The 132,102-nt window shown below is 44.3% G+C and overlaps 26 protein-coding genes and 2 long non-coding RNA genes across 47 annotated transcripts; 18 read left to right on the plus strand and 10 right to left on the minus strand.

The window, feature by feature from the left end:
* Positions 1-1,023: 1,023 nt before the first annotated feature.
* mon2 (Mon2 homolog, regulator of endosome-to-Golgi trafficking) lies at positions 1,024-8,092 on the minus strand. 2 transcript variants are annotated; one of them, XM_001355886.4, is made up of 14 exons: positions 7,760-8,092; positions 7,370-7,501; positions 6,742-7,299; positions 6,092-6,678; positions 5,604-6,034; positions 4,835-5,544; positions 4,435-4,773; positions 3,691-4,362; positions 3,554-3,616; positions 3,263-3,459; positions 3,037-3,199; positions 2,050-2,975; positions 1,897-1,979; positions 1,024-1,827 (listed from the first exon to the last, which is right to left on the minus strand). In XM_001355886.4, the coding sequence occupies exons 1-14, from the start codon at positions 7,874-7,876 to the stop codon at positions 1,637-1,639; spliced, it is 5,169 nt and encodes a 1,722-aa protein (XP_001355922.3). In that variant the 5' UTR covers positions 7,877-8,092; the 3' UTR covers positions 1,024-1,636. The 2 variants fall into 2 exon arrangements, with proteins under 2 accessions (XP_001355922.3, XP_015036558.2); XM_015181072.2 differs by lacking the exon at positions 3,554-3,616 and having other exon boundaries at positions 1,637-1,827; positions 7,760-7,876.
* Positions 8,093-8,782: 690 nt separating this feature from the next.
* On the plus strand, positions 8,783-10,257 carry LOC6902483 (uncharacterized). Its single transcript, XM_002132992.3, has 2 exons — positions 8,783-9,194; positions 9,266-10,257. Exons 1-2 carry the CDS (start codon positions 9,155-9,157, stop codon positions 10,216-10,218), a joined length of 993 nt encoding a protein of 330 aa, XP_002133028.2. The 5' UTR covers positions 8,783-9,154; the 3' UTR covers positions 10,219-10,257.
* A 102-nt stretch (positions 10,258-10,359) lies between these two features.
* Positions 10,360-13,181, plus strand: LOC6902482 (beta-1,3-galactosyltransferase 1-like). Its single transcript, XM_002132991.3, has 5 exons — positions 10,360-10,638; positions 10,694-10,947; positions 11,002-11,067; positions 11,191-12,225; positions 13,149-13,181. Exons 2-5 carry the CDS (start codon positions 10,779-10,781, stop codon positions 13,172-13,174), a joined length of 1,296 nt encoding a protein of 431 aa, XP_002133027.3. The 5' UTR covers positions 10,360-10,638; positions 10,694-10,778; the 3' UTR covers positions 13,175-13,181.
* Positions 13,182-13,206: 25 nt separating this feature from the next.
* On the plus strand, positions 13,207-32,036 carry LOC26533173 (beta-1,3-galactosyltransferase 5-like). 8 transcript variants are annotated; one of them, XM_033379364.1, is made up of 4 exons: positions 13,207-13,264; positions 30,517-30,637; positions 30,688-30,753; positions 30,824-32,036. In XM_033379364.1, the coding sequence occupies exons 1-4, from the start codon at positions 13,250-13,252 to the stop codon at positions 31,918-31,920; spliced, it is 1,299 nt and encodes a 432-aa protein (XP_033235255.1). In that variant the 5' UTR covers positions 13,207-13,249; the 3' UTR covers positions 31,921-32,036. The 8 variants fall into 8 exon arrangements, with proteins under 8 accessions (XP_033235255.1, XP_033235260.1, XP_033235258.1 ...); XM_033379369.1 differs by lacking the exons at positions 13,207-13,264; positions 30,517-30,637; positions 30,688-30,753; positions 30,824-32,036 and adding exons at positions 25,576-25,926; positions 25,977-26,042; positions 26,112-26,155; positions 28,158-29,058; XM_033379368.1 differs by lacking the exons at positions 13,207-13,264; positions 30,517-30,637; positions 30,688-30,753; positions 30,824-32,036 and adding exons at positions 25,584-25,926; positions 25,977-26,042; positions 26,112-27,071; positions 29,967-29,991.
* Positions 13,426-14,855, plus strand: LOC6902481 (beta-1,3-galactosyltransferase 1-like). The gene is made up of 2 exons (XM_033379371.1): positions 13,426-13,501; positions 13,557-14,855. Exon 2 carries the CDS (start codon positions 13,838-13,840, stop codon positions 14,681-14,683), a length of 846 nt encoding a protein of 281 aa, XP_033235262.1. The 5' UTR covers positions 13,426-13,501; positions 13,557-13,837; the 3' UTR covers positions 14,684-14,855.
* On the plus strand, positions 15,385-21,893 carry LOC4816736 (UDP-GlcNAc:betaGal beta-1,3-N-acetylglucosaminyltransferase 9-like). The gene is made up of 4 exons (XM_001355885.4): positions 15,385-16,148; positions 19,102-19,664; positions 19,728-20,015; positions 20,607-21,893. The coding sequence occupies exons 2-4, from the start codon at positions 19,220-19,222 to the stop codon at positions 21,662-21,664; spliced, it is 1,791 nt and encodes a 596-aa protein (XP_001355921.3). The 5' UTR covers positions 15,385-16,148; positions 19,102-19,219; the 3' UTR covers positions 21,665-21,893.
* Positions 24,111-25,315, plus strand: LOC117183910 (beta-1,3-galactosyltransferase 5-like). The gene has a single exon (XM_033379370.1). The coding sequence runs from the start codon at positions 24,276-24,278 to the stop codon at positions 25,263-25,265; it is 990 nt and encodes a 329-aa protein (XP_033235261.1). The 5' UTR covers positions 24,111-24,275; the 3' UTR covers positions 25,266-25,315.
* A 426-nt stretch (positions 32,037-32,462) lies between the features above and the next one.
* On the plus strand, positions 32,463-34,041 carry LOC6902478 (beta-1,3-galactosyltransferase 5-like). Of its 8 annotated transcripts, XM_015181064.2 has the most exons (4): positions 32,463-32,650; positions 32,716-32,790; positions 32,841-32,879; positions 32,931-34,041. In XM_015181064.2, exons 2-4 carry the CDS (start codon positions 32,760-32,762, stop codon positions 33,941-33,943), a joined length of 1,083 nt encoding a protein of 360 aa, XP_015036550.2. In that variant the 5' UTR covers positions 32,463-32,650; positions 32,716-32,759; the 3' UTR covers positions 33,944-34,041. The 8 variants fall into 8 exon arrangements, with proteins under 8 accessions (XP_015036550.2, XP_015036555.2, XP_015036553.2 ...); XM_015181069.2 differs by having other exon boundaries at positions 32,464-32,790; XM_015181067.2 differs by having other exon boundaries at positions 32,464-32,790; positions 32,841-32,873.
* Positions 34,042-36,661: 2,620 nt separating this feature from the next.
* On the plus strand, positions 36,662-44,747 carry LOC4816386 (uncharacterized). The gene is made up of 5 exons (XM_033379678.1): positions 36,662-36,760; positions 40,339-42,423; positions 42,477-42,772; positions 42,848-43,479; positions 43,547-44,747. Exons 2-5 carry the CDS (start codon positions 40,384-40,386, stop codon positions 44,419-44,421), a joined length of 3,843 nt encoding a protein of 1,280 aa, XP_033235569.1. The 5' UTR covers positions 36,662-36,760; positions 40,339-40,383; the 3' UTR covers positions 44,422-44,747.
* Positions 44,748-45,026: 279 nt separating this feature from the next.
* On the plus strand, positions 45,027-46,319 carry LOC6902477 (complement component 1 Q subcomponent-binding protein, mitochondrial-like). The gene is made up of 2 exons (XM_033379679.1): positions 45,027-45,329; positions 45,395-46,319. Exon 2 carries the CDS (start codon positions 45,396-45,398, stop codon positions 46,194-46,196), a length of 801 nt encoding a protein of 266 aa, XP_033235570.1. The 5' UTR covers positions 45,027-45,329; position 45,395; the 3' UTR covers positions 46,197-46,319.
* A 122-nt stretch (positions 46,320-46,441) lies between these two features.
* Rsph1 (Radial spoke head protein 1) lies at positions 46,442-47,676 on the minus strand. The gene is made up of 2 exons (XM_001355883.4): positions 47,541-47,676; positions 46,442-47,482 (listed from the first exon to the last, which is right to left on the minus strand). Exons 1-2 carry the CDS (start codon positions 47,613-47,615, stop codon positions 46,526-46,528), a joined length of 1,032 nt encoding a protein of 343 aa, XP_001355919.1. The 5' UTR covers positions 47,616-47,676; the 3' UTR covers positions 46,442-46,525.
* On the minus strand, positions 47,622-52,410 carry Alg7 (Alg7 dolichyl-phosphate N-acetylglucosaminephosphotransferase). Its single transcript, XM_001355881.4, has 5 exons — positions 52,023-52,410; positions 51,825-51,966; positions 51,552-51,765; positions 51,251-51,485; positions 47,622-48,274 (listed from the first exon to the last, which is right to left on the minus strand). The coding sequence occupies exons 1-5, from the start codon at positions 52,166-52,168 to the stop codon at positions 47,782-47,784; spliced, it is 1,230 nt and encodes a 409-aa protein (XP_001355917.1). The 5' UTR covers positions 52,169-52,410; the 3' UTR covers positions 47,622-47,781.
* On the plus strand, positions 48,695-50,903 carry Mgat3 (beta-1,4-mannosyl-glycoprotein 4-beta-N-acetylglucosaminyltransferase). Its single transcript, XM_001355882.4, has one exon. The coding sequence runs from the start codon at positions 48,876-48,878 to the stop codon at positions 50,352-50,354; it is 1,479 nt and encodes a 492-aa protein (XP_001355918.2). The 5' UTR covers positions 48,695-48,875; the 3' UTR covers positions 50,355-50,903.
* A 43-nt stretch (positions 52,411-52,453) lies between the features above and the next one.
* Positions 52,454-54,360, minus strand: LOC4816569 (sorting nexin-29). The gene has a single exon (XM_001355880.4). The coding sequence runs from the start codon at positions 54,252-54,254 to the stop codon at positions 52,674-52,676; it is 1,581 nt and encodes a 526-aa protein (XP_001355916.1). The 5' UTR covers positions 54,255-54,360; the 3' UTR covers positions 52,454-52,673.
* A 590-nt stretch (positions 54,361-54,950) lies between these two features.
* Positions 54,951-62,289, plus strand: Sfmbt (Scm-related gene containing four mbt domains). Of its 3 annotated transcripts, none has more exons than XM_001355879.4 (8): positions 54,951-55,144; positions 56,289-56,567; positions 56,957-57,848; positions 58,044-59,399; positions 59,469-59,718; positions 59,788-60,320; positions 60,386-60,795; positions 61,155-62,289. In XM_001355879.4, exons 2-8 carry the CDS (start codon positions 56,418-56,420, stop codon positions 61,488-61,490), a joined length of 3,927 nt encoding a protein of 1,308 aa, XP_001355915.4. In that variant the 5' UTR covers positions 54,951-55,144; positions 56,289-56,417; the 3' UTR covers positions 61,491-62,289. The 3 variants fall into 3 exon arrangements, with proteins under 3 accessions (XP_001355915.4, XP_015036548.2, XP_015036547.2); XM_015181062.2 differs by having other exon boundaries at positions 54,952-55,144; positions 60,386-60,723; XM_015181061.2 differs by lacking the exons at positions 54,951-55,144; positions 56,957-57,848 and having other exon boundaries at positions 56,429-56,567.
* Positions 62,290-63,182: 893 nt separating this feature from the next.
* Positions 63,183-66,934, minus strand: Sirt1 (Sirtuin 1). Its single transcript, XM_001355878.4, has 2 exons — positions 65,112-66,934; positions 63,183-65,039 (listed from the first exon to the last, which is right to left on the minus strand). Exons 1-2 carry the CDS (start codon positions 66,397-66,399, stop codon positions 63,691-63,693), a joined length of 2,637 nt encoding a protein of 878 aa, XP_001355914.4. The 5' UTR covers positions 66,400-66,934; the 3' UTR covers positions 63,183-63,690.
* A 483-nt stretch (positions 66,935-67,417) lies between these two features.
* Positions 67,418-69,222, plus strand: DnaJ-H (DnaJ homolog). Its single transcript, XM_001355877.4, has 3 exons — positions 67,418-67,616; positions 67,681-68,124; positions 68,189-69,222. The coding sequence occupies exons 1-3, from the start codon at positions 67,548-67,550 to the stop codon at positions 68,852-68,854; spliced, it is 1,179 nt and encodes a 392-aa protein (XP_001355913.3). The 5' UTR covers positions 67,418-67,547; the 3' UTR covers positions 68,855-69,222.
* Positions 69,223-69,235: 13 nt separating this feature from the next.
* On the minus strand, positions 69,236-71,655 carry kmg (kumgang). Its single transcript, XM_001355876.3, has 3 exons — positions 71,539-71,655; positions 70,004-71,464; positions 69,236-69,949 (listed from the first exon to the last, which is right to left on the minus strand). Exons 2-3 carry the CDS (start codon positions 71,459-71,461, stop codon positions 69,380-69,382), a joined length of 2,028 nt encoding a protein of 675 aa, XP_001355912.2. The 5' UTR covers positions 71,462-71,464; positions 71,539-71,655; the 3' UTR covers positions 69,236-69,379.
* A 111-nt stretch (positions 71,656-71,766) lies between these two features.
* On the minus strand, positions 71,767-74,288 carry Pk34A (Protein kinase at 34A). Its single transcript, XM_033379680.1, has 6 exons — positions 74,164-74,288; positions 72,690-74,093; positions 72,545-72,628; positions 72,445-72,477; positions 71,919-72,394; positions 71,767-71,855 (listed from the first exon to the last, which is right to left on the minus strand). The coding sequence occupies exons 1-2, from the start codon at positions 74,165-74,167 to the stop codon at positions 72,907-72,909; spliced, it is 1,191 nt and encodes a 396-aa protein (XP_033235571.1). The 5' UTR covers positions 74,168-74,288; the 3' UTR covers positions 71,767-71,855; positions 71,919-72,394; positions 72,445-72,477; positions 72,545-72,628; positions 72,690-72,906.
* Positions 74,289-74,382: 94 nt separating this feature from the next.
* On the plus strand, positions 74,383-75,135 carry LOC26531984 (uncharacterized). The gene is made up of 2 exons (XR_001451327.2): positions 74,383-74,695; positions 74,787-75,135. It is a non-coding gene; the product is annotated as an uncharacterized lncRNA (long non-coding RNA).
* A 4,627-nt stretch (positions 75,136-79,762) lies between these two features.
* LOC6902476 (uncharacterized) lies at positions 79,763-81,083 on the plus strand. Its single transcript, XM_002132985.3, has 4 exons — positions 79,763-80,132; positions 80,185-80,451; positions 80,510-80,709; positions 80,770-81,083. Exons 1-4 carry the CDS (start codon positions 79,839-79,841, stop codon positions 81,038-81,040), a joined length of 1,032 nt encoding a protein of 343 aa, XP_002133021.2. The 5' UTR covers positions 79,763-79,838; the 3' UTR covers positions 81,041-81,083.
* Positions 81,084-81,545: 462 nt separating this feature from the next.
* Positions 81,546-82,395, minus strand: LOC6902475 (uncharacterized). Its single transcript, XR_004469342.1, has 3 exons — positions 82,087-82,395; positions 81,800-81,971; positions 81,546-81,730 (listed from the first exon to the last, which is right to left on the minus strand). It is a non-coding gene; the product is annotated as an uncharacterized lncRNA (long non-coding RNA).
* An 8,481-nt stretch (positions 82,396-90,876) lies between these two features.
* Positions 90,877-92,775, plus strand: LOC6902474 (beta-1,3-galactosyltransferase 5-like). 2 transcript variants are annotated; one of them, XR_004469289.1, is made up of 3 exons: positions 90,877-91,175; positions 91,292-92,561; positions 92,628-92,775. XR_004469289.1 is itself a non-coding variant. In XM_033380243.1 (2 exons), exons 1-2 carry the CDS (start codon positions 90,953-90,955, stop codon positions 92,323-92,325), a joined length of 1,257 nt encoding a protein of 418 aa, XP_033236134.1. In that variant the 5' UTR covers positions 90,877-90,952; the 3' UTR covers positions 92,326-92,775. The 2 variants fall into 2 exon arrangements, 1 of the variants encoding a protein (XP_033236134.1); XM_033380243.1 differs by having other exon boundaries at positions 91,292-92,775.
* A 4,490-nt stretch (positions 92,776-97,265) lies between these two features.
* On the plus strand, positions 97,266-98,303 carry LOC26534356 (uncharacterized). The gene is made up of 5 exons (XM_015181060.2): positions 97,266-97,396; positions 97,444-97,654; positions 97,714-97,795; positions 97,867-97,980; positions 98,099-98,303. Exons 1-5 carry the CDS (start codon positions 97,377-97,379, stop codon positions 98,245-98,247), a joined length of 576 nt encoding a protein of 191 aa, XP_015036546.2. The 5' UTR covers positions 97,266-97,376; the 3' UTR covers positions 98,248-98,303.
* Positions 98,304-99,172: 869 nt separating this feature from the next.
* Positions 99,173-99,575, plus strand: LOC4816306 (uncharacterized). Its single transcript, XM_001355874.4, has one exon. It carries the CDS (start codon positions 99,212-99,214, stop codon positions 99,473-99,475), a length of 264 nt encoding a protein of 87 aa, XP_001355910.3. The 5' UTR covers positions 99,173-99,211; the 3' UTR covers positions 99,476-99,575.
* A 241-nt stretch (positions 99,576-99,816) lies between these two features.
* LOC4816399 (uncharacterized) lies at positions 99,817-100,288 on the plus strand. Its single transcript, XM_001355873.4, has one exon. The coding sequence runs from the start codon at positions 99,857-99,859 to the stop codon at positions 100,178-100,180; it is 324 nt and encodes a 107-aa protein (XP_001355909.3). The 5' UTR covers positions 99,817-99,856; the 3' UTR covers positions 100,181-100,288.
* A 7,373-nt stretch (positions 100,289-107,661) lies between these two features.
* Positions 107,662-112,706, minus strand: LOC4816455 (MAGE-like protein 2). Of its 2 annotated transcripts, none has more exons than XM_015181059.2 (4): positions 112,527-112,706; positions 109,471-112,467; positions 108,958-109,409; positions 107,662-108,889 (listed from the first exon to the last, which is right to left on the minus strand). In XM_015181059.2, exons 1-4 carry the CDS (start codon positions 112,563-112,565, stop codon positions 108,043-108,045), a joined length of 4,335 nt encoding a protein of 1,444 aa, XP_015036545.2. In that variant the 5' UTR covers positions 112,566-112,706; the 3' UTR covers positions 107,662-108,042. The 2 variants fall into 2 exon arrangements, with proteins under 2 accessions (XP_015036545.2, XP_001355908.3); XM_001355872.4 differs by having other exon boundaries at positions 109,471-112,462; positions 112,527-112,704.
* Positions 112,707-124,336: 11,630 nt separating this feature from the next.
* LOC6902473 (uncharacterized) lies at positions 124,337-125,397 on the minus strand. Its single transcript, XM_002132982.3, has 5 exons — positions 125,302-125,397; positions 124,974-125,244; positions 124,834-124,921; positions 124,684-124,776; positions 124,337-124,634 (listed from the first exon to the last, which is right to left on the minus strand). Exons 1-5 carry the CDS (start codon positions 125,316-125,318, stop codon positions 124,423-124,425), a joined length of 681 nt encoding a protein of 226 aa, XP_002133018.3. The 5' UTR covers positions 125,319-125,397; the 3' UTR covers positions 124,337-124,422.
* Between the last annotated feature and the right edge of the window lie 6,705 nt (positions 125,398-132,102).

A 132,102-nucleotide genomic window follows, 5' to 3' on the forward strand; every position in this document is an offset into this window, starting at 1 on the left:
AGAGAAAAAAAAGAAAACTATAAAAACATTAACATTAACAGTAATAATAATAATGAAAACAAGAACAACAACAACAACAAAAAATGTTATTATACTTATTATACCGATTAAAATGAAAACAAAAGCAGAAAACAACAAAAAAAAAATGAAACAAATTAAAATAAAAATTTTATTTAGATTAAATCATTACTCTTTCGCTGATAACTCCTGTCTATAGAAAGGTAGGTTCAACGGTGGGATTCACTAGGAACTGTTCGGTGGTCCCAGCATCGAGTAAAAATATATTCCCTATTCACTAGTGAAGACAGATGAGTAACGCCCATACAAGAGCCGAGAGTGGCTTGTTGCGTTTCAACAACATTTTCAGAGATCCTGGAGGCACTTTCAAAAACACGCTGAAAAAATCGTGTACCATTGAAATGTATGGGCGTTACTTATTTTACTTTAATGTACATATTGCAGCGACTCTTTAAGGGTATAAGGATTTCTCTTACTATGCAGCCGGTCTTTCTCTAATCTGATCTGTCGTTCTATCTCTCTCAATTCAAACTTCGCTTGCACAAGGCTCGATCATTTCTCGGCTTTCTTTATCGCTATCGTTTGCCGGCCGCTATACTGCGGAACATATTAAACAATAAACTGTAAACTATACACTAAACTCAACAGCTAGTAAAAAGCTTACTATCTTAACAGGTATGATTGGTACTAGATTGTTACGAAATATTTCAGTTTATGCTGTGTAAACTACGTGAAGCCTTTTATCAGGTCGCCGTAGAGCTACCAAATATTTCAGGTTTAAACAAATACACCCAAGATGTGAGCAAACTCTTAATTCTTACCACATTTGACAGACGGCTGGCTGAGTTGTTGCCAGGCCCCAAAGAATGCGCAGAGTCCAGAGTCAAGGTAAAAATTGAGCCCATTGCGGATGCGATAAGGATAGCACAACATGGAACCGTGTGTGTGTAGGCCAACAAGCCGCGATAATGAGGGTACCTGACGTCATAAATAAACGGAGCCTTATCGGTTGGTAATAATTTTTGCTTTATTTAAAAACGTCACTACAAAGTTTACTTGGTTGCATCATGATTAAATGGTTAATATTTGATTCAGATAACACGCAAGTCTGTACTTTAAAATGCGCTACACAAATAGATCATAGTTGTGTGTGTGTGTATAATATTGTATGTAGATTGCTATAGCTAGGTATAGTTCTTTGTCTTTGCGTCTCGAAAAGGTACTAAAGGAATCTGCTGTTTTTCTGCCCTTTGCCAAGCCGCCTTAAAAGGGTTCTTTATCTTGGTTAATTGCCCTCCGTCCCATCATCACCAAGTAGGATGGAGGTACATACATACATAGTTCATAGCTCAACTACAAAATACTTTTACAAATATATAGGTATATATATACTCGTAAGATGTAAAGGTAAAGGTATGTAAGTATTGAACATAGATGATTAGAAGAAGTACATCTATGCGGGGGAGGGTTAGGTTTAACATTTATAAATTATGCACAAAATAAATATATATATATTCAAACGCTTCGCACTTAAAAACTAAAACAAAACATCGCAGAGCTTCTCCTGGTTCCGGTTATCTAGGTAACTCTATCTATCTATCTGTGTCTAGGCATACTTTCACTCTTGTCCATTCGATTGTATAGAATTGTCGTTGGTGGTGGCTCCGCAAAGGCGCGGCGCCTGCAGTAGATCTGTGTACTGCAGCAGGGCCTCGCGCAGGGATCGTGACACCTCCGGCGATGTGGTGGTGGTGCAATCCACCAGATACGGATACAGTCCAATCAATTGATCCCATGCCGGCTTGTTTACTGCGTGCGGGGGAGGTAAAATGGTTAATTAAAGATTGGAATGCTCAACAGCTTCGACCTTTGGCATACCCTTTGAGGCTGGGGCTTTCTTCATGGACACCACCAGCGTGGCAATGGCTTTGAGCACAAACGATATCTCCGACAGCCGGAATCTGCACGAAAAAAACAAAATAAATTTACAATGAAATAAAAATAAAAGTGTGGGCATGGTATCACTCTCACCTAGGCAAAGGACACTTGCCGCTTTGGCGCTCATCATCATTGAACCGCTTGAGCACTTCCTGGAAGCGATGCAGCAAGGCGGTGACCGCCAATCGTCCGGCAAAGTCCTTGCCAACCGCTCCTGCGGCACCCGCTGGCAACAGATTGGCATTAATCCGATTGTTGTTGGTGGCATGATGATCTTCCAACAGCGAGAACTGCAGCAAGGTCTCAAAGCAGGTCTTTGCAAATATCTCGCGCAGTTTCCAGTCCGACTCGTAGCAAATATTCGTGTCCGAGGCCGAGTGTATGGAGCCCTTGTTGAGCAGTACCACAATTTGCATAATGAACTGATGCGGCATCTCGTGGGCATGCGGCAGCACCTCGTCCCGCAGCAACTCAATCACATGACAATCGATGGTCTCGTCAAGCACAATCTCCTCCAAGCCACGATCCTCGATGGTGCACACGCTGGCGGGGAACAGAAACTTATCCAGCGTATCGGCCAAGTCGTCCCAAAGGCTGGCGAAATGCTGAGGCTTGGCCCGGGCCACCTTCAGGCCCGTGTGGAGGACACTGATGAGACTCGAGATGGCCAGCTTCCAAGTGCTAGATGACAGGCACTTGTACTTCATGGCCAGCGGTGTGCGCACAGCCTTGACAATGTCGTGCAGGATCTGCTCCTGCACCACCGACTCCTCTGTGGCCGTCGTCTGGTACAGCTTCACACAAATACTGATTGACTTCTCACCGAACGGTATGTAGTTCATTCCCACCACCTCAACGGATGCATTGTTGGCATAGTGTCCCGACGTGGACTTGGCATACTTGTGCTCCACATTCTGCTGGAATGTGGGCGGGGCACAGGCGAACTTGCTGAAGATCAACAGCTGGCGAAAAATGGCGGGTATGAGCTGGCTGATGTGGGAATCTGGCTTTGTGGCTTCCTGTGGAACAAGGGAATGGGGTTTAAAGATCTCTTACAGCCAAAAGTAGTCTGGTGTTTACCTTTTGTATCAGCTCCATGCAATCGAGTATGCCATCATGCAGGGGCGTCAGCAGCGTATCGGACACAGTGGACATGATGTAGGGAACAGCATCGGTCTGGACGGGAATGCACACCGCATTCGTCAGCACCGTGCAGAATTTGTCAAAGTCCGTGGGGCTGAATCTATATTCAGTGTTTCAAATTAAATAAGAATTTCTACAGCAGATGGTAATGGATTTTGCTCACTTGACTTGAATGTGGTGAAAGATGGCGGGAAAGATTTGTATGAGGGCCGTCAGAAAAGCCTGACTGGGAATGTAAAAGTCCTCCTGGCTATCCTGGCTGCCATTGCTACCCCCATTGCTGCTGGGCTGTGGCTGTGCCTTCGTTGTGGACATTTTGGTGCTCTCCATGCCGATGCTGAGCCAAATATTCCAGGCAATCTGCTCAGGTACAAAAACAAATTCAGAAAGGAGATGCAGACATAAATATAACAAGCCAATGAATGAAAAGCAAAACAAGAGACTAAAATCTTACAAAAAAGAGCTCCATGTGATTGACACGGAAAGTGGAGAACTGCTTCTCGATACTTTTCAAATACTTAAGATAGGAGCAAAAACAAAATAATAAGAAACGAAGAACAATTAGCCGCAGCATCCCCCTAATCTACTCACAGTCCAGATCTCCTCGTCCTGCTCTTGCGCCGTTTGGGGATCCTTAAGGGATGCTCCTCCTACTCCTCCCACCGTTCGCTCTGTTGTGGTATTGTGGTACATGATTTCCTGCAGAGATTTGAGTGCGGCCAGCGACACCTCCCCATTCTTGCTCAGCGCTGCATTTTGTATGAACTCCAGGATCAAAGACCAGGCACGCTCAAAGTCCCCGAGCATTTGGAGGAGCTCTCGTTTGGTGTTGAACACCCGACAGACCCCCGACAACGTCAGGACCTGCGTCTCGGCCCATTGCTTCTGAGCGGTGTTCCTCGAATGATGTATGAGAATATTGCCACTGGCATCCACCTTCTCATTGCTGGCCGAGCTGCTCAAGGCCCGGACGTTGTCGAGCAGGGGGAATAGCACTTGCCAGACCAGAGCCTGCCAGGTGGGCGGATTCAACAGGCTGCCGTGGGCCGAGATGGTGGAGAAGAGTGTCTGGCCGGCCGATTTACGGACAGCCGGACGCAGATCTACGCACAGCTCTCCCAATTTGGCATACAGACACATCCAGAGCTTGTCGAATTGTGGCATCTTCACGGTGCCCGGAAACTCTGGCAATATGGCCACATCCTGCAGCTGTGTGGACATCAGTTTGTCCTGATTTTGATTAAAGAAATCCGAAATGTTCCACTGCAAAAAAGATTAAAATTCGATCAATAACAAAATCAATTGAAATATATTAAAATTTTTCCAATCAGAGACCATCAAACCAATCGCCGTTAGCGAGATGTTAAGTTCCTGCGTTTGGGAACCAAACTTAGCAGCCGTGCTGATGCAGAGGGGCAGACAACGCCACGGCATGACCGTCAAGAAGTCGGTGATGACTAGCTGCAGGCATTGGAAGGCGGTGCGTATTAATGGCTCGCCATGATGTTCATTCACAGCCCCAATTATCTCAATAATGGCCGGCCAGCCAAAGGAGAGTATCTCCCCGGCCGTGTTTAGTATTTGGAGGACACAATCCAGCTGGCGTTGCCTCACATCCGCATGCAGGACAGTGGACAGCTCAGAGAGAGGACTCAGCAGCATGGTTTGCAGTTCCTACAGAAGGGAGAGAACAATAATTAATTTATAATTGATATATTTATTTGTTGTTCCAAACCATGTTCTCCTTGAGCGGCGTTTTGTGCTTGAATTGTAGAGCAGACTTCACGAGATAAGTGATGGCCTCCACACCCCACTCCCGCATGCGTATATGCCGATGCTGGCATACCTCCAGCAAATGATTGGTTAGCGGACGCCACAGCACATTGATTCTGGGCATGTTCACGAGGCCCGTTTCCAGTAGTTTGGCCACCGCAAACAGCGATGGCTCTCGATTGGCGTAGGCCAGTTCCATGGCCTCGTGTGAGAGCTTGCACAAAGCATCAATCAGATGATGCAGCGCCACATCGTCCAGATATTGGCTGGACTCAAACAATTGGCTCAGCATTTGTGACAGCACTGGGAGATCCGCCATCACGGCCGTTTGAATGCCCACATTCGCCTCAACGGCTGGCTTTGGCATGGCCTGGAGACTGCCACCCGTTGAGGGTTTCAGACCCAGTATCCACACTAGATGCTGTAGCGTTTGCAACACCATATGCCAGGATGTGCCCAGTATCCCGCCATTGTTGTGCGCCAGAAAGAGTATGGCACGCATACACTGCAGATTCTTGTTGGTTAGCATTACGGGCGCCTGCATAACGCTGTGTGGCAGCGACGCCGACGGCAGGGGCGTGCCCACGGCCACAATCTGAGGCCGAAAGTCGTCGGGCGTACAGCTGTTGATGAACTGACTGCTCAGATCCTGGCTGCCACTCCGTGTGTGACCTGCGAAAACAGAATACAAGTTTTACTCATGGAACATATTACAGATTCGTCCCACTTACATCTCACATCGCCGTCAGATTGCGTGGCATTGGCAAATATGGACATGGCATAGTGCGGGGGAAACGAGGCCCGACACATGGCCATAATGAAGGCATCGCGGGGCTGCAGCTGCTCCAGCATGCCACACAAAGCCGCATAGTTCTGCATGGCCTTCAGTATGTTCTCGGTGGTGGCCTCGTCCATCGATGTCTCCACCAATGGAATGAACGCGCTGAGCAGACCCGACCAGCTAGAATTGACCAGCTGCAGGCACAGCGGCTGGTGCTCCTCCTCCGTTATGACAGCCGTATTATGGGTGGGATGGAGCTCCGGTGTGCGCTGTATTACCCCGCCAATGGAACGGGTCATGTCTAGGAGTATGGCGTGTCCCACAGAGATGCCATAGCTGTCGGGTATATTCGGAGCATCCAGCTTATCCAGCATTTCCAGGCTGCAAAACAGAATATTCATATGAAAAGGCAGTTTTCATAAATAAGCATCCACTTACTATACAGCCTTGGAAACGCCAGGGGCATATGTGGCGACCAGTGGGAGATAGGCACCGCGGAAAGAGAATCCGCATTGATTATTCCCAGATAGGGTGGACAGCGCATTGGTGGGCTGAGCCAGAACTCCTCCATTCTGTTGGCCGTTCAGCATGACGGAGGCATTTATCAGAGAATATCGCACAAAGCTACCCATGGCCGCAATCATATCATGCACAATGTTTGTGGCATGGTTCTTCAGGTCGTACGACTTGCAGAAGAAGGCAATCAGCGAGGAGCGTGTGACCAGCTTGTGTATGACCTCCACAGCCAGGGCGCGCTGCCAGGCTGGTTTGTCTGGATCCAGAAACTTGATGATCAGCGACAGGAAGATCTCGCATTCGGTCACCAATATTGTATGGTATTTCTGTATTAGAATGGACACCAGACGCAGCAGTCGCATGCTGATGGGAAAATAGGGTTTCTCTGCAGGCACTGGTGCGGTTCCATTATTGGGAGCCGGCAGCTGGCGATGTTTGACATTCGGGGAGAAGAGTTTTATGACCAAGGCACAGACGCGCTCTTTGAGCAGCAAACGGAAGTCGTTGCTCTATGTGGGAAATGAGAATTAATGGCTTCAATTTAATAAATATTCTATATATTTGGGACCCACCTCGTGGAACACCGCACTAAAGTTTGTGAGGACTGCCTCCAGCAGTTCTAGGCCAAAGGTGCGCGTCATTTCGGTCATGCCAACGAGCCAATAGGGCTGTTCAGCATTCACCAGTTGCACTAGATCCTGGAATAGCAGAAATGCATCAGAGGCAAAGGTCTGCACATCTTGCCCGGCTGTGGCGCCGTCCACCTCTACAGGACTGTTGCTCGAGCTGCTCGGCTGCTGTTGTTGCTGCTGCAGGCTAGGCACTGAATCCTTCTCCAAGTAGACACGCTCAAACACAAGCGACACCAGCTGACGTATGGTGGCCCCTGCCGTGTTTACAATTGTGGGGTTTTTGGTGTAGTGCAGGCGAAAGCACAGAACCAAGGCCTTGGCCAGCGTATCGCCATGGACAACTGTGTTAGTCGTCAGCAAAAGAGTCACTGTCTGCAGCACCTTCACCTCCTCAATGTTGTTCTCCATGAGGGTCCACAGAGCGTTGGTTATGTAGAGGGCACCCTTTTGATCGACCACTTGCTGGGTAATCAGACGTTGCATCATGCCCAAACAGAACTGCAGCAAAAAGAACGATAAGAAATGAGCTAAGTTGATGACATGCAAGTGTCTGCTTTAAGTGGCTTACCTTGATGATTTTCAAATCCTTGGTTTCGCAGCCCTGCACCAGAGGATAGAGTATCTGGTTGACGGTGTAGTAGACAGAGTTTTGCTGGCTGCTGCCAGCAGTGCAGAGCTTCGAAATAGCCTCCTCGCATGCCTGAGGTTGGGGTAAATTAATGGCCATGTTTAATTGTCACAAAATCAATTTTATTTGTTCTTGCTATCAATTTCATAATTGCGTAGCGCACAGAGGCAGGTGCACGGACCACCCCCCACCCAGGTATGGGGTGACACACTCACTCAAAACACACCCACACACAGTTACACAGTTATGTGGCAAGTTGCCGCAATTAGAACCATGGAAATGCGACCGACCATGAAATGCGACACACGTCAGCAGAGCACCAGGACTTACCTCTTTTATTTGAGGATACTTCTTCTTGGTTTCAAGTGAGAGCGTCTTGAAATCGGCCTGCAGCGCCTCCACAAACTTGTGCACATCTTGGCCCCCACCCCCGCCCACAAACGACATTGTTATTTGTTAGTATATTCAGCTCTTGCACAAAACGACACTCAATGCACTGCATGCATACCGCATTTAAGTACATTAATTCAAATAAACATAGACTATTGAACAAACTTTATCCTTAGAAAACTATAAAAAGAAAGGTAAAAAACACAATAAGCCGTGAAAATTCGCTTTGACAGCTGACGTACACAGTGGACAGTGCTGGTAAATGAGGTCATATTTTCCTGCACTGCACTGTTGCCAAATCAGCTATTTTATAGCTAGAAATTTGTATACATGGCTATTAACCGGAATTCTTGATATTTAAAATATGTTGTTATAAAACTGAGTGCAACATTTGAACAAAAGACATTTAAATATCTATAGAAAAAATCTCACAAGTAAAAATCAGCAATAATATGAACGTCACTACACTAAACACCATATTATGCATATGGTAATGCCGTAAAAGTGTTTCAGCTCAATTATTTGACATATATTTTATTTAACGATACGGGTTGCGCAGGAGTACCTACAAATAAAGTTTGCTATATTTTAAGCTATTTTTACATCTAAAAAGCTGATGAGCAACTAATTAATTTCACGCAGTGGAACTTGTTGGTTGCATTGAACGAACTACTGATTCATTAGCCGTTTCAGTTCATGTAGAATGCATGTAAAATTCAACGGTATATACAAATCCAATAAATCCAAATTTTCTTGGCGACCTGTTTAGCTAAACCCCTTTTTTAGACAAAAGCTAATAAACGCAAGTATTTAAATTAAGCCAGTCAAGTAGGAAACTGATTTATTAGTCAGATACAATTATGTGGCCATGGCTAAATGTTCTATCTAGCTAGTAAGATTCAACGGAACATCAAAATTTCCAATCCTTGACGGAGAAAAAAAAGGAAAATTTAATAATTTTAATGCAGTTCAGGCGAAAGTTAGCGTTGTTGAAGTTCAGATAAAAGATGGCATGAATCTTCCAGAAGAATTTACAATCGTTAATATTTTTAGCCATATACCTGAAGTAGTTGAAGTATTTAAATAGAGGGGGCTGAAGTGGGCTAAGTTCGTTTTTTTCATCTATTGTTGTTAAGGAGCAAAAACAACATTCGCCGTAGCAAGAAAACAAGTCAAGTACCTAAGACGTTTGGTTCTCCAGCAATAGCAATAGCGAAAACCCCGCGAGCTGCATTGTCACTGGTGCCCACATCGCATCATACGCAGTCCCTTCCATCGCAGGCGGCATCCTCCGCATCGGCATCCGTCCAGAAGCATCTGATTGACGGCAAGACGATGCATAGCCTTTATTCACAGGAAGCTGAGAATACCGCCGGTGAGTAGCATGATGTCTTAATCAAAATCCCCCCAATTTACTAATGAATATTTAAATTAATTGGCCATCAGGTCCCTGGCTGTGTCTGGAATGCGGAATTCGCCTTATGTCGTACCGGGATTTCAGACTCCATCTTATCGGCATACACAAGAAGACCATTGACCCGGCGCTCTGCGAGTATTGCGGCTGGCGATCGGGCAAAAATCGCGAAAAGCATTTCCATATGTACACGGATCACCAGATCAATTCGCCGCTCTACACTTTCGCCGAGTGCTATCTCTGCGATCGGAAATATTTGAGCAACGACGAGTTGGAGGCTCACATGCATGAGTGCCTTAGTGCTCACATTAGTACCATTGAGGAGAGTGACCAGGATCCGGAAAACGATGACAGCATTATCTACGACATTATCATCATCAAGACAGAGGATGATGATGAAGACGATATGCCACCGCAGGAGTCATTCACTTCAAGGCAGAACCAGCCAGTCACTCCACAGCAGCCGACACAGACCCAGCTTGCGCATATCACGACCAGCGACGCATCCTTAGCAAAAGATGAACACCGCGACGATAGCTGCCTACAACAAGCCGGTGAGCGAAGCGGAACAACACCACATCGTGGTCCCTGGCAAAAAGCTTCCCCCTCCCGAGGATTCTACTCCCCCTCATCTCCCGAGTACGATGAGGAGAAGGTGTGGACAGTAACAAATGTTAGTGACATTTTAGAAGAAAGCGGTGACGATGGCAAATTGCTGCGGTCTCGAGTTAATAAAAACAAGCTATCGCGTCCACAGAGAACAAAATTGTCCAAGATGATAGTCGACTACTTCATATCAAAGAAAATAAATATGACGCTTCAGCTGAGCTACGCCTTGGAGCGCGATGTGGTGCGGCTCTTTCCTGGCGAGAAATTGGAAGACTGGCGGGGCAATGGAAAATCTGCTGGAACATTATATAATAGATTTCGATACCGACGACGAAAGGAGGAGTCGTCTCGGGAAGAAGGCGAGGAAACTCTTTAAAGAATACCGATTCTTCGGCAATTAGGAGTCGGAGAAGGAACTACATAGTAAGCTTTTTACGGTATCTGTCTACTTTTTATGAAGCTAATCTTGTATCTATTAGTCAAGCAACACCGACTATCCGCCAAAATTACAGGAGAAACACTAAGCGACGTGCGATGCCAGAAACTGTCATTTGATCAAATCGGTTGACAGTTGAAGCTAGCCAAAATTGGAATAATTTCAAATATTTACTGTGCAAGGCAAGGGATGCATTTCTTTTTAAAGTTTCAGGTGCATAACAAGTTTTTCAGCTTTGTGGGTACGAAATTAAATAAGAACTAGAGTGCCGCCTTCTGATCGTGAAGAAGTACATATTATTACTCACAAACATCACCAGCCCCAGGAACTTGACTTTTGGGACCTCTGACACTCTGGGAGGTAAGTGACAAATCCAAAAATCATTGTCTTTTCTAAATTTATTTTCTCATTACAGCTCAACCGCACTAAAATTGAGAACACTAGTATCCTCGCTTAGACCGGAATACAAGAGCAGAGTTTAGAGGACCAGAATCCGCACCATGGGTAATTTAAACAGCAAAAGGATGAGGTTCTTTATGGCCTTAAATGCCGTCATTATCATTACCTTCATATACGCCTCCTTCTCGATGAAAGAGATCGTGCCCAGGAGACATGTGCATTCCGTTCGAGGGTTTCCGATGCACCATAGAATCGAGCAAAATATTGCAAGTGAGTGTTGTCAGGCGACTTCCTATTATGATGATATAAATATATAATTTTTAGGCAAAATCAACAGCAGGAACAGCAGCAAAAATCAAGGCAGTACCATTGGAAATAATCAGCACACTGGTATGTAAAAATGACAGTTATTTCTGAGAAGTTTTGTCAACCATTCCAGAACGGATGGGATTGATAAGAATATAATTATTTCTTGACTTGAACCCCACAAATCTGTATAATATCGTTCTACAGGCAGTAGCAAAAAACCGGAAAGGAAAGCAGTTAGTTTACTGCATAGCAATATTGAAGCATTTCCATCCATTTCGGCTGATTCAAACGAACTTCCAGAGATCGTGGATATCAAGACAATAATGGAAATCCAACCCACTGTAAGCAGCACTACTGGCAGGGGCAGTAGCAGCGAACAAACATCAAATGGTTCCTCCGCATTACCTGTACTGACTCCTGTGCTTACAATGACACTTTATGAACCTGGCCACTTAAACGAAGAGATTGATATAAAGAGGATATGTATGCACAGGGGGGTATTTTTAAGGCTGCTCATTCTGATCACCTCAGCACAGTCCCATTTTAGCGCGAGAATGTCCATCAGGCAGACCTGGATGCACTACGGAAGCAGGCGAGATGTCGGCATGGCCTTTGTCCTTGGCCGTACCACCAATGTGGCCCTGAACGAATCTCTCAACAAGGAGAACTATATTTATGGCGATATGATTCGTGGAAACTTTATAGACTCGTACTTCAATCTCACTCTAAAGACGATCTCGATGCTTGAATGGGCAGATACACACTGCCCCAGTGCGAAATTCATCCTTAAGACAGATGACGATATGTTCATCAATGTTCCTAAACTGCTCGGTTTCATAGACGCTCGGTACAAGAGCGAGCGAGCTATCTACGGACGATTGGCCAAGAACTGGAAACCCGTCAGAGCTGGAAGGTCAAAGTATTATGTTTCACATAAATTATATACCGGCTTGCAGTACCCACCGTTTACCACCGGACCCGCCTACCTCCTCACTGGAGACATTGTCCATGAGCTATACGTGGAATCGCTCAACACGTTTTATATGCATCTAGAAGATGTCTTCATCACGGGAATTGTGGCCAGGACCTTGAAGATTAAGAGAGTGGAGGCCAACGCATTTCGTAACAGCCGAATCGCGCTCAGTCCATGCAAAATACGAAACGTGATCAGCGTACACATGATCAAGCCAAGCGAACAATACCATCTTTGGAGGGACCTGTTGGATTCGACTATTAAGTGTAAATAGTTTTTGTGCAATGCTTAAGGACTAAATCTATGTAAAATATACGAATTGAGCTAAAGACCGAAAGAGAAATATAGATACATATATTGTGTGCGAAGTGTACCTTCAGTGCTGAGAATATTTATGTAAAAAGAAAAATACCTTATGTGCAAATGAAATGACCAATATATGTTTTATAAATTTTGTCCATATAATCAACTGAACTCGAACACAGAACTGATGTAATACAATTTTAAAGAGACTTTTAGCCACATGTTGAAAAACTGAAACTACAACTACGGCAGAAATTATTAAAGGAGGCACCCAGCCTGTTTGCATGGCCAGTATTATCCAGTGTGTTCTGTATAACGCCCATTTATAAGAAGCTCGCAGAAGACCGTTGGCATACTCGTACAGATATCATCCTTGTAGTTATGAACGGGCTATTGACAGGTCCGGCCGGCCCTGACCAACTCCAACGAATGGGTACAAGTTTGTTGCTGCCATTCTGAGGCCATTATGTTTACATATTCTAAATTAGAATCAAAAGCTGTGGCTTAGTAGCTCAATTGACAACAAGATCTCAGAGACTATAAGTAAGAGTGAATAGATTTTCTGACCAGACACCTGGAATATCACACTAAATCAAGACCAAACTTGCTAGAATGCTAGCTGCCAGGGCCATCGACTATGGAATTATTTAAATGTATTTCATATGCTCAATATTAACAGATATTTCTTGGTTGTCTAAACTTGATGGAGTAATAGTGTTTCCTTATTATTAAGTATATATTTCTTTCTTTAAGAGTACCCGAACCAGTATCTTAAGGTCGAGGCACGTGTGCTTTGACAAAAATGTTTCGACTGCTTAATGTATTGAAATTCTCATTTGTTTGGTATCATCGGGATATTTTATCTAAATTTTAGTTCTCATTGCAGTTGAACCACATTCTATTCTTCAGTGACGAAACAACTAAAAAAAAACGGAATACAAGAGAAGAATTTTGATTTTGTTAGTAAGAACCAAAAACACCAAAAGGATGCGGTTCTTTATGGTTTTAGGTGCTGTCATTATCATAAACTTAATCGACGCTTCTTTCTCAGCGAAGGAAAGCAAACATGTGCCTTCCATTGGAGGGTTACCGACGCGCCATAAAATGGAAAAAAATGAGGCTAGTGAGTTTTTTCAAGCGACTTCTTATTATTATCTAATCTTTGATTTTCAGGCAAAATCCCCAGCAGGAGACCCAGCGAAAATCAGGGAAGCAACATCGGAAATTATCCACTAACTGGTAAGTGTGCAATTATTTGTAATAATTGTAATAATTTGTAAATATCTTTCCACAGAAAGAAGCAATAAACTGGAGAAGAAAAATCTCAGTTTAGTGCATAGCAGTATACAAGCCTTTTCTGCTGATTCCAATCAACTTCTAAAGACGGCTGAAAACGAAGATATCAAGACAATAAAACCGAGCCAATTTATTAAAAACAAAAGTAAATCCAGGAAGAAGGCACACCCTCGAAAAAAGCCCCACAAACCCGTACCCATTGTGAGCCCGATTAAGGGTGATAGCAGTGTACAAACATCAAGTGCTGTCCCCTTATTACCTGATCGTCCAGTATTTACAATGAAACTGTATGAACCAGGCCACTTAAACGAAGAGATTGATATACAGAGGCTATGTAGGCACAGGGGGTTATCTCTAAGGCTGCTCATTCTAATCACCTCAGCACAGACCCATTTTATGGCGAGAATGTCCATCAGGCAGACCTGGATTCACTACGGAAGCAGGCGAGATGTCGGCATTGCCTTTATGCTTGGACGCACCACGAATGCGACCCTGAACGAGGCTCTCAACAAGGAGAACTATATATATGGCGATATGATTCGTGGAAACTTCATAGACTCGTACTTCAATCTAACTCTGAAGACGATCTCGATGCTTGAATGGGCAGATACGCACTGTCCCAATGTGAAATTCATCCTTAAGACAGAAGACGACATGTTCATCAATGTTCCTAAACTGCTCAATTTCATAGGCAGTGAAAAGGATAATCGTACGATCTATGGTCGCTTGGGGGATAAGCGGATGCCCGAAAGACATAGCGAGTCGAAGGAGAAACAACATGGGGCCATAGAGTACCCAACGTATACCACCGGACCCGCCTATCTCCTCACTGGAGATATTATCCATGAGCTATACGTGCAATCGCTGAGAACGAATTACCTTCCACTGGAGGATGTGTTCACGACAGGCATTGTGGCCGAGAACTTGAAGATTAAGAGGATGCAGTCTGATGATTTTCGCAACGTTCGCACCTCGCTTAACCCGTGCTACATCCGCAACGTGATAAGTGTGCATAACATCGAGGCACACGAACAATTCTATCTTTGGAGGAAGTTGCTGGACCCTACTATCAAGTGTAAAACAGTTTGGCGAATATACTGCAGCGCTGTACAACAGCCAAAGTGAACTCCTGTAAGTTTCGACAAATGGATTGATCCACAAATTGGCAAATATGCTGACGTAATCCATAAATATATGTGAAAAGATTAAAATGTAGCTAAATTGTATGTACGTATACGCACTTAGGTACATACATATATCTTAAGTGATGGGAATATTACAAAAGTTTTTAACCGCATTATTCATTATTAAATGGAAATTGGAAAACAGAATTTTAATATAGTTTATAGGGTATACAAATGGCCATACTCCATTGGTAGTTGGTATATAGCAAATACGGTAGCTACACCGCAGCTTAGGATAAATATATTGTCTTTAGCGATCTACAAGAAGTGTTATTATTAGTATTATTTTCCGTGATTTTATGGTTTTATATATATATATATATATACTGTATGGTTAGTGGTTTTACTCAAGCTGTTATCCTGTTTAAATAAAGTTCGTTTTTTCATGGGTATATTTACGGTATATTTGGAAATTAGACGGTATATTTCTGAGGGTCAGCCACACTGTATCTAAGCGAACTAGTGGATTGGTTGCGAGCTGGTTGCTCTCTCCTGCAACGAAAAAATGAGTCGTACTTTTGAATCTTCAAAGTATATTAGGCGAAAGGGGTGGATTTTACCTAGCAAGCATTATATTTTTGTGCCTTTTTGCCTGCTGTCCATACCCTCCTTTTCCTTCCATTATGTACCAAATATGTAGTTACCATGTAATTGAAATGTAAGAAATTGAGCAAATGTATTCTGAATTTGTGGGAGTAAATAGCCCCCCTCCCCACAAAAAAAAAGCGGAAAAATTGGTTCACCCGTTGGTGGTGTTGAATTTGTGCAAAGCCTCAAAAGTGTCATAAAACTGCAGCAAAAAAGTTCGTATCGTGAATATAAATAAATCAAAGGCTGCAGCAGTCATTAAAAAAAAACAGACTGGGGTTTACCCATCAGTCTGGGTAAAACCTTAATGGTTATATTTTATTTTTAAATCATGCTCGGCATGACTAATGAAACGCGTTGATGCTATAATAAAAGTTAAAGCCGCGAGAAAACTCGGAAAAAGAAGAAAACTCAGAAAACCCCTCAAGGCTCGGAGAGCAGCCAGCAATGGACAAGCGCACGCACACACAAAAGGCTTTAGTGGTGGCACCTACAAAAACAACAGAAGGAGCAGCAGCAGCATCAGCGGCCTTAACCACAATTCAACATCGCTAATTGTCAACAAAAGCAAATTTATTAACGTTAAATAAACACTAAAAATAAACACCGAAAGACAGACATAACGCCAGGCAAGCAAGTAATTATGCTTGACCCTGGTCCGACAATAGACGAAACAGCAACAGCCACAGCCACAAACACAGCCCCCATCTCCGTCTTCGATTCCAATTCCAGCGCCATACTTGCTGGCGGGAGCGTAGTAAGCCTAAGCCCCCCCAGCCAGAGCCGCGCCAGAAGCTGAATAACCCAACATCTGGGAGGTAAGTCATATAGCGACGACCCGGCCAGACGACGCAATGTGCGATGACGGTGCGTTGGTTGCTTGGTTTGTTTCATTCATTGTTGTTTTATTAACATAACACATTTGTTTGGTTGGGCAACAGAGCAAGCTCCGCTACCGATTGAAACGGAGAAGAGAGAGAGAGAGATTTCCACATTGGATTGTCCCACACACACATTGCACCACGAAGCACAGACAGCAGCAGTTTAGAGCAATGTTTCATTAACACGTTAGCTTTTGCCTGGACTGGATTGGATATATGTTCCTGGTACCGCTTTGATGCCACCTTGATTGATAGCCCAGGCAGGCAGGCATCTGTGCAAGATAGTTTTGAGGCCGCCCCGAAAAACCCGTTTTTCAGCTGAACCTGCGATTATCTGCGGTTCATTGTACTTATTAGCAGTCGTCGAAGACACGGGACGGGGACACGAAAAGCCCAGATAGAGAGTCTGACTGAGACTGGAAACGGTTATACGAGTATACCGCAGCACAGCACTTCCGTTCCCCCCTAAACGCTCACTGCTGCTGGCCCCGCTCATTCAAATTACAAAACGTACCGTGTTCTCTCGTACCCGCCACATTTCACGGTACTTTCGGTAATTTCGCGCACAATTACAAATTGATTAAAACGCTTAAGTGCTGAGGAAACATGTGTGGTGTGGAGCAATTCTACAGGGGTCTACAGACTGCATTGCGTCCGTCCGCGCCAAAAAAAAGGGGGAAGTGGAAGTCTGATAAGAGACCAGACCAGTGGCGGGGCGATAAGCTTGACGAATTTGTATTCTCAAAGTACTCGTACTCGTACTCAGAGCAAAGTGTTTAAGCATGGACTAAATGCAAGCCACTTGGTGAATCATCATACCATCTCAGATAAGGCAAGGCACTTTCACTCTCGCTCTGGCTCTCGCTAGCTGATGCTGATGCTGACATGCTAATCAGAGACAGCGCCTGGAACAACAATAGAATAATCTCTCACGTCACGTCACGCTGCGGTTTCCAATAAAGTAAATCTGTTTATTAGCTTTAACATTGTGTGTGGTGTGCGTCTTTCAAAGAGTCTTTCACTGCTCTCTGGTCTGTGATAAGCAGTACACATGGGACTTGAAACGATATGAAGGCTGTAGAGCTAGACCCAAAAAAAATTCCATTATACATATGTATGTATACGGCTTCCTAATACAGACTTTCCCTTTCCCAACACATCCAACAGCTAATGAATGAGTGTAAAGTAGCTGATTGCTCGGCTCTCCATCAATTAAATGGATAAATATTTGCTAAAACGTTAGCAATTAAAACGTTCCGTATTTGATATCATTGAATGAAAGCTTATCTGCCAGTCATTTTCGCAAATAAAGTATCAAATATTTCGTTGTGTTTGTGGGGCACACACGTACAAATATTTATAATTGATACTTATCGTCTTTGGGGTCTTCGGGTATTTTCCTAGCAACAAAACCCTTGGATCTGTCATGGACACCTGATAGCTCTAAAGCATCTAGAATAAAAGATTACCCTATCTCAACTCACTCTGTAGGGGTCCGTAAAGTAATTTATGTGTGATTTCCGATTTGATTTGACCATTAATAATATTATTTCGATATAGTATAACTTACCTTTCTCCTCAAATATTTCCTAGATAAGATAGGCAAGAAAATCTCTGCTAATTGCAACCGTATCTACATACATTCCAGTATGAAAAAACTTAAGATAGCAAACGGCCCCAACCAAATGACGCATTGGGATTTTCATTCTTTCTGCCACTCGAGAACGGTGAGCGAGCAAATCGAAGTTTCTTAGAAAAGTTTGGAGAGGCTCTTTAGACGGTTTTATTGATTGATCTATAACGGGGATAAGAGAGGAGCCTACCTTTCCCGTTCCTGTTCCCGTTGCCGTCCCAACTGGTTCTATCATTTTTATGGTCCCCCGTAAAAAGTGCTGCTATAATTAGTTGGGAGTCCGTCCGTCGTAACTGCTTATTAATATTACAGAAATGCTCGTGTATACATATCGAAAGAAAACATAGAAAGAGGTCTAGACGGAGGCAATCTTATCATCCTATGCTGACTGTTTTCAATCGTTTACGTGCCAAAGCAAAGACAAGTCAAGTGGTAGGCCACCTCTCTCTGGGTGCTGGTCAAGAGTACAGACTCTGTCTTTCTCTTCGTGTTCCAATCATCGGCTCGCCCACGGCAAATCGGGTCAAGAATGCTGTTGACTTGTGTGAGTGAGCCGCATGCTAAGTGGGAGCCGCAGAGCCAAAAACAGACAGAGCCCAAGGCGATGTCGTGACAATTCTGGATGCTGCGTGTTCAAAGCACTTGCGGAATTCATTAGCTCCTAATGTGCTTCCCCATTCGTCATACAAATCTGGGAAGCAACTGCCGCGTGTTTAGCATAATAAGATCGTTTAGCTCCACTTCAATTTAAATTCCGTTAGGACACATGTAATTAGATGTTGATAAAACTACTCTTTACTGAAAAATGTAACAACTTGCAGCGATATCGCCGTGCAAGAAGGTGTAAGAATGTTTATTATCAACCTACCTACTGCCTCTCTCATTACGTATCCAAATATTTGCATTATTTCTCTCTGACAACAACAAGTTAAACAATAATGGAAGACATCATATGGCCAGAGTCGACTTTAACATACCCGACACTGTCAGGAAAGTGAAATAATCAATTCTCTATGTTCCGATTAATGTTAAAGTAGAATCCACACATTCCAAAGGCCCAGTCTCGGTCGTAAAAAAATATATGGTGTGGTAATAACTCCTTCCGCCTTGTTACATTCGTCTAGAGAGAGCCACTCGAAAACAAATATACCTTTCGTGCCCGAGACAAGTGCCGGGTATCCGGCCGGGCGGTATAGGTACATTTAACGAATCAGCAGAATCAGTAGTTTACTTAAGTTTGTTTTGTTCTCATTGCAGTCGCACCGCATACGTCGCGACGCTTGGAACCGCCCAAGCGCCAAGCGGATCGTTTTCATACTCGGAGTATACACAGAAATTACAACGAAACAGAGGAGGAGGAGATCCAGTGCGCACCATGGTGGCCGTGGGGAATCTACACAATACGCGCATGCTGCGCTTCCTCTTAGTCCTAGTGGTCGTCATCCTCACCATCTTCATCTATGCCTCGTACTCGACGACGGCGACGTTGACACCGACTCGTGTGCGACCAGCAGCGTCGCCGCCACAGCAGCTTGTGGGCGGAAGTCCGATTCAAATGAACAACACGGGAGAGTTCGGCCTGGCCACGGGCGAGGCTGTGCCCAAGGCCCAAATCAGATTGCAGCAGCAGCAGCAGGGAGACACTCACAGAAGGCACCCCCCACAGCATCGGCTGCCCACGATCGATGAGGATGCCCTGCTGGATGGAGGCTCTGCTGGTGCCAGTCCCAGTCAGGTTGGTAATGACCAGACGCCCAATGCCGTTGCCGAAGAGATGCTCGAGGAGCAGCAGTATGGCCAAAGTGTTGATGGTATCACTGGTGAGTATTGTCGGTCTGTTCCAGTGCTAATTATGCTAATGATTTAATATTTAATTACATCAGGCAACATCAGCAGCAACAATAACAACAATATCAGCAACAGCACCAGCGAGGTATTGGTTGTCAAACAACCAGCCACTGGCCCTGGCTCCCCCGCCCAGTCGCAACAGTCGCCCAGTCAGCAGCAGCAGGCACAATCCGACGCAGAGGTTCTCATACCAACTTCTAATTTACAAAAGTTCATCGAGAATGCCGATAAGATATTGAAGAACATCACATCGAACAGCAGCAGTGGCACCGGCAGCGGCAGTGGAGTTGCCGCAGCAGCAAACGGAAATGACCAGCACATAGGTAGGGATATTGTAGGAATCCAAGAAAGACAGACTTAAGGATAAAGTAGGGCTTCATAACTGATATTCCATTAGGATAAAGTAGAGCTCCATAACAGATAGGCTTGGGGGGAGCAATAGAGACCACACATAATCCTTCCTGCCCAATACAAAACGTCAATATATGTATGTCTTGCAATAATCTGTTGCTCAATTAGATTACAAAATTATGTTAAAATCTACTTATCTAATAGATATTTTGTATATTCCTACGATATGTATGGAACACACTGTTTATGGAATCGATTGAGTTGAGTTTTCATATTTAAACACCAAATACTTATACATACATAGGCACTGGTGACGTCGAAACGACTTGGCAATGACAAACGTCTGCGCTTAGTCAACTAAACGTCTGTTGAGTCCCACGCTTATGAACACGTATCGTGTTTCCCCCTGACAATAGCAATGTAAACAACGCAAATGTCTGTCGTTCGTTACCTGATACGTCAATTGTCGTATGGTTAGACTAATTAGAATAGAACTCTCCCCCAACTTTTTTTAATGACAATGCATCCCTCTCTCAACTGCTCAACTTTCCATATTTCCACAGATAAGGCCAACCAAGCACCGGAGGATGGCAAGAATGAAGGCTTTGAGGGATACTCGGCTGATTCTGATAAACAGAAGGTGGTCGAGGTTGTCAAGGCCCCTCCTTCTAATCCGATGAAAGATGCCAAGAAAACAAATATGGAAGCAAGACGACCACCTGTACCAGTAATACGCACCACCAAGGGTAGGAGCAGCGTCAAGGAACCACCTTCCCCGGTGGATCCCTCCAAGGGCGTGGCCACAGAGAAGCTCTATGAGTCCGGTCACATCGACGAGGAGATCGATGCCGATCGCATTTGTCCACATGCGGGAGAAACCATCAAGCTGCTTGTGCTCATCAGCTCAGCACAGTCGCACGAGGCGGCGAGAATGTCCATAAGACAGACCTGGATGCACTACGGAAGCAGGCGGGATGTGAGCATGGCCTTTGTCCTGGGCCGCGGCTCCAACGAGACGCTTAACAAGGCACTCACCAAGGAGAACTACATTTATGGAGATCTTATACGTGGCAACTTTATAGACTCATACAATAATCTAACTCTGAAGACGATCTCCTCGTTGGAATGGGCGGACCTGCACTGCCCCCGTTGCAAGTACATTCTCAAGACAGATGACGACATGTTTATAAATGTGCCCAAGCTGCTGGCCTTCCTGGACAAGCATCAGGACAAGCGAACCATCTACGGCCGACTGGCCAAGAAGTGGAAGCCCATACGTAATAAGAAATCAAAGTATTATGTATCGGTCGATCAGTTTGCGGCGGGAGTGTTTCCCTCATTCACCACCGGTCCCGCCTACGTCCTCACCGGGGACATTGTGCACGAGCTGTATGTCCGTTCCCTGAAGACAGTCTATCTGAAGCTAGAGGATGTCTTTACCACGGGCATTGTGGCCAAGAGCTTAGACATTAAGCGGGTGCAGGTGAACGAGTTCGTCAATCGCCGCATCTCGTTCAACCCGTGCAACATACGCAACGCGATCAGCGTGCACATGATCAAATCAAACGAGCAATTCGATCTGTGGAAGAAGCTGCTGGATCAGACAACCAAGTGTAAATAGTATTTTAAGTTTAGATTGTGAAAGGGGGGCAGATAGTAAGCAGATAAGCAGAACGGAAGCAAGGAAAGTGAAGAATCTATGTAATATGATAGAGAATGGATGTAGCAAAAAGCAGCTATAGGATTATTAGCATTATGTCTAGTTTCTAAGTCCTAGGAATATCACAAATTTGTCATCGATCAATTGTATCGATCTTATATGCATACGAATCGAGGGCGAAGAGAGTACATTTTAAAGGTTTAGTAGTTTAATTTTAGCATTATGAATGCCATTATTTAAATGATAATTACTGAGCGATAACTGTGGTTATATCTTAACACTAAATACATGTATGTATATCAAGAGAAAATTCAATTTGCGTTCTACTTTCAAACGTCTATCATCGACTGTTGGCGAACTGCTATTGTGCTGGCGGAGCTATTATCGGGCATTAGCTACTCCCGTCTAGCTGTTTGTTTTACAGGGCTTGTGTTTCCGATTTGCCATTTGATTTGAAGTATAAAAAACCTATCTAGAACAAATATCAACGCTTTCAGACAGTTGCCTCACGTCAGGGATTTCTGTAGATAGTTAATTTTTTTTTTATAAACAAAAAATAAATAGTCACGTTAATGGATAAGATAAAGCAAACTACAGAGACAACCACAAGGAAATCGAACGATTCATTGAATTAACCACAAAGTTAATCTGAACATGCGATCGACGAAATAGATCCTAGATCATCTATGCCAACGAATTTTGTAAAGTCAGTTTTGCGCAACGATAAAGAGAAACAAAATATAGGCCCATTTTGTAAATTCTGAAAACAATATAAAAGTACAGTGCATCTTTTCAAGACTCATTAAGGAATCAGCTAAAATCTCACCGATTAAAGTGCAATAATTTGAGCAAAATCAGGAAAAATATTGAGGTCAAAGTGCTAGAAACCCCATCAGATAACTAACCTCTAGTAGGTGAAATATAAACCCCCCTCTTAAGGGGGCTTGGCACATGACAAAGCAGTCTCGACCGATTTGTGTTATGATTTCTATTGAGTGCTCTTCCGAATTAAAACCCAGTTTCAAACCCCGACAGGTAATTTGGTATTGCACAACCCGCGCTATGATATTTGGCCCCTTTTCTAAATGGGTCTTTATCTTTAGCCAATTAGGGTCTCAGCTTTGTTTCGGTGTGCGCTCAAATATGCCATATTAATTTGGGATCCAATTCCAGCCGCACGAGAGAAGTTTCTGGTGTGTTTATCGTCGACCTTTTTCAACCTTGGACACGTGTACCAAGAGTACAGTCAACACCAAGTACGACGGAAAGTTTTTTCAAAGTTAAACGATTAATTCAAATTTATTTTTACTTTGAACCTGAAATTAGTTTTTCTTTAATTATATAAAATCCTAGCTAGGCAGAAAAACAATTTTTTAGCCACCACATAATGTTTCTCAATGGTCCCAAGTTCCTGGAATTTCTGAGCACGCATTTGAATAAAAATTAGGCCGACTGGGCCTAAATTGGAGGACATTGTCTTGACGGGTGGGGTTCCAGAAAGCTTGGAAATTAATCGTGAAGACAGCGGTTGCACATCAGTTCATCACATATTGTACGTTCGATACAAAAGATCAATACTATATTTGGAATACCTTGCAAAATCAGACGTGACATTTTTGTTTTTTAAATTATTTGCTCCCGATTTTTGTTTCTTATCAAATATACAAATAGTATTTGATAATTGATGGACATTAAAAAGCGGGGTAAATACTTGTTAAGTGACTAATTGATCTGCCTACTCGGGTTTGTATTTGGGCTTATAGGTACCATATTCATGTTTTATGCTTAAAACTGTTAGTTTAGCTATAATTTACGTCGATCACTAGTCTAACATCTATATTTCCTGCACGTACGTGACCGGTTAGGTGATACGTGACGCGCGTCATGCGGCAGCGCGACTTGGTTTTGTGACACTTTGTCCACTTGTTGGTGCACCCATTCAACGTCAACGTAGTAATTTAAAACACTAGTCAAAAACCGTATAGCTACGTTGCAGCTGTTTGAATATACCCCCCAAGATGATGTTTTTAATTATTTATTTAACAGATTACGCTTAACATTCAATGTTAAACTGAGTATTTAGTTTACCGAGCACTGGGTACTAGGGACTCGTATAGTTTATAAACTTTTTACATATTTATAACTCTTCGGTAAATTTCTTCAAAAACATAGAGCAAAATGTGGCTTGTGCCTCTTTTCAGGCAACCTCTTAATCAACAGCATGCCATCGCAAGAAAGTCGAACGAAAATTGCACGGCCAGTATCCAATTCGATTTCACGCTTTTTATTATGATTATTATAAACCATTAAATAAAGATTTGCATGGTCAATTGATATGGTCAATTCTTCACATTCTATTGGTAAAAAGTGCAACCAGAATAGAATAGATTTATAAGAATATAATTCTTTCTTAACTTGAACCCCATTCATCTGTTTAATCTTCTACAGAAAGGAGCATCATCACTGAGGATCAAAATCTCAGTTTAGTGTATAGAAATATTGAAAGCAGACCCTTTTGGCGGATTTCAAACAACTGCAAAAGTCGTTTGAGAACGAGGATATCAAGGCAATAATGCAGAACCAATCTACTACATATCCTAGTACTTCCAAGAAGAAGATACCGACGAACATCACCGTACCAATTGCCAGCACCACTGCTAGGAGCAGCGTACCAGAATTAAGCGCCCAGCCAGCACCAATATTTAATGTTTATGAACCCGGCCACGTCAACGAAAATATTGATAACCAGAAAATATGTAAGGACGGGGGGGCTTTTTTAAAGCTGCTCATTCTTATAACCTCAGCACAGGCCCACTTTATGGCGAGAATGTCAATCAGACACACCTGGATGCACTATGGAAGCAGGCGAGATGTCGGCATGGCCTTTGTCCTCGGAAGCAGCACAAATGAGACCCTGAACGAGGCGCTCAACCAGGAGAACTATATTTATGGCGATATGATACGTGGCCACTTCATAGACTCTTACTTCAATCTCACTCTGAAGACGATCTCGATGCTTGAATGGGTAGATACGCACTGTCCCCGTGTGAAGTACATCCTTAAGACAGATGACGACATGTTCATCAATGTCCCCAAACTACTTGCTTTCATAGATGGGAAAAAGAACTCTCGAACAATCTACGGCCGCTTGGCCAAGAAGTGGAAGCCAATACGAAGTAACAATTCGAAAAATTTTGTGTCTGACAAACAATATGGGTACAGCGTTTATCCACCATTTACCACCGGACCTGCCTACCTTCTCACTGGAGATACTGTACATGATCTATACGTGCATTCGCTCAGAACGTATTATTTTCATCTGGAGGATGTCTTCATGACGGGTTTTGTGGCCAGTCGCTTAAAGATTAAGAGGGTTCATAGCGGCTACTTTCGCAACCGCCGCATCTCGTTGCATCCTTGCAGCATCCGACACACGATCAGCGCACATATGATCAGAGAAAGTGAACAATACGATCTTTGGAGGAAGCTGATGGCCTCGACTGTCAGGTGTAAGGCAACTGCATTGTATCAAAATTTCAAAACATTTACTACTCGCATTTAGTCGACAGAATTGTAATAAAATCGGAAGTGTCAATTAAAAAATGTAAACAACTTGTTGATTATCTAGCATCTGATCATACATTTCATTGCATTATAAAGCCAAAAGTATACCCGTTATTAATAGAGAATCGTGACTCTGGTCAGGATCAATCGTCGTGTTATTGCACATTGCCTAAATTGATGCCTAAATCTCAGAGACTATAAAAACTCAACTGCTTTTTTCCGTTCCAACTCTCTTTGTTGGTTACGTTCATCTCGTGACCCTCGTGACAGAATACCTATAAATCTTAAGGTCGAGGCACGTGTGCCTTGATAAAAATGTTTCGACTGCTTGAATGCTTAATGTATTGAAAATTCGAATTTGTTTTTAGGATATCGGGATTGTTTATCTAAATTTTAGTTATAATTGCAATTGAACCACAATATATTCTTCAGTGAGGAAATACTTAAAATATAAAGGAATACAATAGAAGAATTTGTATGTCCAGTACGTTTAGTGAAAACCCGCACCAACAACACCAAAAGGATGCGGCTCTGTATGGTTTTAGGTGCTTTCATTGTCATAACCTTAATCAACGCTTCTTTCTCGGCGGAGGAAAGCAAACATGTGCCTTCCATTGGAGGGTTTCCGATGCGCCATAAAATCGAGAAAAATGTGTTGAGTGAGTCTTGTCAAACGACGTCTTATTATTATCTAATCACTGATTTTCAGGCAAAATCCCCATCAGGGGAGCTAGCAAAAATCATGGCAGCAACATCGGAAATTATCCACTAACTGGTAAGTGTGCAATTATTTCTAATTATACCCCCCCTGAGCTTCGCTTATCTGTTTAATCTTTTTCCACAGAAAGAAGCAATAAAACGGAAGAGAAAAATCTTCGCCCGAGTAAGGGCATTAACAGTGTACAAACATCAGGTGCTGCCCCGTTATTACCTGATCGTCCAGTACTGACAATAAAAATCTATGAACCAGGCCATCTAAACAAAGAGATAGATATAAAGAGGATATGTGGATACGGGGGGAAATACTTAAAGCTGCTCATTCTGATCACCTCAGCACATTCCCACTTTACGGCGAGAATGTCCATCAGACATACCTGGATGAACTATGGAAGAAGGCGAGATGTAGGCATAGCCTTTGTGCTTGGGCGTACCACAAATGCGTCCCTGTACGAGTCTCTCAACAAGGAGAACTATATTTATGGCGATATGATACGAGGACAATTCATAGACTCTTACATCAATCTCACTCTGAAGACGATATCTTTGCTAGAATGGACAGATACGCACTGTCCTCGTGTAAAATACATCCTTAAGACAGATGACGATACGTTCATAAATGTTCCTAAGCTGCTCGACTTCATAGACGGACATAAGGATAATCGAACGATATATGGGCACATAATTGAGAATGCAAAGCCATACCGACAAAGGGCGTACAAATCTTTTGTACCATATCACCAATATGGGGGCTCTGTTTATCCACCATTTGCTACTGGAACTGCCTACCTTCTTACTGGAGACATTGTACATGAGCTATATGTTCACTCGCTCAAAACGAATTATATTCAACTGGAAGATATCTTCACGGCCGTTTTGGCCCAGAGCTTGAAGATTAAAATTGTGAATGCCGGCAGCTTTTACAACACGCGCATCCCGTTCCTGCCGTGCAGAATCCGCAACGTGATCAGCGTTCATGATATCAAGGAAAACGAAATATACGATATTTGGAGAAAGCAGATGGACTCCACTGTCAAGTGCAATTAATTAATTAAAATTAATTATTTGAAATTAAACACACCCTCAGATTCAAGATCGAGTTCTGAAAAAAATAGAATATGTATCTGTTAAATGACTCTACTTTTATACATACACATGTACATGTATATACACACACGTCTTCATAAGACCTAAAGAAGACTTTAGGGATATGTATAGTAGTTTTATAAATTATGTATATTATTATATTAGATGGTTTCCAAAGTCAAATGCTTTACTGAAATCGGGAGTTTTTTGGAAAAATTTAGCAAAGAGATTAGCAATTGCCTGACCCTGGACCCTATGTACATATATTTCATCTACTTAATATACTACTTTGAATATGTACATATTTTGAATGATAATGCCCTGATATCTTAAGGTGTGCCTTGACAAAAACGTTTCGACTGCTTAATGTATTGAAAATTAGAATTTGTTTGGGATCATCGTTATTTTTTTTTTCTAAATTTCAGTTATCATTGCAGTTTAACCACATTCTTTTCTTTAGTGACGAAACATTGAAAAAATATAAAGTTATTCAAGCGAAGAATTTGTATGTCCAGTAGGATTTGTCGGAACCAAAAACACCAAAAAGATGCGGCTCTTTATGGTTTTAGGTGCTGTCATTATCATAACCTTAATCGACGCTTCTTTCTCGGCGGAGGAAAGCAAACATGTGCCTTCCATTGGAGGGTTTCCGATGCGCCATAAAATCGAGAAAAATGTGTTGAGTGAGTCTTGTCAAGTGACTTCTTATTATTATCTAATCATTGATTTTCAGGCACAATCCCCAGCAGGAGACCCAGCGAAAATCATGGCAGCAACATCGGAAATGATCCACTTACTGGTAAGTGTGTAATTATTTGTAATTATTTCTCCACCTGAGCTCTGCTTATCTGTTTAATCTCTTTTCACAGAAAGAAGCAATAAACTGGAGAAGAAAAAACTCAGTGTAGTGCATAGCAGTATTCAAGCCTTTTCTGCTGATTCCAATCCACTTCTAAAGACGGCTGAAAACGAAGATATCAAGACATTAAAACCGAGCCAATTTAATAAAAACAGAAGTAACTCCAGGAAGAAGGCACACCCTCGAAAAAAGTCCCACAAACCCGTACCCGTTGTAAGCCCTGTTAAGGGCATTAGCAGTGTACAAACATCAGGTGCTGCCCCGTTATTACCTGATCGTCCAGTACTGACAATAAAAATCTATGAACCAGGCCATCTAAACAAAGAGATAGATATAAAGAGGATATGTGGATACGGGGGGAAATACTTAAAGCTGCTCATTCTGATCACCTCAGCACATTCCCACTTTACGGCGAGAATGTCCATCAGACATACCTGGATGAACTATGGAAGAAGGCGAGATGTAGGCATAGCCTTTGTGCTTGGGCGTACCACAAATGCGTCCCTGTACGAGTCTCTCAACAAGGAGAACTATATTTATGGCGATATGATACGAGGACAATTCATAGACTCTTACATCAATCTCACTCTGAAGACGATATCTTTGCTAGAATGGACAGATACGCACTGTCCTCGTGTAAAATACATCCTTAAGACAGATGACGATACGTTCATAAATGTTCCTAAGCTGCTCGACTTCATAGACGGACATAAGGATAATCGAACGATATATGGGCACATAATTGAGAATGCAAAGCCACACCGACAAAGGGCGTACAAATATTTTTTACCATATCACCAATATGGGGGCTCTGTTTATCCACCATTTGTTACTGGAACTGCCTACCTTCTTACTGGAGACATTGTACATGAGCTATATGTTCACTCGCTCAGAACGTATTATATTCAACTGGAAGATATCTTCACGGCCGTTTTGGTCCAGAGCTTGAAGATTAAAATTGTGAATGCCGGCAGCTTTTACAACACGCGCATCCCGTTCCTGCCGTGCAGAATCCGCAACGCGATCAGCGTTCATGATATCAAGGAAAACGAAATATACGATATTTGGAGAAAGCAGATGGACTCCACTGTCAAGTGCAATTAATTAAATCGGAAGAGACATCTGATAATATTTTGAGTAATTGCTAATACTGATTAAAAACGAGGGGGAACGTTGTGAGTTGCTGCGGACACCGCAACTCTACAGTTATACCCGATACTAAGTCAGTATGGCTCTCCTCCGGCAGACGCCGCTAATATTAAACGACACCACAAAGAGTGCGTGCGAGAGAGACAGAAAATCAGTCTGAGCGTGACGTCGGGCGCTGCGTAGCCACTGCAAATTGATTTGTTGCTTTTGGCTATAAAAATGATCTGATCTGATCCAGATTCAGCAACTTGATAGATATGGTCATTATCTGTGATTCTGCGTTTTTAGTTTTCTCGAATCTGCAATATTGTGGATGCAACAGATTTTCGTCCTTTATGTGGGCGGAAGGAGGTGGGGCGAAATTCTGAGATATACGTTTTATAGTGAGATCTAACAGAAGTGCGGATACCAAATTTTGTTACTCTAGCCTTAATAGTCTCTGAGATTTGTGGTTGCCCCAGATTTTCGTACTATGCGGGGGCGGAAGGGGGTGCGGCGAAATTTTGACATAAAACGGTCAAGGTCCGATATCACAGGAGTGTGCATACCAAATTTGGTTGCTCTAGCTTTTATGGGTTCTGAGATCCTTGAACTCATATTTTGCAATTGGCAAAACCGACCATGAAACCTGTGTGAGACAGAGCGAGAAAGAGTGAAATTGTTTTCGTGATTCTGGCTATAATAATTATACAATCTGGTTCAGATTTCTACGATTCTGCGTTTTTGGTTTTCTTGTATCTTTAAAATAGAATATATATACTTTATGGGGTCGGAAACGATTCCTTCTGGACGTTACAAACATCCATTTTCACCACAAATCTAATATACCCCAATACTCATTTTGAGTATCGGGTATAATTAATTATTTGAAATTAAACACACCCTCAGATTCAAGATGGAATTCTGAAAAAAATAGAATATGTATCTGTTAAATGACTCTACTTTTATACATACACATGTACATGTATATACACACACGTCTTCATAAGACCTAAAGAAGACTTTAGGGATATGTATAGTAGTTTTATAAATTATGTATATTATTATATTAGATGGTTTCCAAAGTCAAATGCTTTACTGAAATCGGATGTTTTTTGGAAAAATGTAGCAAAGAGATTAGCAATTGCCTGATCCTGGACCCTATGTACATATATTTCATCTACTTAATATACTACTTTGAATATGTACATATTTTGAATGATAATACCCTGATATCTTAAGGTGTGCCTTGACAAAAACGTTTCGACTGCTTAATGTATTGAAAATTAGAATTTGTTTGGGATCATCGTTATTTTTTTCTTCTAAATTTCAGTTTAACCACATTCTTTTCTTTAGTGACGAAACATTGAAAAAATATAAAGTTATTCAAGCGAAGAATTTGTATGTCCAGTAGGTTTTTGTCGGAACCAAAAACACCAAAAGGATGCGGCTCTTTATGGTTTTAGGTGCTGTCATTATCATAACCTTAATCGACGCTTCTTTCTCGGCGGAGGAAAGCAAATATGTGCCTTCCATTGGAGGGTTTCCGATGCGCCATAAAATCGAGAAAAATGTGTTGAGTGAGTCTTGTCAAGTGACTTCTTATTATTATCTAATCATTGATTTTCAGGCACAATCCCCAGCAGGAGACCCAGCGAAAATCATGGCAGCAACATCGGAAATGATCCACTTACTGGTAAGTGTGTAATTATTTGTAATTATTTCTCCACCTGAGCTCTGCTTATCTGTTTAATCTCTTTTCACAGAAAGAAGCAATAAACTGGAGAAGAAAAAACTCAGTGTAGTGCATAGCAGTATACAAGCCTTTTCGGCAGATTCCAATCCACTTCTAAAGACGGCTGAAAACGAAGATATCAAGACAATAAAACCGAGCCAATTTAATAAAAACAGAAGTAAATCCAGGAAGAAGGCACACTCTCGAAAAAAGCCCCACAAACCCGTACCCGTTGTAAGCCCTGTTAAGGGCATTAGCAGTGTACAAGCATCAAGTGCTGCCCCGTTATTACCTGATCGTCCAGTACTCACAATGAAAATCTATGAACCAGGCCATCTAAACAAAGAGATTGATATAAAGAGTATATGTAGACACAGGGGAAAATACTTAAAACTGCTCATTCTGATCGCCTCTGAACACTCTCACTTTATGGCGAGAATGTCTATCAGACACACCTGGATGCACTATGGAAGCAGGCGAGATGTAGGCATGGCCTTTGTGCTTGGCCGTACCATCAATGCGTCCCTGACCGAGTCTCTTAACAAGGAGAACTATATTTATGGCGATATGATACGAGGACACTTCATGGACTCTTACAATAATCTCACTCTGAAGACGATCTCTTTATTAGAATGGACGGATACGCACTGTCCTCGTGTGAAGTACATCCTTAAAACAGATGACGACATGTTCATCAATGTCCTTAAACTGCTCGACTTCATAGAGGGAAAAAAGAAAGCTCGAAGCATCTACGGGCGCTTGGCCAGGAAGTGGAAGCCAATTCGAAGTCAGAAGTCTAAAAGTTTTGTGTCTCGCCAACAATTTCGGGGCACCGTTTATCCACCATTTACCACCGGACCCGCCTACCTCCTCACTGGCGACATTGTACATGAGCTATACGTGCAATCGCTGAATACGTATTATATGCCACTAGAAGATGTCTTCATCACGGGAATTGTGGCCAAGAGGTTAAAGATTAGGAGGGAGCACGCCAAGGAATTTCGCAACAGCCGAATCTCGTTCCTTCCGTGCAACATACGCAATGCGATCAGCGTACACAAGATCAAGCCAATTGAACAGTACAATCTTTGGAGGAATCTCATGGACTCGACTAAAAAGTGTGAATAATTTCCTACGAACAAGGACTAAATCTATGTAAAAGATAATCATTTAGCTAAAGCCCGATACAGAAATAGAACTACATTGTATGTGATGTGTGATCTTAGGTGTTGAGAATATATATGCAAAAAGTAAAATTAAATTACCAATATTTATTTTATAAATCGTTCCTTATAATCCATTGAACTCGAACGCAAAGCTGAGAGAACTAATTTCATTTTATATATGTACATATTCATATACTCATATACATATTCATACTCATATACTCATACATATTCATTATACTCAAAGAGCATGCAGGTATATTTGATTTGTGGTGAATCCTGATGTGTTTAACACCCAGAAGAAAGCGTTTCCGGCCCTATAAAGTATATATTCTTGATCAGCATCAATAGCCGAGTCGATATACATAGCTCAGAGATCCCCGAGACCATAAGAGCTAGATCAACCGGACTTTCTTTACATTCTCTTCCGATGCAACACTGAAAAAAGTGTATTTTAAATGTACTAGATAATCCTGCCTACCATACCATCTGAGAGGCACGTGGGCCATGACAAAACCGTTCCGACTGTTTATTGTATTGAAATTTCACATGTGTTTAGTGCAATAGAAAATCATCGGGATTGTTTATCAAAATTGTATGATCATTGTCGGAACAATTAGAGAACACCGGAATAAAAGAGAAGCGTTTTTATGTCCAGTCAAGAAGAAGATGTCCAGGACCCAAAGGATGAGGTTTTTTACGGTTTTCGGTGCTGTCATTATCATAATGCTCATGTATAAATTTTCCTTGGCGAAAGAGATCCTCTCTAGGACACAGGAATATTCCGTTACAGGGTTACCGATGCGTCATCAAATCAAGCAAAATGTTACTAGTGAGTCTTGCTAGGCGACTTCATAATATGATTTCATATTTTATTTGCAGACAAAATCAACAGCAGCACGATCAATAATCATGGCAGTAGTTAGTATTCCTCCACCTCAACTCCTCTCATCTGTAAATCTCCTTCCACAGATAGGAGCATTTATTTGGAGGGGAATAAAAGTTTTCAATCCCTTTTGGCTGTTTCCAACCAACTGACAGAGTCGTCGGGGATCGAAGATATCAAGACAATTTTGCGGAACCAATTAATTGAAATGAAGAAGTTCAGTAGCAGCATACAAACATTAAGTGGTCCCTCCGCGTTGCCTGTACTTCGAGAGCTGGCAATGAAACTGTATGAACCAGGCCACCTAAACGAAGAGATTGATATACAGAAGATATGTATGCACAGGGGGTTATCCCTACGGCTGCTCATTCTGATCACCTCAGCACAGTCAAATTTTAAAGAAAGAATGTCCATAAGGCGGACCTGGATGAACTATGGAAGCAGGCAAATTGTCGGCATGGCTTTTATCCTTGGCCGTACCACGAATGCATCTCTGAACGAGTCTCTCAACAAGGAGAACAATATTTATGGCGATATGATACGAGGCCACTTCATAGACTCGTACTTCAATCTCACTCTGAAGACGATCTCGATGCTTGAATGGGCAGATACACACTGCCCCAATGTGAAATTCATCCTTAAGACAGATGATGACATGTTCATCAATGTTCCTAAACTGCTCGATTTCATAGACGCTCGGTACAAGAACGATCGAACTATCTACGGGCGATTGGTCGAGGACTGGAAACCCATCCGAAATAGAACGTCGAAGTATTTTGTTCCATATAAATTGTATAACGGCTGGCAGTATCCTCCGTTTACCACCGGACCCGCGTACCTCCTCACTGGCGACATTGTCCATGAGCTATACGTGCAATCACTCAACACTTACTATATTCAACTAGAAGATGTCTTCATCACGGGCTTCGTGGCCAAAAGGTTAAAGATTAGGAGGGAGCACGCCAACGAATTTCTCAACAGCCGAATCTCGCTCCGTCCGTGCAAAATTCGCAACGCGATCAGCGTGCACAAGATCAAGCCAAGGGAACAATATCATCTTTGGAGGGACCTGTTGGATTCGACTATTAAGTGTAAATAGTTTTTTTTTTTAATTACCTAAGGACTAAATCTATGTAAATGATAAGCATTTTTCTAAAGGCCGATATAAAATTAAAACTACATTGTGTGTGAAGTGTATCTCAGGTTCTCAGAATATTGCTTATGTACAAACGAAACGACCAATATTTTGTCCATATAAACGACTGAACTCGAACTCAAAGCTGAGGTACCAACAATTTAAGCAATAGAGAGAGAGGTTGTAATAGAGAGAGTAAATGTCAGTTTAAATGGGACATTTTAAAGATTTTAAATCGTTTCGAACGCGTCTATATTAATTTAAGTCTCTTTCTCTCCACCTTGGATATGTTAATGTTTAAGGAGCCAACGCATACACGAGAGTGTGATTTAATTCACGGGAACACATACATATCAGATAAAGTTGGGAATGTTTACAGTTTAAAGAAGCTGTTCCAAAAATAAAGGTTAACAATAAAACAACATGTTTTGCTTCCCTTTGTTTGTTTCAAGTTAGACAACACCTTCATACTTGATGAGTATACGTTCCTGTCTTTTAGATAACAGCAATCAAGTGGCTGTGACACAATTCAATTAATTAACGGTCTAGAGAGCATTCCAGTCCACACACAGACAGACAGTCGGATCCCAAAATAGGGACATTGACATTGAACACCACACTGAAAAAAATCGGAACTGCCTGGTTTCTTTGAATCTATATGCTATAAAACTGCCAACGGCGTCTGCTGTATAATATCAATGCTGACTGCTGCGAAACTATGATGAAACTACTAGAGCTTGCTGGTATGAAACAACTACAACTGGTTGATATGAACCTTTTAAATGTGGCTGATATGAAACTATAAGGTTGATTTTGGCTGATTAAGGCTGGTTTTGAAACTACTATCGGTGCCTGCAATTTAACTATCAAAGCAGACTGCTAGGTTAGGTATTAAAAACGCTTAGAACTGGCTGCTGTGAATCTATTGCAGATCTCAGCTAGGATACTATTATAAGTATAAGTCTATAAGAATAATTTTTTTTCAAAATATTAAAGCTAATTAAAAGACTGTTAAGGTGACAGCATTGAAACTATTAATTCTGTCGGCTATGAGACTTTAAGAGGTGCTATGAAATTATTAAAAAAAAGTTACTACAAATCTATTAAATATGGGTTGGAGCATTTTGTGCAACCAGAAAACGAATGTATTCGGATTTTTACCTAAATATGGGACATCATTGATCTTTATAATTGTGGGCTGAAGACTCTGTTGGAGAAAATCGAAATAAATCTTGCACTCTTATTTATACTGCAAATCGGAACCACTGAAAAATGAGAAGCTAAATAAAAGTGTATTCACTACAGGACAGTCGGTAAGCCGAGCGGGTTTTTTTAATTTTCGCTCTCTCAAATTGTACTTCTTCCTTGTTACTCATTTCAAACATAGGCGCGCAGCTCAATTATCCAGTCGATAGTATCGATAGCCGTTTGGTGGGAGGGATTTTCATCGCAACAATGAGTATCGTTCCAAGCACAGTGAACGATCACCCTATTGTACACCAGTAGAAATTTTAGCATAGTTGAGGTGTAAGATGAGGAATAGAATAAGGAATAGATCCACAAGAATAATTATTATTATTAGTATTATTTCCCGCGGTCTAAATAAAGAAGGCATAAGTGGGCTAAGATCTTTTCCTTCCATTATGTACAGGGTGACCGGGTGCGGTATTTTTCATACTTAATAAAAGGTATATTTCAGAACAAATGGTATAGAAACTTCCACCCGGAGGTTATTTGGATTTTCGCTCTCAAATCGTACTTACGTGTATCATTTATTCCAGTAGATTGCATTTAAATCCTCATTTTCTCTCATTTACTTTCAGACAATTTCTATTTGGCGCGGACAATGATGGCCTAATTGAAAGTGTTCGGTTCTCTCGCTCTCTTCAAATCGGTAAACGCTCTCTTTTTCGCTCTTTCTGAATCGGGTATGAATCGGTAGCAATAATGAATTTCATTCATTCATTGTAAGGGCCAGACTCATGTGCCGAGAAAACGGGTCCGCAACATGGGCAACATTCTGCATACCCTAAGAAAAAGGATATAGCACTGCGGAAATGTTTGTCATTTCAACGAAATTTTGAAGCTAATGCATTAATACGTTTAATATATATTTATTTGAGAAAATTTATATATGTAATATATAGGGTATATAAATGTCCATACTCAGGTTGATCAGCAACAAGTATTCAATTACCAGCAACATTCACGTGACAAAATTGCGACTGGTTTTTTGTGGAACTTTTTTGTTGAAACCTTGTTGCAGTCAAAATACAATAAATGGGAGTACTTAAAAGTAATTAATCTTGTAGAAAATTTAACCATCAAAGGGGAAAAACTATGTGGGCAGAGCTAAAAATCTTAGTTAGCCAGAATTATTCAACGGAATATCAAAATTGAGCAATAGGAACATCTATCCGTTTTTTTTTCGACCTTTTTCTCTGAAACCCTTTTTTTAGACTTAATCCAATAAAAGCAAGTATTTAAAATAAGCCAGTCAAGTAGTAAATATGTTCATTATTGGGATAAAACTATGTGAGCAGGGTTGAGAGATCTATCTAGTTAGTAATATTCGATGGAATATCAAAAACGAGGAATATGTATAATATAACTTTAATTCTTCAGTATATATACGGTATATTTTTGAAGTGTGGCCGTATATTTTGGTATATTTCTGAGGGTCGGCGGTATATTTAACCGATAAATCCGATAAATGGCATTGATGTAAACATAAAAACCCAGCTAGTGGAATTGACGCGAAAAAATGCTATAGCGGTGACGGTGAGTTAGCTTGATTATTTGTATATAGTGGAATATGTTATGTGTTATGTGTGACTTAGCCAAATAAAACTTTGTGGTCGAATCACCATTGTAGACGTGGACAGAAAAAATGTTTGCCGTATGCAAGTTTCTGCATATATATGCATGTAGTGTGTGTATGTGCATGCGTGTGTGTAGCATAAACGGCTGCTTTTGCCACAAAGGGTGAAAGAAAAGAACCAAAGCATATACATTTTTATACGTACTTACGTACGTATACTCCATGCTCTGGCTATACATACTTATTGGGGATGTAACTATTCTAGAAGTTTGATGGCAATCAGAGCGCCCTCCATGCGTTACCCCTGGCAACATCTTGTTTTCTTGCAAACAGCTCACGCACACACTCATGCGCAAATATACGCACACACACATGAATACCAAAGAAAAACACTTGAGATCAAGGTAAAGGAAAAGTAATAAGGTGCTGAATGAATTATGAGTGGGCGGAAAGCTCGATTTTTGTGAATGATTCGTGTCCATGCCAAAAGTAATCCTCGACAGGCTGAGTGCACGCACAATCTGAATTTTGTATTTATTTATACGCGCTGTCCAAGTTCCGTCTCATTAGCGGCTTTTCAGACGTCAGCAGCAGGCGACGGCAAGAAGAAATACATTTACATAAAGTGTATATCAGTGTTTGTGTGTCTGTTTGTATGTATGTTATTCTACAGTTAAATGCTTGCTCTTTACATTACTTTGAGCTGAGCTGAGCTTCTGTGATTGAGATTATGCAACTCTCAGTCTCTCTCTTTCTCTCACTCTCTTTCTGTCTCTATCGCTCTGTGTTTTCTTCAATTCGTTTAATGGAAATTGCCCCGTCCAATAAAGCTGCTTCTAGCTGTGGTTCCCTTTCTCCCACTATCTTCTGGTTACATGTATGGGGTTATCATCGATGAATTTACTTAATTGCGCCGTCAGCTGATAAGCCCCGTTGCCTGTGTGTGTGTGTTGTTTTCCTACCCTCCAATATTTGCCTATTGGTATTTTCGACCCAACTAATTTAATTATTGTCTTTTATTCGTGGCACTCTTTTTTTTGCCACATTTTTCGCGTGTGTTGGTGCTAGTGTTTTTGTTATTTCTGCCTTAAAGCTATTTTTGAATTATATTATTTACTTTTTTGGCCGAGCAATTTCAGGCAGTTTTATTCTTTTTTTCCAAAAACTAAAAGAAGGAGTGTGCCAAATAATCCGTTGTGAAATTCATGGCCAAACAGCCAAAAATCGAAATAAAGGCGAACTTTCCACCATTCTATATATAAACTCTCTAAGCTCAACGCGCCATGGCATTTAAACACAAATTTTATGCTATTTCCTACACACCTGGAAATTCAAATTTCGAGCTTCCTTGTGACTATTTGTACATACATAGCGCCACAGCTAACCTCTGTTATATAAATTTTATCAAAAAAAAACCTATGTATTTGATTTAAAAGTTCCACAAGAAGAAGTTTCAAAAGTTTTCCAGTGCCCCCTTCTGGTCAAAACAGAATCTTGTCTTTACTCATTGATTTCATTTAAACAGAAATTTGATTTTGCAGTTGCTATCACCTTTCAAAGAAACGAAAAAAGAAGTGTTTTCCTTTGGTTGAATTACATATATAAAGATAACAAGAATTTCATGATACGCATATCATCTATGCGTTTACCAATTGGCAAAGTGTTCGTAGATAGTATTGCACTAAGTAAACACCCCTGCTATTGTTATTAAAAATAATAAACACCCAAGTAAAGTGTTTTTTTTATAGCCCGTCGATTGGAAGCATTTTTGTCGGCAATTCGCGATTAACTAGCTTCACAGCCACGTCTTAATATATGTACATATGAGTGACTAAAAACTTCAATCGGTGTGGCTTTACTGCAATAAAATACAATCGATAATGTTTGTGTTATTTTTCTTTTAGTTTTCTCCAACTCGCGGTGTCTCTAAAAGTGGGGAATTTTGACTGCAGACGACTCTTATCGCAAGCTTGCCTTTTTTATTAACTTGATATTGTCAGTGAACTAGTCTCGAAAGTCTCCATGGTGTGCACGGCGGCCGATCGATACGAAATGTGATTTATTGGCATTCCATATTCATCCATCTTGATCACACTTTCGCGGCCAATGGTTTATAATATTGACTGCTGCAATGAACAAACATATCCACATAAAGCTTGCGTATATGTATACTGCCCTCTTATCAGCTTTTTCCCAACGTCTGGCTGACTGGCCATTAAAAATATATACATATGTACAATATTTGCGCCTTCCATTTGAGCGAATATCGTACGGGGGTCAGTCACACCCGGACACAGAACGAGAGGAATATTATTTAATAATTTCCTTTTATAGTTTTTCCGTCGTTCCGGCTTTCGACCCGCCATTGAGTAATCTGGGGTGGGGAACGCGGTCGGTCGTAATTGTTTTGTTGATGCAGGTTGTGGTTTTGGGGTGGAAATTTATTTGATATTTTGCTTATAAACAAAAAGGGAAATTTAAAGAAATTCTGATTCAAAATATGAAAAACAAACTTATTCAGAGAGATATAAAAAGAACGAACATATAGTATATGTGCCTATATTTATTCTTATAAATATGTATCTATTTTAAAGTATTATCAAGCAACAGAAAGAAAGATCTAGATGCAAAAACGGCACGTCCTTGCTCCGAACTGCTGTCATGGCTCCTGTTGTGGGAATTGCTCTTGCTTCGAGATTTAATAAAACTAAAAGGGGGAGTGTGCCAAATAATCCCTTGTGAAATTTATAGTGAAAAACAAAATACATTTCCCATGAGTGAACGGACACATGAACTGAGACCATACATCCATGTTCCACTAACATCCGTAAATGTAAAAGTGCTGCTTATTTCATAAGCATTTATTATTATTACATGAATGTTAACTGAGCTTGCTCTTTCGGCCACTTTTTACCTGAATTTAACCTTATTCAAGGTTTCGTGTGAGCTTATTATTTGAAGTACCTTAAAGCCAGAGTTCTATTTTCTAACTCTGGCATTAAGTATGCCTGGTTCTTGCGCTGGTTCTGAAGTTTCATTCAAATTACGAGTCTAGATTGCGTGCAGACAGAGAAATAAATAAATGAAGAGATGGCGAAGCAGAGGAGCAGGGCCCTGCTCCCACATTCGACGCTATTATGCATTATTCAGAAAGAAGAGACGCTCGAAAAGGCGCTGGGATATACTTAGTGTTTGTATTTGAATTATACATTCCTTCCCGCCCGTTTCATTTTCCATTTTCATTTCCATATTCAATTTAACCAAAGTTGTGCGTCGCCATTTGGACACGCAAGTGGCCCTTCACCATTCGTTGTCTATGACCGAGCAGCGCTTGCCTACCCGTCGTTCTATTTGTAATATTTACCTAACTCTATTGATTTTAGTTCCCTTTAGCTCCGTTCTTTATTTCGTAATCCAATGGGGAGTGAGGGAGGAGTGAAGGAGTGGTGGTGGCCCTTTTTCGGGGATAATGACAAAATCAATAATAGCCAAAAAAGAAAAAGAAATACTAATATGTGTGTTCATTTTCTCCCTGCAGGTGTACTATGCGACCATATAAATATCTAAGATTACATACGGAAAAATGGAAGCAGTATCGAAGATTCCCCTGATATTGTCTGCCTTGCTCGTCGTCTTTGTTTTGGCCGCTGCCGCTGCCACTGCCTCCCAGCCTGGGTCTGGGTCCGGGTCCGTCAGCAGCAGCTGCCTCACCACCTACAGCAGCAATGCAGATGCTGCTGTAGCCCAGCAACACCACCTGCAGCCGCACCAAACACAGATAAGGGCCAGGACACGGTCCTGGCAGGAGCACGAGTTCTCGCTACTGGGCTACAAATTCCATCTGCCATTCGTGGGGCATGCGGTGGATGCGGATCTAGATGATAGTGAGAGTGATGGGGGATTGTGGCTGGACGAGCTGGATGATGCCGATGAGGCCACAGAGGAGATTGAGGAGCACGAGCTGGGCTCCGACAGCAGCGTAGTAACAGCCGATAACGTGTTCAAGCTGAGGTGCCAGCATGTCGGCCTTGCTAGCGTCAATCAGGAGCTGTTGTCCAGAAGGAATGCCAACATCAACTATCAGCAGCTAATGCTTGACCATGTGCCTGCGGATGATCGGGTGCAGCTGCAAAAGCTGCAGCTGCAACAGTTCGAGAATGTCATAGAGTTGTCCTGGCTGGAGAGCGGATTGCGCGATGATCCACTTAAGGAGGTGCTGCTCGCCAAGGGGCAGCCGCACCGCTTCGAGCAGATGGAGCGTTTAGATCTCAGCGAGAATCGCTTGGAGTGCCTCCACTGGGCCCTGCCGCAGGCCATGCAACACCTGAAAGTACTTAAGATGAGCGGAAACCTTCTGGACAACAACTGCAGTCTGATCAATCTGCAGCATATGGGCCATCTGCAGGAGCTGCATTTGGACAGGAATGGCTTCAGGCTGCTGCCGCAGCACTTTCTGGGCCAATTGAACGAATTGCGGCTGCTCAATCTCAGCCAGAATCGGCTTGCAGAGCTGCCACGCAACATTTTCGAAGGTGGTGTGCAGCTGGAGAGGCTCTATTTGTCCAAGAACCGGCTGAGCGTACTCCCCTTTCAGCTCTTCCAGACGGCACGCGACCTCCAAATGCTGGACCTCAGCGACAATCGTCTGCTCTCCTTCCCGGACAACTTCTTTGCACGCAACGGCCAACTGCGACAGCTGCATCTGCAGCGGAATCAGCTGAGATCCCTGGGCAGACACAGTCTGTACAATCTGCGTGAGCTGCGGCAGCTAGATCTCTCACAGAACTCACTGACCAGCATCGATCGCAAGGCGTTCGAGTCGCTGGGCCAACTCCTGGCCCTTAACATCTCGGGCAACAACCTCACGACACTGTCCTCCATCATCTTCCAGCCGCTGCATGCTCTGCGGCAAATGGATCTTAGTCGGAACCAGTTCAAGCAGCTGCCCAGCGGTCTCTTCCAGAATCAGCGGGCTCTGGCCCTGCTCCGCATCGACGAGACGCCCATTGAGCATTTTTCCAACTGGATATCCCGCACCGATGAGTCGCTGGTGGATTCGCAGATACTGCATCGCCTGCGATATCTGTCGCTGCAGCAGAATCCCCAGCTCACGGATTTGCCCGAGACGCTGTTCGCCAATGCCCGCAATCTGCGCGAATTGCTGCTGGCCGAGAACGGTCTGCGTCATCTGCCGACACAGATCTCGGGCCTGTCGCGCCTGCAGCGTCTTAGCTTGCGTGGCAATCGTTTGATCTCCCTGCCCGAGGGCCTTAAGGAGCTCAGCCAGCTGCACTACCTCAATATACTTGGGAACGAGTATGAATGCGACTGCAGCATGTACTGGCTGACCGCCTGGCTGGCCAACTCGAGCACCAGCCTCCGTCGACTGCCCGCCACGCATCCCAGCCAGACGCCTCTGGACTCTTACGAGAGCATTGATGACCAGATCGATGCGTTGAAGTGCCATTATGGCTATCCCGGGGACATGCTGCGTGTCCTCAGCAATCTAAACTGTACCGTGCCCGTGGCAGTGCAGTCTTCCGAGCCGAAGATGCATCTACTTCTGACCACAGCCAAGTTGGAGTGCAACATAACTGGCAGCCCTGTGCCAGATATTATTTGGGTAAGGACACACATAGCCACCCTGTAGCCAGGTGCTTATTCGTTTCGTTACAGCTGACGCCCCGCAATAAGATCTTGCGACATCATGCCGATCCCGACAAGCGGCCCATAATTATCGAAAGCAATGAGGAGGATCGCCGCCTGCCGCCAAGCGCCCAAGAGCTGGCTGCCTTGATGGACGAGAGCTACGTTCAATCCATGAACTTTACGAGACAAAAGAGCCTCTACGGACGTCATGTGGTGCTGATGGAGAACGGATCGCTGCTGGTGCACAATATCTCGCGGGTGGACAGCGGCCTCTACACCTGCTATGCATTCAATGTAATGGGAAAAGCCTCAGCGGGTATACGGTATGACTGTCAAATTTTTTAGTATTTGAAAACCATCGAAACATTGCTAAATGACCTATTACTTTCCCACAACAGACTGTATATCGATCCGATTGTGTTTTATCGGGTGAAGATTGGCAGCTTGATTGCGGGGGCCGCGTCGGCTGCCGCCTTCCTGCTGCTCACCCTCATAGTGCAGGGTGTGCGGAGCTGCCTCTCGCGTTGGGGCATCTGTGATCGTTTTTATTGCTGTGCCAATCGTAACAAGAAGTCGCCGAGGGCGCGTCAGATCTATGCGATGCTCGACAACATTGAGAGCTACAAGAGCCAGCAGCTGGAAAGACTGAGGGAGAACTATGCCCAGCAGGTGCATCGCATTCGGGAGAACTGCGCCCAGCAGGTCGAATGGATATCGAGCAGCTACACCTCCCAGGCCAAGCACATTAAAGACTTCCGGGACATTGGCTCGAATCATTTGACGGCGCTGAAGGATCAGTACAACGATCAAGTGAAGAAGGTGCGCGACTACTCCACGGGCCAGTTGAGCTGGGTGCGGGAAAATTATGTCTTCCAGCGGAACAAGATCCGGAAGTTCAGTGCCCATCAAGTGCTGCGTCTCCGGGAGGGCTACAAGTACCAGCAGCAGAGCCTCAACAAGGTGCTGGAGAATTTGCCCAGCTTTTACTTTGAGAATTGTCGCGGACGCTGTGAGGAGGATATAGCCGAGGGTAAGATCTAATCCATAGCTGATCCATTGAATCTCTTAAATGCATCTCTCTCTCTCTCTCTCTGTAGACATAGACTGCTATTTCAAAAGTCAAATGGAGCTGGCTGGCTCCAATGAGCTGAGTATACAGAAAATCAAATTACATTGGGCCGCTAACAATGCCGCCAGTAGGGCATCAATCTATTACACACCCCCGGACGATGATGATCTGCGCTTGTCGCATTTAAATCTTCAACACACGCCGATTCACATCAACTACATTGATGAGAATCTCGATCAGCAGAAGCAGCTGGAGCATGACTTCAAAATGGATCCACATCTGCTGTTGTTCGATGCCTCACGTCTTTACCTGAATCCCGAGGGAGCCAGCAGCAGTGGCCAGGCAGCTGCTATGGCGGCTGCCCTTGCTTTAGCCCAATGCAGCAGCGTCGAGGACAACAATCAAGAGCAAGAGGAGGAAATGCAGCCTTTGACGCAGATCAATCGACTCGATCTGGAGTCGAATGATGTAAAGAGCTCCAAATCGTGTCCGGCCATTTATAAGGTGTCCAAGCAGCGGGATGGCAGCACGCTGCACGAGCTGCTGACCAAGGACGGTGTGCCGCATCAGATGCTGCGCCTGAATCCTGTCGAAAGCACGTTGGCCGTGCAACCGAAAAAGGAGAAGTTGAACATTATACTGGACGAGTGTGGAAAGGCCTCGCTGTGCAACGCCGAGCAAGAGCAGCAGCAGGAACAGCAGCATCATCAGGCGAATGAAGCGAATGAAGGCTCCCCCGGTACTGACACACCGCCATCGGTTTCCACTTGCGACTCCAACAGCCTAGCTGGCAGTTGCAGTGATGTTTGCCCATCGCCCAGCAAGCTGGACAACGCCTCACGGTTGCTTCCATCATCATCATTAACTGCTTCTCCGCTCCATGCAGTAGCTGCCGAAACTTAGAGATTTTTTTTTATAAATATTATTTGTATACACAACAACAAAACAGATGAAGGAGGAAGTATGAATAGAAGCGACGATAAACGGAGCAAACACATATGCAAATGAAAGTTAATGTTAAATGATAATGGTAAATACTAAATACACGTACATTTGTAAGGCAGCAAACAATAATTACGTTTAGAATTAATTAGTGAAACTTAATGAATTCAACATGCTGAACATTCAAAGGTCTTTCAAGCACACAGCGAGAACAAAACTAACAAAACATAAATTATATACCCTAACAACCTACTTATATGCCTGAAATTAAAGAATTTTCGAAACTACCTATCGCTAAGGTAATCACGTTATCATCTCATGTCAATAATACTTCAAAAGAATGCCTCTCCCAGCCCATTTGTGATTTCATTCTACATTACGTAGTAGTAGTAGCTCTACATATATAGAACATCAAATCCATAAAGAGCAAGAGACGAACCGAATCTAGCAAGAAGTCGTATTTTAAAGCTAAACCAACAAATTTTAATCAAATTCTAGACAACAAAAATGTATCGGAAAAACAAATGATTTCAAAAATAAAATGTTTACTATAAAAACAAATTTAAACATAAATTTGGAAGCATTGGACGTCAATTGGTTCCTCAATGCAGTTAAGTCGGTCTGTTTCGGTCGTGAGAATCCAATAACAAAATACACAGTCTTCTGGGTACACCGAGTCTCGGTCCCAAGGAACCAAAAACAACTGATTTCTTGGGCGTGACACAGCAAATTGCTAAACTGATAAAATACATCTTGGTATCTAATAGTATTTAGTTTAGTATTCTTTTCCTTTTCACAGATCCCAGTAGGCTTCTAAAATGACATTAGCATTGTGTCTGTGCTGTGCTTTCATGTTTTGATTCAGAGTCGTAAGCAGACGTTTGACAAAGGAATACATTTTATTTCTCCTAAAATAAATCAATTGTTTCGATATCATGTCCAGACTTATAAAGGCCTTGCAAATGTTTCCACGGGCATTAGCCAAATGCGGTTTGTCGTCGCCTCCTGTCACCATTCAACGCCGCACAATCGCACTCAGTTTCTGGCCCATGCAGAAGGACATCAGCGATCCGGTGTTGGACCAGCTTTCGTCGGAGGACTTAACGGCTTTAAAGATAAGCCCAGCGCGGCGCAATCTTGTGTGTTTGCTTGCCACGGAAATGATTGCGGAAAGACTGGTAAAGCAACCCTTTGAATGTATGAATGGGTTTGAAGCCGTGTTTTGCGGCTCCGAAGTGAAGCTGATCAAAGAGGGGGTCGTGAATCCTGTCAACATAATTTTCAACGTCAGCAAAAGTATGGAACGTGGAAAGGACAAAGGCATCGGACAATTATCCAATCCTTTCCGCATTATGCCCAATTTCGACGTGCGTTTCCCCTATGGTAACACACTGCTGTCCATCCATTGCAAATTCCTGTCGGAGGCCTTTAAAGATGGTGCACCGTTGCTGCAAGAACATCAGATCGATGTGTTTGAGATTCAGGCGATGTCGCTATTCGAGAAAGAGGATACCTATACTGTCAAGGCCAATATGATTGATGATAATCTATACTGGGCTGTCATGGATTTTCTGGCTGATCAGGGGATAACTAATGAATTCGCCATCAAGCTTTCAGATTTCTCCACATTCTATGAACATGACCAGTACATAAGGTTCTTAGAGAATCTATCGAAATTCGTAGTCCCACCACCACCAGTAATGGAGAGATACAATACTGATGATTCTTCCAATTAAATCAAATCACTTTTTAAAACTTTACAAAACAAATCACTGTTTTGGTTGGGAGGCAGCGCTGCGATTATAAAACTGCAATAACATCACCTATTTTTAATTTTTAATTATATTGAATTTTTTGAACCTTGTGTGTAACACTATAAAGTCCATCTCTGCTTGGGCTAGGAATGAAAACGTTATTTCAGACTAACGATTCCGTTTCGTTGATTACTTCTTGTGCCAGGTTCTGACATATTAAACCCCTCTTTTAGTCTCTCTAAATCGATCCGAGATTTAATGCATTACAACGAATATAAAAACACAAAAACAGAATAGGGGGGAAGGGCACCCTATGGTTCGGGGCACTCGGGCTGCTTGAGGATCTCAATGCAGCAGGGATCGGCATCGATCTTGCATACCTCGCTATCGGTTTCCACCTCGCTGAGGTCGTACTCGCACTCGCAGGGGAAGCACTCCATTTCACCCTCCTCCTCGCCCTCGGCTTCCTCGCCCTCGCCATAGAAGCTGATCTTCTCCTCACTGCGGATGCTCGCAACGGTGGACAACGAACAGACGGACAGATCAGAGTCTGACATTGGCAATGGCACCGGCTCCTGGGGCAAAATGGAGTAATCATAGCAGGCAATCTCTTGAGCGAACCACAGGGATGGTTCCATGGGCAGTGGATTGCCCTCCTCATCCTCCTCCAGACCCTGCTGCTCGTCTTCGGCCAGATTATCGCCACCGTCCTTAAAGTTGTAATTGGCCGGTAGGAAGAAACCCAGCAGCATATAGCGATTGTCGAAGCTGAAGACAGCAGGCCCGATGGGATACAGATTGTCCCAGAGTCCGTGCAGAACGGTGCACTTGTCGTCGTTGCCAATGTGTAGCTCGAAGGGTCCCATGCGAATGTTTTGATTCCAGGTAGACTTTAAACGCACTGACATGCAGCAGCCGTCCTTGTTACCATTGAAGCTATAGATGCCCACACCATGGCGCTGGCCCTTGTACCAGTCTCCAGAGTAGGTGTCCCCATTCACATAGTTAAAACGCCCCTTGCCATGCTTCAAATGCTTGCGCCAGTTGCCCTCATATACAGAGCCATCGGGGTAGATGAAAATGCCACGTCCACACCGTTTACCGCAGCGATATTGTCCGTAGTAGCGTGAGCCATCCTTGAAGACATAGAGGCCAATGCCATGGCGGCGTCCCTTGCGATAATTGCCATCGTACTGATCGCCATTGGGCAAGATGGCCCAGCCACGTCCGTGACGCTGTCCGGCAGCATTGCGACCGCCTATATAGAGCTGAAATAGGGAGAATATATAATACATCTACATACACTTGTATTCCGTGTTAGCTTACGCCTATGTTGGGCCCCTCGTCCTCCTCTTCGGGAAAGGAGACATCCGATTCCTCTGACATGTCCGATACGCTCATGGTGTATTTGATTTCGTAGCTTCTTGTTTTATTTGACGAAAGAATTACAGATTTACTTAACTTACTTTTGGGAAATGAAATATAGTGTAGACATTAATCAGTATTAGATCTGTATATAGGAGTTGGGAAAGGCAGAGCTTACTACAATAAATATCAGAATCCAGAGCTACGTATTCTCGTAGAAATAATTGGCCAGAGGATAGCGGATGACTAAGGCTAAAAGCGTGCACAGCACCTGTAGAGCCATCAGCATTTGGGTGACCACCCTCTCATGGACGGGCCCAAAGATGACCAGAACAAAATTGATCAGCGTCAGGTTGTTCGTTCTCACAACTCCGTCCGCAGTCTTGTGCCAGCTGATCAGCCGTAATTTCCTTAGAACTGTGACCATCAGACGCCCTAGACTATTCAGCTCCTCCAGTCGAAATTCCGTAGTGCTTATGTGGAGCAGGTCGGTCTTGGTGTCGTACTTGGGCAGGCGGTGACGGGGGCAGGGCACAAAGTGAAACAGCTGCGGCGTCGAGTACAGGAAGTTAATTATTTGGGGCAGAAAGAATAGCAGCAGGGTCTTGCTAAAGTGCCCCAGAATTCCAACCACGGCAAAAGTCATGCCGGCAAAGTAGCAATAGGTGTCCCCAACGAAAACCTGCGAGGGATATCTGCAAAAAAGGGAAAAATTCGAATTTAAAAAATGTAATATGTAAAAAAATCATGATTTCTTGTGTTTTCGTTTTAGATATCGTTTAAATCTATGGATTAACGGCTAATGTGCAGTGGTGTTGCATAGTGTAATGTTTCTCATTTTATATTAGTGTTGTAAAATGTTAACAGTTTTAGCGGGAAAAATGCTAGACTCGAAATGCTAATTTTAAAAGGAATTTCTTTTTCTAAGCATTTTATATATTTTGACGCGCATTTTAAACTCCAAATAACTATATATGATATCTATATATTATGTAGATTTTAATTTATTTTTCAGCCTTCGATGTCACGGGTAAGTTGATAATTATGATAATATTAATTTAAAACATGATCTGAGCAATTTTATGGGTAGTGTAAAATGTAGCCAGATTTAGCGGGAAAAGGGCTAAACTCCAAGCGCTTTCGAACAGCTGTGGACGGGAGGACATTTTCGACAGCTGTGCGGGGGAGTTGAAAGTAAAATTTTTTGGGTGTGTTTGGCCGAGAAAAAAACGTGAAGAAAGAACGCAATATTCGTTGATAAAATGACCAGAAAAAACTTTTAAAAACTGAACCGCTATGGTGAGGAACACAATTTCGGTGTCACAGACGCTAACATCTGCCACCGGCGGCATCGGCATCGGGCGTTTGGCCATAACCAAAAAACTGGTGCTCTGGTCCGTGCTGATACTTCAGGTTGGCTTCATAGGCTGCATATGGCTGTTGCAGATGAACTACAGCAGCCAGGATCAGCAGCAAGGCCTGGATCAGAGCCACAACCGGGTGAACTTTGTCAAAAGCGGAGGAGCGGAAACAGCAGACAGGAGTCAAAGTCAAAGTCTGGGCACCCACTGTCCACGACAGCACGAGAATGTAAATCGCTATGATAGGGACTTTTATCAAATGAAACCAGACAGACTGAACGATACTCAGATCCAGGCGGACTACAATGTCCCCGCCTATGTGGAAATGGAGATGGGTCCAGCGGCCGCCCTGTGGTGCTATCGCGAGGGTACCATCAACGAAAGCCAGCACATCAATGATGTGGACTATCTGATGGCTCCGCCGCAGTGCAAATGCGCCAGCGGCTGGCACGGACGAGACTGTGGCCAGCCAGAGATCATCTGGCGAGCCCTGATGACGCACAGTCGGGCCAGCAGGCGAGGAGGCGGCACTGCGCCACTGCAACTGTCTGAAGCCAGCTCGAGTTCCCTGCATCGTCTCTTCTACATGGTGGATCTTGGTGCCTGGGAGCACATCAGCCTGGAGCTCTTGGAACTGCAACTGAGGGCCCTGCTCGAGGTGGTCGACTACTTCCTCATCTACTACGTGAGCAACGGGAGCAAGGAGCGCAGCCTGGACAGTCTGCTTGGGGGCAAGGCGAGCTATGTTCTGTTCCGCTGCACATCGGCTGGCAACTGCAGCAGTGCTGCGGCCTATGCACACTTTCGGCGGCAGCTTTGGTCGCTCTGCGGTGTTCAGATGGAGGCCAAGGACTTGCTACTCCATGGCGACAGTCGGACTGTGTATGCGCCGGCCGCTTTAAAGTTTCTCAAGTATTATGCAAAAGATGTGCTGCCACTAAGATTTCGTCTAAAGTACAACGTATACGGCTTCTATTGGCAGCATCCGAAGAGGACTCTCCTGAACGGTGTGATAAGTTCCTTGGGGCATCTGCGGGGCGCCCAACTAGATCCCCATCTGCTGCAGCGCCAGGCCAGCAATACGTTGGGAGATCTCAATCATTATGGTGGCTGGAGTTGTGAGATGTGCTTGCCACCCGAGCAGATTGTACTCCTGCTCCAGCAGCACCCGTCCCATAAGCTACCTGTGAAGCTGCCCAACGATACGCGCAACGCCCACATTGATGCCACCTACATGCAGCAGCTAATGGCGAATGGTTACCATATAGATGGTTCTACACAGCTGTTGCGTTTGCGTCAGCAAAGCGAGAAGTATTATGCCCCCGACGAGGCTCTCCTGCACAGCAGTCAGTTTGGGCAGCTGCTAGTCAATCTATACGATGTGGATATCTTCGAAGATATCCAGGAAGACTAAGGTTGCTCAAGTCTGACTTGGGCAATAGATTTCTAAATATATATATTTATATGTGCCTGCTTTCGAACGCCCCATCAAAGTCAATCTCGATCTCATAATCACCATATCATATCATCAGCATTGCCCGCCCTTCTGTGTTTTTTGGCCAATCGTATTCCAAATTTATTATCTCTCAGCAGACAGGACAGACAGACCCGCAAAATCTGTGATAAGAAACCAACAACTAAACCAGAAGAATTTATCCAAAAACGAAACTAAAACGAAGAACATTTTGCTGGAATTATATAAACTATGTTGTGGAAAATAAGTTCAAGGGAATTTAGCATTATTTTTAAGAAATATAAAGAAGTATATACATGATCTGTAATGCCAAGTGTTATATTATCACAAAAATTTTGAAAGATATGTATTTTTAGGTTTCATTAAAATCTTAATTGGGAATTTGTGTATACTATTTTATAATAGATCAATTTTACTTCTTTTATTGGGTCTTAAGCGGTACGGTACCACAACGGGCCGAAACCGGCATAAGTGTGACGGGCTTCTAGCGAGCCTGACCGCCGCCTCTGCCTAATCTAACCTAGTCTTTGATCCTTTACGGGCTTATGTATGACACACCAAATATTGTGTAGATCAGAAATATATCACTTTTCGATACTCACTTCACCGTTCAAAAGATATTTGACTTTAATTTGTATCTTCATTTTTGATATACAAATAATCCATCATATAAACTATTAATTCTTATGAAACCTGATTTAATTAAAAGCGAAATTGGCATTCAGAGAGCATGTTGTATCAGAATTATTCTATATGAAATTTGTTAACTTGCCAGATCAATTCTCAGTATTTATAAAATAAAATAAACTATATAAAACATCAATCAAAAGACTTACTTGTTAAATTTCCAAAGAGCCAGCGTGGTAGCCAGAAAGGGCAACATAAAGAAAATGGAGAAAATGTGCGAGTCCACTTGATGGCCCAGCGTAAATTCAATCAAATTGAAGAGCAATATGGAGCCGGCTATGATCAGGGACTGACCCACCTCCAGGCCATTAATTCCTGCCAATATATTGATGGCATTCGTACAGAATACAGCCAACATGCCCATGTAAACATAGTACAGAGCACCTATGCACAGAACAGGACAGAGATTTATAAGATGCTATAAAGTTGGATGGAGACAAATGCCAATACCTATGTTCAAAGAGGTACCAACAAGGCCACGTGCAAAGTTTGGCATTATCACGGTGGTCGAATTATAGTTGACATAGTAGACCATCAGCAGGGGCAATGTGGCGATTGTGGGCAGGAGAAGCTTGTGGCGCCAGCGCAGATCCAGAACATCGTCGGCAAAGCCCAGAAAGATCATGCAGCAAATGGATAGCAGGGCAGCAATCAGTTCCACAAACTGTTTAGAAAGATAAGCACATGAACACAAGCAAGTCGATTAATTAAAAGAATACGTACTTTATCGTGTGGGAAGGTGGCAGGTTTCCCGCCAGTCACAACATCCGTGGCCGCCGCCTCATCGAAAGCAAATGGTATGGGAATAAATATAAATAGAGAGACCAAGAAGATGCACCCAATTAGCACGCCAAAGGATTCGGGACTGCAAAATAAATACGTTAGGAAAGATTCCCCTTTTGCGGCAGAGACTTGACTTACACCTGTGGCTTATCCTTTTTACAGAGATCGTTGCCAAAGAGATTTGCCTTGATGAACATCTCACGGAATCGTGGAATCATTCGCACTGCCATGCAGTAGGCTGCCACGGATATACCCGCATTTATAGCTATTGCTGCCCCAGACATGACCGTGAATATAAATGCAACCTCCTTCCTCCACTTTACTGGACACTAATTCAATTAGCGCGTGCAAATATTGTCGTTATGCGGTCACAAGGTCGACCAGCGATGACTAAGGTGGGGAAATTCGGAAAAGCGGGAAACTAGGATCGATCACCATATCATTTTGCCGAAAAATAGAGTAACGAAGATGACGAAGTACACGCAATTAGCCAAGCGAGCGCTGATAACAACAAACGCAGCTGTTTCGACCAGGGATGGACTGATGGTCAGCACCACATCGATATGTGCAATCGATTATTCTACTGAATATTTATTGTTCGGAAAAGCCTAGGTGTAGGTCCTTTTTTAATATCGTTGCTTTACAGCACTTGGACCAAACTCCATTATTACACATATAAGTAAAGATCTTGGTAACAAAACAGAAATTATATAAGTGAATACTTGTTCTTTCGAGCTTCGTTGGTTGGTTGGTTGGTTTTCAAATCATCACATCACCTGCTACTCTCTGCTATCTCTCTCTGAAGAAGGGAAAGGCTTTTTGCAGCTCCGCCTTTGATTTGCAAGCCTCCACCAGTGGCAATGTCTCGACCAGGTTCAACAAATAGATTTGCAGCTGCTGCCGTCGTTCCTCCACAAACACCAGATTCATATTGCCAAAATGCTTCTTGGGCGGAAACTCCACAGAGCTGACCACAGGATGGGTGCGCATCAGGGACTTGTGTAGCTTGTTGAAATCACTGTAGCGTCGGAAGAGGGTCCAGTGCTCCAAGCGCTGCCGCATCGTTATGTGTATCTCGTAGGTGTAGTGGGAGCCCGAACGCTGGGTCTTCGCGAGCTTCACCTGTGGAATGGTAATCAGGAAGTTGGCGCAAAACGACGAGGTTGGATCAATGCCAGTCTCCTCAAACTGCCTGGTGAGGCGACGCACTAACTGACGGTTCTGCAGCTTCAGCTCCTGCACTCGAGTTTCTAGCAGGGCGCAACGTTCGGTCAAAAGATTCATCTGCTCCTCCAGCGCCACTTGCTGTTGCGTGTTGGCTATGCAGGTGGCCGATGACGAGGACTTGCTCCACTGAGATGATGTGTCACTGCGGTCCTCAAAGAACTCCGAATCGACGGCAGCTTGATCGTTTGTGAGCTGGACATCTGGCAAAGGTGTTTTAAGGAATTCCAGCTCTGGTTCTATCGGATCAAACGGGGCAGCAGATCCATCCTCGGCTATCACTTTCGACAACTCCTCCTCCACGACATCTTTGGACATGAGTTGTTGCACCTCCAGCGACTCTCTGGGCGAGAGGGCACCCAACAGATCTTCGGTGGAGCTGGCCCCCTCGATAGGACGCTCCACAGCGTTGGCAGCGCGTCTCTGTTTACGCGATGCCACAGGTACAGGATTGGGGGCATATATAATGGGTTCCTCCTTGCCCGGAACAGCTGCCGTTGACCGTTTGGGAGCATTGAGTTCCGTTGTGTCCACTTGGAGAGCAAATAACACATCCTTGAGGCTGTCTAGAATCTCGGGCAGTTTCTTGGCAGCCTCTTCGTTGAGCAGCAACGACCAAGGTGTGTAGTAGCGATGCAGCTGCTCCTCATCGCTCAGCCAGGTAAGTACGTGACTCTGCAGGCGCTTCTCGTTGAGTGTTGAGCGGATAAAGGCCCGTCCTCGTCCTGTCTTGGTCCATATCTGCTTCAATTCCATGTAGCGCTGTCTTTCATGTGGCGTTAGGTGCGATTGGCAAAAGTCCCAGAATGTAGTGTCATTGTTGTTACTGCCATTGCCGCCGCCGCTCCCGCCAGCGTTTCCCGTCACAATCTCCTGCATGTTCTGGAGAAAGCTGGCTGCACTGAAGGTCACGCTGATGGACTGCCGAAGACCATAGCTGAGGAGATCCTCCAGAGCTTCACAGAATTCCTGCACCGATTCGTCCCGTTCGGTGGCCAGCTCTTTGCCATCATAGTGGAGGGAGATTTGATGCGCACTTTCCTGGAGTCGTCGGAAGATATCCTCGCGTCGTTGTCCAAAAGTACTGCCACTGAGATTAGTCCGCATGCTCCGCAGCGAGTGCTCCAAAGAAGCATTTTCTGGCATTTTTTTTTTCAATATTATTTAATTACTCATCGAAAATTTTTCTTTTCATTGTTTTTGACAACAAACTAACTGTACAGTGTTGGTAAATACTCCGGAGATATGTATTGCTGTTGTGCGCACCAGGGCTGCAGAATGTCAGAGAACGAGAAGAAAATATGTGAAAAGTGGCTAAGCCGAAAAAAAAGCTAAAAATTATGCTGTTTCCAGAAGAGGAAAGAGGAAATAGTACAATTCGAATTGTTGTATGAAAACAAGCAGAAATGTATTATTTGTGGGCGCTGGAGAACGGCAATGCACACGTTTTTATTTCCTTAAAAATGAATATTATGAGTACCGGTTATAAAACTAATTAATTATAATATACAGATAACCGTCTTTCTTTGTCGTATCGGTTGTCATTCCAGTATTAATCGACATTTTATTTTGCTAATCTGCATTTACACAACGACTGCTGCAAAATACAGGCATGCATTTCTTATCGTTTCTATACCAATATCATCCCTGCTTCTGGCGATGGAAAATTTTGATGATCTAAGTATATGATTTTAAAAATATGCTGAGCACCTTATATACATATGTAAGCTACTTGCAAATATAAAGCTATTCCATTTTCAAAAGTGCCAGATTTAGCCTGAAATAATCAAAACTGCCAGCACTGGTGCGTGCACCCCTGGTCGTTTCGTTTTGCGCGAAAAATAATGCCAAAATGCTATCGACTAGCGTCCAGTGCAACCCTGGAAGGTAATTGCCAGCCCTGCTCTGGCGCAAATTTAGCACACAAAAAACTCGCATAAATCGTAATAAAACAATTGAAAATGCTTAAAAAACGTCTGCAACAAGTGGATACTGTATATAGACCCTAAAGCAAACTCGTTAATTGTTCTACAAATGTAAGTTTAACCATCGTACGGCTGTTTTGAACGTTTTCTTTTGTGTGCTGTGTTCGTTGGTGTCTGCGCGCACGGTGCGCTTCATTGACTTTTCGTACGAGTGTATGGTTCAAAGTAAAAAGAATTACCGGAATTTGGGTGATATTCTATACAAATGTGTATTGTTTTTGGGGCTCGCAGCAGTTGCATTTGTCTAAAACTAATTTGAATACGTCTGGCCAGGCAGCAGCGGAAGTCATTAATCACATTTCCATGCCGCTGCTCTGCCTGTTGTAGCTCCCTTTGCGCAGCAGCTGCGTGCGAAAAAAAACGTAAAGAGAGACAGAGAGAAAAGGAAAAAGGCAAACAAACGGGGCTCAACGAGGAATCAGGCGCCGTCGGATAAACTCCATATGGCCCTTGGGCCCTTGCAAAGGAGTTTTTACTGTATATTTGTGTTGGTGTTCGTGTATTATTGTTCAGTGTGTGTGTGTTTGGGGAGCTCGAACTTACTAACAAAACACTGAAAAGATCTGTTGAGAATATGTACATACATAAATTCTCAGACATGTGCTCGAAAGTCCTGTCTCCGTAATTCCAAATTTAAACAATTATAACTCGAAATTTAGGCTTTTTTCTGGTGTCTGTGGCATCTAGCGATCTACAGACATTCAAGATCATTGGGATAATTGCTACTCACAGACTACAAGTTTTTATTTGTTCTTGCTTATATATGTTTCTAGTAGGATACAGGAAACTCTTTCGACACCACTTGGTCCGTTCTTCTGTTTAAATTCCTAAATATCACAGATTATTTCTTAAGCTAAATAAATACATAAATTTAGACCATGTTTCGTCTCAGTCCAAAGAAACCAAAAACAAATAAATTACTTGGACATGGCTTGATTGACTGCGGTCTGATACGAAGGATAGGCCAAAAGAGAGATGAAGTGCCAGTATCTTAACCCGCGCGCACGTACCCACGAAGCGTCGAAAGAAAATTCAAATGGAATTTGTGTTCAGATGAAACATCTTGCAACGTATTTAAAAGGCTTATATTGATTCGTGTGCACATTGAAGTTCAGGGTCATGTACACAACATATTTGTTTTTTTTTTCACATTTTAAATTGGTCGTAGATTTTATTAATAATAATTTTATTTTAGCCTCTATTCCAGCTGCTATTCAGAGAGAAGATCTATACTCAAAATATATGAGAATCGGTGTCATATAAATGTTTTGGCCCTCCTGAATCTGAATCAAAATCCCTGGAATCATTAACATCAACATCGTCTATGAATCCGACGGAGCTGCATATGATGTGGATGAGTAGTCAGTATAATGCCGCTAACAATATGACATTGGAGGATGCGACTGCACTATTGAATCATCCCACTGTTGGACTGCTGGAGGAGATGTCTGGCCATCATCATCAGCCCACTTTGGTGAGTAAAATCAAATGTGTATTTATACCTATTTAGAGCCAATCTCTCAGTTCAAAGATTAGTAAATATAATACAAAACTATCTGTTGAGGATACGACTAAGATTGGCTTATATTTGTTAGTCTTTGAATACTGAAAACAAACCCAAATTCCTTAGGTTTATAATGGGGATTGGCCAGAGATCTCTCTTTAAAAAAACACTCTTGTTTGTGTCTCAGTTTTTCGAAAGAATTGGAATTCGTTTACTTATTTCTTCTACTTTCTTTTCTATGATTTATGTATTCGATTCGGTTACAATTTATCAAACAAATATCAACACAAAACACAAACCAATCGAATGATCCAACCAATCAATGATCCCTCCTCCACACATGATACCAAAAAAAAAAGGAAATGAATCCCATGATGGGCCTGGTTGGGGGTGATTTCAATGGTCATGCCGCCACACTGAGTGGCACGCTCCCGCCTGGCACTCTGATAGCCACCAATAGCAACAATCTGTATAGCTTTGCCCATCTGGGTGGGCTGCAGCATCAGTTGCTCCAACAGTCGGCGGCAGTGGCCGCCTTTCAGAACTATACCGAAGTGATGGACGCTGATGGTATGACGGTTGGATTGGCCACAGACCCACACGGAGAGCTCATGGATGGTGGTGGTGGTAGTGGTTGTGTGGGCGGAGAAACGTGCGATGATGAGGATCAGGTGTATGGCCACCAGATCGATGATGGCTATGATGATGGTGGCGCTGGCCTGGAGCCCAAGCAGGAGATAATCAACATCGATGACTTTGTGATGATGAATGAGGATAATAACTCGTACGATGGCACCGATTTTATGACCTCCTCCGACAAGGATATCTCGCAGTCCTCCTCCTCGGGCTTGACGCATATGCAGGGTGGCGGCGTAAGCCTGGGTGTGGCTGGAGCAGAGCACGACCTGCTAGTGCCGCTGGGTGATGGCCTGATGCATCATAAGCTGCTCGGGGCCACACTGGCACCCGCCATGCCGCTCAATGTTGGGAATAGCAATGTCTTTGGCAACATAATGGTCACCGCTGCCGATCCACCCAGCAGCAAACAGATGAAGGGCTACAGAAACAGCAACAGTAGCGGCACGAGCAGCGCCACAGTCACTACAGTGGCCTCGACAGCCGTGATGCGGGCGCAGAGAAAGACGCGCAAAATAGAGCCTGTGAACAGGCCAGGACTTGTCCTGAAGACACCGATTGCCTACAAGGGCAACATAGATCCATCGGTGATACCTATACAGAAAGATGGCATGGGTAAGGCTTGCACTCTCTCTCTTTCACATGATTTTACCTTAGTTCTTGTGTTCGCTTTCTGTTTTATCATTTCGTTTTTGTGTTTGCAAGAATTGGGGTTTGTATATGGCAGAGGGATAGACATGAGAAACCATTATAAATGTTGTCCAAAGTAATAGTTAATATCTGTACTTAATTATTGTCTTTCTTCTCCAGCTGTCTGTGAACGTTGCGGTGCCATTGGCGTGAAGCACACATTTTATACAAAATCTCGACGCTTCTGCAGCATGGCCTGTGCCCGTGGCGAGCTTTATTCTTTGGTACTCAACAATAAAATGGAAACAACAGGAGCCACAACCAGCAACAACCAGTCAACGAGCAGTTCCCCTTTGCCAGCAGCGTCTGGCACTAGTCTGGATGTCACGGAGGATGCCCTTTTGGCGTCCGATCAGCCACAGTCGGACATTGAACTGGATCTTCATGCGGCCCATATAAAGAATGCCAATTATCGTTTTCGCATAACCGATCAATCGAAGATCACACAATTGAATAGTTTTGGAGAGCCCATGTCTTTGGGCGGTGATGCCGCCGCCCATAATGTACAGATGGCCGCCGATGAGACCATTGCGGCCTTAAATGGTGCTGCCGTGGGCGATGCAGCGGCCCCAGGAGGCGAGGCGAATGGCAGCGGCAACGATACCAGCACACCCAATACAGCCAGCAGTGGCTATTTAAGTGCAGCGCCCACGCCGAAAGCCTTGCGCTTGTTCAAGGATGTCTACCCGCAGGATGATCTGCCACAGATACCCAAGTACGAACGTCTGCCGGCACCGTGTCCACAAATGGAGAAGGTCCTGAGCATCAGGCGGAGAATGTACGACCCGACACACTCCTACGACTGGCTCCCGCGCCTCAACAAGGAGAACTTCAATGCGGCGCCCGTGACCTGCTTCCCGCATGCCCCCGGCTGTGAGGTGTGGGATAATCTCGGTGTGGGAATGAAGGTTGAGGTGGAAAACACAGATTGCGATAACATAGAGATCATCCAACCAGGACAGACGCCCACATCGTTTTGGGTGGCCACCATCCTAGAGATCAAGGGATACAAAGCTTTGATGAGCTACGAGGGATTCGATACGGATTCCCATGACTTTTGGGTGAATCTCTGCAATGCCGAGGTCCATTCGGTGGGGTGGTGTGCAACAAGGGGCAAGCCCCTGATACCCCCACGCACCATCGAGCACAAGTACAAGGATTGGAAGGATTTCCTCGTGGGTCGACTGTCCGGTGCCCGTACATTGCCTTCGAATTTCTACAACAAAATCAACGACAGCCTCCAGTCGCGCTTTCGTCTGGGATTGAATCTCGAGTGCGTCGACAAGGATCGCATCTCCCAAGTGCGCCTGGCCACTGTCACCAAGATAGTGGGTAAGCGTCTGTTCCTGCGGTATTTCGACACGGATGATGGCTTCTGGTGTCACGAGGATTCGCCCATTATACACCCAGTGGGCTGGGCCACCACGGTGGGACATAATTTGGCAGCACCACAGGATTATCTTGAAAGGATGTTGGGTGAGACATTGATATTCACCCTGATCATTTCGTAGACACCTAATTTAAACGTTTTTCTCTCCCTTTTAGCTGGTCGCGAGGCCATGATTGAGGTTCACGAGGACGATGCGACCATCGAGCTGTTCAAAATGAATTTCACCTTCGATGAGTATTTTCTGGATGGCAAAACGAATGGTTTTATCGAAGGCATGAAGCTGGAGGCAGTGGATCCTCTAAATCTATCCTCCATTTGCCCGGCCACAGTGATGGCTGTGCTGAAATTTGGCTACATGATGATACGCATTGACTCGTATCAGCCGGATGAATCAGGGTCGGATTGGTGAGCCTTTCAGTGCACCATTAATGCGAATAATTAAAGCAACTTTTATACGTTTATTTGCTGCTCCAGGTTCTGCTACCATGAAAAGTCTCCTTGCATTTTTCCGGCTGGTTTCTGCAGCGCGAATAATATAAGTGTGACGCCCCCGAATGGTTACGATTCGCGCACCTTTACCTGGGAGGTTTATCTGCGGAACACTGGTGCCGTGGCCGCCAATCAGCATTTGTTCCATCGTGTGGTGCCCGAGCATGGCTTTGAGACGGGAATGAGTCTGGAGTGTGCCGATCTGATGGATCCGCGACTCGTCTGCGTGGCCACAGTGGCACGGGTGGTGGGACGCCTGCTGAAAGTACATTTCGATGGCTGGACGGATGAGTATGATCAGTGGCTGGACTGTGAGTCGGCTGATATCTATCCTGTGGGCTGGTGTATCCTTGTGGGCCATAAGCTGGAGGGACCGCCAAGGGTGTCCTATCAGCAGGTGGCCAAACCGGCGCCCAAGCCCAAGGTGCCAAGGAAAAAGAAGACCAAGAAAGGTGCATCAACAACCGGAGGAGGAGCAGCCAAGCAACAGAATGACAATACGCAGACGACGCAGACGGGTGAGGCATCTACACTGCCACTGCTGCTGCTACAATTTCTATCATAATTTGCTCTCTCTTTTCAGTTAAACCGCGAACCATTGCCCTGAAGACCACACCGCATTTGCCGAAGCTGAGCATTAAGCTGGAACTGAAGCCAGAGCATCATAATGCAGCCTTCTATGAGACCAATCAGCCCGAGGATGGGGATGGAGATGAAGAGGATCCAGATCCAGATGTCGATGCCGATCTAGATGCGGATGCGGATGGCGATGGCGATGGTAGCACCAGTCACATATCTGAGCAATCAACCACACACTCCTCCAGTGATCAAATACTCGGCAGCGGGAGCGGCGGTGGTTCCACCTCAACACCGGTAGTAACTGCTGCCACGGGCAGCATCGGCGGCAACAGCAACAAAATGGTAAAGAAATCTTCCACTACTAAATCACCGGCGCCACCAACTGTGGGCCGCAAAGCCACTAGCTACATTGCGGTGAGTATTGGAGTGGAATAATAGTGCGTAGAAAATCATCAGCCAGCCTAGACCCAGACCTAGAACGCCCGCCCGCCCATTCAATCGCCTACTTATCGCCTGCCCATCGCCCAGCATCTCTCACATATGCAACTCGATCCGGGGCGCCACAACATTACTAAATATCTGTACAACAATCAAAAAGCGCAACATTTGTATATAATTTTGTTTTACGCACTGTTTTACCACCAGCCGCATCCACATCCATCCAAAATACCTATCCCTGCATCCAAGCAAACACCTATTCATGCATCTATTCCTCCCTCCCCCAACAAAACTGTTTGAAAGGTTCCTCATCAAATTTTGTTTTCATTTTCTAGAACTCTTCGGCGACGAGCAGCAAGTACATTCCACGTCTGGCCGACATTGATGCGAGTGAGGCGGCACATTTGGAGCTACAACCGGACTCTTGGAACGTGTACGATGTATCGCAGTTCCTGCGTGTCAACGATTGCACCGCCTACTGTGACACGTTCAGTCGCAGCAAGATCGATGGCAAGCGGCTACTGCAATTGACCAAGGATGATATAATGCCATTGTTGGGCATGAAAGTGGGACCAGCGTTGATAATCTCCGATCTGATTACCCAGCTCAAGTGCAAAGTGAATCCGGGTAGGGCCAGATCACACAAGACCAACAAATCGTCGTACTTATAGTGCGGGGATCATGTTTGGATCGACTTTCATATATATTTCATATTTTTTTAAAATCAATACGAAATTTATCACCGAGACACACACATTTATATATATATATATATATAAAGAGATATATATATAATACATACTGAAGTATTTGTTAGCCCTTGGAGAACGTTGCCTAAACACAGAAATGTATAACCTCACGCCAGTCTCTCACACACAACGCGCGTTATTTTATATATCGATTTAAATCGTGTCATAGTCCGTACGTAGTAGCTACAGATAGATGTACGCTCTTGTTATAACACTCACAGTCTCTGTACCACAAACAAATTATTGCGGGGTGGTTGGAAGGAAACATTTTTTTCTTAGCACTCATAGTTTTTTATATATAAAGTATATAAATATATAAAATCAAAGGCAACGCATACAATATATATTGTTATAATTGTAAATAGGTTACGTTGCTGACCAAACCCGCCCCCCAATAGTCTATCCACGAAATGTCATATTGAATCCAGGAAGTCCAGGCAGTATCTCGCTATAGTAAGTGTAAGTCGGGACTGCTGGCTGCTGCTCCTAGTCCGTAAGAATCACCGCGAGATCACACAATCGATCACCACAGCGCGCGCTCTCTTTCTCCAATTTAGTTGCTCTTTTCCGCAGTGAGCATTAAATGGTATACTTTTGAAGAAAGGCAACCCAACCCTCTAAATAGTAGTTTATCTAAGGTATCTAGATAGCATTAAGGTACCAGCTAATGTCGAAAATACTTAATAAACCCGAATTCGAAATTGCAAGTATTGAAAGAACACTTTAAACTCTTTTTTTATTTGGGCATCTGAACTGTAACGTTTTATAATAATCTAATGAAATAATAATCTTCTTAGCGAACCAGCTCTGAAATTTATTGCATTTGTGCCTTCTTTATCATTAAAATGAAACCCCGAGAGACAGCAGTCTGGCTGAGTTGTCGAGAAGTTGAAATTAATGTTAAAGAACTAATTGTATTTCCTGAAAACCTAGGACACTTCAGTGGAAAAAAAGTGAACGTTATGAAAGTGGCGATATGAAGTTCGCCATCGTCTCGAGTGGAGCGTCAACGGGCCGCGTCATGAAGAACCGCTGCTTTAAAGCTCGAAGATTACGAATCTTATGAAATGCAGATTGAATTGGTAAGCGTATTGTAGTAGAAACAACATTAATCGGACAGCTAATTAAAAGACGACAGAGCAAATTTAGCACCATGATTAAGGTATAATATGCAGTATCCTCTAGCCTTAGCATAACTCGAAAGATCTCGAAGTTAGGATCTCATTCCCCAAAATAAAAACACAAACACAAATTCGTTTTTACATATTTTTGTAAGTTTTCGTTTATATTCTGTGGATATTAATACAATTTTAGACATAGAAACTAAGACTTAATGGCTAGAGTCTACAGTTTTGTTTGGTGGCTAATTATTTTATGCTAAAATTTTGATTAAATTTTTTTCAACACGCACAGCACACCAAACTACGAACTCGGATTAGATTCAGAGTTATAGTACTATAAATATAGTTATGTGTGTGTGGGTGTGTGTATGTATATTTTGGATGAAGGATGATTGAAAAATAGTTGCCATAACCGATAGAATTTTGGGGGAGGGGATAACTAAAGAAGGCTAGGGTAGGGGGATTCATTTACAGTAAAAAAAAGTAATAGGCGTGTTCTTATATACAGAGTGTATTTTTTTCTTTGTGTCTAGTTCTTAAATACATCTAGAAATGTTTGTAGTAGTTTAATATGTCTAATATCTTAAGCCTAGATTTAAAGTTGAGGCGCTTGTTTCCATCTCCATCTACCTTTTTTTTTTGTTTCCAACTCTCATCTTTATTTGCTTTATCTAAAAAGGCCTCAATAACAAACTTATAATAATAAAATACTAACATTTACAGCGTTGCGTTCCGTTTTGAAAGGAATATAATAAATAAACTTAGAGCTTGTGCAGAAAATATCAGAAGGAAGGATATATCATTCCGGGGAAGCGGAGGACGAGGGTTAAAGCCTCTCGTGTGTTCTCGATGCACTTCAATCTTTACGTTAGGTTCAAGGGCGAGCTTCTCTGGACATATATTCATATTCTGTGGTTGTGTGGATTTTTAAGCATCAATTGATTTAACTTGAATTTAAAATAAATATTATCCTACTACCAAGCATGCAATATAATTTAACTTTACACGACGCTTGTCGGAGGGGGAGTCTCCTCCTCCTCGCTGGGCCGTCGCTTCTTCGATGGCGGCGTTTCACCCTCAATCGCTGGTGCTGGCTGTTGTTGCACAAGGCTGGAGCTTGTTCTCTTCTTACTGGGACTGCTGTCAAATGGAAGCTCAGAGTCATCCAGCCCGCTAACGCCACCAGTTATCTCGGTGACAATGTGTGCCTCTAGCGATGGCGGCAGTAGTGGTGACAATGGTACGGAATTCAGATCGCAGGCGTCCTCATCATCGTCATCATCATCGTTGGCCCCTCCCATATTTCCAAAGAGATCTGCAGCATGTCCCTTGGGCATCATGCTGCCATCCTTACGCATCACCTCGTCATCCTCATCATCATCATCACTGTACTCGTTATCCCAGAAGACCTGGGCACCCGGGAACACATACGAACAGTTGTTCGTGTGACAATAAAAGGTGCCTGGGACAAGACGCTCGGCAGCTGTCTGTCGCTTGCCGCCGCGCTGTGCCGGCCTTGGTGGTAGCCTGGGCCCCACCACCGTCTTAGTCTCTTGGACCAGATTACTGGGCCGTACATAGGGGTTGGCAGAATTGGCGGAGGAGGCTTCGTTGTCGCACTGCTCGATACCGCTGTCCTTTGAGGAGTCGATCGACAAGTGACGATAGCTCTCCACTGGCGCATCCCCGGGTGAAGCGGCCGGTAGTGGTACCGCTGCTGCTGCAGCCAGACGGTCACAGCTCAAAGTAGTCTGATTTAGCTCCACCAGAATGTCTGTCTTGATGCGCTCAATGGCAGCCCGATCGTGGGCATCATCGGCACTTTGTGGGCGCTTGTTGGTGTTGCCTGCGGATGTGAATGTGGAGGACTCAAAGCCCGAGTCTGAGCAAGTTCCAGCCGAACCCAAAATGTAATCGGTCGATCCATTTGACTTTAGGGACTGCGTGTCTGTGTCCAACTGTGACTGCTGCTCGCTCTCCGAGATGCAGTGTCGATGGTGCAGATATTGATGATGATGTAGGCCAAGGTGATTATGATGCTCGGGCGGCATTAGATTCTTGCATTCGGTGAGCATTGCCTCCTCGGAGCACATCTGCTTCCAGCAGCCATCGTCTCCGGATAAGCGATGACAGATCTGATTGATAATAACATCAGAGTCACCCAGCAACTCCACGTCAAATTTCAGATGATGCAACTGCTCCCTATTGATGAGAATCTGCGGCACTGTTGCCGGTATACTGCTGGGAATGTGTGCCACCGGTCGCACTTTCAGCGAGGAGCCAATCACAATCAACAGATCGCAACAGTCCTTGTCTGTGGCCATCACTGTATGGTATTCATCGGGTAAACCTATTTTCAAAGATGGAAAAAAATCAAGTAAAAGTGAAGGCTATTCGACGGGAAAAGCGACTTAGGACTTACCCTCTCCGAAGAAAACAATGTCGGGCTTCATAATGCCATTCTCGACCAGCTGCCGGAGCTCATCTTCGGTTACGGCCACCGAGGCATCTACACTCTGCTCCTTGTTGGGCTGGCACTGCGGACAGACGGGTATGCGCTGGGCAAAGATGTCAGCCCGCAGGGCATCCGCATTGCACTTGAACTTGCATTTGGTGCACGAGGCCGTCGAGAAGGAGCCGTGGCATTCAATGACCCGCTGAATGCCTGCCACCCGCTCTAGAGTATCGATATTCTGCGTATAATTGCGCAGCAGCTTGCCTTTGGTCTCCAGCATCTTTATGAAACGATGACAGGGCGAGGGCCTAAACTCCCCCGGATAGATCTCTCGTGCAAACTTGTAGAAGGGCCGCGGATCACGCTTGAAGTAGTTGATATCAAACATGGCCTGCGGATCTGGTAAATCGGGAAAATCATGGGCCAGACGGGCATAGATGCCATTGGTGGAGCGAAAGTCTGGTATGCCACAGGAGACAGACACTCCAGCGCCAGTCAGGACAATAATTCGGGAAGATTTCTGCACCAGATCAATGACATCGCCAAAGGTATTGACATTCGGAAGCTTGTTTCGCCGCTTCGGCTCGTTCAAAAGATGGGCCAGATAGTCCCACAGCACTGAGTCATCAGTGTCGGCGGCCAGACCTGTGGCAAAGTGTGGCATAATGCTGGCAATCACCTGGCGGTGCACACGACCTGTGTAGAGTTCGCGTTGCAGCCAGCGGAGCTTCCAGTCGGTGGCACCACCACCTCCTACCGATGAGCAGTCCGAGCTGGTGTCGTCCTCATCCTCGTTGGTCTCTTCGCCAGTGGCCTCCTCGTCCTCATCATCATCATCATCGTCGTCGTCGTCTTCATCATCCTCCTCTTCCTCTTCTTCATCGTCACACTCGGAGTTGGACTTTTCTAGAAGTTTGGACTGTTGCTGCAGCGGCGGAAGTACATTCAATATTTCTGCTCCCATATCCATATTGGCGCCAATTTCTTGTTCTTCAAATATTTTTGTTTTGATTTCAACATTTGCTTTGGCTGCCGGTCCGCCGCCTGTTGCTGTCGATGTTGATGTAGATGTCGCAGTCGCAGTCGACGTTGTTGCCGTTGCCGTTGCCAGAATTTCGGCGCCAAAATCAAAATTTGTTGAAGTGTTCTCAAAGCTAAGAAACTCTTTGGCATTCGGCAATTGAACATCGGCCATGTCGGGCAAATCCTTGGTAATAATATGACCCAAGTGAATTTCCTCGAAGTTTTCCATCATTTTTCCCCACAGGCGCACCACCGAAATTTGATTCGAGTGTTGCCTTCTGCTTCTGCTTCTCCGTCCGTCTTCTTCTTGCCACTCACTGATTCGCTCTCTCTATGCGCTCACTCTCTTTGCGCTCTTGCGCCGTCCGTTTTCACCGCTCTTTCGTTGGTACACACAAAATTTTACGTCGTCAGCTTCGCACCCATTTGGCTTGATTGAAAAAATTCTCCAGCTAACAATTATGGGCCAATTTTTGCCGTTGTTCGAATTTATTTCACTTAATTTTACTTAGATTAAATTTGGAAAAAATTTTCACTTAATATAATTTAAATTTTTTCGTAAGTTTTAGACGTAATTTCTGGAAAATTTTCCGATGAAAAAGCAAGATGGCACACGTAGCTGCGCGTGTGTTAGTGCATTAAAAATGTATCAGTGGCCTCAGTGGTACCTTAACTCGCGTTGAAAAACACACTAGCGCGTAAAAATACTGCAATGTTGGCAATTTTTAGGGCATTTTAGCCATTAAAATACCATATTTTAGGAGAAAATCGGGGCGTTTTCTTAATAGTACAGTAGACGCTCAATAGCTTATATATTGAACTTAGCGACTTCGTTATATGATATTTTTCTTTTATCCTATGTTTGCTGCTTAATGAAACACTACATATATTTCTTATATAAATTGACATGTTTCAGATGCTTGCTTGATCATGAGTTGTTGAACAAAATGGAGTTCAGTGATTGTTGTAAATTATTATTTGTTGTTGTTGTACTATTATTGTTTCTTCAGTTGTTCATTGTTCAATATAAATTGCTCATGTCCTACCAAAATTATCGCTTACGTTTTTCCAATGGCAGTTGTTGAAATGACTATTACAGGGACAACAATTAAAACACATTAAAAACAAAATTTTGCAAACATATGAACCACGATTTTATTTACTGCCAGTGTCTACTGTACTTGCTGGCATTTGAATTAGTGGTATTTTTCTTAGGCATTTCTTGAAGGTGAAGTTCCAGTTTCTACACTTGGTCACACTTATTAACTACGAACTGAAAATACTGTCATTGTCGGAAGTTTTTTCAATAAAAATTTTATATTTTGGTTGGTTGCTAAAAACAATGCACGGTTGCTTTAGTTTGTAGGGGGTTGAACAAACATGGACAATTTGAACCTATATGAAGTGCTGGGCGTTGCTCCGGATGCAACCGAGGAAGAAATTAAAAAGGTAAAGCGCAATTCTCCTTTCGTGGAAATTCATTTTATAATGGTTATTGGGCGGCACTACTTAGAACTATCGCAGATTGGCCAAAGAATTCCATCCAGATAAAAATCCCGATGCTGGTGACAAGTTCAAGGAGATTGCTTTTGCCTATGAGGTGCTGTCCGATCCGGAGAAACGTCGTATATACGACCGTCATGGCTTAAAGGGTCTGCAGGAGGGCGTCGAAGGTTTTGCCGATGCCTCCGATCTCTTGAATCAATGGTTTCCATTCGGTGGTGCTGCCGGCGGTCGTCCCAAGCGGGAGGGAAAAGTTGTCATCAAACTGGAGCTAACGCTGGAGGAGATTTATAGTGGTGGAATGAAGAAAACGGTTGACTACAATCGCCAGAAGTTGTGCAGCAAATGCAACGGCGATGGTGGGCCCCAGGACGCACATGAGAGCTGTGAGGCTTGTGGCGGTGTCGGACGAGCAGCTGCTTTCACCTTCATGGGGCTAAGCCCCTTCAATGCAGTGAGCTGTGCAGTTCTTGATGTATATCCAGGCATATCATTGTCATTTTTTTTTGGTTTTTCAGAGCTGCCCGGCATGCGATGGACGTGGTTTTACCATCAAAGACAACATGAAATGTAGCCCATGTCGTGGCAGTGGCTTTGTGGAGGAGAAAATGAAACGGGATCTGATTGTGGAGCGTGGAGCTCCACACATGCTGAAGGTGCCCTTCAACAAAGAGGGGCATCAGATGCGTGGCGGCGAATATGGCGATCTGATTGTTGTGCTCGTCCAGCAAGACCATCCAACCTTTCAACGACGTCACGCTAATCTCTATATGAGGGACCTGGAGATTAGCATAACCGAGGCTCTCTGCGGCTATACGCATTGTTTCGAGCATCTGGATGGCCGTCCCGTATGTTTGCGCACCGAGCCTGGGGAGGTGTTGCAGCACAATCACATCAAGATGCTGCGTGGCGGCGGCATGCCCGTTTTCAACTCGCCCACCGACAAGGGTGATCTTTATATGAAGTTTAAGGTGAATTTCCCTGAGAACAATTTTGCCACGCCAGTGCAGATGGCCCAGTTGGAGGAACTGCTGCCGCCCAGGGAACGCATTGTCATTCCAGAGGCAGCCGAATTGGTTGAGATGACCGACTACAAGCCACAAGCGCGTCCTAATCCAAGCGGGGATGATGACGAGCACGGACAATCGCCCCACTTTGAGAGCGTCCAGTGCCAGACCGCTTAGTTGTTGTGGTTATGGCTACTGCAGGCTCTGTACTTTTGCTTCGATCTTTGGCAGCTTCTGTTCACGCTCAGCGTGGACGAGATCTGCTTTCTGTTGCCGCTAGTCGTCTTAATATGCATAGTATTATTTATCATACAGGAATGTTTGCTGTGAAAAGCGCGTGATCAAAATTTTTTTAGTATACATATGTTACTCGTAAGGCACAGTCGAGACAAAGCTTAGCTGGATGCATCGTTGATCGTTCATTAATCTCACTTAATTATCGGACGGCTTACACTCTCTAATCTTAACTATTTTTTGGTTTTTCTAAACTAAACTAACCATTTACCAAATACACATTTATCTCACTGTAGAAATGATAAAAACAACTCTTGTGTCGGCTTCTGTTTCAGTGTAAAAATGTTTTATTGTATTATTTACAAGTATACTAATATAAATAATTATAGGACTAGTATTTCTTTGTTCATTTCAGTGTCAATTTGTTTGTGGATGACTTGGATCCCCCTTTTCAGTCAGAGTCCGGTTCTAATATTGTTCATCACCGGCGGGGGACACAATCGCATCTGTGGAGGTTTGTAGTTGCTGCAGCCCCAGATCTGTGTCCCAGAGATTGCGATAGAATGACTGCCCCGCACCAGTAAGAGAATCTGCAGCTTCCATGTCGATGTGCTTCAAAGCTGACTTCTTCTTGGGGAGCTGTCCTTCCTCAGTCATCATCTCCGTCATTGGATCGTATTGTTCACCCGTGCGTGTGGCTTTTGACTCTTCTGTGCTTGGATTGACTTTCATTAGAGTCAAAAACTGATTGTACTTTGTGTAGTTGCGTCGTCCGGTCTCATCGTTCATCAGAACCCGTGCCTGGTTGTGGGACTTGTCACGATTCGCCTTCAAGCGTATGTGCTTGGTGATGTCCCAGCGCCAGTTGGAGCGATAGGCGCACAGCGAGCACTCGAAGGGCTTCCGATTCAGATGGCCCACAATGTGGACATGGAAACGCGAGGCGGTGGCTGCCCAAAAAGTGCAATGTGGACACTTGAAGACCTTTTTCATAGGAGTTGAATCATTGGCATCATCGACTACGTACGGTTCCGTGACCTGTAAACATGAGTTGGACTTAGTAGAGTGTTGAATGACCTTTAGTCTGTTCACCTCTCCATAGCCAGGGGCTGTTTCCACGCCGCAGTAGCTGAGATCACTGCCTGCAGCTGGGTAATCCTCTTCCGGTGAGGCCGGCAGCTCTTGGCTGGCCAGGCAAGAAGCCCTTAGGTGCTTAGTGTTGGCCAAAGCTGGCGGGCACAACTGCAGATGCTTGACAAGCTCCACGGCATTGGGCACGAGCTGATGGCAGTGGGAGCAGCTGATCCCCGGCAACTCCATCGACGCGTCGACGAGAGGTATGACTGGTGGCGGAGTTGGCGATACTTTTTTGGAGCTGCTCGCTCCCAGGTGCAGCTTCTCCTCCTGCTCCTTGAGGAAGCGGCGACGAATGGGATGCCCCACGGCGGGCACATGATGGTTCAGCTCGTGTATGGTCAGGGACTGCTTGATGTCCGTGCTAAAGTCGCAGAGGCTGCAGCGAAAGTGTCCATCGGCGCCATGGTTCTTGGTGTGTCTGTCCAGATTCCACTTGTAAGGGGAGTGGAAGTCGCATAAGTCGCATTTGATCAATGGCATCGAATGGTATTTGACATGCTTCTTAAATCTGGCACGAAGCGGAGTACTATAGGAGCACTTCTGGCACTGGTACTTCTTCGAATCGTCGGCCATGGCCAAGGCCAAAGTCTCCTCGTTGACTGGACCCTCAGAGTCGGAGCTGCTGTTGTTGTTCAGCTCCGTTAGGACGGATTCATTGCGCTCCATCATGGGTGGCATCATCTTGCGCTGAAACTCAAAGGCCATCGAGAAAATATTATCACCATTGGCTACGATCTTCTGCAGCTCCTGCATCTCCTGCTGGCGATTGTAGGCCTGTACCTTGACCAGCAGCTCCTGCTCCTGCTGCTTCAGCTCAGACTTTAGCTGCTCCAGCGAGGGACCGTTCTGCATGATGTGCACCAGTCCGGGAGTGATGACGTTGCCGTCCCCTTGCACAGCGCCAGAAGGTCGTGGCATTTCGATGCTCTCCTCGAGACGACGCTTGCGCGCCTCGCGACTCAGATTGCGCTTGCCACGACCCGGCTGGCCGTCTTCGCCGGGCAGGCCCTTATCCGTATCGGTGCAGCCATGCACCATTTTCATGTGACGCACCAGTTTCTGGAAATGACGCGAGGCATAGAGGCACAGCTTGCACTCGTTTATGATGATCCTTTCGCCGTGGACGTCGCGCAGGTGCGACAGATGATTGCGCGGATTCTGCGTGAAGAATGCGCACTGATTGCAGCTATAGTTTCTGCGTATCTTGCACTGCGGCAGTTGCGGCAATTGGCCGCCATCATTAGGCGGCTGTTCCTGGTACCATGCGACTTCCTGTGAGAGTAATGACATGTTAGCCGGATCCGCGGCCTCATCCGCATTTGCCACAGGTACGTGATACATGGACGTATTACTGAATAGATTGCGCACAATCAGACGGCCGCCTGTACTTTCTACCATTGATGGTAAATCCATTTGCTTAAAAGAAATGGAGATTACATAAACATATAAGTTGTGAGTCATCAGAACTGTCAAAATTAGTCACCACCTACTTTCTTCACAATTTTTTTTTTTTCGAAAAAAATTTTTTTTTTATTTTTTTTTAGTTGAATTTGATTTGATTTAGCACGATGTTTACCCTACGAAATCTGTAGCTCAACTGTGGAAATCTCTGGCTCGTGAAACTCAAAATTAAAATCAAAATCAAAATGGCAAAAATCCAGGCAAAGCCTACTTGATCTCTTTCATGCTGGAAGGTTCTAAGGTTCACTAGGCAGAAGTACCCTTTATATATGTTTTATTTTTGTTTTTTATATAGTAATAATATTAAAGGCTAAAATAAGTCCATGGAATGTGCCGACTGCTCCTCCTGGTGGGAAATGTGTATTTCAATAAATTTAATTTGAATAATTTAGGATAAAATTTAGCTTACCAACACCAACCAGATCAGGATTAATTTTATTAAGGCTCTTCACCAGCCTGGGCAGATATTTCTTGAGGACATTAGCTGATGATTCCAAACTGTCATTATTTGCGAATTTCATTCTGAATCCGCCTTGCGTATTCGGGATCTGAAATCTTTTTTGAATAACAGATTTGATGTCTGTGGCATTATTTCCCTTAGGAAGGCTGGCCGTACATTGTCCGGCGGGTTTACTTAGGTTATGTTCAGGCGGTAGCCTGGGGGAACCTGTAAAAAGGTCCGTTGTGGTGTAAAGGCGTCTCACTTAATTTTGGAAAACTTTTTTCTTTTGTGAACATCCAAGGGTAATGTCGCCGTGTCCGTGTAGCGACATAATCCCATGTACATGGTCAAAATCCTAACGTAAGGCGAAACCTCCTGCAAAAGCACTTCGCAGGGCCAATTTCCAATTTCCAACATTTCCCATTTTTCAATTGTTGTGTTTGCTATAAGAAATTATTATTTATAATTTATAATAGTTAAATATTTCACTTACCCCGTCTTGGCTCATGTGCAATGGCGGTGAAAGCTGGTGAAAAGAGGTGAAAACGCTGTCAAACTTTGACATTTGACAACTTAATTTGATCTATACATACAATTTGTAGTAATATGAATAATTGTACACTTAATGTGCCGGTAACCATAATGTTTACCGGGAAAAGTCCAACCATTAACAAAGCCTTTATTTTACATATATATTATTATATTTACGTGCAAATTTATATTTATTCGGTTTTTTACCCGGTCTTCTCAGAGTTCTAGATGGGTTTTAAAATTAAATATAACAACGAAATTGGCGTTCTGTTGGTTTGAAATCAATTCTACAACTGATACACATGATTACGATTTTTTTGTCTATGGTTTCTTGGTTAACATTGATGTTAAGATCCTTAAGGAACAACAAGCTTAAGTCATGAGCAAACAGTATAAATATGTATAAACAGGTTTAGCAAGTGGTTTAAACAGTGGTACCATCTTTTGTTTGTACGGGAAAGTATTTTTTAAAAGTCCCCATAGTTTTTTTGGGTTCGTTGGGCTTGTACTTATTGTACAGGCACAGGGGCAGCAGATGGACCCACAATTCTGAATGGATCTTCAGCTCGTACTTGCTAAAGTTGAACAGTGGCGGCAGTTCGTTGCCGTTCGGCATTTTCATGTCCAGGAACTCCATGCTGCGCAGCTCGTCGTAGCTTTCGTGGGCACAGGCATACAAGGGGTAGATCCTGGCACTGGGGTCGTAGACCAGACAGCGGTTCAGCACCTCGGCCAGATCTGGAGGCACGGCCCTGCCTAGAATCTTATCCCAGGTGCGACGTCTAGATAAGGGAAGTGTGCGATTCTTAAACCCACACATCTGGCGAATCTCCGGGGCACTCTGCAGGCCGTCAGTGCCCAGCAGTTGAACCATCCAACGCAGTTGCTCCTCGTTGTGGTGGATGCTACTAAAAAGTGCTTCCCCCTTGAACAGTTCGGCCAGCACACAGCCCGCGCTCCAGATGTCCACGGAACAGTTGTAGTACTGACAATTGGCGTACAGTTCTGGGGCGCGATAGAAACGCGAACAGATGTAGGTGATGCTTGGCTCATTCGCGCGCAGGCACTTGGCACTGCCAAAGTCGGACAGTTGGAGCAGCATCGTGCGGTCGTTGATCATCAGATTCTCGGGCTTGATGTCGCGATGGCAGATCCCCATGGAGTGCAGATAGGCCAGTCCCCGGAAGAGTTGGTAGGAGAATATGCGAATGTAGACCAGGTCAATGCCGTTACCACGTTGCAGCGAATGGCGTATGAACTGCGCCAGGGTCATGGGTAGGTAGTCCATGACCAGCAGCATGTACTCTTGCGGCGGATCCCCCAACGGTACAACCGTGTGCATGTGCAGGTGCCGAATGTTGCAGTGTCCCTGCAGCCGGTTCATAATCTCCGGCTCGCGATAGCAGATGGACGTGTCCAAACAGGTCTGCTTGATGGCCATCGCCTTGCGGGAATGGTTTACGGTGCCGATATACACACGCCCAAAGGCCCCGTGACCAATCGACCTCCGAAACTTGATAATCACCGGCTCCGTTTCGATACCCGGCTGGTCTGCTACAGGCAGCACTTTTAATTCAGCATCTGACGGTATTGTAACTGGATATTGATGACCTGCCAGCACGGAAATAAATGAGAATTAATGAATGGTCAGTGTTCTAAGCGCGCTTAACACAGCTCTCACCCATTTTAATTTTAATTCACTCTTTTTTTTAAGATCTCGACTAAAGTTCTCAGTGCCAGGAAAGTTATTGTGCAACTGACACAAAAAGCAGTCCTTTTCAACAAAATATTTTTTCGCTGGAATATTTTGAGTACCATACTTGATTTTATCGATACTTTTGATACGAAAAACAAAATGGGTGTTTCATAAGATTTTGTTCTGGAAGGGTAGTGCGAAATAATTGATCCATTCCATTATTCGATGCGTTTGCATATTCAGCGTCGAGCGCCCTGTTGCAGAAATGTACTATTATCTGCATTCTGCGGTCCCTGATTCATCGCACACAAAATGGGCCGAGTTTAACCTTGCTTTTCAGCTTGACCAGTTGATTAGTGTTGAGTAAGGACGCTTTAAATAAAGCTGAACTAGTTCAATGTGTTTTTTGCAATTAGTATTATATATAAAACTGCGCGACGGTCCGAATCAGAATGAAAGGAACATCTTAATCCGGTCAAAATAATTAAAAAAGGAACGGCAACAAAAAATTTAGTGGGTAAGTCAAACACAAGTTATTTCTTATCTCTATTTTGGGTAGTATCACCAGCTCTCCACCACGATTATACCTTGTGATCCCACCTCTATAGGATTCCATCTTACCTTATGAGACATTGGCCCAAGGCCAAGACCCAGGACGGTGACCATAGTATGCTTTAAGAAGCATAGATTCTGGTCTCTATTTAAAAAAACAAACAGCCAAATTGTTGCTTTTGCCTGGCACTAAGCCAAGCAAAACACTTTTTGGTCCCAATCAAATGGAAATGGAATACTTCCAAAGAGACGGAATAAAAGCTGCTTGACATATGCAGGATACGATACGATATGCCAGCCATGCCCCCAAAACCCATTCAAAGGCATGGAAGGGGAATGGAGCTTGTTGAAATTGCATTAAAATAAAATTGAATGGAAAATGGGGGGAAACTCAAAAATATTCGACATACATTTGTTTTGCTTTTGTTTCGATTTGGTTTTGGCCACGGAAATCCGAAAGTGGATTATGTTTATGGTGCAGGCGACTTTAATGCGATAAGTCGGTCGTCGGTTCGAGCCATTATCATTTCCGGTCTCTCTCTCACTCCCTGTCTCTGTCGCTCCAACTTGTACAAAAAACTTTCACCCGCTTTAGCCGCAATCCGAACCGCCCTACGCCCCCCAAAGTTTATGGGCCATGCATTTACGGAAATGTCGCCTGCCAGGGTATTCTCTCTTTTACTCTGCGGTTCAGAGTTGAAATTCATGTAATTCCATTAACACAGACAACTTCCGTTAGAGGAGAAAATGGCAGCACACCACTCTCTTGCCTAATGGCCGACCCCGACGCGTGTGTTCACGGTGGGTCCGGGATCCGGGGTCTGGGGTCTGGCTTGAATGTGGGCTGTGTGGGTTTCGGCCGGGTCTGTTGGCTTGACTGGATGCTGCGGTGTGTCATTCAGTGTGAGAGATGATAGCGTGATACTCGTACGATGTGAGGGAACAGAACTATGGAGCCTGCCTGAATAGATTATAAAGACCATTAAATCTTTTCCTGTACAGAATATTTGTATATACCTCTAAAAATATAATAAAATAACTGATTAGATTATTCAATCATATGCAATATGCATATTATTATATCATATTATAAATTATTTAAATTTAATTTAATCCCTGGAAGAAACTTTTCTCACATGCTCATCCCCAGTTGGTTGTGGGGTATCTCTTCTATCCATATGAGGTTTTGGTGTCTACACTTAGCCCTAAACCAACACAAGCCACACCACCCACCCATCAGTATCCCTTTTGCCATGGCTTTGGCGACATTAAAATTAAATTTCCAGATTCAAATGGCATATTTTACGATGGCATAAATCTGTCTTTGGGCAACAGGTTTCCGTCAGGCCCCGCTAACCTAACCCGGACCTGCTCTCCCTATGGGAAGCAATGAAAAACTTCCAAACGGAAATGACTGTCAGGCCAAAAGTGCGGAGTCTCGTCCCGTCCCGTCCCGTCCGGAGTCCGGACAGACACTTAGGATATCCGTTTAAACAGTATTTTCTCTCTCTGTCGTTGGGTTTTTTCTTCGTCTGCTTTCATGGATTCCATATATATATATTTTTTTTTTGGTGTGCTTCCGCTGCATCACGGCTGGGCTTCTGGGGCGGGCCGGGAGCTCTGGCCTTATAATTACAAAGTGGCAGGGACAGCCAGACGGAGACCCCGATTCGATTCGTTGGATACCGGAACACATTTGAGTGCTATCCTGGCCGCACGCTCCATGCAAATTAGACATCTATCACATTTATCAAAAAAGGTTCATAATGAACTTCAACTCTTTGCTGGCGTTCATAAATCACACACTGCACATGTGGCCACCACTCAAAAAGTTGACTCCTTCGCATAGTATACACGTATATATCCGTAGTGCAGCCGGATCGGGTCATTTATCAATATTTGAACTCACTTCGACTCTACCCCGCACACAGCACGGTCTCTGTGTCACTGTTTGAGCTCGGAAGCGATTTGGTTGGCTGTTAATTCGATTTGTGTGCAACCCGTTGAGAGATTCGAACTGGCAGCATATGCGGATTAGATTTGGACTATTTTCTGAGCTGAAATTACCAATTTATGGCTGATTGCATAGCTGTAGGCCTCACTTAATGTGCCAAGAGACATGGGAGGCTTTTATGATAGGTAAATAGGGTAAAGGAACCTGTGATGTTAAGGATTTATGTGAATAGGGGATAGGTGCATACAATTTTGAATTATTGATTGAAAATTGAAACTAAAGCTTGAAGGTAACTTTGCGAAACAAATATCCATAGACATAATATCAATCATGGCTGACACATGAAAATTTAAAAGACGCCAATTTTCTTCTAAAATTCCTTAAAATATTTATCTTAAGTGATTCATGTTTATTTAATTAAGTTAAATTAAATTAAAGCTCTCGCCAACACTGCCTGCAATTCCCTTGAGGATCTTAAATCTGGTCTCAACATTCTTAAAGTGGCATAGGGCTATACACAAACAAGTGGGAAAGTTGTGAGTCGCAGCTACGGCCGCGACACTACATTTAGTCAGTCTTGCTCCCCTCCGACAGAGGGCGCACACATTGCACGACGATGAGTGTATGCGAGAGAGAGAGAGAGAGACAGAGGGAGGCGTTGCGTAGCCCCTGTTAATAGATGGTTTCCTTCGATCTGATCCAAATTCGGCAATGTCCTAGATATGGTCGTTCTCTATGATTCTGGTTGCTCTAGCGCTTCTAGTCTCTGAAAACTAAGCGTAAAACAAGACGAACATGGCTCTATCGACTCAGCTACTTATTGATGCTAATGAAGAATCTATGTATATTCTTCAAGAGGTCGAAAATGCTTCTTCTGGATGTAACTTTTAGACTTTTACTTTTAGTCTTTTAGAGTATCGGGTATAAAAAGCGCCAATTGATTCTTCTTTTTTTTCAAACGATAATCTTTTTATCTCCCTTTTTGCCATTATACAAAATTACCTATAGAATAAATATTAATACGAGTACTATCGAACACACTTCAAGCTGGAGAGTATTCTTGGGGGCTGTTCAATTGGAAAACGTGCCGTTTCGGTTTGGTTCTCGTGGCCAAGCACTTGACGTTTCAAAGCCAATGGGTTAATGAAAATTCGCAATTCGTGGGAAAAATCTTTCAATTGCATTGGCTAAACATAAAAAAGTAGAAACAGAAAAACTGTTTAGTCAGTATACTACCTGAGACTGTGTAATTAAACAAGATTTGAGTGATTGAGGAATGAGAATGCGCCATGGAGAGTCCGAGTCCGAGACTGAGACCGAGTCTGAGTCTGAGTCCCCACCCTCGCAACCACAACGGATGGCAAATCTCAGGTGGGTACAGAGCTTGTTGGCTGTTGGGTTGGTTCGGTAGGTAGGTAGAGGTAGAGGTAGTCACACCTTTGTGATGCACCGGTCGGTCTCGGTCTCGGTCTCGGAGGCGGTCTTGACCTTGAACTTGGTATTAGATGTGAGGCTCTCCAAAACCGGTTGGTCGGTAGACTCTTTGTACTGCAAATTAATGGGCAAAAGCGAAGAAAAGAAAAACGGTGACAAGCACGAGGCGATGCCAATAGAAACGACAACAACAACCGCAAAACCAACAAAAGAAGGGTACAAAAGGGAGCTTTGGATACCCTTGCTTATAGTACATCAAATCTGGGGGTAACTTTATGATAGAATGATCCAATTTGGTATACACTGGAATTCCTAGAAATACACATACATATACAAACAGAAGGTTCCCTAATCAAGGCAGTCCTCTGAGGACCTCCCCACCTCTACTCAAATCCATAATACCCTCTTAAAGGGTATGAGAAAAAAGATCAACTCGGTCTTGATATAAACTGGAAAAACAATTGCACACTGCGGCTCTTGCAAAGTACTTGTGTATGTACGTACAATACGAGTATATTCAAAGGAATTTCCATTTCAAATGAGCAGCAATAATAATCATTTTAAAGAAAAAGGGCGCATAATTAAAATTTAATTTGCATTTTGTAGGGAAAAATTAACCAGCGATAAGGGAGACAAGAGAATACCAAGGGGAAGCCTCGTTTAAGCCACACTTGCTGTGCAGTTACATTTCTAATTGAAGGACCCCTTCATGGCCGGGGACGACCATTAAAAGCGAAAAGAGAGCAAAATTCAAACCCCAAAAGCCTTTTCAAAGCGGCCGCAGGCGCCATACAAAAACCAACCCTACAACACCCCGACACCAACATGTTGCGCCCCCAAAGTAGGGGCTGGGACTGGGGCTGGGGCTGTGGTGTTGGTTGCAAGCCACCGCAGCAACAGCCGGCGGCTAGCAGTAAAGCTTAGGCAGTTAATTAAACAAAGGGGTTTCCAGCGAAAAAAACAGAAATGAACCTCCACAGCCCACAGGCAACGTAAGACTCTGTAATTTCTATTAGTTCTTTTGAATACGCTCATGGAGGATATTATTATTTTTATTAGATTTTTGCAACCCCATAAGTACATATAGTATTCTTGATCAGCATCCACACTTACGTAGTCTATGGATTTCTGTGCCATCAAGTTGCTGTCTTAACCTTTGGAACTTTCATTCCAACTGGTGGGAATTGGAGGTTGATAGGAGCATTACTCTTTGGTAAGCTTTGGTAGTTGCCTTTTTAGTGGGACCCTCCTTTTTTGTTGCATAATCTGATTGTTTTTTGTATAGAGCTTCTTCCGATATCCCCTTCCAGACTGAGGCTCTTCTGTTTCCTTTCGGCGAGGGATCGGAGAGTCCATGAAGTAGGGCCGCAGCTCTCCCAGAGCTCTGCCAGTGGCTCAAGAGAAACCCAAGTGTACCCAGTTGGTACACAAAGAACACCTGGTTCCTACTAATATTTCAAAGCGATTAGCAGGAGACGTTGCTGGACCAATCTGCCCCTTCATGTGGCAGTGCCATTCGTTCTGGGCAGAGCAGCAGCTCCTCTCCATCGACGAGGTCCCTCTCGGGCTGTTTGTACTTTTTATTCTTCTCCATTTTGTCGATCTTAATCGAAATCTGAGCTCAGAAGGCTACATGTAGGCTATCACATCCTCGAAACGCTCACATCGAATACTAAAATTATTGTTTAAACTGACGCACAAGTTCCACACACATACAAAAATGTCCGATTCGAATCGCAAGCGTGGGCATGGATCCAACTCCTTGGAGCCAAATGCCAAACGTTCCCGTGTTCAGCTGGAGGAAGCTCCTCGTCAGCTGATGAGCCTGCCGCGCGAGCTGCTGGAGCGCATCGTCTCCAAGGTTGCCCTGCCTCACAACCTTATAAGGACTTCGGAGAGTCTGAGGGACGTGTACACCGACTACATAATGAACTGCCACCGGTGCTTCGTGCATTCCCATCGGCAGCAGCCCCAGGAGGGATTTCGCGAGCCCGTCGTTAGGGCCGTGTTGAAGGTTAGTGGGTGTTAAGAGAGTACAAACTTTGAGATGGTTCAATCTTTGACAGGTGCTGTCCGAGGCCACAGAGTACTTCATCCGGTGCGGCTATGGGCCACATTTTGGATATAACTTGGCGGCCCTCCATGCCCGGATATCTGCATCCACTGATATGAGCACCATGAACGTCCACTTGAAGAGATTCCTTTGCAAGTTCCTGCTCAGTCTGGAGCGGCCCTTGGTCAGCCTCACGGAAGGCAGTGCACCAGCAGATGCCCGGAATCAAGTACAGCATCGCCGCCTCCTTCTAACGATGACTCTACTCAATCTCCTGAGAGTGGGTAGATCTGTGGATCAATTCAAAAAGGTCTCCCTCGAATTTCATCTTTTTCCAGCAATTTCGTTTCTTCAGGATCCTCAGTTCTGACATGAAACTCCTGCACTGGCAGCTAAAGGTCGAGGTAGATGGCATATTTTTGGGCGTACTGGACCAGCTTGGGGGGAAACCCAGCCTTCTGGGCCTCAATCAGCACATCCATATCGTGGGACTCATTACGGAGATGCTTCTGCATGACCAGCTGGGTATAAATTTTGTGTAAGTCACTCAAATGCTAAAATTTTGCGCCTTCACCGACTGCCGTTGCCGTTGCCGCAGGTGCAACAAAACCATCCACGGACGTACCCTTCAGTACGGCCTGAATTTGAACTGCAGACGAAACGTTCGCTTGATCTTGATGTTCACTGTCCTAGCCCCGAAAAACTGCATTCTTCTGCTGCAGAAGGCCATTGCCGGAGAGCTCGATCTGACGGATCCCATACACATGCCACCCAACTCGGCGTTCAGTGTCCGCCTCGAGATGTCTAGCAAGCTAAGACGCTCGGATAGCAGAAGCATTATTGTCATGCAGCTGGCAAAGCTGGACTAATGAGCCGCTCATTGTACGGTGGACAAACGAAATTGTCATGTTATATATTTGTTTTATTTGATCCTCGCGGTAGATGCACGGAGGCCAAAGCCCTAATTCCGTTCTTGGTTTTCGCAAACATAAATCGAAAGATCTAACACCAAAGATGCCTTCTTCAGGGTTTTTTTTCTGCAACAAAACGCTCCACTGGGTTACCTCCGACCCCCTACCCATCGCCGACTTCCTTTCGGAACTTCTGCTGAATAGGGGACCGGTGGACCTGTTCGATTTATTTACTTACAGCCACGCCCACACACAGCAGACACGCACCAACCTGTTGACCGTCAAAAGCCAAGCAGAACAGAGGGGAAAGCCGGGAGGGAGCTGGTAGAAAAAAAAACCTATTTAAGTTAACGTGCAACTCCACGCCCACAAACTGCTGTTGCGTATTGCGTGAGCGCCACAGGCGGCACCCGAGTTAAGCGACGGCCACACTAACAGCAGAGCCAAGGACCGACGCATTTGATACCCTTGCAGATGAATCGTTCTTTTAGTTCGATACAAAAATATAATTTATTTAAGGGCCGTATAGAACGTTACAGAAGAGGATCCCTGTATTCGCTGCCTTGCCGTTTCTCTGGAACTCGTGTGGCACTCAGATGACCGTCATGAGGGACCATGGAGGACTCTGCGTTGCAAGCATCATACGCTCTGCATAGGGTACACAAAAGAGCACATAATTGAGCAGTGGGAAAAACTGGCAAACCGGTTAGGTCTTACGGTGCTGCTCAGACGGGAGGTGGTAGCTGCCCCTGCTGCTGCCTGTGGCTGCGTGTTGCATGCAGCCCCTGGCCAAAGACGTCTCTGCAATTTGCGGCTGTTGTTGCTTTTATTGTCGCCCCTCGCCAAGAACCAGGTCAAGGCTGCAGCCGCATTGAAGATCATGATGGAGCTACGATCGAGGTGGAGAAGAAAAAGATTAAAAAAGGATGGCATGTCTCACTGCGGGTCGAAAAGTCCCCTGGCCAAAGGCAACACCAAGGACCAGCTCTAGAGGCACATCTCACCTGGATCTAAGGGACGTATAGCTCCTCCTGGTTCACGAGCACAAACTGATGATGTTCCAAGGGGTTTCTCGTGTCGATCATGACTTCTATATGGGTAAAAATCGAGATTCAGAGCCCCAACAAGGCAGCCCACACAGAGATTCTCTTCTGCAATGATCAATATTCATAGCAATTCCAGAAGCCTGGAGCCTGAAGTGCCAACATATTTCTGATTTCAGCTAACCCCAACAGCTGTTCCAGGGCCCACTTGTGAGTTATGTTTATGAAATATTTCATTTACATTGACAGGCCCGTCGACAGGTTATTTTCGTACGTGCACTCCTGTCTTATCTGAGAACTTGAATCGAATTTCACTGCCTGCCTTTGCTCTCGTTTTTATCGTACAAATCGCAGACAGTTCAAGTCGAGCCGCTGCTGTTGTTCTGTATTTAAAGATGTTTTTTTAATTGTTTGGACGTATATATATTGAGTTGTTTATGGGTTCTGTTCTGTGGTGCACGACGTCCGGCGGCGGGGACAGATGTGTCCGCTGGGTGGAGTGCTGTGTCCGGTGGGCTGCGGTGGGTTCAAGAACAAAGCCCATCTGGCTGACAAATGCAATGCCATATGGAAAGAGGACCCCAAAAGCTAAACGAATTTGAAATACCCTTGAAATCCAATTGATTGAAAGGCAGTATTTATTTGATTTTCAAAAGAAGAACGTGGCATTACATTATTAAACCAAAACTCCCTTCTCCATCGGTCTGAATTAACAAGAAGTTTTCGAAGCATTAGATAGTGTTAGTATTGGATGGCAGAGAGTTAAACTTCTTAGAAATAGTTCCGAGCATTTCAAATAGATTTTTTGTTGATTTTTGGGTATAAATTAGAGGCATATAAAATACACATATGGTTTTGATGATTATTGGTAAAGAGCCGGACCGAAAGAGACCGAATATTTTCATATCTTCCAAGCTTAGAGAATGGAATAAATAGGTGCACTGGCGGTCCCCCTGGAAAGCGTATAAAAACCGAGAAATACCAAAAAAAAAAAAAAAAGAAACAACCATTTCGTAATTAGTCAGATGAGCTGTGAACCCTATAATTAGTGCTACCTGTTAAGGCATCAAATTTTCATAATTTTTGGCAATTTATATGCAACGCTTGGCTGCATGCGTATGATATGGTGATGATGCCACTCCTGCGATTGCCTTTGTCCCAATGTCCCCTATCCGCCATCGCCAGAGTTCAACAAACGCGTGCCCGGAATGCCCCCGGAATGCCCCCGGACGAGTGGCCCCCGGGACCAGGTCAGTACATCATCAAGAACAGTGGTAGCCCTGGTATTGGCACTTCCTGCTTGAACTTAATGGCATTTTAACATGCATTTTAAATTAAGTGCGGGCAACACTTAAGTTTTAATGTCATAGCCCTGTTCGCTAAGTGCATTAGTCGCTTGTGCTTGCTGATTAATCATCCGCCATGTGGAACGCTCCAAACGGCAGACGAGAGGGAGGCATGGGCAAAGTTTACTCTACAAAATGTGTTTGCTTTGCATCTATTCGAAACTTCCACTTTGACATTTAACCGACGCCGAACCACAAAACTTATTTAAACACAAAAAACAAAGTCAATCGGTCACTGAACCCGTATACAAAATTCATATTATTAAATACCACAAAATGCTATATAAAACCGTTTGCTTTAAGAGATGCCAAACAACATTTGGCTGAAATAAAACCTACAATAGATTTTTGCATATTTATGCAATGCAAATCACAAAAGGAGCAAACACATTTATCAAAAAAACATATTTGCATACAGAAACAAACAAATTTTGGAATCGTAGATGCAGCCGATTGAAAGTGACAATTTTGGAGCGCAAAATGCGCAAAATTGTATGCAAATAATCGGTTTAAAAGTATTTTATATTTATCTCCAGCAATTAAAATTCATAGAAACATAATTGCATTTGTTTGAAAATTGAAATTTTGTTTGATTAAAATTTAAGTTTGGAAAATTACCGTCATATAAGTGAATCACTTCTGGTCTAACCAATTCCATATCTGGTTGATTTGATTCCGTCGCAAATTCGTAAATATAATAATGAACATTAATAATCTGAAGTGGTTTGAATTTGTAACGTAAAAAAATAGGTTTAAATACTGGGATCCACAAAGGGAAGATTATGGAAAAGTACCAAGAAGGGATATTCTACTCCTTTTTACGTTACTCAAATTTCCGCCTCAGTTTAAGTCCAAGGAGAAGGAAGGAGAGCATATTTTTTTGTTTGAATATAGAGGACTGTCGATCTTGACGCTCTACTGGGGTTTTCGGGCTGTTCAAATCGAGCCTCGATCTTTTACAAGTAAAAGTATTGGTGAAGGTTATGCTAAGCCAGTCCAAACAAGTAAAAGAAAAAATGGGAAAAACTGCATAACAGCAGAATGCAGCAACAAAATTTGTTGAACAAAATAAATTAAAAGTGTAAAGTGCCAATTTGAATTCATAAGTTGCTCAGCGTCGCCAATATCCCTTCTACGAAAGCTCGCAACAAGAAATTTCCCTGTTACTAGGACATCTGCTCGCCACGAGGGATTTATGCTCCTCGCCCAACTACCGCAAAAAGAACAAAATTCCCATGGCTTAGGCCGAACAGCACAGTGCGGGAGGGGGAGAAGATCAGCTCATCAGTCGGGCGCGGGCGTGAGTCGCGGAACATAAATATGTGGAAATGTTGCGGAAGTTCGTGATAAAATTGAATTTTGTTTTGCGAGGTGCCGAGGAGTACCCAGTTTGTAACCCGCTAGTTAAGAGTTTATTACGAGTGTTATTAATACGGTAATAAGTTTAGTAAATTTGTTTGTTTTTGTTTGGTTCGGGAAATATGTATGTGTGGCAACAGTGGACAACAGCTGAACCGTAAAAGAGAGCGTGCGTTTTATTTTTCGTTGTTAAATAATTTGTTAAATGATGAAATGATTTTATATAAACGTTGTCGCAGCCCCTGGAAAGTACACAAACAAATCAAAGGAATGCTGTAAGTTACGCAAAGAAAGTTATTGTAGTTTAATTTTTTGTTTTATCGCCAAAAAGAAAAAAAAGCCTCAAGTCTCTTCGCTTAAGAGAGGCTGTGCGGTCTCTCCCATGCCCTTCTCGCACGCCGCGCATAAGAACTGCACGTTGGCACTCTCTCAAGAACAAAGCGCAAAAGGGAAGAGGCAAGGCTGTTCGCTCTGACTCTCTTTCTGACTCTTTCCCATTTACTTAGTAGCGTGTGCTTGATTTACCGCAAGATCGTAACTGACCTGCCGCAATGATTGCTAGGAACAGTTTGACATTCACTGGTTTGCCTACCTATTGCCTTTAGCTCCATTTTAAATTCAAACTCTATTCCCAAACTCTATTTGAAACACAGTACGGCTTGAAGTTTGCTGTCGTTTTAAAGTTTAAAGAATTTCATACTTAAATTCAAAGTTTTCTCCGCTGTAATTACCTCTCAAGCTGTAGGATTCATAATTCTGCATTTACCTTTTCAACTTTACGGCTGGGATTCATAATTAAATTTACTTCTCCGAGCAGGCTAACTTTTTAATTAAACTGCAGGAATACCTTTTGCTGTAATTTGCATTTACCAAATAAATGGTGCGACATATTTTACCTGATTTACTTGACTTCTTGGCTACCAGTTAGATTGCCAGCTCTCAATCACGCAGTCTCCCCCCAGTAGCCAGTTGCTCGAGCAGATAACTCATTCTGAGATAGAGAGAGAGGGGGGTGAGAGAGGGGAGAGCCCCAAGGAGCTGGTCCAAATTGATGCGACTTTTAGCCCAGCTGTCTCCGGTTTCTGTGTCTGCGTCTGTGCTTTTGTCCATGTCTATTAGTTGGCTTTAAGCCTTGGGCTTAGACTAATTTGATTGCCTAAATGCTTTTGCCCAGAAGGAATTAACTCTGCGACGACAAACAAGAGTCTGCTGTGCGAGTGCGAGTGCGAGTACGAGTATATGCTGTCATTAGTAGACAAGCAAACATCTTGGCTGCAGTGTCAGCATTTGGCCTATCGAAAGGAGCTTAGGCGAAAACCACACACACAGCAACACTCTTGAAGAACTTTGGAAAACACCTCTGCCAAGTGGCGGCATGTTTTTCAGTTTTGTTTCCACTTGGCGACAGCTCCAGTTCGCCAGCCACTCCACTATCTATCCTAGTTAATTAGCGATGGTTGCGTGAGTATCGAAACTATCGAAAGTAATAGGGATCCCAAAGGTATCCTCTACTTTAAGGACAATCACAGATTCTTTAACCATGCAATCACGTTCCATCTCTAAAACCCAATCTCACTTAGGGCGCAGTGAACTTTTCCCTTAATAAGCGCAATTGACATTTCAAGCATCAGCCGAGAGAGAAATAGAGAAAAGTGGCAATCCCTGCTGGAAAAGAGGCAGACAGGAGCAGGAGACACACTATTGCCAAACAAAGTTGCCAATCGTGTGTACAAGTAGGCAAAGGATGCTCATGTGCATCCTCCACAGGCACACAGGCCGACAGAGAGAGAGAGAGATCCAGTGAGGCATAAACATGGACATCCCGTGGGGGGCAACTACATTTCCTACGGACAGGAACATTCAATGGAGCATTAAACTGTCCAAAATCAAAAGAAAATAACCACAAGGAAAATCAATAAACAGAGGATTTTTCAACTTTAAACAGGATACGAGATTCGTGGTGGCTGATTCTGTGGTCGAGTGGGTATGATATGCTTATTCCTATATTAAGGGTATCCAAAAAAGTCTTTGGACTTCCTTCCTTGCCCGTTTCGCTTCACCTTTAAACGGGCTTCGAGAATCGTGATGTCTGTATCTGCATTTTTATTATTTTATGTGCTTGGGGGGCGTGGCCGCAACCTGTACCGTCATCATTAAAATTTCATTGGGTGTTTACGACTTTAAAACTGCTGTAAAGTTGGCTTTAATGCCGCGCGCTTGCCCAATTTCCTTGTGGCCAACAAAAATAAAAGTTAAACTTTAAGTAGTCCATCGCCATGGAATGCCGGTGTGGAATGTGCTCTGAAGCACATTAGCCACGGCACATTGTGCCTACTAATGAGCTCGTTTATGGTAGACATCCGCATCCGTATCCGCATCCGTTTCCGAGCGTTGTAAAAATATATATGTATGTCCCGATGAGGAAAAAAAAAACAAATGTCAGTCCTTTTGGTCTGTGTAGGCCGCCGCACCACACACACACACCTGAGTCGTCCCAAAACTCGTTGCCAGACACTGGGCCGTCGGCCATTTCATTTGCTCTTCCCTTTTTTATAGTCTCGTGCAGGGATATTTTGGGTTTTGTCATGAGTCTTAGTCCGGCTATATAAACTGGCACGGTTTTAAAGCTTTTCAACTTTGTTGTGGCTGGAATGGAGACACGGAGATTGCGATGTATTGCTTCCTTATCCCCGATGTGTGTAAACTAATAAAACGAGGGGAAACATAAAATGTATACGATGTAAGCACACATAAGTATATAAAATAAGGGAATTGGGCCAGAGACATGTCTGTGGTACAAATGAAACCATTGAAAGGAACACCTTTCCTATAAAAATTCTACTACTGTATCAAAATATATCTTTTGCAGAGTATTTAAAAGTCGCAGAGACCCAGTTGGCACAATGTTCCATTAGGTTCCACTTCTATGTGTGCTTTTCGGTTTGGTATGTCGGTTAGATTTCCGCTTTGCTGCACACGTCACTCCGCATATGTTTCGTTTCGTTCCTATTTTCTTTTCTTTTCTCTTCGTTTCATTTTATTCATTCCTTTTTGTTGTTTGTTATCGTACCTTGGCATTTGCGAACCGCCATTAACATGAAAATTATGTGTAATCGCAGAAAGATACCAAAAGGGTTTTACCTCTCGCATAATAGGGAGTTTAAGGAAAGATAAGAACCCCAAAGTGGCTTTAAGTTTTTGTGGTGGAAAATGTCAGATATTTAGTTATAGATTGGACACGTATGGGTGTGCTGGCTGGCTGGCTGGCTCACCCTCTGGAGATGTTACAAAACTTTGCAATTAAATGCGCCTTAAGACATTTCGGACATGTCATGTCAAGACCGAAATCCATTAAAAATTGTCTTAGGTATATATTGGATTGGATTGGTCCGGGTCCGCGTCCAAGTCTGTCTCTGGCCCTTGTGACCATGCCCCAAACATAGTTCAAGATTTCACATTAAGATAATTCCAAGGAAATACCAAAAGCCGCCTCATCCGGCGCCGAAGACATCAATTGACAGTTTCGTTTCGTGTTACTCAAAAAACGACAAAAAAAAAAACAAAACAGAAACCCCCAAAAAAAAGACATCAATTTGTTTGGAGATTTTATTTGCGTTAGGCCTCGCTGAAGGTCTGCAAAATAAAAAAGTATACAAATATTTTGCGGCCAGGTAGAAATTGTCAGCGTGACCAATACCCAAATTCGATGACCATTCTTCGGGGAACCCAGAAAGGAGCCCAAAAACCACACCTAAAAATAAGTATGAATCCTACAATCGAGTATTTGGACTATGGAATACCCTGTTGACAGATTTTTGGTTTCTTGGTTTCAAAGGGAAATATATAAATGGCCTAAAACTGCTTTTGATTATCTGAAATATTTATATTTTAAGAGGGAATAATTTTTTGAGAACAGAGTCTTGACTTTTGTGAAGACTAGCTCTTTTTTTTTTACATTTTTATAGATTGAAGGAAGCTTTAAAAAAATTTCAACTTGCATGGGAACCTTCTATAGTGCTCATTTCTTATAGATGCGTCGACAATGGTTATAGGATATTGCTAATAAAAATGTATGCCTTGGATATTACAGCTTTTTACATAGAATAACACCCTTTTCCCTGTTGCATAAATCTATATATTATATACCTCGGAGCCCTATGAATAAAGGGTATAAAATGGCATTTTGAGGCTGCGGCCGATCACGTTTTGAAGCCTGTTGAAGTGAAAATCCAGCCCAATCCGCCAATGTTTAAGATCTCATTAACTAAATGCAGCAGACAGCATTTTTTTTTTTTGGGCTGGTACGCAATATCACTCATAAAAATACAAAAAATATAAAAAATATAAAAATAAAACAAAAATCTTTAGCTGCAAAACGTTTTTGAGGTCACTAATTGTCTTTGTACACTCAATCCTGAAGTCGGACGCGTCTCCATTTCAGATTTCAGATTTTTTTTTTTTTTTGGGTATTGTACTCGTATATTGGGTGCGGCATTGGGGCTGCTGTGGCCTGATGATGATATTGTATGGATGAAATTCTTGTTGTTGGATACCGAGTATCAACGAGTACCGTAAGCCACTTTTACTTTTTTGATTTTGCTTTACCGCTAAACTGCAGACGTTTTTATAGGCTCAAAGTGGAGGCTGATTGCAGGCTGATTGACAGCTGCTTCGGCTACTTGAAGCTCAGTCGGTAAATCACTTCCCAAAAAGACCACCCGCTCCGCCCCCCCCGCAATCCATTCCATACCATACCATCCCGTACCTTCCTGTGTTTTGTGGCTCATAAATATTTGGAGAACGCGTGCTTGCCCCGCGGGCCTCTGGCGAAACTAAGGCCTGCTCTCAAATGTCTGTCCGATAAACAGCCTCCATGTACGAGTACATATATTCTCCATCCAGCCTTTTGATGTCAGTCAGTCAGTCAGTCTGTCAGTCAGGCAGTCAGCCAGTCGGTGATTCCGTGAAGTTTGGCCTGAAAAACCAAAATATTGTTACTGCCGCAATATGTTTTGTCAGATATTCATCTTTAGTGGCCAGGCCGGGCCAGAATATGTTACGATTGTGCCACTGCCTTTGTCCGTGTGCACTTGCGGGTATACGTATAATCGATAATAATACATGAAATATTGACTACACAAAGTGCCCCAGACTTGTCTCAAAATGCTTCTCTATAATTTGATTGCTTGTAGATATGTGTTTAAGTGTGTGGATATTGTTGTTTTGGGGGGATTTTATGATGGAATTGATTTCTGGGAAAAAGGGTTCTCTGGCATCTCAATCAATTTAGACTTGAATAATAGAAATAGAAACAATGCTGTAGCATGGGTAAAAACAAAAGAAAGCTGAGTATCTATAAATCAAACAATCAGTTAAAAATTACTGGATATTCTACGGATTGTAGGGAGTAAGAAATTAAGTCGTAAAAGGCTACGACCCGCTTATAAGCTACTTTTTTGATAAGTTCCGAATAAGATTTCCAACATGAACCTTTTAGGTTACCATAAGGTGCCATAACTATAACTCCCTCTGTGATACCTTATCCCCTGAACTATCCCTTAAGCTAATAGCATGTTATATTTATAATCACCTAAATTTAACAAACTTTTAACTTTTAACCAAGTACCATTTTTAGCCGATAATTGTTAATTAAATAAATAAATAAATAACTTTCGAGTCGCATTTCGAATCATTTTCCAGCCTTTTTCGTCTCACATTTTTTTTATATTTATATTCGTATGATTTAACAAACAAAAATAATATTTTATTAAAGACTATGGTTATCCCAGATTATTCCCCATAAATTTTGTAAAATTATAGGGGTATATGAAATTCGTATAAATATCTGTAACATGAAACAAGAGCTTTCGAGGGTATAAAGTACATATATTCTTGAGGAGCTTTAATAGCCTACTACTAATAGCCACGAAACGTTTTGGCTGAAAACGTAATCCGCAAAAGTAAATGAAAAACGGAGCCTGCCTGATTGTACTCTTTTCATAAAGATATAAACAACTATAAACTGAGTTCCGGGTATCTTAGTGCAGAGCAAAGTGTGCCTTGACGGAAACGTTCCAACTGGTTGAAAACCAGTGAAACTTAACATATGAACCCGTTGTGACATGTATGATCTAAACAGCAGAATATTGAAGTTGTTTGTGGTCTTAAGTGCTGTTATTCTCACTACCATTATCTACGCCTCGTTACCGACAGCAAAGATTAGGCCGCAGAAACATATGCATTCCATTGGAGGCTCTCCGAAGGCCCATAGCCTTTTGCTAACAGGAAAACTCAACAGCAGCAGCCACAATCCTGGCAGATACATTGGAAAACGTCAACTCACTGGTAAGTCATCACAGCCATTTCTGTAGAATTCAAACAAAAGATTCAAGTGACGATTAATACTAAACCATTAAACCAACCCGCTGATATGCTTGGACCAATACCAAATATTCCCCAAGAAACGAGAATCAAACCTGAGCTGAGAGCATTTCAGGCCGTTTCGGTTGGCTCGGATATCGTGGAAATATTGCGGAGAAAACTTAATGAATACCAAACCAAATCCAAGAAGAGGCCACGCAAACGGAAAAAGTCCCACAAACCCGTAACCATTGAGAGCACATTGAGTGCCAGGAGCAGCTTACAAACATCAAGGGGTACCTCCCCGTTCCGTGACCATCCAGTACTTACAGTAAAACTCTATGAGTCCGGCCATCTCAACGATGGAATTGATAAGCATCAGATATGCAAGCACTGGGGGTCATATCCGAAGCTGCTCATTCTGATCACCTCGGCAGAGTCCCATTTGATGGAGAGAATGGCCATCAGGCAGACCTGGATGCACTATGGAAGCAGGCGAGATGTCGGCATGGCCTTTGTCCTCGGAAGCACCACAAATGCGAAGCTGAACGAGGCCCTCAGCAAGGAGAACTATCTTTATGGCGATATGATACGTGGCCACTCCATAGACTCTCACATCAATCTCACTCTGAAGACGATCTCTTTGCTGGAATGGACAGACACGCACTGTCCTCGTGTCAAATACATCCTTAAGACCGAGGACGACATGTTCATCAATGTCCCCAAACTACTCGACTTCATAGACGTGCACAAGGATAATCGTACGATCTATGGTCGCTTGGTTGAACAGATGACGCTCCACGACGAGTTCCTATCGTATGCCATAGGAGGAGCCTACCTTCTCACTGGAGACATTGTCCATGAGTTGTACGTGCAATCGCTCAATACGTTTTATATGGAACGGGAGGAAGTCTTCATCACGGGCGTTGTGGCCGAGAGCCTAAATATTAGTAGAGTGCAGGCAGACAGCTTTCGCAACATCCGCATCACTTTATTTCCGTGCAGCATCCGCAATACGATCAGCATCGACATGATCGAGCCGCAGGAACAGTACGAACTTTGGAGGATGTTGCTGGACCCGAATGTCAAGTGTAAGGAAGTTTTGGCAGATGCAGAACCAGGCGAAAATATGTAAAGTGCTTAAAAAATGTATTAAATTAGTAAATAGCTGCTAGAAGGAAGTGTTTTCCCTGCCAAAAGTGAGAGGATAGGCAAATAGGCCGACTTCATTGACGACTAGATCTTAAAGTCTAAAATAATTGTTGCGATATTCGTTGTAGCGGGAATGGCGAAAAAGAGATCTCAGGCGGTGCTGACTGTACCTTCTCGCTTGCTTTCGTTCTCTCTTCCAGCTGGGCTTAGCAATTAAGGGTGAGTTTTCGTTTACTCAAAGAAAGACTATCCTTTATAAGAGCTGCCTATCTACCATCTCTCTAGGAGTAACAGGAGTTTATAGAAATAATAGGAATACCCATTAAAACCATGCATTATTCAGCTTCCGCGTGTCGTTCCACCTTTGCTAGAACACCACGCCCTCAAACCAAAACTAATATAATTCTCTAAATAAATTATGTTTGACACTTTGGCGGAATGGAACTTTCCTTTCACATACATATGTATGTATGGGATGCCCGACAAGCTTTGCCCATATCGCTGACAGCATTTCAGGCTTGTTTGTCAGTCAGGCAGCCCCTAACGATGCTCTCTGGGAGCCTGGCCATAAATTCAAAAGGGAATCCGGCAAATAAACACCAATTCACAGGCAGAAAGGCCCAACACGGAATGGAATGGAACTGCCAACAATATCGCGATGCGAGACGATACGATCCAAGTGTCCAGATATGTCAACAATGTCGCTGTTAAGCGCCAGAGTCCGGGGGGTTCTTCGCGGAACGACACCCGCTTCCGCTCTCAAAATAAAAGAAACATTTTTTCAATACATGACTCATGCGCACACACACACACACACACACATAAATAATTCACAAAAAATAATAAAAAATACGACCTGAAAAGTTAACGCTTGATTGCTCGACTATCCGGCAAAAGGCAGATACAAGATACAAAAAAAATTGTTTCAGCAGTTGATGAATGTAAAAATTGCAACATAAAATCCGATTCCACCATGTGGGCTTTAATGTTTGAAACAAAACATGGTGGGATTAAATAAAACGATATTTAAGCACAAAAGCCAATTTAAACACTTGAATGTCTCTGAAAGCCTTTAATTCAACTATAATTGAATTGGCAAGGGAAAGGGAAAGGTACGAGTAGACGGGAAAGTGTTCACCGGGAAAAAGTTCAATTCAATTGATGGAAAATTGTTGCTCTACAACAGAATACAGAATACAGAATAGATGGGTTAGGCCAACAGGTTACTAGGAAGGCGTCATGCGGCAGCGCCCCTCGGTCGGTTGGGCGGGAGGGAGGGCCTTCTCCTCCTGCCACTTGACGGGGCATCGCCTCTTGTCATTGCATTTCAACGTCCTATTGTAGAATTTTACCTTTCGGATCCCCCATTTGAGAAGTGACAAACAGCGGCATGGAAGTATAAATCAGTTTGGAGCTTTGACACATGACTCAACCAGCTGAAAGGGATTCAAGCATTGTCCCCAGTTATAAGTCAGTACTCATGCATATTTTTGGATTCATATTTTTGCAACTTTATTTTAGTTTTAATTGCGCGCACGCAATAATTTTCCTTGATGGGGCATCAACGTCAAGGCGAATCACTTGCCAACGCTCCATCCATCATAAAATGCCAGTGGGCAGGCGGCCAGGGGGCGGGCGGGGGTCCAGACTCTTTGATTATGAACGCGTGCGCACAATCATCCAGTAACAGGGAGCAGTACCGGCACACCAGAACCCCCCAGAGACAGAGTCACCCCGTTGGGGATTGGGTGTCCAAGCAGCCCGATTATCATGCACAGAGCGCATCGACCATAAAAAACGCGATTCTGCGATTCTCTCTGTTGGCCAAATGGCGTCTTGGGCCTTGTTTTGCATGCTGCGCTCGTTAAGAACGCCATGGAGAACAATGCAGCCATAGCATCGGCCGCGGGACAGCCTGGTGTTGCCCAGTAATGGGCTTAGCCCAAGTTAAATTCCCCTCCGCCCCAAAAACCGCTGCGGTTTATAATGACGTCTGGCACAAAATAAGAATTGAGTCAAAGCCGCGACCTGCATATTGATTTGCTGGCAGACCCTCCACCGATGCCTCCTCTCGGGCCATGCCAGGCCAGGCCATGCCATGCCACATGCCATAAAGCCAAGAATGCGCCAGCCGCTTGCCTCCTCATCACAATGCAATCGAATCCCAGTCGCAGTACCAGCACCAGTACCAGTACCAGTACCAGTCCCATGGTAGCCAACAATTCTTATATAAATATTCATTTGAATTCTCATTTCAATGAGCAACAGGTGCCAAGCCAAGACCAGTAGCCGCCCCAACTTGCTGGAGATCAAAGCAATCTCAAGTGGACCTTGATGGTCAAAAGAGTTAATCTTTTAACAATGGGCATTGGCTAAGAGAACAAGTATATTGAGACGGGGAAAACGTCCATCTGTCAGATATGGGTTACATTCTAGGCAAATGGTAGGAGAGTCTTCACAGTAACTAAAAAATGCCTCCATTAAAGGTAAATGTCTAATATTTAAGTATGAAAGTGCTTTGAAAACCTTTGTTGAAAAGAAAGTTGCCATCAAAATATTTTTTATTTATCAACTTTCTTGTTGGAAGAACAAAAGATGTTTTCGGATTTGCTGATTCTAAATTGAAATCTTAAAACTCTTGATTAACGTTAGAGCTGCCAATTTTCAAGGCTGCTTTGGCCCAAGCAAATATTTGAGATCGTCTACGTAGTTTTGTATGTTTTTTTTAACTCTGTGCAGAACCCAAATTGAAATTGTTTGAACAACTTGTACATCCCCTTTCCCATTGAAGTTTGCTACCCTTTTTATAAGTGCCAAAATAAGAAAGAAAATTCTTGTATTGTAAGCAAATAATTAAATATTTTTACATGTGTTCCATGAATGGTTTCCAACTCTGGAAACCGAACAAAACTGATACCAAAATAAAACCCATTGACTTGGGTCTCTCTTTGTTGAGTTCTGTCATAATTCTCTTTGAACTCTTTACAAGGGGGTCTCTCTCTCTCTTTTGTCTAGCTCTTAGCCCCAAAGAGAGCTAAGACGAAGAGTTCCAGCAAAAACAGAAACCAATTTAATTTGTTTGTTTTACTAATCAGCGGCACGTACTCGCACGTTTCTTTTTTGCCTCAAAGTCTTTAGTGGGGTCTTTAGTCGAATTCTGTTGGGGTCTGGTCGGGCCTGGTGTAGTGGCTGCCGTTTGGTTAAACAGCCCACGTTTAAACATGGCTCAGAGCGTGCTAATCAAGTAGGTCCAAAAGCAAAATTACGCGACCGACTGAGCAGCACTGGATCTGCTCCGGCTTTGTCTGGTTTTTGGATTGGCTTTACTTTATATACGAGTATTTTTGGTCGTCAAGTTGAAGTTGGTTTTGGCTTTGGTTTTTTGGTTTTGGTTTCCGACCGAGCCCGGGCTGGGGCTGGGGCTGGGCCGCCGCTTGGGTACGCTTTGATGGCTTCTAGGTGAAGGTCATTGTGTGACTGAAATGTTAATTTTGACTGGCAGTCAGTCGCACATATATGGGCAGAGTGCTTGGGCAATTTCAGTGCTGTGTGTTTTTCTTTTTTATGACACTTGCTAAGGTTCTACACAGAAACCAAGCGAACATACAACTCGTACATAAGGCACTATTTATGTGGGCTTAGGGGCTGTCCATCGTGGACATGGACGCAGATTTGAAATCCAGTTTGGTTTCGATGAGATTCTTCAACGACTCGCACATTCCATTAAAAATTATGTATTTCAATTAGAAGTCGTTAACAAGTTTGCTTTAAATGCTTTTGTAGAGGTATTATTGAAGGTTTTAGATTTACAAATTGGTGGAACATGAAACTTTAATAATTAAAGAGAAACAAGTCAAAAAAACATCTACTTATAATAAAAGAACAGAAGATTAAAATGTAACAATTATATGAAAGTTAATACGAAGATTATTACTCAAAACATTACTGAAATTTGTAATTTGCAAACAAAGGAAAATCTGTGTCAAAAATGGAATGAAATGAAGAAAGTACAATAGAAATATAAAGAAACTAATGTAAAGAAATATTGTCTAGTAACAGAAAAGGAACATCGATATGGAAACATTTTTGGAGGAATAAAACTTATTGAAATGGAAGAATTACATTACAAATAATATGTTAATTGACTGAAAAAAAAGGAATTTTTTTTATTTTTAAAGGAACAGTGGGATTGTGGATGGTGCCAGTGTAATTCGGGGTTTTACATCTGTCAAAAAATCTCACAGTTTCCCCGGGATGGGCTCAGTGTCTAGAGTCTATTAGATACAGCAGTGGAATGAAGTGGAAAGAAACACTGTTCAAGTAGGGGAAGCAATAACAAAAAGGAACATGGTTATGGAAACATTTTTGGAGGTAAAAAACTCATTGAAATGGAAGAGATGTATGAACATTTTAATCAAATAACATGTTTATTGGTACGAACTTTTGTATTTTTAAAGAAAAAATGGGAAAGAACAATGCTTTAAGTCACTGACAGCAGTGGAATGAAATGGAAAGAAACTCTGTTCTGGTAATGGAACGAATAATAAAAAAAGGAGCAACGATATGAAAACTTTTCTGGAGGTATAAAACTCATTGAAATGGAAGAGTTGTATTACAACTTTAATCAAATAATATGCTGATTGGTATATTACTCGAAAAATAACACGATTTCTTTTTTTTTGAAGGTACAATGGGAAAGAACAATGCCCCAAGTAACCGATATCAGTGGAATGAAATGGAAAAAAGCACTGATTCGATAATGGAAGCAGTCAAAACGAGGAACATCGATAAGCAAATATTATTGGAGGTACAAAACCTATTGATATGGAAGAATTGTACTCAAATGGGAGTCAAATAATATGTTGATTGGTATACACCCTCCTAATATTCAATTGGATACAGCAGTCCTCAGAAAGAAGTGTGTCTAATGCCAACCATAATCGTACCGCTTAATGGAAGAAAACCATTAAAAATCCCATTACAAGCACCAACTCAAAATAAGCTCATAACCGAGACAGCTTTACAGTAAAGAACATGAGAAATTGTCTAGCAATGTAAGTAAACCTAACCACATCAGCAGATACTCAAGGTACCTTTTCAGTGTATTATCGCTGCTGGTTTGCCTGGGACTTTATTCATTGCATTTGGTGAACGGTCATGGAAGCCACGAACATGCGCTAGCGAATACCCCCTATATAAGGCGCTACAATCAGATGTATGATATGGTACATAATGAACTACTGCCCATGCTAAAGGTAACGGAGTGTCCCAGTCTGATGCGTAGAAACATATCAGCAATCGAAGAGGATAGGGTGAGGATCGTAACAGTTCAAAATATCAGCCTTATAGTAGCTCTCTATATTTGCCTTAGCTCAATGGAAACTGGTTTTTGATTGGCTTAACACCGCCCTTTGGAGACCGTCGGCGCAAAGACAAGAACAAGTGTGTCGAAGGTATTATATTCGCTGATTGAATTCGCCATGGCCTGTCTTGTATGAGTATGCATTTCCATTCTATTCAATAGACGACTTGCCCCGTATCGTTGCCCGAAACCCTAGGGATCAGCATGTGCTTTCTACGGATAATATCAGCTATCTAATCATTTACAGATGCGACCAAAGTGACGATGATTTTGTCAGTGAGTACTATTTCAAGTTAAAAGTTATTTTATTGGCATTGCTTAAACCTTTTGTTGAGAAATTCGTTGACATGCGTTGGTCAAAGTTTCCTAAATCAAAAATATATACATATTCCAGTGGTCTTTCGGGTATGGACCCGAAGTAAGAACCCCAGTCCAACCATCTATAAAAATGCTTTGGAAGTCCTAAGGATCAATAATATATCCGAAAATGTGGTGGTGCGTGTTCAACCCGATCGTGCAACCTGTACAAACTTTGTTGCATAATCAATTAAAATGTAATAAAGCAACCTGAAAGCAGAGAAATTGTTTAGCAAAACCAATGACACTGATTTTGTATAACACTTGGAGTTGATTTCAATGGTGTGGCACCCTCAGGCCACAGACTCCCATGATGATGATGAGAATGATGAGGATGATGCAAATGTGAAACATATTTAGAGACAAGTCTCAGTGGTTTCAGCGCTCAGGGGATGGTGTACTCGCCCCCACAAAGCAGAGTCGAGGATGGAGCTGTGTACTGAATGTGCCGCATCTAATGGTCTTGTTCGTGCGCTGCTGCAAGTTTGCTTTTGCTGACGCGGCACACTCCAAAGCCATAAAAGGGCATTAGCCTCGTGAGCACATCGTAGGTGGAGGGGTGGCTACAGGAGGGGTGGCTACATCTGTGCGCTCGCTTTGGAAAATTGAATAAAGTGGCAGAGGAGCAGAAGCAGAAGCAGAGGGATTGAAGCAACGAAGCGAAGTGAAGTGGTCGATGGCTGGTAGTCAAGTCATTTAGGGGTTGCCGGCAGCATCGACGCGCTGGCGTTGAGTCTATGCACAGCTTTTTTATGGCCTGCCAACTGGGGGAGAGATGCATCACAGACAGTCTCTGCAGGCAGTATGTTAACAGCAAAAATAAAGATTCAAGCTGGAAAAATATCAATTAAAATGTAGATCTTTACATAAATGGTGTTCCTTAGAAGACTTTAATCAACCACAGCCCCAGCGTAGACTTACTTTAGTCACTGTCCAACCGCCGGCGACAACGTGGCGTATACGCCATGCATGTTTAGGCTTGGCCACTGCTGACTCAATGAGAAAACCCGGCTTGGACGGGGTACTTGGAAATATCCCCCCAAGTCGTGTAAATCCCAGAATGAGGAAGAACTATCGCCGATCTCGCTGAACTATAAAAACGTGCAAAATCGAATTGAAAAGTGCAGTTCCCACTCGATGAGTGTGTAGTATGGAGAGCTACTCTGTTGTTGTATTCCTGCTCTGTGGAATAATGTGTGCAGTGATGGCGGCGCCCCATACCCCAGCGGTGCTTGATCCCGTTAGCCAGGAACTGGAGGAGGCCGCCGGGAGCGGCGACAACAGTGCCGAGCAGTACATGAATGCCATGGAGGAACGTGTCCAACTCTGGTGGCAGTCCATTACAGGAGCTACAAATGGAACTGATTATTCTCTAGATGATTATTTGCTGGAGGATGATAAGGATGTAAATTAATTCCTGAAAATAAGATGATTAAAGATTTGTATTTGAAATTTAATTGGAACAAAATGTGAAATATTAAAAGAATGTTCCCTTTAGGAGTCTCTGCAAACTATTCCAGGTAATCATACTATCCAGAGTCAGTGTCCAGTCAGTGCCAGTGCCCGTCACTCACTTAAGATATCAATTAACTTTGCGGTAATCTGCGCGTCTATGCACTCTGAGCTTTCTGTGGAATTTCCCAACATCCATTGACGACAGATTACAGAGAACTGCCGGTATATTGAACGTGTATATAATGTCAATCATTGCGCTTTACTGATAACCCAGACAAGGCTATAAAAGCCCAGCCCTGTGGCCGCCAGCTGACATTCAGTCAAGAGCCGCCTGAGCAAAATGCAATCCATTCTGGGACTTCTATTGCTCTGTGGAGCAATCTATTCGGTGATCGCTGCATCGGGCATACATCAGTACATTGGTGGAGGAGGAGCAGATGGTGGCAGCGATGAGAAATTGCAATGGAGCGACAGTGCGCACAATGCCGACACCGATGAGATCCTGAGGCGAGTGGCAGCATTCGATGGAGCCACGAATTTTGATGACAGCCACTGGGGAGGCGATGCCCCGAGCCGTGGAGGAGGCTCCGACAGGGCCTCCCATAGTGATTCCAATTCAGATGCGGACGGACCCCACAGGGGCTTTCAGTTCATTCAATTTTAATGTGTTATGGATTTGGAAATATACCTAATTTTATTCATGATGCGGAAGTCAAAACAGTTTATGAAGAACTGGTTTTTCCGCAGATTCGTTTCCAGTAATTAACACAGATATCAGAACTCTGGGCTTGACCATCGCATAAATATGCTAATTTATGTTTCGAGCTTCAGTTTTTTCTTCTTCCAAGCGTTGGTTTCGTTTTTGCTCCCCTCTTATTACTTATTAGCATAAATTGCTAGATTATAGACATTTAGAGCCGAGAGTTTTGTTCAGTGAAAGTAATAGTAGGTATCTCTGGGTGACGCCATCCCAGATCAAAGTGGAAATGGGTCAAGGCTGCCGGGCAATCAATTACGTAACGGGTTGGAGGGGAAGGGGGATTTATGGGGCAAACAATAAGCAGGGAAGATTAGTTATAGCTGTAGATCATTTAAGAGCTGTATGTGCTGTGTTCAAATAATTTATAAAACAAATAAATAACTCTGAAAACTGGTTGGCGGAATTTATGCCCAGCCGTAAACCCGTATTGGAGATGGTCTTGAATTTCTGAATATTTTTTAAGTGTGTTTGTGTAAATCTAAAGCCTGGAAAATCCTGCTTGAACTGTAAATAAAGTTAATTGAATTTCCCACGCCTTGCCATCCGATAGAGACAATCTCAGACTCCGACAAATCGATCAAAAAACAAACAATACTGAAAGGAACAGAACAATTAATTACGTGTATTTTCAATGGCAATTACTATGCAAATTCACTTGCCACACACAGATACACACACGCACTCGCACACGCACACGCATCCATTCATTAAATTGTGACTTAAATTGAAATGGGGCTGCCTTTGCTAATTATTTGCCCTCAGACAACATATGGCAAACCAAATTGGAGTTGTAAATAATTAAAGCCGCACAATTGTGCAGGAGGCAGTTACCGCCAAAAGGACTTTCCACAGGCATTTAAATTTCAATTAAATATATTTCCCCATTAAATTTCACTTTCCTTCGATGTGGGGGGGATGTGCGCGGGTGCCTTTAAATATTATCATGATTTTAATTAAGGATTAAGCGCCAGCCCCTCCCCCCCCCTGGCGGACAAACAAACAATCAGCGAAGGGGAAGCAACATTTTCCAAAGCGGCGAAATTCATGGAAAAACACTCGCGACGACGCGTTTGCCAGCCATCAAATGAAATGTGTTAATAAAAGGGAAATATGTGTGAGAGTGTGTCAAATAATTGGAAAAGTATGTTGGCTGCCGGCTCCGAACACTCTGCTCAGTGTCACACCACAATTGCCCTTTGAGCCCCAGTCCCAGTCCCAGTCTTTGTCTGCCTCCGCGACTACGCATACGCCACGTGGCCCGCAGCCAGAGCTTCAATGTCTCGATTCCACATAGAACAGACACCAGAAGCAGACACAGATATGGAGAGTCTCGCTGAGATAACCCCACAGAGAAGATGGTCATAAAACGGGAGGAATTGAAAGAGCTGAACGCTTCTTAAACACTCAAAATATGAACTGATGACAGAGGCAGCTCTTCTTGGAGTAGCAGCAACAATCATCTTCAAGAAGCGTAGATAGTCGTCGCTGGAAACACAAAGTAAACCAAGAGTCAGACGAGGAGGCACAAGACACCAAGATAAGTCTGAGCTGAAGCCTGCCCCATTCCCCTCGAGAGACCATGCGCCGAGGGCGAGGCAGAACTTAAAGCTGATTTAGAATCCGATTCGGATTCCTCTCCTCCCTTCCAGGGCCTCAGCGGAGAGACAACAACGGAAGCGTTTTACGCAGCCAACTGATTAAATTTATTTATTATGTCACTGAATCTCTTTCGGTGTCCGTCCGTACTGTTGGACGGCGGATGGCGGACCACTGCCCCACTCAGCCATGAACCAAGGGAAAGCACACTTTATGGTCTGTTCTTATTCTTAAGTCATAATGACAGAGCAATCGTTGGCATTAGGTTCCCTGTTCTGGTAGTTCCCTCTCCCCCCTCCGAGCTCTTATCGCCGCCCATCAATGGATGGCAAATTGAATTTGGTGCCCTGCTTATCAGCTGAGCCAGATGCCATCCTCCTCCATGCCATTCTTTTGTTTAGCAATCCGAGGAGTAGCTGAATGTCGCTTATCTGGTATCCCAAATCCCTGCAAACGCTATCAGATATCGCGATATGGCTCTTGTGCCAAATATTTCACTGATAACAAAAGTGGGACTGTGACCAAGGAGGAGCAGACGCGACGCGACACCCAACCCCAACCCAATCCAATCCAATCCCAGAGAGAACTCAAGTACGTGCTTCTTTTCAGCGGGAACTTTCCCCTGTACAGGGCCAAACTGCAGTCCATTTACAGTCGAACAACGCTCAAAGTCTCCTCGGGTTACGTGTGTGTTGTTTGGGCTGTTCTTCAATGTACACGTGTCACAGAGCGGTACGAATTAGCTCGTCTTGGGTCATCAAGAGTGTTAGAGTTTGCTGAAACAAGAGCCACAAATGGAGCCGGTGAGGGCTTGAAGAGAGAGAGCGTAGTGCCTGGGCTGGGCGTGGGGTCTGGGGAGGGGGAGGGGGCTTACTTCTTTGTCACGTGCCCCTGGCATTAACCCTGTGCAGGTTACGTCCAGGGACTCCACCACCAGTGATTTCTGGCCACAATTAATTACCACATTTGGGCAAAAATCAACGTTTTTGTTGCTGTTAAACTCTGCATTTACCTGTTTTTCTTCTTTTGCATTGCGCCCCAGACAATTAGCATTGTTGTTGTTGCTGCTGCCTCTCTGCGCTTAAAAAATGCAAAAATAATTATAATTAATGCAGAGTTTTTGGCCTTGAACTTGCATAACCTGCTGTCGATTCTCCCCTCTTTCACTCGTGCCTCTCCGTCGCCCTGTCTGTCTCTCCCCCACCGATTCACGTAATTACTCGTACTTTGTCGTATTTCTGCTTTTTGGCCAGGCCAACAAAAATCGTCATCACCTCTCTCTCTCTCGCGCTGTGGGCGAGTGGGCGAGGGGTCCCACCAAACAAAATTCGCATTCATATTTATCTAACCAAACGGCAGAAATGTTTTTCAGCATTTAAATACGTTCTGCTTCGATGAGCAGCGCCCAAATGCAGCTGAAAAAAAGAACAACTGAAAGATAGATGGAAAATTCAAACAAGTGAAATCCATCTAACTCATTACCTCTCGGCTGTCGCCTGACGGCTGTCTCTGTCCCACTCTGTCTCTGTTTTGGTCAAGTTCAAGGTGAACATTCAACTAAAAACTTGGCAATTTCTGTGGAAGCATCCACAGCGCCATATACAAGCCATATACGATCTCTCACTTATTACTCACCTTTGGCCCGGTCCGTCCGTCCCCTCAAACGAACCGAACAGAATATTAGCCTGACTCAGGGAGGGAAAGAGAGACAGAGACAGAGATCGTTCAAGTGCAGCCAGCACATGCGAACGCCCACGGGGCTCCAGGGGAGATCAGTCACTCTCAGATCAGTCGGGGCTCAGTCTCAGTCGTTTTCTTAGTCGCTAATTAAAAGTCACTCGAGTCAGCAAACATTTAGGGGCAGAAAGAGGGAGGGAGAGGTGACGCGCTTCGTTGCTAATCTCAATCGAAGATGAAGAATTCTCCCAAATCGGTTCATCATTCCATCATCAGACGAGTGCTCCTCCCATCCCATCCATCTGCTGGACTTGCCTCATGAATGCGGCGCCTTCTTCTGCTGCCGCGGGGGCAAAGAGTCAACCTCTGGTCCCCGTCCCTGTCTCTGCCCCTTCCTCCTCCATTGGCTGCTCAGTTCTTATGCAACATTTGCAGATGCAGTTCGTTCTCTCGATTCTCGATTCTCGGTTCTTGGTTGTGTGCTCTTTTGCCGTTTGCAATTTTATTGCTAAATTAAGTAATTGGTCCAAGAAGCAACTGCTCCTCCATCCATCGTGCCCCTCTCTGGATGCCCTGCATTCGCTGTGGATTCTTGCAATCTAAATGTTGCTCCGCCGCTTGTGTTTGCATTTGTATCTGTATCTGTATCTATTAGAGCGCTGTCGGCTTCGGGGTATCTGCATCTGTGCCTCGCGAGGCTAGGCGCACAATGGGCGGCACAAGAAGCATGAGAGGCGTGCTCTGTGTTCTTTTCTTTCCTCCGCTGCTGCGCCTTGTGGCCCTGCGTTTGGTTTCCATTTCGAATGTATCTTGCAGATGCATTTTGGACACTGCGGAGACGGGGAGGGACAGGGAAGGGCAGCGCGCTGAATGCAGGCCGCGCAAAACCAAAATAATGCAAAAATGAAAACGAAAATGAAGTCAAAGAGGCCACGCCATGGCAAGAGTAGAAGTATCTTTGTATCTGTGAGTGAGTGTGTGTGTGTTTGGCTGAGTGTCTGTTTGCTTGCGCAATTTTGCAGATACTAGAGAGAAAATGGTCTGGGCTTCTGGTACTTGCATTCTGAAGATTCTTTTGGGGCAACGCTCTCATTCCTCTCCACAAAAAGACAACAAAAAGATGAACGTTTGGCGAACAAAAGTCAAAGAAAACTGAAACTTTTTATGGATTCCGAATGGCCAGACATAAAATGGCATTACGAATTAATAAATAAAGAAATCCGAGGAGGAGAGGCCATAAAATGAAGCAGCAGGCAAAGCAGATGAAATGAAATTCCAAGGTCGTCGGCAAAAGAATATTTTTTTTTTTTTTTTCGTTAGCGTGTTTATGAAGATTTTTGACTCGCGGCAAAGAAGAAGACGCCCGGTGCCCCTCCTCAGTTTGTTTAAAGAAGAATTAGTCGGTCGATCGGGGAGGTGGAATGGAATGGAATGGAACTGGAACTGGAATGAACGAGAGATCGGCCAGGGCCCTGGGGCTGACTGAGTGGAGGAGTCTCTCAGGTAAGGTAATGCGACAAACGAAAGAAAAAGGCACCGCCGAAAAAAAGTTTAATTTCAATGCTAATTAAAGAGTTGCCCAGACGGAGAATTGAATCCGATTCGAGCCTGAGACTCCCCCCCCCCCAACTTGGGTTCGACTTAAAGTATATACTCTCGCATATAGTATATATATCTGAATCTGAATTTATGTGCACGGCTTTCTTTGAATTGCGCAGCGACAAAAGATTTGCGTTGTGTTTTTTCTGGGTCTGAAATTGGGACTGGGATTGGCTCTGACTCTGTGACTCTTTGGTGCTGATGCCACCGCTGACCTTGACCCCAATGATATCAGAAGCCAATAAAGCCAGAACACCCGCTCCTTGGGATTCTATAAAAAGCACACAAACGAAACATCAGTTAAGACTAATTGAGTTTTGGCTAAAATTGGTCAAAATGCGCAGCGGCAGCAACGGCACCACAAGAGGCACACAGAGCCACGACAAGAGCATCCACTCCCCACCGCACCGCACCAGAGGCAGACCCAGACCCAGCAGAATCAAAGCAATCCAATCCGAGACGAGACGAGACGAGACAAAACGCCAGCAAATCCATCAACGACAACAACTGGCGACGATGACTGCGCTGCAAAAAGCTCACCTCTGGCACCTCGTACCTCCATTTACCTGCCTGCCGGCCACCTACAGGTGACATCATCAGCCATCGGCAGCAGCACCGACAATTACTTGGAACACAAATACGAGTAAAGATATCTGCGAGGCTCAAACTGCAGCAGCATGGAGCATGGAGCATGTAGCATGGAGCACCATGGAGCAGCATGACAAGGCACCAAATGGTTCCAAATCGAAATCCAAAATAAACAAACAAACAGAGAAACGGAGAAACGCAGAGTCTGTGATGCGAAGAATCTGAGAGAATCGTTGTCCAAGTGCCCGCGAGTCGATCGATGCTGCAGGCGCACCATAAATGGCTCTAAGGCTGTGCTTTGCCCGCGATTACTCATACGCCATGTGGTCGCGGTTTCAGTTTTATATGTTCTATATGCCTGCAGGTACACAAAGAGAGAAAGAAGGGAACTGGATCTCTAATTGAAAGATCTCTTGTGACTTTGAAGATCGATTACTTCGGCCATAAAAGGATTCATGAAGAAGTCTCTAGAGTACTGAGAAACTTTAATGGAATTAAGGTAAGGAAAATTAGTACATACTCTTAGTACTTTGTGGATCATTAGCAATCCTCCACTGGGTTTTAAATAGCCATCACATCATTAGCATTAAAAGTGGTGGCATGGTGTAGATCACCACTTTATGGCTACCGAAAGAGATGACTGCTCTATGATTAATGAGCGAACGAGCGAACTGATCTCAGGCCCATGTTTGCTGCTCTACGTTCACTTAATTGGTTAATTAATTTGTATAAATTTGTGTAAATATTAAGTCATTTAAATGGCATCCAAGTGACGCAGATATCTCTTTCGTTTATATACATATATATGGCAGGCAGTAATTAGGTTTTGGCAGTTTTGTTTGGCTCTTTTTCGGTTTGATTTTCTTTTGTTTGAGATCACTTTGGGGCGGTGGCAGTCCCTTCTCCCCTTGGGCCACTCTGCGGAGTCAGGCCGCCACTCAAGTGGCAATTAGTGTTGACATTCATTAGCTGCGATTAAAATGAGATCAGATTGTGGCCAGCGACGATGACGAGCAGCACGTGAGACTCCGCCTCGGCCACAGAGCCCCAACTCCGTGTGAATCACACTTTAACCGACGAGTGGCGAGTGGCGAGGGGAGAGGGGAGAAGGCCGCCAATGATGGCTAATGATGCCAGGGGAATAAGTCGCAATTCCCTGGAACGATTCGTTCATTACGCAAGCTGCAGCACATCCAAATGCATCTGTTGCCTCTTTGACTTTGTTGTTTTCGGTTATTTGCGGCCTGCACTCGGTGCCCCTATCAGTGCCTTCCCTCGAGTCCGAACTGCATCTGCAAGATACATTCGAAATGGAAAGCAAACGCAGGGCCACAAGGCGCAGCAGCGGAGGAAAGAAAAGAACACAGAGCACGCCTCTCATGATTCTTGTGCCGCCCATTGTGCGCCTAGCCTCGCGAGGCACAGATGCAGATACCCCGAAGCCCGCAGCGCTCTAATAGATACAGATACAAATGCAAACACAAGCGGCGGAGCAACATTTAGATTGCAAGAATCCACAGCGAATGCAGGGCATCCAGAGAGGGGCACGATGGATGGAGGAGCAGTTGCTTCTTGGACCAATTACTTAATTTAGCAATAAAATTGCAAACGGCAAAAGAGCACACAACCGAGAACCGAGAATCGAGAATCGAGAGAACGAACTGCATCTGCAAATGTTGCATAAGAACTGAGCAGCCAATGGAGGAGGAAGGGGCAGGGACAGGGACGGGGACGGGGACGGGCACCAGGGGTTGAATCTTTGCCCCCGCGGCAGCAGAAGAAGGCGCCGCATTCATGAGGCAAGTGGGTCAGTCGTCCAGCAGATGGATGGGATGGGAGGAGCACTCGACTGATGATGGAATGATGAACCGATTTGGGAGAATTCTTCGTCTTCGATTGAGAGCGCGTCATCGAAACAGTGTGTGTCTCTCTTTAAACATTTATTTCTCTTAAAATCTCTCTTTCGGTGTGTGTCGTATGATATATTATTACATTTGCATCTGACTCGATTGACTTATTAATTAACAAGAGACTGATCTCCCCTCGATCCCCGTGGGCTGCAATCTCTCCCCGAGCCAGGCTAATACTCGTATTCTCTCGATCGCCACCACGATCGGGCCTGGCCAGAGGAGAGCGTGTTTCGGGCATGAGTAATGCTTATTGTTTTGGCTTTTAAGCACGGCCCTGACCCTGAACCCGAACCCACTTAGAGCGGCTCTCAGCGCATGCATATACTCGTAGTCGTCTGTGGAAGAAATCAAGTGAAGGATGGCGAAAGTGGGTTTGCCCTGAGGTGTGCGATGGCTCTACTGGGGTGGTCCCACATCGGGGCACTTGCAGACATCTTCGCCCACACGATCGCCACCTGTCTTGAGGACCAGCTTTCTCATGGCATCCAAGGCATTTTCTATCGCCTTGCCATATCGCACGGGATCGGTTTCCTTGTTGGGGCCCCATGCCGAGACGGAGAATATAATTTCCTTGTCGCGTGGATTGTAGCAGCAGCCATAGCCGTTGGCGATCAGGGGCCCGTACGCCATGAAGGCATCATGGCTGCTGGCCACCTGGGAGCTGAACACCTGGAAGCTGACCGACTTGGTAAACCCCTTCGACTTGAAGAACTCGGGCGTCGGCAGACCGTTCTCCTTGGCCATCTGCTGCAGCCCCAACAGATGCCGGTCGATGCCCCGCCCCTGCAGGGCGAGTTTGGTCAGCTCCTGATGGGAGTCCACTGCTGAGCGGAGCGCCATCAGACGCTTCTTGTTGGAGCCCGGCGACAGGGCCATGGCCTCGACAAAGGCGCGAGACTCACGGGACGTGGAGCGTATGGTTTCCGTGCGTCCCTCCTCGAACATCCGCAGGTGCGCCGACTCGTACTGGGCCGGCAGCTTGCTGTGGCACTCGTAGTAGGCCAACTGCAGGGCCATCTGTATGTAGCTGTCCGCATTCAAGCCTTGCGCTTTGATGAAGCTCTTCCCGTGGCACTCGTACTTGAAGACGTGCAACTGCAGCCGGCTGCAGATCTTGTCAATGTTGCGCTTCGCCTCGCACAGGAACAGATCCACGCAATCGCTGAACGGATCAAAGCAGAGTACGGTGGCTGATTTCGTCTTGGAGGTGCTGCAGCACTGGCAGCCATAATTTGGTTGAGTTCTGTAAAGGGCGAAGGGAATGGGTTTGAGTAGGACTACTCCTCTATTCCTCTGACTCTTAAGACTTACATATTCCGCTGCACAAAGTCCATGAGCATGGCCAGCGGCTGACAGTCGGCGGGTGCGTGCTCGTAGCAGAAGCCAGCCATGCCGTTGGGGTTGACAATCAGCTGGATCGTCTTGTCCATCCAACGATTGGCGCTGTTCTGATGGCGACCGCCGCCATGCAACAACTGGGCGGCGTGCACGGCACTAGCTCCATTCCTGGGCACATTCACGCAGTCATCCAGGCAGACGACGAAGAGCGACTGCTCGATGGCGTGGACAATGGACTCGTTGTTGCCCTCAGGACGACAGAGATACGTGTAGGCCTCGCCCCAGTTGTCGCGATTGTCGTGGGTGAGGAGGCCAATGGGCACGCCCCTCTCCATGGGACAGTGGAGAATGCTCCCCAGTTGATCGGCCAGACTGTGGACATGAACAATCTTGCAGTCCGCGCCAATGACAGGTAGCTTAAAGAACTGAGAATGGGGTTAGTATTTCGGGGTTTCTCTTAGATTTAAAGGGAAGGTAGATCCTTACATTATTTCTATGGATGACCACCACGTACTGGGACTCATTGTTCTGTTCGATGGAATCGCAAAAGCGACCCGGCCTTCGCACCGTGCCAAAGATCTTCCTAAACTGACTGTTGTCCAGATCATGGCAGCACATCTTTGTCACGGGTATACCATTGTTATCCACCATCTCCTTGAACTCGCACATCCCGAAGATCACCTTGGCCGTGAACAGCCTGTAGTCCCGTTCGGTTCTAAAGTCCTGCATGGGCAAGGTCAGGCAGGGACTCGAGAATATGGTAACCGGTGCTCTGTAGCCCAAGTAGGCGGCATTTGTCCAGCGCGGTGTCAGCCAATTGCTGCTGCACGAGGCCACATCCTCCAGCATCTTCTGCAGCTTTGCGCCTTCGCCATCTTGGAACTCGAGGGTTAGTTTCTGCTCCTCCACGAACTCGTCGGGCTCCAGGTGCGGTTGAATGCTGCACAGATATCGCTGGATGGTGTCCTTTAGCGGCACCACCGGCTGACACAGTAGCTGGGCTTTATTTGCCTCACAGTGGCTCTGATCGCCTCCGGCTTGGGTGCAATGGCTGGACGAGGGCTCCACGCTCGACGGCGGTGGGGGCGGTGTCTTAGGACTCTTGGCCTTGGGCTTTGAAGGCGCCGCCTTAGCTTTGAGCTTCGGCGCAGGTGGGGCATTAGCCGTGACCTTAGGCTGCACAATTGCTGCTGTGGTCATTGCCTTACTGACTGTTTGAGGAGAGGGTGGCTTGCCGGGGCCGGATGGTCCCTTGGATGGGGACTGTCCCGCAGGACTTCTCGGTGATGTGGATAAGGGCTTGCTTCCAGTTTTGACTCCTTCCTTGGGAGGGGGCTTGCTTCCAGGACCGGCAGGGCCTTTAGATGAGGGTTTGGCAGCTTCTTTGGGAGGGGGCTTGCTTCCCGGACCAGCAGGGCCCTTAGATGAGGGTTTGCCCTTAGGACTGGTTCCTTCTTTGGCAGAGGACTTGCATACCGCACTGGGTCCTTCCTTGGGAGAGGGTTTGCAGCCAGAACTGGGTCCTTCCTTAGGCTGGGGCTTGCATTTAGAACTGGGTTCTCTTTTGGCAGATGGTTTCGGTTTAGAGCTGGCTGCTTCTTTGGGAGCTGTCTTGCATCTAGAGCTGGGGCCTTCTTTGGGAGGTGGTTTCGGTTTAGAGCTGGCTGCTTCTTTGGGAGCTGTCTTGCATCTAGAGCTGGGGCCTTCTTTGGGAGGTGTTTTCGGTTTAGAGCTCGGTCCCTCTTTGGGAAGCGGCTTCGCTTTAGAACTAGCTTCTTTTTTGGGAGCTGACTTGCACTTAGAACTGGCTGTTTCCTTGGCAGCTGACTTGCACCTAGAGCTAGATCCTTCTTTGGGAGATGGCTTACTTTCAGAGCTGGCTTCCTCTTTGTCTCGAGGACATGCTGATTTTCGGCGAGAGGTCTTAACCACATAGCAGCCTCCCTTTGGTGGCGGCTTACCACTGAGACGGTTCCTTTCCATAAATGCCAACAGGCAGGGATTAGGTGGGTCTTCTGGCTCCTTCTCTTCTTTTGGACATTGTGGTTCCTCCTTTGACTCTTCGGTGGTGCAGGCTCCTGCTTCCTCTTTTTCCTTTGGCGGCCTTTCACAAGGACTAGGGGAATTGGGCATAGCGGACTTGTACTGTATCAATCCTGGTTGGGAAGCGGCAGGTGGCATTGGTGGTGGCGGCGGCGGGGGCGGGGGAGAGGGTTTGGGTGCTGGTTCGGCACCAACTGGGGGTTTCTGCGGTTTATTTACAGGTACTCCAGGAGGTGGTGGCGGTGGGGGAGGAGGAATTCCAGCAGCTTTGGGAGCTGGATCTTTGGGAGGAGCAGCTTTGGGGGCGGTATCTTTGGGAGGAGAAGCTTTGGGAGCCGCAGCCTTGGGAGCAGCAGCCTTGGGAGCATCAGCCTTTGGAGCAACAGCTTTTGGGGGATCACTTTTAGGAGCAGTAGCTTTGGGGGCAGCATCTTTAGGTGGAGTAGCTTTAGGGGCTGCATCTTTGGGAGCAGCTGCTTTGGGAGCAGCAGCCTTGGCAGCAGCATCTTTTGTGGGATCACTTTTAGGAGCAGTAGCTTTGGGGTCAGCATCTTTGGGTGGAGTAGCTTTAGGGGCTGCATCATTGGGAGGAGCAGCTTTGGGAGCAGCAGCCTTGGGAGCAGCAGCTTTGGGAGGAGCAGCTTTGGTAACAGCAGCTTTAGGGGTAGCATCTTTGGGTGCAGCAGCTTTGGGGGGAGCATCTTTAGGTGGAGTAGCCTTGGGTGCACTACCTTTGGATGCACTATCTTTGGATGCTTTTGCCGAAGATTCTTGGGTAGGCTGCTTTTTTTTCTTTTCCTTCCTTGGTTCTCTTTTAGGGCATGGAAGTCTCTCCTCAGTCGCCTTGCAGTCCTTGTCAATTGGCGGAGGCTTCGATTGTGGCAGCGGTGCTACCTTCTCACAAGGTGGTGGATCAGACGAGCACGGCGGTTCTGGCATACACTCGCAGAACGAGGGCGGCTTCTCCGTGGGCGGGTCCTTCGGCGGACCAGTGCACTTCCCGGATGCCCATCTCACAGTGATGAGATTTGTGAATAGGTCCCGGCTGTGCCTAGATGGTGTCATCCAGTTGTACGGTCTACGGGGTGCTCCGACTGGTAGTGCAGGAGGTGGTGGCGGTGGCGGAGGAGGGATATCAGGGCGGGTTTTTGGGCCAGCAACTTTATGAACTGGCGGTGGCTGCGGTGGACGATACGACGAGTAGGGTGTCTCATTGATCCCGCCAGATGTCCAGTTCGAAGTGTTGATTGTTCTGAAGAGTGAGAGGTGCGCGTGGAGACTAGGTTGTGTCTTGGAGGTGCATGGTCTATGGGTTGGTGGCGGCGGCGGAGCAGGGATAGTTGACGTCTTGATACTCTGTTCCCTTGTGGACGATTCGCAGAGGTATTCATGTGGCAGCATTGTCTTGTTTTGCCTATAAAAACTCCTGCAGTTCCTGAACTATGATGGGTCCAGCATTAGCATCATTTCGAAGCAGCTTTTGGGCAGATGGGTCTTACCAGTTTTAAGTATCTTTCCCCAGTCAACATAGCCTGCATGCTGCTGAATGTCCGACACTAAATTTGGTGCCGTGGAGGGCCGAAAGAAAGTGGAAATTTTGAGTTGTAAACTAAAATTCAAAACATTTTACATATAATAAAAAAAAAACAGTGTGTTTAGACAGGGTTTCAAAAGGTGAGAGATTCATATAGAGATTAAAGGTTCCTTAGGTGGGTTTCCATTTGGAACTAACATAAAGTCCAACCTTTGGATCCTGTTCAGAGCAGCAGTTCTAACAGGAAACCAGCGCTGTTATCACCCAGGTTAACAGCCTGCTACCGTTCTTCGTTAGCAGCCTGCTACCGTTCTTCGTTAACAGCCTGTGGCCTCTCTTTGTTAACAGCCTGCAAACGTTCTTCGCTAACAGCCTGTGGCCGCTCTTCGTTAACAGCCTGCTACCGTTCTTCGTTAACAGCCTGTGGCCGCTGCCGGCTGCAGCTCACTGTTAGCGCACTCTGAGAGCGTGCTGCTCTCGCTCTCAAGATCCACACGGCTCTCGGGCGACCTTAGTTTGTGCAAAGCCAGATCTAATTACGCACTAGCCGCCAGGGTGAACAGAAGGAACCTAAATCTCACATCTCCAACGAAAAAGACTCTTTGTTCTTCCGCCAAAAGTGTTCGCTGCCGGCTGCAGCCCACTGTTAGCGCTCTCTGACAGCATGGTGCAGCGCCCTAAGAGCGGGCTCGCTTTCGCTCTCACGATCTACACGGCTCTCGAGCGGGCTTAGCTTGCCCGTAGGTACAGAAGGAACCTATGGCGCCAAAAGTTGTTCTGCCCTCCCACAAACAAATCTCATATCTCCAACGAAAAAAGAGTCTTGTTCTTCCGGCAAAACTGGAGCACATCGAACAGATTTGCATCGCTCCCATGTCTGGCGTCGCTTTATTACGAGTGCCTCATAGAACTTGTGCATCGATTGTGGTGTTGCATGGCGTGGCATGGTTGCGGCTCTCCACGGTCTCCACGAAATGCGGGAGTGGCGGCATCTGGGGGGAAGGCCATTGGGCAAATATTAACAAAATCAACAGCTCTGGGGGCCTCGGCTTGATTGCTTTGCCAAGTGAAGTAGCCATATTATGATTATTGCGAACTCCATGTGTGACGCAAGTCGCGCGAAGCTGCGGCTCTCACAGAGCGAAAAATGCAATAATTGCATATTGACCCATTTTCTCAACAATGCGTCGCGAAGGGCAAAATGAAGGAGGGAGGAGCCTCTGCCCCAGTCACTGCTGCGGTTGCCTCTGCCACTGCTGCTTCCACTGTTTGTCGATTGGGTTACGCATGCGTGAGCGTTGCCTTCATTTAATTAGGCGGCGACACCTGCGCGGACACATGGACGGAGACGGAGCCAGCCCCGGAGTCGGCGACGGAGACGGAACTGAAGTCGAAGCGTCGTCGTCGTCGCCATCAATCAGCGAACGAGGCAAACAAGGCGGCAAGTGAGGCGTGAAAACGGCGAACAAAACAGCGCCAAAAGTTAAGCAAAAATAATCCCAACAAATCGAAGAATACCCTTTCATATTCAACTTAAGCGAGGAAGTGTTCTCTCTCTTTTCTGTGCTGCTTAGACGTTGAAAGTAGAGCCGCAGCCCTTGCCGCGTCCCACAACCTTCTCTGCCTTCGTCGTGGCCTGCCAAAAGCCAACTAAAAATGGAAATACCCTCCACAAGAAAGGGTATGAATAGAGCGCAGAAACAAAATGAAAATGAAAACGCAGCAAAGAGAGCTGGAGCTGGTGCATAAATGAAAACGAGAATCGAGAGGCGGACGGAGATGCAGCCCGATGCAGGGGCACTCCAGGGGCGTGTTTAAGCTCATTTGACAATGAAGTGCTTTGAGCCTGACGGCGACTGCGTTTGGGCGCGTTTTTATTATTTGCCTGCCCCACTTTGCGTACAGCGGCGATAATTGACGCCACGGTGGCTGCAACAGCAGCAGAGGGCAGCAGCAGCGAAAACCGAGGCACCACCACCAGCAGCAGCAGCAGCCACAAAAGCAACAAGAAGGGAAAGCAAGTCTAGTGGTACGAATCTTTTGATACTCTTAAATAGAGGCGTAGGTATATAGTATAGAAATTCTGACAGTCTTCTTGAAATATTTAAACTTTCCTGCATTTCTTCTAGATAAAAAAGATGTGTCCTACAAGAATAAACTGGATAAAAGCTAAGGTAAGTATTACATACAATATTCAATACAATATATATCTAGAAAATTTCCCTGAAACATTTCATCAAACTCCTAGTACCCTCTTAAAGTGTATAACCTCAAAAATCCCCTGATGGCCCACAATTTGGACTGCACTTTATTAAAGTAAAGTACCCATCCGAATGAACCCCCAACCCCACCCGAACCCGGTCGCATGCCCATACCCCCAAGTGCGTTGCATGTTTGCGTGAGTGTTTTTCACTTGAGGCCATCATCATCCACATCCACATCCACATCGGCATCGGCGATGCATTTTGCATTTGTCAGGTGTTATGCAATGGCGGTTGGAGCTATGTCAATGGGGTTCTCAGACGAACCTGAGCTGGCAATGATCCAAATGAGTGGAGTCATTCGAGGAGGAGGGGCAGAAAGTAGGGGTAATGATGGTTTTAGTCCCGAAATTAACAGTGTATGCGCAAAATGGGGGAGGTTCATTAGCTGAAAAGATATAGATAGATATATACAGATATATCTCGAAACTGAGAACAAAGACATGTCAAAAATTAGGAAAATATTCTTAGAAATCTCTGAGAATACTTTGAAAACCGAACTATAATATTGTGTTGGACGAAAGTCCAGGAATAGCCACAATTTTAAGGATTATCTCTCTTTTTTTCGTCTCTGTTCGTCAATCCCTCAGCTAGTGGCCGAATCGGTCCCAGAATCCAGCAACAAAATGCACAGTCTTTGACGAGATGCAGAATATAATTACTCTAGAGTAGAGAGCCAGAGCGGTCACTAAAGAAAAGTGTAAATGAAATGTGGTATTAGAAATAAACTTCATCACCCACAATCCCTGCTAGAGTTGCCCATTTAGATCTTTAGAGAAAGAAAGAGATTTCCAATCCGACCTCATCTGCTTGGCTCGTCCCCTGACCCCCCCCTGCCCATCCCATTTGGCATCATTACTCAATCCAGAGCTTTGTGGAAATTCCTGAGTACAATAGAAAGGAAAAATGTTTGTGCTGCAAAGCAGAGTTTTTGTTGTTTTAATTTCGGTTTATTGTTGGCTTTTCTCTGGCATTGAGTAAATGCGAATTTCCTGTGCATTGTGTTGGCCAAGCAAATGATCTGCTGGCATCGCATCCCCCCCCCCCCCCCCCTGGAAAAAAAACCTGCTGACCTCAGAGCAGTGCCAGAGTTGCAATTAGTAGAAAAGTAATTTTCGTTTTTGTTTGCGGTTTCTGTTTTGCCATTTTTCGAATCTCTGCTCAGCGATGCTGAAACAAAAAGTATTCTAACACCCTTTGTTCGCCTAAACATTCAGGCATAGATATCTGTATGCAAATATGGTCTTTTGGCGCATGATTAATGCCCCGCATTGAGTCATGTCTGAGCAGCGTGTGGAGCCATTCCAGAGCCGAAAGCAATTGAACTTGCGAGGCGCTGCAAACCAATAAATACCGTTTCCAAGCTCTGGTCAGGTTTCCGTTGATAACAGCCATCGACCCACCCAGCGAAAACAAAACCACATTCATCGGCAAATGGACAGCGAATTGGTCACACGTGTAAACATGAGACGTGTATTAGAACCAAGACCAAGAACCCCCGACCTCTGTCCCCAGTCCAAAGAGCTAATTCGTATCGCTCAGTGACACATGAAGTACGAGTACGTCGAAGTCGAAGAACAACCCAAACAACACACACGTAACCCGAAGAGACTTTGAGCGTTGTTCGACTGTAAATGGACTGCAGTTTGGCCCTGTACTGGGGAAAGTTCCCGCTGAAAAGAAGCACGTACTTGAGTTCTCTCTGGGATTGGATTGGATTGGGTTGGGGTTGGGTGTCGCGTCGTGTCTGCTCCTCCTTGGTCACAGTCCCACTTTTGTTATCTGTGAAATATTTGGCACAAGAGCCATATCGCGATATCTGATAGCGTTTGCAGGGATTTGGGATACCAGATAAGCGACATTCAGCTACTCCTCGGATTGCTAAACAAAAGAATGGCATGGCGGAGGATGGAAGCCAGAGCTCAGCTGATAAGCAGGGCACCAAATTCAATTTGCCATCCATTGATGGGCGGCGATAAGAACTCGGAGAGGGGAGAGGGAACTACCAGAACAGGGAACCTAATGCCAACGATTGCTCTGTCATTATGACTTAAGAATAAGAACAGACCATAAAGTGTGCTCTCCCTTGGTTGATGGCTGTGTGGGGCAGTGGTGCCATCCGCCATCCAAGAGTACGGACGGACACCGAAAGAGATTCAGTGACATAATAAATAAATTTAATCAGTTGGCTGCGTAAAACGCTTCCGTTGTTGTCTCTCCGCTGAGGCCCTGGAAGGGAGGAGAGGAGTCCGAATCGGATTCTAAATCAGCTTTAAGTTCTGCCTCGCCCTCGGCGCATGGTCTCTCAAGGGGAATGGGGCAGGCTTCAGCTCAGACTTATCTTGGTGTCTTGTGCCTCCTCGACTGACTCTTCGACTGACTCTTGGTTTACTTTGTGATTCCAGCGACGACTATCTCCGCTTCTTGAAGATGATTGTTGCTGCTAATCCAAGAAGAGCTGCCTCTGTCATCAGTTCATATTGTGAGTGTTTGGCTTTCTTTCCCTCTAGTATCTGTTCCATTTGTGACCTAGTCTAAAAATCCCTGTCTGCAGGCCACATTGCGTATGCGTAATCGGGGACTAAGACTCAAAGGTTAACTGGGGAGAACAGTAGGCATTTTATTTATCAATTATTCCCTGCTTCTGGTGTTACTTTCTCGGGTTTCTCTGCTGTTTTGTTTGGCTTCTGTGGTATGCGTATGTTTTTTGAAAGCAATTTCATTTTCATTCATCGATTCCATTGACCCAATTCTAGGCGGGAGTGGGACCCAATTGATGATTCTAGTCTTGAGCGATAATTAACTTTTACTTTCAGCCGTTCGCGTTCGCTTCATTTCATTTCGTTTCGTTTCGCTTTTTTATTCCAATTCGTTTCGTTTCGTTTGATTTTGTTTGGCTTTGGATTGGGATTTTTGGTTGGGACGGGGCGGACAAGTCCATTAAGCATTCACACAGTTTATGCAAATCAGCAGAAGTTTAAATTAATTCTAAATAAATTTAACGCGAAATGCTGTGCGAGCAGAGGCTGTGGCGGTGCTGTCGTGAGGCACTTGACTAATTAGCATATTTATGCGATTTATGCGAGGCGCCTCTTCATTTCAATATCAAATTCAAGTCGAACCGGAGAGTCTGCTCCTCTCCACCTCTGGATAGTTTCTATCTCAATGTAATGTGCTAATTGGTAATCACCTGTCTTCACAGCGCCACTGCAGCTGTGGCCACTCGATGGAGTCCCGTCCCCCCCCACTTCAAGGACTGTTTGTAAATGAAATTCGTAGCCAGCGCGCTTCCGCCTCGGCTTCGGCTTTGGCTTTTTATTGTAATTTTTATTAGCCAAGACTCTACTGGATAAACAACAAAAACCAGTTGGCAGGCAACCTGTTGGCCACTGTTCTTGGTATTTATAAATTACATTTTACAATCATTTGAGATGGCAGATGGGAGATGGAAAACGCCGTCTCTAATTCTACGACAAGGTTAGAAATGTTAGCATTTTGTTGAAAGTCATTCGATCGGAACACACTTTCATGCCAGAACATAGAACACTTCTTTGGGCCAGAAAACTTGAAAGAAATTATGAAGATTCAAAATTTTAACTTCAACTTTATTGAGATTTATTCCGGTTATCATGGCACACAAGAAACCCTGCGTCATCGGTTTCCAAAGTGAAAATTCTGTAAAAATGTATATGCATTTTCCCCCACGCATGGCGCTGGGTCCTGTTTGCATTGCAAATTACATGGCGGTCCTCAGAGGGTGGATAAAACCTTCATCCGCTCCGTCCATTCAAAGTAAAAAGGCAAATTGATTTAAGCTGCATTTCCGCCATTGATGGATGAAGAGTGAAAATGTCGAAAGACTGGCGCAAAAATTGAATAAAGTTGAACAATGAAAAGTCGAGTAAAACGAAAGAAAGATGCTCTATATAGGAGCGAAAAGGGTAATATTATATGTGGAAAATATCATACAACAAATTCTATGAGCCCTGAAAATCCAAACCCATCCTGAAACATTGTATGCCTGAACTCCAGCCAAAGTGCAGCGACCACCGCACTTAAGCAGAACATCCATTGAAAGCTGAATGCAACATCCATCCATCCAGCAGCCAGCAGCCAGCAACCCACCTAGCATCTGGGGAAAAGCCTGGCAACATGGTGAATAATGAAAAACACAAGGAGAAAGAAAACGCAGGGAAATACATCTCAAAGAACAATACGCAAATTAATCACCACCCACACACACACACACACGCGGGACTTCTGCCATTCGTTATCCGTTTTTCTCCACAAAAATGCGACAGTCAAAGTATTTTGCATTAACATAAATTGTATTGCGTATACGCAGCGTTGCAGGCAGCGCCCCACCAGATGGCTAAGATTGAGGCCAGGAAAAGGGGGGGGGGGGGGGCAACGAAGGAGAAGGGGCACAAAATGTGCCACTGCCGTAGATGATTTTCCATATTTATTACTTTGGCCCAGAGACGATGACGTTGTCCGGTGTGGACACTTTTTCCGCCGGGGAATCGCGAGGCAGCTGTCCGATGTCCGATGTCGCCTTCTGTTGGCCACTCACGGCGCCTGGCACAATGACAAATTACAAGTTGAAAGTTGACCGAACTTTGGCGCGACAGTGTCCACAGTTTTCGCCCTCTCTTAATTTTGATATCCGGTGGTCGTGCACACCCCCCCACCCCTGAGGGTATATGCTATTTGTGGAGATGTTTGCGACAGCAGAGGCCAAATCTATAGGTGTTTTTTCTAAAACAACTTCTCAACTATTTTGATTACTTGGTATCCCCATAGTCCATAGATGGCCGGGTAGGTTCATTCCTATTTCTTCCCCACCAGAGCCTCTCCCCAGACAGCTGTCAGTTGTCCAATCTTTGGCTCCAACGATCCGACGGTCGGTCGCCGAGGCCTTTGAAATTGATGAGGCCTTTGTGTTTGTTGTTTTGGCAAATGAGGCGCAGATAAGCGTCAACTTTGACGCCCTCTTGAGCATATTTTTTCCCCATTCCCCCCCCCACCATACTCAGAGCTCCCTTTCCTATTCTCTGTTTCTGTTTCTCTTTCGGTTTCGGTTTCGTTTTCCCTTTCAAAGTTCTCGTTTTTCGAGCTGCTTTGCTTATCATCGAAGCTGTTGCGTCTTCTTCAACAAAAAACCAGAACAAAAAAACATTTTCGAGCTTGGGTTCGGTTCGTTCTTTGGTTTTGTGTGTGTGTGTGTGTGTGTGTGTGTGTCTTTGGCGCGCCTCATTTGAACCCGCCGAACCCTGTTCCATTCGTTTTTTTTTTGTACGACTTTTTGTTGTGTTGTGAGTGACATATTTGTGTGAGCATTTCATTTGACTCTTCACTTGTCCCCTTTTGGGGCTAACCATTTGTCTGGCTGAATGCTTGACTCGGATTTGTCGGTGGCACTCTGCTTGGGGTCCTAATGGCAGATTGACGGTGAAGGATGGACTGGGTTGGGCTGGAGTGGACTGGACTGGAGTGCCTTAAGAGGGTGCTAGGGTTTATCATTTCGGGGAATCAATGAGGTGCGGATAAGGAGAGGCCAACAGAAAGCGGGAGTACGAAAGAAGAGTGGAAATATTTACAATATAACTAGAAATGTAACCAGGGATAAACCTCCTCTCTACTTCCAGATAGAGAGTGTTTTATAGTCGGTTTCTATAGCCCTCTCTTTACCACTTCATACCATTGTTTAGCCTGCATTCAGCCCGCGAAAGAGACAGCAGCCAGCAGCAGGGAGAGAGAGACTGAGAATCATGATGGAATCATCTTTCATCGTTCTCATCGCTGGCTGCACTGATTCTCGTGCAAATCCCCCAATGAATAGCAAGTTGCAAACTGCATTTGAATTGCAAACCGCATCCCTGGTCGCAGCTCTCCCCCAGCCACTACCCCACATTAGTTTAGCATATGTTTTACATAACTGGAGAGTCGGAAAGCAGAGGCAGAGGCAGAGGCAGAGTCTGGGACCGATTCTATTCCCCAAAAGCTGAACTGAATCCACGGCTTATGCTCCACTTTGTCTGTCTGAAACTTTCGTTTTTTCGTACGAGTATGTGTATTTCTTCTTTCGTTCTTTCTTATAGATGTTTTGTGTTTATACGAGCAGTCGACAGCCCACTTCCTGTGCTATCGCTAATCCATGCCGCCGCGAGACATCTTTCGAGCCGGCAAAGAATTCTAGTTTCGTTTGGTTTCTATGAAATCAAAGATTGAAATGAAGTAAGAAATGTACGCAGCGCGAAATACGATTTATTGAAATGGCAAAAGGAAGACCTTGATCTTTAGATTATCACATCAATAAGTGGTATTCTGTTGTATTCCATTTTATTATTCTTTCTTTGTGGCTGCTGATCTTTCAGCTACAGCATCATCATCATCATCGTTGAGGTCTTCTTCTTGTTGTTCTTGTTCTTTGAAAACGAAAACTGAAACCGAAACGGAAACTGGTGGAACCAGTCGAACCGCCACACACAGAAAAAATAAAAACCCACCAAACCGAACCAAAAAGAACTTCTTCTTTGGCTAATTAAGAGTTTTTGGTTAGCGCCAGCTTCGCCAGTTGTACACAAAACCCACATCTGCGAGTATGGAAAGAGATATCTTTAATCACAGATCTTGGGCCATTAATTTAAATGCAACTCTATTAGGCGGAGGGCGGAGGGTAGGGGTTTTTCTGCATGAAGTCACTCGGCAGGGGCTCGCATGTGCGACTATTCCACAAATGACGCTTACGTGATTACACAAATGGCCGTAAAAAGTGATTTGAACTTGAAATTGCTAAATGCGTCATGCAATTGAAACAAATACACTCGTACGAGCACAAAATTGTACGGCGGTCACAAAAAAAACTGAGAAAAAAAACGCCAGAGAAAATCACTGAAAATCGGTGGAAATAAAAACGTACTAGCCATAAAATTGTTACAATGACAGCACAAAAAAAACAAAAAAAAAAACAGCAACAACGTCGGCTTAAAGCAGAGCGCATTTAGCCAGTAGATCAAATTGAATAACAGCCTTAGCCAGAGCCACAGCAACAGCCAACAAAACGCGAAACTGGCTAACAAGAAGATCAGCGGGCAAAGTCGAAAAGAGAGCATCAATTAGGCTTATGTCTGTAACCTAGTCTTCCACGAGTCTATAAATATATATAGAGTATATTTTAACATGTTTTTTCTAAGACTGTAATTGCTGTTTCCTTTGGTGTTCTTTTAAATAAGGAAAACTGCAGTTGCTGTAGGAATGCTTCTATTGGTTCTCAAGTTCCAAAACTGCTATGTACGTCTTTTCCTTGTCTTTATTTAATTCTCAAAATATTTAAAAATGTATTGACGCAGAAAGTCCATGGATGTTTTGTCTTTCTAAAGATTTAATTTCACTTTATTCTTCACCAACCTCTCCGTCTTGTCGATACAGCAAAAAGTATTCCATCGAACCAGCTCCGATCTCCAGTTCCCTTCCGATCTAGTTCCGCCTAGTTCTAGAACTATGGGACGATTGTTAATATACTTAAATACTTAATACTTAAATACTAGATAAATAAATATAATAAATAAATAAATATTAAAACAACCTGTAAAACAAATTATTCCCCTTCAGGTAATGTTAAAGGGCTGCCTTTCATCAGGGATCAGTGAATGATCTTTGAAGTGCGATTTACAAAGACCATGTCTTTGTTTTTAGATCAATACTCAATTATTTGATTTTGTTGTGACTGTTTTTTGGTGCGAACTGCGAAAACGGCGCTCCCAGAGTTCAAAAACATAGTAGATGACATTTGATATCTGACATCTCCACTGCCGACTCGGCTTTGTCTGTCTTGGGCCGCTGAGTCGGTCCCAGAATCCAACAACAATGTGCACAGACTTTTGGGAGGCGCAGAATTGCCTTACTTTTCGGTCCGTGAAATATAATATTTCTAATTGTAGAATTTAAGATATTATATTCCAATTTGTATCTGTAAGAGCTCATATTTGTAGAACCATAGAAATTTGTCAGCATTTCAGTGAATTTTGGGCCCGACAAATGTGTCTGTGGGAGGAGTAATCAGGGGGCTTCTTATAAAGTTGTGTCTGCTGGGGTTGCTGTTATGACTTGTGGTGTAGATGTTCCTGTTGCACTTGAAATTGTTGCCGCAGATGTTGCTACGATTTATGCCACGATTTTAGCTGTTGGTGCTGCAGCCAAGTATTCAAGATGTCGATGGTATTAAACACCCATTACTCTCCGAGTTAGTGCTGCAGATATGGCCACTGTTATCAGATATATCAGCATATACATCAATAGGAATATTTTCTAGGATTCGATGCATCAGAGGTGCCTCTTGCTCTCTGCAGAACCCCCCCGAGCGAGCATTGAAAAGTCTCACATGTGATTTATACACGTATGAAACTATTGTAACCTCAGGTGGATGGAAAACATCTTTGGAATACATTACATTACTCACCTGCAAAGCAAATGGAAGACTTGTTCTTGCCGGCGATCCGATAACAAGCTTATGTCAGCTTCCAATCTGACTAATACAGGCAGCGATGGAGCGGGACAGGGGAGGCAGGAGCCAAGACCAAGACAAATCCGACAACATTGTCAAACAAGATGCATATCTCGAGAACGTGCAACTGAGATTTACACCCAGGCAGAAGCAAACCTCTTTGCCCCATAAGCATATGCAACTAAGCTGATTTTGTCACGGCTGTTGCCAAGGCGAACGGCAGCACTCGAGAAGAAAATGTTCAATATTAACTGAAGCTCTCTCTAATGACTGCAAATGGGATTCCACAGGAGGGTAAGTAAGCGCCTCAGAGGAAGCCTCAGCGCCTCAGTGACAAACCCATTAGCAGGAAAATATGACCAATCCAGCAGAATGCATCGCAAATTTGGATTGAATTTGCTGCGGATGGAAGTTGTGATGGGATTTGGTTTTGCACCGGGAGGCCCAGATGCTGCCGAAATTCGCTTGACAATGACAATTATCTGAGGGCTAGTGAATGTTATCATCCTCCGTTTCCCCTCCCCTGCGACACGCCCACACATTGAGGGATAATTGTGAGTTACGCACAGGACAAGTGTGTGTGGGACCGGCATGGGTTTGGGATTGGGTATGGGTTTGATTTTATTGCCTACCCCCACAGACAAGGCCAATTTGTGCGTGGCCGTAGCAATTTGGCCAACGGGAAGCCGCACAACAAGAGGGCAAAGAATTGCCAGAATTGGGGGAAAATGTGAAAATGAAAATGTGCCCAAAAAAGACAGACACGATGGAAACTTCTTGGGGTTTCGGGTGGGGCCGGTTCCATGGGCAAATTGAATTGAAGCCTCGCCACAGCCAGCAAAAGCATCAATTCAATGCCACTCCAGTAGTCTCTCTGTGCCCCACCCTCCATATGTGTCCCATCTTGTGCTCCAACAAGGGGCCAGGGACAAGTGGCAGCCAGTCGAGTGAAACTCTGGCCCGTAATTGATTTCAGTGGGCTGCCCAAAATCTAATTAAGTTATACGATTTCCCTCCCATCATCCTGCAGTCCAACCATTTATTATGTTGTAACAATTAGCGAGAGTTATGCAATTAATTCAATGCTGTCATCATCAATGATCGTTCCATCGATTGTAGGGGGCCAGGTATCGGTAGAACCGTCTTCTGTCCTGGTTTGACCTTATGAACCACTCAAAGCAGTAGGCCTTGTGCTTAAGCCATATAAGGATTTTGGTTTGGAAACGGAACCTTCTCATATTCTGGATTATAGTCCGAATGGTCAAACTTGTCGGCGATGTATTGCGGGTAAGAGCTCGCATGGTAACTGAGGGGCAAAAACCAGTTTACAATGGAGATGGCCCAACATTACTTACTATCATATTTCCTGGTCTTGTTGTTGTATATGCAGAAATACAGTATGGCATAGTTGACATAGTCCGTTTTCAAGATGCGATTGGTGAAGTTGTCTGAGGAACGTAGGAGGTGGGATTAGTCTTCAACTAAGCACTCACCAATGCACTCACAATTGGAAGCATCGTAGGCGCTGCATTCCAGCCGGAACAAGGGATGGGCCATGGGGGTCGTCGCGTAGGCATACCAAAATCCCAAAATCTGTATCAAAGATTCATAAGTCTAGGGTGTTCCAAGGCGTGTTCCGGCATACCTTTTTGACATCGACTGGATTTACATATGTCACTTTGGGGCACCTTCTGACATGTCTCAGATATGCGTATCTGTACTGCTCCGGCTTGACCAAGAACGAGCTGCGGGGCTTGATTGTAGCCACCGTCTTGGAGTTGTTTACAGCAGTCTTTGCCTCAACTGGGGGTATCATTAGAGGTGGTACAGATTCCGTTGCAGGAGTGTCCGTTCCCCATTGTGTGGCAATCCCTTCTCCATTAATCAGTGGACACACCACCACCACCAGCAGGAGGCTGAGAGTAGCAAAACTCTAGAAAACACTTTAGTAAACCCTTAAAAGAAGATCTTACATTCGGTTTCCAGCCATTTCGAACTGTTTCCACCTCTAGTTCGACTCATCTGAGACTCTCTGTGATGCTTTCTGTAAGGTGAGATCCCGAATGGATTCGTTTCGGCTTTCAAACCGTTGACGTCTCGGATATGAAATAATTGTCAAAGCTTTACGTGCCGCATTCTACCATTTTTGATTGCATAACCGATGACGCCTCAACGCTGCCTCGTCGTTGATTTCGCATTCGCATATTTTCGATCAGGGAAACGTGCAACGGAATCGGAAATGGGGCACGGACATTCGCAATTACATTCGACAGGGTCTGGGTCTGGCCTGGTCTGCATCTGTATCTCTATCTGTATCTGTGTCTGCCATTGTTAATGCCATTTCTGTTCGAGTGATTCACAGCTGCTGATCTGATTACGAGTATGTCATCTTCATTTCGATTCATTCACCGACAAGGTTCAGACATGTGTTTCCCCCCAAAATTGTATATAGTTGAAATAATAATGACATCGCCGTTGCCTTAGTTGATTCCTTGCGGAACTTCTACCAATTTGTTTTCATTCATTTTCTGTTCTCTTCTTTTAAAATCAAATTAATTTTCATGGCGGGCAAAGTGTTTTGCTTTAAAAGCATTAAACTATATTATTTATTTATTTTCAATTAAATCCTAAGCAGATTTCCTGCTCCAACTGCTACGCCCTACTGTTCGTAGGGACTCTCGGGATTCCCTTGATTCTGGCCGTTATTTTTGGTCAATTTTGCGCAACAATTATGTGAGCCCACGAACTTTGTCCGCTGAGGGTCCTGGCTCGGTGGCAGCACCCGACAACGTCAAATGATTTATTCAATTTGTGCCATGAAGCGTAAACTTTTTGTTTGGCTGCTGTTGATGGCCTCGTTGTCTGGGCGCTTGTTGCTCCGCTCCTCCAGCGCTTGTTGGGGCTGCGGAAGTTCGCTGTGTGAATCAATCCCCCATCACAGGACACACACACAGGCTCCTGCAATTCAAATAGTTTTTCCACATGACAATGGCCTTGGTGGCTGCATATCTCTGAGCCCCAAAGCCAAAGCTGGCCAAAAAGGTCAAACTGGATTTGAATATTTAACTTGATTTTCTCTGTGTGTGTGTGTTGCGGTTAATAAAGATGGGATAGATAGGACTGAAATACACAGGCCAAATGCTAGACAATCGGGAGCTAACTGAGGGTTTTTTATACCGTATAATAAAGTAGTTAAATACTATATTTTGGTTTGAGAGTGTGGGTATAATATTCGAAGAATCATTCAACTCTTTTGTAAACCCTTTTCTTTTTTTGATGATGCCCAGATCATTCTCTATTCTCTCCTCATTGCTCTCTATTTCCCTTCTGTTTTTTTTTTCAGTGTATTAAACCGTTAAGTGTCTCCATTGCCACTTGAATGAAATGAACTTTTCACTACTTTTTGTTTCTGATATAATTTCCTCTTCGTTTGCCACCGATTTATTGGCAATTTTAATTAGAGCTGTTCGGGTTGTTCTGCCAGATAAAATTCTCAAAATGATTGCAGTTTTCAGCTTCATTTGTTTACGACTGCCATCCGGCAATATTTAACGACTGTTGGAGGAAAAAGTTTTCTTTTTACAACGATATTAAGTTAATTACTTTTGCTGTTGCCCATCTGGTAGTGTGGAGTGTGTCTTGAGATATTTTGTACTTGGTCCCGGGTCTGGGGTGTTTATGGAATGCCTGCGGACCCATAATTAATAAGCATTTAGTTGGACACACCTTGGGGTCGTCTTCAATGATGTTGTCAAGAAGCGTGAGCTGTAAAAAAGTGTATTTCATATTTGATTTTTATGATGCATTTCGCACGCCTCCCATTGAAGGGCGAACGTGCCTGCCAGCCCGCCAGCCTGCCACTCGACGATGATTTCACCGGCCTTCCAGCCGGCTCCAAAGCCAAGAGAAAACACCGTTGGAGCTGGCTGACTCAGTCGATGAGGAAGAGTCTTGAGCAAGGTGCCAAAGTGAAACCAAAGCTTATCAAAAGTCTGTAATTAGTTACCGCTATGGATTGGGGCCTGCAGGGGGGAGTAAATGAGTTAATTTGATAGTGAGATAAGATCGGATAAGTTGGCTACCAATTATGCCTATATGGGGTGTTAAATTAATGAGATCTGATGGAGAAATCTCGAAAGTTTAAAGACAATACAAATTTCTTTAAAGGGTTCAGAATATACCCGAAAAAGATGGAAATACCTGCTGCAGAGGCTATGCAAAATTTAGCATTTCTCCCTTTTTTTGTACAGCTCAAATATTTCTACAAAGTAACAAGAACAAGTGATTAATTTACTAAAAATAAAATGTGTGTTAAGTATGCTATCTATATGCTTTATTCCACGCTTCTCCCACTACTTGTTCCCCTACAAAAATATTTATATTACCGCCCAGACCAGACCAGAGCAGAGCAGACCAGAGCAGACCCCCTGTGGAAGCAGACAATTTGTGTCCACTCTCGGGGAGTAACGCAAAATGTGTGGCTCTTATAAATTTCATTTATGCCAGTTAAATTAATTACTGTCAACACATGCGAGGCGGCAGTGGCAGTAACGGCAACGGCAACCGGAGAGGCAGCCACAGCAAAAACAATTGCCAATCAGCCACAAAAACTAAAGCAGGCCAAGCCAAAGACGCAACGCGAGTGGCAGTGGCAGCGCGAGGGTCTCGAGGCTCGAGAGTCCGAGCGTGTTGCGAACATAAACACAAAGTCATAAAGTTTTTACACAAAAACATTTAATTTTATTGCATTTTTGGGCAGCAGCCAGCAGTGCAGAGCGGACCAAAGACCAGGCCAGGCCAGGCCGGACCCCGGACCCCGGCCAGACGACGGCACTGAAACAATGCACCAAAAAGAGGGGGAGAGGGGGGCGGGCTGGGCTGGGCACAGTGTAGGGGGTGTGTGCTGATGGTTGAGCATGGTCTGCTGGCCAGGCCAACTTAATTTGCCGCAAATCGAGCAAAACTGCAGCCAAACAGAAGCGAACACACAATTTTTGGCTGACCGGGAACATTTTTCGAAAAAAATATAATAAAACAAAAACAGATCAAGAAAGAAGAAACACCAAAGTGGACTTTCTGACTATGGAATACCTCTCAAATACATTTTAAGAAAAGTAATAAATATAGAATCCAGTTAAGACTTGGCGCCATCTATGTTCTTAGATAGAAGATCTTAAGGCTAATCACAGAAAAACTTTCTAGAGTTGAAAACTTTGCCTTCCGTCCGTCGACTATGCCCCTCCACTACAGGGTATGGCGTGTAGCCAGTATAAAAGAACGCAAATCTAGAGCAAAAGTTTTTGATTATGCTGCTACTGTCGGCTGGCCGGGGCTGGGTGTTGCCTGCTGCCTGCTGGCTGACTCAATGGGTAGGATGGATGGATGGCTGACGTTCGTTCGTGTTCTCCTTGTTCCCACACGGCTCGTGTGGATGCGCGGCTGACGTCAGCATCATTTGGAGCAGCACCGCCACCGAAAACACAATGTCGACATGCATCTGCAATTTGTTTAGACAACTTCTTGTCTTGGGATTCTCGCTCTCTGTGTCTCTCTGTGCTTTTGAAATGGGAAACCGAAAATCAACGTAGCGCAGAGCACAAAAAGGAAAAAAAATGTGCCAAGCAAAGTTCTTTTCAGTCTGGAAACAGAACGAACCCCGCACCCCCACCCCATCCACCATATTTTTGGCATACGCCTAAAGTGCAGCATTAAAATAAGAATTATGCGGTAGACGGCACAAAATGCAGACCGCAAAAATGGAAAAATGCTAAATCCCCGAACTTTGAATGCGGCATGCACAGCTTTCAGCGTCCAGCGTGCGTATACGTAATGTGAATTAACATCAACAAGTGTGGGGGAAATTCTCGTGGATCTGCTGTCGGTCTTTTCGCGGGTTATGTGGGATCCCAGGGTGTTGAAAACCATACTCGCTGCAAATGTGGAAGAATGCCAACAACATTTTTGGTTGATGGCATTTTTCGAAAATGATTTTCAATGCAGGGCCTTCAAACGCCACAAAATGTCTATAATTATGATGATGGAAAGTGGTGCGAGAGAGAGAGAGAGGGGGATTGCGGTCCATCCTGTTTGGTTAACACTCACGTATGGCCTGCTAATAGGGTGCATCAGAGTTCGATTTGATCTCTGTAGTAAGTTGATTCCTTAGGAAATAAGAACGTGTGTTGGGCGTAGGTATAGCAGTATTTTGAGGAACAGTTGAATAAGATAAGGAAAGAAAATAATATCCGATTGTAATCCGAGAAAACCGGGATAATGATGACCAAATGATTGACAGAAATCAGATCAAAACATTCAGTAATTCATAGATTCATTTTTGGGTGCCTTTACATCGTTTGTTTAAGTTCCTTTCCCTCCATTTTGTTATAAGTTATACCTACTCATATACTATTTCAAAATGGGAGCCCTCTCGGGTTTTTTTCCGCCATATGTGTCACAGAATCTCCCCCCTCATGGACGAAGCAATAAAGACATTTACATATGGCGTGGGGCTCCGCCTAGACCTAAGACCCATCCACCCCGGCACACGAGCATCAGCTGGGGGGAGGGCCACTTCCATCCCTATTGCAATTCAAGGACAACCTAAACATACCAATTTACGTAGCAGAGATCTGGGCAGCGATAAAAGCATCCGGGACCTGGGCTCGCGGGCCCCCTACTCCTAGGCCCATGCCCCATTGGCCTCTGGTCCTGGCCTCCGGCCCCGTGGCATATGTCTGGGATGCTCATTAAGGGCGCACAGCGTGGCGTGGCTAATGTGACAACAACGTCGGTCGGTCGGTGGGTCGCCTGGTGTAGTAGGGGGTGTAGGCAGCCCCCCCGGAGGGATTTTCATTTGACTTTGCAGTCACTACCTTTTTTTTCTCGCTTTACTTTGTTTTTTATATACCCTGGAAGAGGGTATTACAGATTTTCAAAGATGCTTGAAGCATTTTCGATTGTGGATTTGTATCTAAGTATCTTTTCCTTCAAATCTGATATACCAAAATCGTGTGGCAGTATTCATTATGGCATCTTTAGAATCTGAAAGTGTATCTCAACCTTCGGCTCTGACTCTTTTCTGATTATTCCTGTTTTCCTTTTTTGTGTTCTCTTCTTCAGACTGACGTCGATGCGGCCAAGTTATTTGTTTTGGACTGGTTTTGGGGTCGGCGGTGAGAAGGGCGAGGTGGGGGTGGTATCCAAAAGGAGGCTTTCAACTTTTATTCTTTTCTCTTGGCTTTTATTGTTTTGTTTTCACTGCGGTAGTAGCCATTCTCTTGTTCTTCGTGTTGCTGTTTTGGGTAATTCAATTTACTGCCACCATTTTCATTTGTGCAAATTTCAAATGACTTGAGGATATATATATATATATCTGCAGGCTGGTCCAGTCGGGAACCATTTCATGCACAATTTGTTTAGCCGTTTTATTTTTATTTCGCCGCATTGTGAACAAATTTTCCTTGGCATTGGCTGTAGCACTTTTCTTTTTGGGGGGAGGGAGGCAAATTGAATGTGACTTTCGGTGAAGCCAATTTTCCGGGGGGTGGTATGTACATCTGTCTAAGGGTTAAGGCAGGTCCCTTTTGTTTTCTATAAAACTTTATTAATATTTACAAATATTTTAATATATCTGCTTGATAAATTTACTTTGCTTAGGTCTGGCTTCTTGAGCTAATTGCTATATATTTTGGAGCGAAAGAGAGACACGTGTTGGGCTGCTCTCTTTATATGTTAGTGCTCTCTTGCTTCGTCTCTGGTTAACAGCCCTGTTGCTGGTGGTTAGCGGCTGTTAAGTTCCTGCTGTTGAAAGTTTTTAACATAGTTTACTACTGTCTAGGCTATGTTATGGAAATGGCATGGGTTGATATGATATCGGGAAAGTTAAAGGACTACATATGATGGGATAAATCTGAGATACAGTAGGAGGTATTGCGGTGGCAATATAAACGATAAAATATTATGTTTTAATTATTATTATATGCCAATCCATAAGTAATGTCTAATGTTTTATCTAAACATCACTTGGAAGCCAATAACTTATTATGGTGATCTCTAGGCATATATTAATTTATGGTCAATAATTAGTTAGGCTAACTTGAAGTGCCACCAATTTATTTAGATTTTTTTTTGAGCCATTAGTCTTAGTCTTGATAATTTAAGCTAATAATAATATTAGCCACTCTGTCTTAATTTTCACAAGCAACGCCGCCTAATGACATTTAAAGCTTAACAAATTCCGAATTACTAAGTGGATTCACTGATTTTCTCTTTGCTCAGTGACACCCGATTAGGCCATGTTAGAAAGCCGACAACACTCTTCCACCTACCCGAAGCCACGCTGTTAGCAACAGTCGATGCTCTTAGGATGCCAGCGCTCTCTGTTAAGGTTATTGCCCGATGTTAGGCCCTCCTCCCCGCCCCCGACTGGCTCAACAATGTCCTTTATAAGGGGGGACTGGGCGTGTTGTGCTGAGCTCGGGCAAATGGTGTAGAAAATTTTAATGCTCCCCAGAGCTACATTTGAAGCTTTTGCCTGTCTGGGCAGTTCCGAGCAGAACGTGCTTATGTGCTCTGCTCTGTGTGTGGGCTAGAGCGCTCCTGGAACCATTCTCACCTCTCACCTCCGTTTCGGTTGAGTAGACGAGCCGTGAATGACATTGTTGCATCAATCATAGAATCATAGAATGGTGTACGTGTGAGTGCTGGCCGTAAATTGCCAGCGAATATTGTGACAGATGACGACAGCGTTGGCCAACGCCAATGGACGGGTCCAG

This window comes from Drosophila pseudoobscura, chromosome 4 (genome assembly GCF_009870125.1).
Source record: "Drosophila pseudoobscura strain MV-25-SWS-2005 chromosome 4, UCI_Dpse_MV25, whole genome shotgun sequence".
In the NCBI taxonomy this organism is placed as follows: Eukaryota; Metazoa; Arthropoda; class Insecta; order Diptera; family Drosophilidae; genus Drosophila; species Drosophila pseudoobscura.

What these genes read in the sequence shown, in the direction of transcription:
- LOC6902473 (XM_002132982.3), bottom strand. An exon ending in ATCCAGTCGATGTCAAAAAG is followed by an intron (nt 124,922 to 124,973) that starts GTATGCCGGAAC and finishes TCTTTGATACAG; the next exon opens with ATTTTGGGATTTTGGTATGC. An exon ending in CAAGACCAGGAAATATGATA is followed by an intron (nt 124,635 to 124,683) that starts GTAAGTAATGTT and finishes TTTGCCCCTCAG; the next exon opens with TTACCATGCGAGCTCTTACC.
- LOC6902476 (XM_002132985.3), top strand. Translation starts at nt 79,839, where the DNA reads ATGTCCGATTCGAATCGCAAGCGTGGGCATGGATCCAACTCCTTGGAG. An exon ending in TCGTTAGGGCCGTGTTGAAG is followed by an intron (nt 80,133 to 80,184) that starts GTTAGTGGGTGT and finishes AATCTTTGACAG; the next exon opens with GTGCTGTCCGAGGCCACAGA. An exon ending in CAGCTGGGTATAAATTTTGT is followed by an intron (nt 80,710 to 80,769) that starts GTAAGTCACTCA and finishes CCGTTGCCGCAG; the next exon opens with GTGCAACAAAACCATCCACG.
- LOC4816386 (XM_033379678.1), top strand. Translation starts at nt 40,384, where the DNA reads ATGGAAGCAGTATCGAAGATTCCCCTGATATTGTCTGCCTTGCTCGTC. An exon ending in AAAGCCTCAGCGGGTATACG is followed by an intron (nt 42,773 to 42,847) that starts GTATGACTGTCA and finishes TTCCCACAACAG; the next exon opens with ACTGTATATCGATCCGATTG. An exon ending in TGAGGAGGATATAGCCGAGG is followed by an intron (nt 43,480 to 43,546) that starts GTAAGATCTAAT and finishes CTCTCTCTGTAG; the next exon opens with ACATAGACTGCTATTTCAAA.
- Alg7 (XM_001355881.4), bottom strand. Translation starts at nt 52,168, where the DNA reads ATGTCTGGGGCAGCAATAGCTATAAATGCGGGTATATCCGTGGCAGCC. An exon ending in TGGTACCTCTTTGAACATAG is followed by an intron (nt 51,486 to 51,551) that starts GTATTGGCATTT and finishes TTCTGTGCATAG; the next exon opens with GTGCTCTGTACTATGTTTAC. An exon ending in GCTCTTTGGAAATTTAACAA is followed by an intron (nt 48,275 to 51,250) that starts GTAAGTCTTTTG and finishes CCTTTTTTGCAG; the next exon opens with ATATCCCTCGCAGGTTTTCG.
- LOC4816399 (XM_001355873.4), top strand. Translation starts at nt 99,857, where the DNA reads ATGCAATCCATTCTGGGACTTCTATTGCTCTGTGGAGCAATCTATTCG.
- Mgat3 (XM_001355882.4), top strand. Translation starts at nt 48,876, where the DNA reads ATGGTGAGGAACACAATTTCGGTGTCACAGACGCTAACATCTGCCACC.
- LOC6902477 (XM_033379679.1), top strand. Translation starts at nt 45,396, where the DNA reads ATGTCCAGACTTATAAAGGCCTTGCAAATGTTTCCACGGGCATTAGCC.
- LOC4816455 (XM_015181059.2), bottom strand. Translation starts at nt 112,565, where the DNA reads ATGCAGGCTATGTTGACTGGGGAAAGATACTTAAAACTG. An exon ending in TGGTCATCCATAGAAATAAT is followed by an intron (nt 109,410 to 109,470) that starts GTAAGGATCTAC and finishes CCCCATTCTCAG; the next exon opens with TTCTTTAAGCTACCTGTCAT. An exon ending in GACTTTGTGCAGCGGAATAT is followed by an intron (nt 108,890 to 108,957) that starts GTAAGTCTTAAG and finishes CGCCCTTTACAG; the next exon opens with AACTCAACCAAATTATGGCT.
- LOC6902483 (XM_002132992.3), top strand. Translation starts at nt 9,155, where the DNA reads ATGCATAGCCTTTATTCACAGGAAGCTGAGAATACCGCCG. An exon ending in GGAAGCTGAGAATACCGCCG is followed by an intron (nt 9,195 to 9,265) that starts GTGAGTAGCATG and finishes ATTGGCCATCAG; the next exon opens with GTCCCTGGCTGTGTCTGGAA.
- Sfmbt (XM_001355879.4), top strand. Translation starts at nt 56,418, where the DNA reads ATGAATCCGACGGAGCTGCATATGATGTGGATGAGTAGTCAGTATAAT. An exon ending in GATGAATCAGGGTCGGATTG is followed by an intron (nt 59,719 to 59,787) that starts GTGAGCCTTTCA and finishes TTGCTGCTCCAG; the next exon opens with GTTCTGCTACCATGAAAAGT. An exon ending in TACGCAGACGACGCAGACGG is followed by an intron (nt 60,321 to 60,385) that starts GTGAGGCATCTA and finishes CTCTCTTTTCAG; the next exon opens with TTAAACCGCGAACCATTGCC.
- LOC6902481 (XM_033379371.1), top strand. Translation starts at nt 13,838, where the DNA reads ATGAAACTGTATGAACCAGGCCACTTAAACGAAGAGATTGATATACAG.
- LOC26534356 (XM_015181060.2), top strand. Translation starts at nt 97,377, where the DNA reads ATGAGAAATTGTCTAGCAAT. An exon ending in CAGCAATCGAAGAGGATAGG is followed by an intron (nt 97,655 to 97,713) that starts GTGAGGATCGTA and finishes TATTTGCCTTAG; the next exon opens with CTCAATGGAAACTGGTTTTT. An exon ending in AAGTGACGATGATTTTGTCA is followed by an intron (nt 97,981 to 98,098) that starts GTGAGTACTATT and finishes TACATATTCCAG; the next exon opens with TGGTCTTTCGGGTATGGACC.
- DnaJ-H (XM_001355877.4), top strand. Translation starts at nt 67,548, where the DNA reads ATGGACAATTTGAACCTATATGAAGTGCTGGGCGTTGCTCCGGATGCA. An exon ending in CCGAGGAAGAAATTAAAAAG is followed by an intron (nt 67,617 to 67,680) that starts GTAAAGCGCAAT and finishes GGCACTACTTAG; the next exon opens with AACTATCGCAGATTGGCCAA. An exon ending in GGCTAAGCCCCTTCAATGCA is followed by an intron (nt 68,125 to 68,188) that starts GTGAGCTGTGCA and finishes TTGGTTTTTCAG; the next exon opens with AGCTGCCCGGCATGCGATGG.
- mon2 (XM_001355886.4), bottom strand. Translation starts at nt 7,876, where the DNA reads ATGTCGTTTGTGGGCGGGGGTGGGGGCCAAGATGTGCACAAGTTTGTG. An exon ending in AGGATTTGAAAATCATCAAG is followed by an intron (nt 7,300 to 7,369) that starts GTAAGCCACTTA and finishes TTTTTGCTGCAG; the next exon opens with TTCTGTTTGGGCATGATGCA. An exon ending in TTAGTGCGGTGTTCCACGAG is followed by an intron (nt 6,679 to 6,741) that starts GTGGGTCCCAAA and finishes TTTCCCACATAG; the next exon opens with AGCAACGACTTCCGTTTGCT.
- LOC6902474 (XM_033380243.1), top strand. Translation starts at nt 90,953, where the DNA reads ATGTATGATCTAAACAGCAGAATATTGAAGTTGTTTGTGGTCTTAAGT. An exon ending in TGGAAAACGTCAACTCACTG is followed by an intron (nt 91,176 to 91,291) that starts GTAAGTCATCAC and finishes ATATTCCCCAAG; the next exon opens with AAACGAGAATCAAACCTGAG.
- LOC6902478 (XM_015181069.2), top strand. Translation starts at nt 32,556, where the DNA reads ATGATCATTGTCGGAACAATTAGAGAACACCGGAATAAAAGAGAAGCG. An exon ending in AATCAAGCAAAATGTTACTA is followed by an intron (nt 32,791 to 32,840) that starts GTGAGTCTTGCT and finishes TTTTATTTGCAG; the next exon opens with ACAAAATCAACAGCAGCACG. An exon ending in GATCAATAATCATGGCAGTA is followed by an intron (nt 32,880 to 32,930) that starts GTTAGTATTCCT and finishes CTCCTTCCACAG; the next exon opens with ATAGGAGCATTTATTTGGAG.
- kmg (XM_001355876.3), bottom strand. Translation starts at nt 71,461, where the DNA reads ATGGATTTACCATCAATGGTAGAAAGTACAGGCGGCCGTCTGATTGTG. An exon ending in CAGCCCCTGGCTATGGAGAG is followed by an intron (nt 69,950 to 70,003) that starts GTGAACAGACTA and finishes TCATGTTTACAG; the next exon opens with GTCACGGAACCGTACGTAGT.
- LOC4816569 (XM_001355880.4), bottom strand. Translation starts at nt 54,254, where the DNA reads ATGCCAGAAAATGCTTCTTTGGAGCACTCGCTGCGGAGCATGCGGACT.
- Sirt1 (XM_001355878.4), bottom strand. Translation starts at nt 66,399, where the DNA reads ATGATGGAAAACTTCGAGGAAATTCACTTGGGTCATATTATTACCAAG. An exon ending in CATTGTTTTCTTCGGAGAGG is followed by an intron (nt 65,040 to 65,111) that starts GTAAGTCCTAAG and finishes CTTTGAAAATAG; the next exon opens with GTTTACCCGATGAATACCAT.
- LOC4816736 (XM_001355885.4), top strand. Translation starts at nt 19,220, where the DNA reads ATGGTGGCCGTGGGGAATCTACACAATACGCGCATGCTGCGCTTCCTC. An exon ending in AAGTGTTGATGGTATCACTG is followed by an intron (nt 19,665 to 19,727) that starts GTGAGTATTGTC and finishes TAATTACATCAG; the next exon opens with GCAACATCAGCAGCAACAAT. An exon ending in CGGAAATGACCAGCACATAG is followed by an intron (nt 20,016 to 20,606) that starts GTAGGGATATTG and finishes ATATTTCCACAG; the next exon opens with ATAAGGCCAACCAAGCACCG.
- LOC4816306 (XM_001355874.4), top strand. Translation starts at nt 99,212, where the DNA reads ATGGAGAGCTACTCTGTTGTTGTATTCCTGCTCTGTGGAATAATGTGT.
- LOC6902482 (XM_002132991.3), top strand. Translation starts at nt 10,779, where the DNA reads ATGGGTAATTTAAACAGCAAAAGGATGAGGTTCTTTATGGCCTTAAAT. An exon ending in AATCGAGCAAAATATTGCAA is followed by an intron (nt 10,948 to 11,001) that starts GTGAGTGTTGTC and finishes TATAATTTTTAG; the next exon opens with GCAAAATCAACAGCAGGAAC. An exon ending in GTTGGATTCGACTATTAAGT is followed by an intron (nt 12,226 to 13,148) that starts GTAAATAGTTTT and finishes TTCTCATTGCAG; the next exon opens with TTGAACCACATTCTATTCTT.
- LOC117183910 (XM_033379370.1), top strand. Translation starts at nt 24,276, where the DNA reads ATGCAGAACCAATCTACTACATATCCTAGTACTTCCAAGAAGAAGATA.
- Rsph1 (XM_001355883.4), bottom strand. Translation starts at nt 47,615, where the DNA reads ATGAGCGTATCGGACATGTCAGAGGAATCGGATGTCTCCTTTCCCGAA. An exon ending in ACGAGGGGCCCAACATAGGC is followed by an intron (nt 47,483 to 47,540) that starts GTAAGCTAACAC and finishes TCCCTATTTCAG; the next exon opens with CTCTATATAGGCGGTCGCAA.
- LOC26533173 (XM_033379364.1), top strand. An exon ending in AATCGAGAAAAATGTGTTGA is followed by an intron (nt 30,638 to 30,687) that starts GTGAGTCTTGTC and finishes ATTGATTTTCAG; the next exon opens with GCACAATCCCCAGCAGGAGA. An exon ending in CGGAAATGATCCACTTACTG is followed by an intron (nt 30,754 to 30,823) that starts GTAAGTGTGTAA and finishes CTCTTTTCACAG; the next exon opens with AAAGAAGCAATAAACTGGAG.